The 144,179-nt window shown below is 42.1% G+C and overlaps 1 protein-coding gene across 1 annotated transcript; it reads right to left on the reverse strand.

The window, feature by feature from the left end:
• Positions 1–666: 666 nt before the first annotated feature.
• PROKR1 (prokineticin receptor 1) lies at positions 667–68,980 on the reverse strand. Its single transcript, XM_082250273.1, has 3 exons — positions 68,812–68,980; positions 59,931–60,548; positions 667–1,605 (listed from the first exon to the last, which is right to left on the reverse strand). The coding sequence occupies exons 2-3, from the start codon at positions 60,377–60,379 to the stop codon at positions 909–911; spliced, it is 1,146 nt and encodes a 381-aa protein (XP_082106399.1). The 5' UTR covers positions 60,380–60,548; positions 68,812–68,980; the 3' UTR covers positions 667–908.
• Between the last annotated feature and the right edge of the window lie 75,199 nt (positions 68,981–144,179).

Consider the following 144,179-nt stretch of genomic DNA (forward strand, 5'->3'; position numbering starts at 1 on the left):
CTTTGCACACAAACCAATCAGCTTCCAGGTTTTATTGTCAAAGCTTAATTGAACAAGCTGAAGTTAGAAGTCAATTGGCTATCCTGCACAGCTGCACCAGATTATACACTCTCCAGTTTTAGAAAATTAGCCCAATTGTGTGCTATTTCAGGCCATCCACTTTTGTTGTAGCAGTGTATTATTTAAAGTGGTTTAAACCTCCGCCATGGAATCTGAGCAAAGCACATATATCTGTAGTTTTTACTTTGACTTTTCAAAGCTCTAAGTGTCGTTTTCCTCTGGTGCTTCGTTCCTCTGTTATCAGCATGTGTAACTTCTGAAAAGTTTTCCTGACACATGAGATAAGTTTGGGGATCTCAGATTGGAGCTTGTCTATTTACAACACAGTTCTTCTGCTGTGTGAAGGGGTGTGTGTTCCTTTCCTCCAATCAGCTCCCATACACTGTAACTGCAGCCTCTTCACCCCCTTCTCTCTGCTCCTGACAGATGAAGAAAGATTTTTAACACAATATGCCCTTTTGAAGGGGTGTAGGATAGAGAATACTGCAGATAAACATGTACAACTTATGTAGGAGGATGTGTTTAATATCTGTGTATCATCTGAGGCTTTTCACTTCACTGGGTATATGTGAGGGTTTGCATTTTTTTGGGTTCACTCCTTTTTAAACATGAAATATAATAATAGCCATTACCAACCCAATGCATAAAAATAATTCACAAGAATATATTACTTACCACCAACATGAAACACCTAGATTGATGTACTTTGAATAAATGTAAGTAAAAATATCAGTGTGGTTTTTTTTTTTTTACAACATTTTCATACAATGCAAAATACGCATAAGCAGCACAATCTACACTTTAGTCAAACTGCTGCAAAGTGATTTGTAGTGATCAATATCAATATGTTATTTTAACCTTATGCAGTCAACCTCTTCTGTAGCTGGAACAGCACTTGTCTTAATTTCTATCTCTCCACTACATTTACTTCCATTGTAAGTGGATCTCCATTTCAGAAGCATGATCTTCTTAAAGTATTTCATGGTATTGTTTTTAACAGACACAAAGCACATTGTGTTAATCATGCTGTTGCTCATTGCAATGCACTCTACAATGTAGAAAGCAGACAGATAATGCTTTTCTCTGATAAAAACTATAGGAAAAAAATCCCGAACAATTGCAAATCCATAAAATGGAGCCCAGCATAGGACATAAGCTATAAGGATACACATGAGCACGAAGACTGTCTTTCTCCGGCATCGAAGGCGTTTCCGTATTTGTTCTGTCTGAAACCCAGGCACTGTTTTGAACCAAAGCTCTCTGGATATCCTGGCATAGCACAACGTCATTGTAATAACTGGTCCAACAAACTCAATGCAGAAAATAAAGAGAAAGTAGGTTTTATAATAGATCTGCTGGTCAACTGGCCAAATCTGACCGCAAAATATCTTCTCTTGGTTTTTCACAATATCTAACACCGATTCTGTAGCAAAATATGCTGAAGGTATGGCTATAAGCAGAGCAATAATCCAAACCAGGGCAATCAAGAATGAAGCAGTCTGGTAATTCATACGAGGCTTCAGTGGATGTACAATTGCCAAGTACCTGTAAAAAAAAAACGGTTTCATTACATTAAATAAAAAACTTTTTTTGTTTTTTTTGTTTTATTAATGATAACATTGCCACAGGATTCACACAGATTGCAATCACAACCAAACCATGGGGATTGTTCACACTTATCTTCTTTGCATCACGGTTTATTTTTACATTACTGTAGCATTGCCACAGAAGTCTCATAGGTAAAATCACAGCCAAACCTAGCATCAGGTTTTCTAAACACAGGGGACCTTAATGATCAAAAAAACACTTGCCGACCAGAATATTCAATCTGGCCAACTCAGTGACAGGACTAAACATACCTAAACACACTAAAACTACACTGTTCGTGGATCTGCTGGGTGAAATCCCCAGACATCTTCAAACCCACATTTTTTATATTTTCTTAGCAGCTAAAATTACTAAAGCATGAGCATGGAAATCTCCAGTGGGTAACGTTGCTTTGCTAAAACATAAACTCTTCTGGATCATGGTCAATAAAAAGCTGACCAGCATCCTCAGAGACAAAAAAGCCATGGATTAAATACCTTCAAGGCCCATAGTTCTGGGCAGGCAACTGGATTTAGGGAACCAATTCTTGATTCTTTCTTCCTCTTCTTTTCTTTATCCTTCATTTCTCTTTTTTATGATTTTCTATTTTTTCATATATGGATGCAAACGGAGTGTCCTTTGGGCCTCTCACATTTCAAGGTCAATATGGGGGCAAGGTATTGTGTTTTGAGGTGCTAGATTAACCCTGGCTATTAGTGCTCCCATATCTTTTCATGCTACTACGTTAACACTTGATTCTTTTCTACAGTATTGTTTTTTCGAAGTAATGTCCATGCATTGTTTCTGATATACTATGAACAAGTATATATATCTTGCTGATGTCCTGGGCAAGCAGTAGCCTAAACTTGTTTTTTTGTACTATGTTTATAATGATCATACCCTTGATATTCTTTGAGGATGCAATGATCATTTCATATCTGTCTGATATTGTTTGAATCCTAAAGACTTTGTAAAATCTTTAAATGAAAATCTATTGTAAAAGAAAAAAAACACTTGCAAGTAGAATAGGAACCATGGAGCAAAGCAGGTATACATATGCGGTTGATTTACTAAAGGAAAAAAGACGGTGCACCTTGCAAGTACAGTTGCTCCAGAGCTCACTGTAGCACCCTCCTAGGTAGGTGCTAGGAAAACCATAGGGGAGGCCCATACACATATATAGGTGTGAAAATAGCAGAAATCTATGCTTGTGCTAATTCACACTAATATGGCTCCGCTCCTATAACACCTATATGTGTGTATGTGTATAAATATATACAAATGTGTGTGTATTTATAACCCTATACAGAAGTTCAGATGTTTAGCCTCCCTCCAAAGACCCCAAAAAACTGCCCAAAAAAAACGCCTGCAAGAACACACCTGGGCATTTTTTTTTGGTGCAGGCATTTTTTGGGCATTTTTTTGGGGTCTTTGGAAGCAGGCAAAACATCTGAACTTCTGTATAGGGTATATATATACACACACACTTGTATATATTTACACACATACACACATATAGGTGTTATAGGAGCGGAGTCATATGCCTGTTAATTATTTAATTAGCGCAAGCATATGTTTCTGCTACTTTCACACCTATATATGTGTATGTGTATATATACAGACATGGGTGTATGTATATATACACCTACACAGATGTTCAGATGTCATGCCTGACTCCAAACATCTCCTCAAAAAAGCCCTATAAACGCCTGCAGCCAAAAAGCAAGCTGACCGGTGAGAAACCATATTCCTGCTCTGAATGTGACACAAGAGAAACAATCTTTTCTCTATAGCGGTCACCCTGATATGGAAGGGTTTTGTCACCCTGCCATAGCAGTCAGAGTCAGTTAACCCTACACTACGGTCCCCTTACACTTAACACTTTCCCTACAGAAACTGAATAATTAAAGCTAACTATAGTGGAAAATAGCACCCTAACTACACTAGATATCCCTTTCCTCACACTAAAAATTGCTAAATGACACTTTGTAGCAAAAGTCACAGAACTGCTTCCACTCTCTTCCATGTCCCTGCATAACAATGCTAGGAATTTGGCGGGGGCTATCTTATATACTGGAGGGCATATTCACTAATTATTGGACTATGGACCCCCTAGTCACTCCAATCGCATTCCTAGCATTCTCCTGCCCCCTCAATTGGCTTTTACTGATGGTTCTGGTCCAATCACGGGTTTTTAAAGCCCATTTCCTGAACCATTGCATTTTGGTCGGTTCTGGTTGCCGAATTCCGAACTTTTTCAGCAAAAAGTTCTAAATTCGGCCGAACCTCGAACAGCCAATGTTCGGGTCGAACCGATGGTCGACCCGAACCGTTCGATCATCCCTAGTTGTTAGCGGTAATCCAGGTGGACTCACATCCAGCGCAATGGCTGGGAATTCTGCTACATTAGCAAATAAGGTGAGGTTTCACTTTACAAAGAATACCCAATCATGTGCAAGGGAAAAAAAAAAAAAAAACTGCATTTTTGCTTGCACATCATTGGATGATATAAGTCAGCAGAGCTTCTGCTCATTTACTAAATTCTGGAGCAACTGCACTATCAACCCCATAAAGTGGTGACAGCATCACTGGAGCTTCATTAAGAATGTGTTAACTTAACACTTATATGTTGTGTGTTGCAGTACGATGCACCCTGTGGACAGTTACATGCATTGAACGTATGGGCAGCCCAGTGCACCCTGACAATGCACCTGTCAGGAAGAAGCTTACTGGAAATTACCCCATTTTCCAACTGTTTAAATAAAATCATTGAGACTAGCTGAGATACACCTAATTAACCACTTTAGCCCCAGCCCTATTTCGGACACTTTTTGTTCACAAGTTAAAACCAGTATTTTTTCCTAGAAAACTACTTAGAACCCCCAAACATTATATATATTTTTTTAGCAAAGACTCTGGAGAATAAAATGTCGGTCATTGCAAAATTTTTTGTCACGCGGTATTTGCGCAGCGGTCTTTAAAACGCCATTTTTTTGGAAAAAATTTGAAAAATCACATTTCACTGCATTTAAAAAATACTAAACAGTAAAGTTAGCCCATTTTTTTTGTATATTGTGAAAGATGATGTCACGCCGAGTAAATAGATACCAAACATGTTACGGTTTAAAATTGCGCCCCCCCCCGTGGGATGGCGACAAACTACGGTCAATAGAGATCTCAATCTGCGACGCTTTAAATTTATTTAACGGTTACCAGTTTAGAGTTAGAGTGTAGCTCTTTTTTTTTAATTATTGCCCACGCTCTGGCGATCGCGGCGATACCTCACATGTGTGGTTTGAACAGCGATTTCATTTGCGGCTCGACTTGCGTATACTTTTTTTTTTGTGCGCGAGCTAACGGTGACGGGGACGGCTAAATTTTTTTTTTTTTTTTTTTTCCTATTTATTTTTTCTTTTTTTTTAAACTTTATTACAGGTTTTTAAAAAAAAAAAAATCTGATCACTTTTATTGCTGTCACAAGCAATGTAAACATCCCTGGTGACAGCAATATGTCGTGACAGGTACTCTTTATGGAGGGATCGAGGGTCTAAAAGACCCTAGACCCCTCCACTACACTTCCCTGTATGCAAAACGCCGAAAACGGCATTTTTGCATACAGCCGTTTTTCAAATCTGCCGCCTTTTGCAGCACAGTAACCCGGACGTGACGTCATGGACGCCGCCTCCGGGTTACGTCATCGGAGACCCGATCGATGCCGTTTCCGGCATTCATCGGGACTCCATCCAGCCGGCGGACGTGCCGGCTGGGTGCTCGGGGCTCCCGGTGGGACGGTAGCCCCGAGCAAAGCCGCGGAAGGCGGCGGGAGGGGGGGGACGTCCCCTCCCGCCCCCCCGGGTAACGATCGAGCGGCTCCCGAGCCGCATCGATCATTACCGACGGAAAGCCGACCGTCGGCTTCAAACAACGGTACCGGGATGATGCCTCTAGCTAGAGGCATCATCCCGGTATAACCCCGCAAAGTCTGATCACGTAGAGGTTACGTGACTGGTAGTAAAGTGGTTAAAAGTATCTAGTTAAGTTTATGTTCATTACCCGTGCCTTAGGCAACCAAAGTCCTTTTATTATATTTAGATCTTTTCACATGTGTATGTGAAAATCCACACCATATACAATTGTAATTGTATTTGTCCTGCCAGCATTGATGGTCAGTGGCAATGACATTTAACTTCTCTTTGATGGTAAGTGGAAGTGAAATTGATTTTGGTTTTTCGAATTTAACCCCTCTATTGGTGATCAGTGGCAGTAATATTTAACCCCCTCCATTGGTGGTCAGGTGAAGTATTATTTTACTCTGTCCATTGGTGGTCAGTGGCACTGAAATGTAACTTTTTCATTGGTGATCAATGGAAGTTAAATGTACCCCCCCCCCCCCCCCCCCACTGCTCTTTGATGGTATGTGGCAGTGAAATTGAGTTTGGTTTTTGGATTTAACCCCTCCATTGGTGATCAGTTGCAGTAATATTTAACTCCCTCCATTGGTTGTTAGGTGCAGTAATATTTAACCATGTCCATTGGTGGTCAGTGGCATTGAAATGTAACTTCTTTCATTGGTGATCAATGGAAGTTAAATGTACCCCATCTCCCCACTCCAAATTGGTAGTTAGTGGCAGTGAAATGAACACCCCTTAGTATTGCATTTATGTTCACTGTTCTCTTACCTGGATTTTTACATCGCTGCCCCTCTCTTGAATGGTGTTAGGCCTGGATCACTCCACCTGACAATACCAGTATCTCAGTGCCAGTGTTTTAGCATCTGGCACCAAGCTGACACTCTGCAAAATCTATGTTATGGGTTCTGCAGGGCAGCCCCTGGTACATGGAAACTGTGGGACAGTGTCAAAAAATCCTGAGGCTGCCATGTATAATCTGGGCAACCAATTGCAGACTCTACTCCCCCTTTCAAGTGTAGGAGTTGCTAAGGGAGCAATGGGATGCTTAGAAGTTCCCACTGAATAATAAGTACAAAGCAAAACCAGTACACATTCTGGCACAAAAAGGCCTGCATGTATGTATATAGCGACTGTATATACATTTATTATGCACATAAATGCTCTTATATTCTTACTTACTTGTCTACTGTACTGTTTTCCATTTCAAATTGAATATACCCATAGACAGGGGCGTAACTACAGGGGTTGCAATTGCAACCAGGCCCGATGTTTCAGGGGGCCTGTGTGGCTCCCCTGTACACCTGGATAGGAGAGGTGACGGGGGCAGATGTAGAGAAATCATTGTCCTTCTTTTTCCTTCTGTAGCTGCAGAGGGAAATGGAGGAGATTGGTTTCTCTGTATGCTGCCCCCGCCACTCCTCCTATCCAGTTCACTTGTGTGCTGCTTTCTCTGGGCCCCTGTGTGCTCCCCCGCTCCCTCTCCCCCCCCCACTGTGCTGCTCCCCCACTGTGATCCCTCCCCTCTCCTGCCGGCTGCTGCAGGGGATGTGTCACAATAGAGAACCAGGAAGGGGTCGGTAAGTATGTAATTTACCAGCTCATTCCTTTTCTGAATGGACATAGTCACAGTCAGTGACATTGTAAAAAAATTAAATAAAATGATAAAAAATAATACAATTAAAATACCAAAAAATAAAAACTACTGACACCAGTGGGTGAACTTCCAAGATCGCAAAGGTCACACTTGCTACTGGACCCTGGCATTCCGCCACTGTGGGGAGGCCCCAATATGGCAGGAAGAAGGCCCACTGCAGAACTTGTGAAAGGGTCCCTCTGCCGGACCGTAATAAAGGTTCCTGCAACAAGACTAAAGGGCCCCAGGATCAGTGGAAAGAGCCCCAGGCTTGAAAAGAAGGGCCCCTGCCAGGGGTCCGGGGGGTCCTTCATGGTTTCTTGCACCGAAGCCTCATTGATAGTCTTTATCCTACTGTAAGTCATCCTCCTTATTTAACCCTTAAGTACACCCCATCCATTGGATGCAATATCATTTATGCCTCATATATTTTTTTAGAAACCAAATTGTACCTGCTCCTGATGAAGTGAAATCCTTTTCACGAAACGCGTTGAGCTTAAGAGGCCATTCAATCAATCTATTCAATCTAATTCCAGCATGCATCCAATTATCATTATTTACCTACATTTTATGTCTGTTGGTCCATTCTGTTATTGTTTTTATTATTTATTATGGTCTTATCTTGTTATCCATTTGTATACTGTGTACATCCCCTTTGATTAGTTGTTTACCTAATATACCTATGTAAATTGCTATACAACATGTTAATAAACACGTGATGTTAATCATATGCTTCTTTATGCTTACTAGCAGTTGTATATGTACTACCATTATATCATTAAGTGTATACTGGCCAGTGGCCACACCTCATACAAAGTCCCACGTTTTTATTTTTGTGAACACTATGTGTTCCCTATGTTTCATCCTATGTTTAAGAGAGCAATATGAACTGTACTCCTGTGATCCAAAAGAGAAGTACAGCCAAACGAACTTTGGCTGTACTCCTCCTTTAAAGTAGCGCAGTGCTAAATAGCAAAAAATGGCCCGGTCATGAAGAGGGTTCAACCTTCCGGAGCTGAGGTGGGTAAATATACAGTGTATGTATATATATATATATATATATATATATATACACATTTTCATGAGAGTTAAAGGAGTTGTAAAGTTAAACGTTTTTTGTTATCTTAATGCATCCAATGCATTAAGATAAAAAGCCTTTTGTGGGTAGCAGCCCCCTAATACTTACCTGAGCCCCCTCTCTATCCAGCGATGTTCACAAATCACTCGACCTTCGGTGACTCTCCCTCCGGATTGGCTGAGACACAGGCGCGACACCATTGCTTGTCAGTCAAAGTCAGTTAGCCAATCAGGAGAGAGAGGGGGTGGGGCTGAACTGCAGCTCCGTGTCTGAATGGGTGACCAGCTCGGCCTGGGTGTCCCCATGGCAATATGATTGCTGTGGGGGGGGGGGGCTCTCGACAGGAGTGAGGGGCTAGGATCAGGGAAGAGGGGCCTGAAAAGAGGAGGATCTAGGTTGCCCTGTGCAAAACCAACTGCACAGAGGGGGTAAATATAACATGTTTTTTTTTTGTTTTTTTATAAACAAGACTTTACAATCACTTTAATATGTGTTCGTTCTACAAATGAGTCAATTATCTCCTCTATTCAGTTGATTTTGATGATTAAATTCTGTTCAAATGCACCTAGCCCAAAATCATAACATGCTTGAAGAGTCCCACATTTCAAGTACCCTTTATTAGTCAGGCTGCCAGACACCGGGCATCTCACCACCAACAAGGTCTAGTACTACCTCCCCCATATACTACATAGGTCACACCCTGGAAAATACATTATTTTAGCACAGGGAAACAAAAGACAAAAGTAAAAGGGTAAATTTGCAAAAAAGGGTAAAAAGAGCTAATGTGTTTGAAAGTACACTTGTCCCATTAGTGTCACCTGCCTTTTCATTTCATACAGTTGTTCCCTTCATGTAACTTCCAAATGTGTGTAGAGGTAAAGTGATGGTAATTTGCCATGAAAAATTATTAAATGAGCCATAATTAATATTTTACTGTTAAATCAAGCTAAAACAAATTTAGTTTTTCTCATTTTTCTGATAATAGCATTTTATTGTACAGTCAAAAAAAAAACATAACTAGTATCACATAGAACCTTCCATTAGAGGATCATATGCTGCATAAACTGCAATATATATCAGTGCTACAAATATTATCCAGTAACATCAAATTATATGTTTTCATTTACCCACCATGCTACATTTATGCATACGATTGACATTGATTTGTAAAATATTTCTCCAGGTTAAGATCTTATCATGTTGGATCATTTTTAAAACCCAATTGTAACTTTTTGAAAAACTTGATAGATCAAACCAGCGTGCATTAACACAATGTTTTTAAATGTCTTATGTTTCTTTTTATTTTTTTCTTTAATTACACACCGGCTCTAGCCCAAGAGCAAGAATCCTCCCTGCAGGATAACCATAAGGACTGCTACCCTATGTAGGAAAGCAATGATTTATCTGCAGCACCTCTTGCACAGGGATGCTCTTGCATGTGCATCCCTGATTGGACAGAAATAGGATTTTGAAGAAGGTGGTTTGGACCTCTGGTGCTCTCACACAGCCTTTCCTGAAAAACCCCATATAATGTATATTGATTAATTGGACTACAACTTTCTTTAGCCCTTTTTAACATTTTATCTGAAAGTATATTTTCATCAACAAGGGTTGTGTGATGCTTTGCTCTTGTAAGGCCATCTTTTTTGGGTTAACAGTACACTCAGGCTTAAACGGATTGTAAAGGCGGAAGGTTTTTTTATCCTAATGCATTCATGCATTAAGATAAAAAAAACCTTCTGTGTGCTGCAGCCCCCCTACCCCCCCCCCCAATACTTACCTGTGCCCGTCTTTATCCAGTGATGCTGCAATACTGTCTAAGCTGCCCAGGACTCCCCTCCTCCTTGGCTGAGACAGCAGCACGACACGATTGGCTCCTGTCAATCAAAATCATTAAACCAATCAGGAGAGAGAGGGGGGGTCGCGGCTCCATGTCTGATTGGACACAGGGAGCTGTGGCTCAGCTCGGGTGCCCCCATAGCAAGCTGCTTGCTGTGGGGGACACACGACAGGAGGGAGGGACCAGTAGAACCGAAGAGGGACCCAGGAAGAGGAGGATCCAGGCTGCTTAGTGCAAAACCAACTGCAAAGAGCAGTTAAGTAGAACATGTTTGTTATTAAAAAAAAAAACAAATAAAAATGAGAATTTACAATCACTTTAAAGTGATTCTAAAGGTTTTTTTAAAAAAAACTAAAACAACAAAAGTGGTATACCTATTCTGTCCAATGGTTTGAACAGAGCAGCCCCAATTATCCCCTGCCGGTACTCCTGACCCCCCCACTGAGTCCCCCCATAGCAAGCAGCTTGGGGGCTGCACTCAGACGCTTTTTTACCTTAATGCAGGTAAAATCTTCAGGTAAAAAAGGGTATTTCAACTATTTCAGGCAAATTGGTATAATACCTACTTTATATATGTTACATTTATATATCATAAATTACAATGTAAAAAGGAATTGGGACTTTAAATGAGGCATGTACAGCATGGCTGAATAATGAGTCAATGTAAACACTATATCCATTTCATTGTATTGGACAGTAAATGGCATAGCATAATCACTTATAATATCGTATTGAGTTGATTGTATAATGAGTGACATAGCATAATCACATAGATACATGTATGAGTCTGTGAACATACATGTTATATGTATATAGAAGTATACAGTATATACATAGTAACCTAGCACATTGCATTACGTGGTAAAAGGATGTATATCCTTCATGTCGTAAGGTCACTTAAAAGGCAGATTGAATACAACTAAGTATATGCTAATGTGTAGTAGTTCACTACTACACATCAGTATATACTTAGTTGTATTCAATCTTTTTTTTCACAGAAATGGAGCCCATACAGTCCTTACTTATATACCTTTTTCTTTTCCATTTTCGGGGATTCAATATATGTGCCTGGATTTCCCATGGGTTCCAGACACCAAAGTTCCCGGAGTAGACATTTCGAGCAGCCCTTAGTTCTCAATCTCATAGCCTCCAGACCAAACCGATATGTGAGTATACTAGGGAGTTGTGCTCCCCCCCCCCATCTACCCCCCTACATACTATTTTCCCAAATTATGGGTACAACATTAGACCATATTGGTTTATTTAAATAGTTTTGCAGATTTGGATGCATCCGCCCCTGAGGAGTGGTTGTTTACCATGAAACGCATCAGGCACATTTGGATGCACTCTTATCTTTTCAGACGGTTCAATGCATTTCATCCATTTTGATTTTTTTTTGCTATTCTGCCTTTTAAGGGACTTCACGACATGAAGGATATAGGTCCTTTTACCACATAATGCAATGTGTTATGTTACCATGTATATATATTTTTTATGCATATGATTGGTAACATGCTATCTGTATGTTCACAGACTCATACATGTATCTATGCGATTATGCTATGTCACTTATTGTCTAATACAATCAACTAGATATATTGTTAAAAGGGATTATGCTGTGCCATTTACTGTCCAATACAATTAAATGGCATCTCTGGAATTTCTCATTGGGACGCTTTGTTTGCCCCTCTCCCTGGGGTCCCCCTTGCCTCTGCTGTGCTCCCCTGATATTTTCCAGTCTTGTCCTTTGTGTCTATTCTCCTTCCTTTCTCCTTTCCCCACACATCCTGTGGACTCCAGCCAACACCAGATGCCCACCTTTCATGATATTGTTACTTAAAGACCCTCTTGATACACAAGACTAGGTCCCCATAAGGCTACCGAGTTTGTGGCTATACTCTAGTACCCTAACATAACCCAGTCTATCTACTACTCGCTTCCTGTATCTTCAAATGCCACTCAGCTTTAAGGACCTCTGCTATAACCCTGTATCTCCTGGGTCATCCGTCCCCTATGCTCAGCATTATGGTTTAACTGGGCAGATGTGACTGGTCTTGTCTATAACTTTATTATGCATCATTGTTACTTCCTTTAATAAAATATTCGAACAAAAAAAAAAAAAAAAAAACATGCCAAGGATAATTTTAGAATTTGTTATATTTATCTTTCCAATATCATATTTGTCCTTCAATACCAGTAACCTTACATCTCGGTGAGATCCATTGCAGTGTGAGATACTGGGGAGATTCAGTTACATAATAAATATAATGGTCCAAAAATAGTAGTTGTGGTGGAACAAAAACGACCTACACATTACATTCTGCCAGGAGCATTAACACAGTTTTTGTTTTTCTGAGTCTCTTCTGCAACATAGTTTATTACCTGTTGTTCCTGTCAGTAGTGGCAACACTGTTCACTCTCCATGTACAATTATTTATCAATATTGTTAACCTGTGGACAGGGTAACCTTGATAGATATGTCACTTTAGATAGACTTAAAGTAAGAGATTAAAAAAAGGTGACCAACAAGCAAACCTAACTCCAGCTAACATGTTTTAAGCAGTTATGGCAACAGATTTTTATTTCTTGGAAAAAAAAGAAAATACGAAACAATGCGAATAAAAGCTAGACATTGTTAGCACCTCTGTCAAAGTTATATGGTTTGTCCCAATCTCTGTAATTGCCACTTTTGCTGTTCAGCTTGGTCCGCACATAAATGTTCAGAAAATTCTAAATGAAAGCCAGTGAAATAACAGAAGAAATTCTTATGTTGAAAACTATCATTACAGGTAATTACCACATACAGTTAGCAGAATACAATGATTTTTTTGCTATAGCTGTCCATGAAATCATTCTTGTTTGTACTTTCCAATAGTCTAAAATAGAAACACATTCGACATTGAAAAATATTTCATATACTGTATAAATTATACAAGGAAATGTTAATTTCGTGAAGACCCATTCTTTAGGACTCTGAGAATTTGGTAGTGTAGTTTTCCATAACAGACAGTTACATTTTAGATACCAGCAGTTTAGTGCAATGGGACTAAAACATATTTTTAGAGACTCCTATGGATAATTGAACAACGCAAATTGCTCTTTGCCCTATGAAACAAAGATCTGCCACATGGATATGCTAATAACAAAATGTCAAATAATATTTTAAAAGATCAGTCCACCCAATATTTATCTTTCACTTTTACGTAGACACTGGAGAGCTAAAGAACCTGTTCATTCCTTTTCTTTTAGGAACCCTTGGTGAGACGTGTATAAGCTCCTTGGTCTGCTAATTTGTTATGTTCACTTAGCATGGTTTATTTTTTTTTAGCAGGGTGTTATATTTGATATAGTCCAAACTTAACAAAGTGCCTTCAAAATAAGTACATACAATATGCCATATATTTTTTATCTAAACAATTTTTGAACTTCTTAACGTGTTTTTCCATCACTGTGATGCAGGATACCTTTGCATAGCATGGATGCTGATAGCTTGTCTGAATGCATTAATAAAAAGGCCACTAAACACCCTACAAGGACACTCTTCTTAGTAAAATTGCAATGCACACTTTCTGGCAATTCAACAGATAACAATTGGCATCAGAAAATGTTCACTCATGAATAAAAATGACTAGAGAATGCATACAGGCTCACTTCATATTAATACGCATGAAAGCATTTTAGAATCAGGTGCAATAGTCTGTTGAACAATTTCGGAGTGAGACCCCCCATATACACCACAGGAAGCAGTCTTTTAGATAACAATGTGTCCTCTTGCCCTTTCGGGTATAAATATCTTTTTTTCTTCAGTGATCACGTGACCTCTGCCTTCAGCTACATAAAGGGTTTAGAGGACTAGGGGGTGAAGACTTTTGTGGGCGTATCAGCAGGAGGACAAGAAACAGCAGCACACTAATCCTCACAGTGAAGAACTGTGCAGGGAACATGTCAGCACACGTCTGACCACAGGAGTACAGGCAGGCTGTGCTCCCAAGAAGAATGCAGAAGAAAACTGAACATGCCAAGATGGATGTGCTTCTTTGCCTGGCATGGCCAGTTTGGAATAGGAAAGCAGGGGGGACTGGCAAGATCACCAGGCATTTCCACAAAAAGTGAGCAATGCAAAGAGAAGAGGTTATTTTTGATTACAACTATACAACCAAAGCGCACACTCTACTGGGAATTGTAGGCGTGCCGCTCTTCCGGGAAAACTCCAAATACTAAAAGCAAAAAAGAAAGGAGGCGCAAACGCCTAGTGCATTACCCTTTGAGACCTTTTGAAAATGTATTATGATGCCAAAAACGTATTCACAAAACATGAAGAGTAAAATCGCATAAAACATATCCACCTAAGTGTGGAAAAGGATACTTCCCTGTGCTAGGACCCTCTGACGCGTTTAAGGAGACATGCTCCCTTCCTTTAGAGCTACTGATTCTTTTTTGCTTTTACTTTTGATGATAAGTTCATGGTAACACAGACACATAGCAGACATATAAAATATGGGGTAACATAAAATTTAACCACTTTAGTACAGGGCACTTTCATTCCCTTCCTTCCTATGTCAATTTTCAGCTTTCAGCACTGTCGCATTTTGAATGACAATTGTGTAGCCATACAACGCTGTACCAAAACAAAGTTTATATTGTTTTTTCGATACAGAACAAGCTTTCTTTTCGTGGTAATTAATCACCACTGGGCTTTTTATATTTTGCTAAACACATGAAAAAATCCCACATTTTGAAAAAAAAAAGTTTTCTTAGTTTCTGTTATAACATTTTGTAAATTAGCAATTGTTCTCCTTCTCTGATGTGCGCTGATGAGGCTACATTGACAGACTGCACTGATGGGTACCGATGAGGCGGCACTGATGAGGTGGCACTGATGGCCACTGATTAGGAGGCACTAATATGCAGCACTAATGGGCACTCATAGGGGGCAATGATGGGCATTGATAGGTGGCACTGATGGGCAGTGATAGGCAGCACTGATGAGGAAGCACTGATTGGCACAGACAGGCATCACTGATGGGAACTGAAGGGCTGCACTGATAATCAGGACACTGATTATCAGTGCAGATGTGCCCACTGAAGAAGGTTGCTTATTGGCTCTGCTCTCCTCACACGCTGTTAGCGTGAGGAGAGGAATGCCGATAACTGGCTTTTCCTATAAACACTGTGATCAGTTGTGATTGGACACAGCTGATCACATGGTAAAGAGCCCACATCATAGGCTCTTTACCATGATCGGTGATGCGCTGTGTTCGAGATACACAGCGCACCACCGATCAGCAGCGATTCGCTCCCTGAGGGGAGCGCACAAGCGGCCGTTCCGAAGGACGTCATATGAGAACAGACAAAACCTTCGCCTGGCTGTCAAACCACTATACAGTAGGCCAGGTGGGAAGGTGTTAAGGGCCTGAAAAACTATTTATAAATATTTGATAACTTTAGATATAATTTCATATTACTGTTCACTAAGTATGAAAGCTCACGTTGTGTTGCCTAATATACTATTTAATGCTCAAATTTTTTCAAGGCTTCAGTTATTCTGCTAGCTCTTACAGAAAACAAACACATAAATGGAAGAATAAGTGAATGCTGCATTGTGTAGAAACATAAGAAAGGAGATGAAAGCTAAAATATATACTGTAGGTTACCTGATTTCTCTGAATAAATTCAGTACACAAAGCATGTGCACCCAGGTGATGTAGGTTCTTCAGAACATTGCTAAGGGCTGCTTTAGGTTTATTCAATAATGCAGCACATTTAGTGCAGTCACAGCGCTTTACTTGTTTTTTTTATTTATTTTTTTAACACGTTTGTATAGGTCTAAAATTGCCAGAAAGCATAACTCCATAAAAAGAAAAAATAGGCTTAATAAAAAGGTAAAACCCTTTCAATAAAAAAAGTACACAAAAGAATTGCCAGCTTATTCTTTTACAGAGAATCTCTCACGCATATCCAAAAAGAAGGGTGGGGGATAAAGCCCCAAAGTTGTCCGTATCTCAAAAAGAGGGAAGAGGACAGACTGCGCTGTACTCCAAAACATCAATCTTTATTTAAAATAATATAGCATAGTGACATACACAATAGGTGGTGGACATAGTGGTTCCTAAAAAAATGACAATGCTGTCTACGTTGCCGGATTAACATAGGGGCAATTGGTGCAGCTCCAGACCCCCTCCTAAGATAGGCCCAGCCCAGTGATGTGAGTGAGTCACTAATGATGTCCAGACCTGCTCTGTGTGCAGTGTAACCATGACTAATATGTAAATCGCGGGTGGCATTGATATGTAAATTACGGTGCTGTTGATATGTACACTGTGGGTGACATTATATGTAATATTAGCATTGGGGGGGTGTCATTTTCTATTTACATCATGCAGATGTGACATAGTGCACACATTTCCCTGCATCACATGTAGGGCAGCGCCTACCACTCTTACCACAATGTGGCTCCACCCACACTTTGCCATTGCGCGCTATGCGCATCACATAATTAGTCTACCAAGACTACCCAAAGGCACCCTCTCTCACTCCCTCTCTCTCTCTTTTACCCCTCTCTGTCTTTCACCTCCTTTCTCTCTCTCACCCCCTCCCTCTCTCTCACATCCCCTCTCCTTCACCCCCTCTCTCTCACCCCTCCATCGCCCTCTCTCTCTCTCTCTCTCTCTCTCTCTCTCTCACCCTTCCTTTTTCTCTCACCCCTCTCTTTCTCTCTCACCCTCATCTCTCTCTCTTTTTCACCCTCCTCTCACTCTCACCTTCTCTGTCACACCCCTCTCTCACCTGCAAACCCCCCTCTCTCTCACCCCCTCTCTATTTGGGTTAATTTGTTTAAATATTTGATTTGTTTTAACAAAAATTGTTTGCATTTAAATTTTTTTTATTTCATAAATATCAACCAAAATCCTCACCACCAGGCCCATGATGCTCTTAATCTGGCCCTGTATACAGTGAACTCCAAACTTTTCCTGACAAAGGGTTGGAAAGTCAGCTCTAGTAGCAAAGAAATATGAATAAAAGCACCAAGAAACTATCATGTTACCTAAGCATCATCTGTGTGGCTTAAACAAAATAATGTCCCTACCTCACTGTAGCTGGAGGATCCTCTCTCTAATAGTCCCATCCTTTTTCTTCATGCTTTAGCCTCCATTCACTACATATACTGTACTCTGCTGGAGCTAGACACACTATGATTTTTTGACAATCTAATGTTTATCTAGGAAGATCTACACACATTTTGATTAAAGCTTTCTACGATCTGCAAGATGTAACTAGGTACCTCCTGCTTACTTCCCTGGGGGATTGTTGTAGCTTTCCACTCACTTTCCACCATGCCCTACAGGGAATCTTATCTAGCAGCCTGATAACAGGAACATACCACCTTTGAAATGATGTTGCTAATTAATTGAACAGGTGCTTTCTCATGGATGGCTGCATAAACTGTGGAGAAGGGTCTGAAATCATTTTAGCAGTGAAGTGGAGTACTTAGGTACATATTTTTAATGTAACAAAATGACTTGTTTATTATGTTTAGGCTTGATACAATAAAAGGAGCAAACAAATTCTAATTACTGTAGTAACTGTGCTGTGGTCAAACATTGCCTAACAACATCTACCAGGCCCAGACTGGGACAAAAAATAGGCCCGGGCATTTTAAGCTGAGCAGCCCATTTTTTTTTTTTTTTAAACAAAATGACCAATGATGAACAACTACTGGTTTCTCTATGTTTTTTAGTTATATTTAGCCTGCACACTCATGTGATCCGATTCTGCAAATCATGCTGCATTTTGAAAACCGATTGCGGGGTGTCGTTAACCTAACATACACAATCTGTTTGCATGGACGGGTTGCTATTTACATGCAGTCCGCATTTAGTGTGAACCCAGGCTAAGAGATAACAGGTAATTTTAGGGTACATTAAAAATATATTAACCAATTTTTGGGTAAAATATAAAAGATGAGTTTGCGTCAAGTACCCAACATGTCAAACCTTAAGACTATGCATGCCCGAAAATAGCAACACATTTCAGTACCCTATATTTTCCATAGGCAAAGCTTTTAAAGATCATAGGTCTTCAGTTCAGAGTTAACCATGAATAATGTTCCTATACATATTGCTCTCATTCCAGTGTGCAGGGTCATATATTACACGTGTAGTAAAATCAAGGTTTTTGTTCACAGGCGCCCCCAAAATTTGTATGTAGTTTCGTATGGTGGTGGTGGGATAGGGATGACATCCGTAGCAGTGGTGGTAGTGGGGATAGGGATGACATCAGTGGTTGTGGGGATAGGGGTGACATCAGTACATCAGTGGCAGTGGTGGTGGGGATAGGAGTTACAATATTGGCAGTGGGAATAGGAATGACATCAGTGGCAGTGGGGATTGGGATGACATAAGTTGCAGTGGTGGGGATAGGGATGACATCAGTGGCGGTGGTGGTGGGGATAGCGTTGACATCATTGGTGGTTGGGATAGGGATAACATCAGTGACGGTGTTGAGGATAGGGATGACATCAGTGGAAGTAGTTGTAAGGATAGGGATAACATCAGTGACAGTGGTGGTGGGGATAAGGATGACATCAGTGGCAGTAGTGGTGGGGATAGGAATGACAATGTTCACTGCCACTGATGTCATCCCTATCCTCACCACCATTGCCACTGATGTCATCCCTATCCCCACCTCCCCACCACCACTGCTACTGATGTCACCCCTATCCCCATCACCACTGCCTCATGGGAGGGGTGGAGATCAGACAGAGGGATGGTGGTGGGAGGGATGGCATCAGGCAGAAGGATGGCGGTGGGAGAGATGGGATGAGGCAGAGGGATGGCCGTGGGGGAGATGGGATGAGGCAGAGGGATGGCGGTGGGAGAGATGGGATCAGGCAGAGGGATGGCGGTGGGAGGGATGGGATCAGGCAGAGGGATGGCGGTGGGAGAAATGGGATCTGGCAGAGGTATGACGGTGGGAGAGATGGGATTAGGCAGAGGGATGGCGGTGGGAGGGATGGGATCAGGCAGAGTGATGGCAGTGGGAGGGATGGGATCAGACAGAGGGATGGGTGGGAGAGATGTTATCAGGCAAAGGGATGGCTGTGGGAGGGATGGGATCAGGCAGAGGGATGGCAGTGGGAGGGATGGGATCAGGCAGAGGGATGGCCATGGGAGGAATGGGATCAGGCAGAGGGATGGCGGTGGGAGGGATAAGATCAGGCAGAGAGAAGGTGGTGGGAGGGATGGGATCAGGCAGAGGAATGGGATCAGGCAGAGGGATGGCAGTGGGAGGGATGGGATCAAGCAGAGGGATGGGGGTGGGAGGGATGAGATCAGGCAGAGGGATGGAGGTGGGAGGGATGAGATCAGGCAGAGGGATGGCAGTGGAAGGGATGGGATCAGGCAGAGGGATGGCGGTGGGAGGGATGGGATCAGGCAGAGGGATGGCAGTGAAACGGATGAAATCAGGCAGAGGGAAATGGATGAAATCAGACAGAGGGATGGCGGTGGAAGGGATGGGATCAGGCAGAGGGATGGCAGTGGAAGGGATGGGATCAGGCAGAGGGATGGCAGTGGGAGGGATGAGATCAGGCAGAGGGATGGAGGTGGGAGGGATGAGATCAGGCAAAGGGATGGCAGTGGAAGGGATGGGATCAGGCAGAGGGATGGCGGTGGGAGGGATGAGATCATGCAGAGGGATGGAGGTGGGAGGGATGAGATCAGGCAGAGGGATGGCGGTGGGAGGGATGGGATCAGGCAGAGGGATGGCAGTGAAACGGATGAAATCAGGCAGAGGGAAATGGATGAAATCAGACAGAGGGATGGCGGTGGAAGGGATGGGATCAGGCAGAGGGATGGCAGTGGAAGGGATGGGATCAGGCAGAGGGATGGCAGTGGGAGGGATGAGATCAGGCAGAGGGATGGAGGTGGGAGGGATGAGATCAGGCAAAGGGATGGCAGTGGAAGGGATGGGATCAGGCAGAGGGATGGCAGTGAAATGGATGAAATCAGGCAGAGGGAAATGGATGAAATCAGACAGAGGGATGGCGGTGGAAGGGATGGGATCAGGCAGAGGGATGGCAGTGGAAGGGATGGGATCAGGCAGAGGGATGGCAGTGGGAGGGATGAGATCAGGCAGAGGGATGGAGGTGGGAGGGATGAGATCAGGCAAAGGGATGGCAGTGGAAGGGATGGGATCAGGCAGAGGGATGGCGGTTGGAGGGATGAGATCAGGCAGAGGGATGGAGGTGGGAGGGATGAGATCAGGCAGAGGGATGGCGGTGGGAGGGATGGGATCAGACAGAGGGACGGCAGTGAAACGGATTAAATCAGGCAGAGGGAAACGGATGAAATCAGACAGAGGGATGGCAGTGGAAGGGATGGGATCAGGCAGAGGGATGGCAGTGGAAGGGATGGGATCAGGCAGAGGGATGGCAGTGGGAGGGATGAGATCAGGCAGAGGGATGTAGGTGGGAGGGATGAGATCAGGCAAAGGGATGGCAGTGGAAGGGATGGGATCAGGCAGAGGGATGGCGGTGGGAGGGATGAGATCAGGCAGAGGGATGGAGGTGGGAGGGATGAGATCAGGCAGAGGGATGGCAGTGGAAGGGATGGGATCAGGCAGAGGGATGGCAGTGGGAGAGAAGGGATCAGGCAGATGGATGGCAGTGGAAGGGATGGGATCAGGCAGAGGGATGGCAATGGAAGAGATGGGATCAGGCAGAGGGATGGTGGTGGGAGGGATGAGATCAGGCAGAGGGATGGAGGTGGGAGGGATGGGATCAGGCAGAGGGATGGCAATGGAAGGGATGGGATCAGGCAGAGGGATGGTGGTGGGAGGGATGAGATCAGGCAGAGGGATGGAGGTGGGAGGGATGAGATCAGGCAGAGGAATTGCAGTGAAGGGGTGGGATCAAGCAGAGGAATGGCGGCGGAGGGGTGGGATCAGGCAGAGGGATGGCCACTCTAGTAGCTGTTAGCTGGCCAACTGACTTTCTGCTCTGCCTCCTGACATCACTGGATGGATTCTGCAGCAATAGGCAGCAGACGGGCAAGCACCCTGGCACTCTACCCCCCTTCCCCCTTTGGCGGGTGACCCTTTCACGGCCGGTACCCCCCGCCACAGTGGTGGAACATGCGGCCCCCTACAGGGATGTGAACAGGCAGGCGGGGCCCCCCATAGTGGGGGAACTCCAGGGCCCAGTCGCAAGTGCACTACCGTGACCCTGGTAGTTCTGCCACTGTATGTGTATGTGTTTATATATATATATATATATATATATATATATATATATATATATATATATATATATATATATATACACACATATATATATATATATATCTATCATTTTTTTATGTTTGTAATTGTGGTATATATAGTACAGGCTGGGTAAAAAAATCATATATACTTTAAATGCAGGACACCATTTGAGTACATATATATATATTTTGCGTGTGTTTGTGTAACGCTCCTGCGTTTTTGTAGTAGGCTGGATTTGCAGCTGCAGAATCTCCACTCAGTAGTAATGTAGAGATGTGTTGAATAACCAGATCCAACTCTCCAGACTCATCACTGTGGGCCTGTCAGCTTCAGCATACAGATATACACACTCAATAGGATGTTCCTGGAGTGATAGGATGTATATGATAGTATGAAGATGATGTGCTGAAGGGACAGGTGTGAACAGTGACAGAGATGGCAAGCACTTGATAGAAATGTTCAGGAGAGTATTAGATGGTATTAGGTAGAATGCAGATAGGTTAGTAATCGAGTATGGTAACAGGTGGTAAGGACAGCAGATGACAAATACAGGATAGACTAACCCAGTGCAAGGATAGATGGTAGTAGACTCAAGAGCTAGCAATCTATGTAACAGTGCAGATGATAGAATTAGTATGCATAGATAGTAACAGTCCTTAATGTGCAGAGGTAGATAGTGTAAGTAAGGTTATGGAGGATTCCCCTGTGGGGTACTTATCACTAGTAAGGTTAGTAGTAGAAGGGTCCAGTAGTGAGGGAGTGATCCAGTAGCGAGATACAGGGATCAGTAGCGAGGTTCCGGTCTGTTCCAAGTAAAAGAGAATAGCTGGAGGTTCCGGCAGCAAGACAAGCTTGTAAGCATGTGGACACACAGGCAGGTTGAACGAACAACGTGAGAGAGAACGCCGGCGGTTGAAATAGCCGCTCTGCGGCGCTCGGCGATGACGTCATCCGTCTTAAAGGTGTATGCGTACCACCTAATTAGAAAGGTGGGACGCATATTGAAAGAAAATGGAAAATAAGGGTACCAGAGGTACCAGAATCTTACAGTTTGTAATTGTGATATATTTAGTACAGGCTGGGTAAATGCAGTTCAGTGTTGAATAAAAATCATATATACTTTAAATGCAGGACAGATTAGTCACATTGTGTAAAAGCATGCTTTTATCATAAATCCTGTAGAAAAATAGGCTGGCATAGTGGCACTTACTTTGTCAGCAGTCCAGGCCCTGGTGTCTGCAGGTGCAGAGAAACTTTTCCCGACATGAGGCTGAAGGGGTCTCCTCCAGCCCCTCCCCCTTCACAGTCACCTGCTGTTACCTAATATCCCGCCCCCTGGCCCTGATAGCCTGGCTCTAGCCTGAACTGAATAGGAGGCCGGTAAATGCAAAGTCGGGTGAGTGGCGCCAGACCAGGGAGCAGCCCAGCTGGTATGGGGAGTGAGACTGCCAGAAGGACATGCAGCCCTCTCCACGGAGGCTGCCGCAGAGAGGATGGGAGAGCTACACCGACCCAAGCCGCTGTCTAGGGAGTCGGGAGCCAGAATGACATGCGGCCCCCGACAGCCCCAGCCCACCGGGCACATGCCCGGTTTGCCCTATGGCCAGTCCGGGCCTGACATCTACAACATTCCTATAGATGTCCATATTCATCTGATTTTTTTTAGGTTAAAGAGGAACTCCAGGCTTCCCCCAAAAAATTAAATGTCAGCAGCTACAAATACTGTAGCTGCTGACTTTTAATACAAGGACACTTACCTGTCCAGGGATCCAGCGATGTCCTTACCCGAACCATTTTTTTAATCAGCTTCTGAAGCAGGCGCTGGCATAGCAAGTAAGGAAAAATTGCAGCGTCACAGCTGGTTTCCTACTGTGCATGCGCAAGCAGCGCTGAGCCTTGTGAATGGCCCTGTAGTCTTCTGGGACCTGTGATGTGTCCCAGAAGACTGTGGGGGAAGAAAAAGGGGGCCAAACTTCCAGCTCAGATCGCTGTGGCAATCTGAACTGGAAGTGGGAGTGGGTACCTGTCAAAAACAAGGTACCGCTCCCCCCAAAAAAGTGCCAAATGTGGCAGTGGAGGGGAGGAGGGTGCAAACAAGTGGAACTTACCCCTCTGAGGGGAGCTCCACTTGAAGCTGAAAGAGTTGCTACTCCTACATTGTTTATGATGTATTTCTACTATGGTAACTATATCCTGTTTATTTTACAGTTCCAAGTTTTGAAGTACTGCCAGTCCGAAGAAATGCCAGGGATGGGATTACTATAGGAAGTCATCTGCTTTTACCAAAACCCATTCATTGTGGTACAATTTTTGCAGGGGATTCAGGGATTTCAAACTTTGGTCTGACTAGAATTTTCTCTAAAGTTGGTCATTGATGCTTAGCTTTTTTTTTTTTTTTCAATCAGCTAGTGTGCTGAATTAAAAAAACAATTTTTAAAAATTCCTCCATTTATGCAAATGAGGTTGATTGCAGGAATCCTCCCCCATTGGGACATTGTTTTCTAACAGAGGGATCCTCTGAAGATTGGCACCAGCTGCTGATCAACGATCAATGTTTTCCAGTAGACAGACTTCTGTAGTGCAGGGATAGCCACACATTGATGAACCAGCTGAATTTCAATCAGTGTATGGCAAGCGTTACTGTTTGCATCTGTAGCCCACATACTTATTCTTTGTTAGCTAATTTATAAAGCCCAATAGAAGATCAGATAAATACAATGCTGGTGAATAAAAATGAAAGGTTCTCAAAGTATTACTGTTCTTTTTTATTTGTACATGCTGTAGATAAGGACCATTGCTCTCTGTGTGGAAGCAGTGGTCTCTATGTAGAGGTCTACCACTCCCTTGCTGACTCAGACCTAGAGCTCTGCAATCAGCAACCATACGCTCTTCACCAATTGGAAAGCTCTAGCTCTGACTCGTCAGGCTTTTCTACTCAATTTGCATCCTCTTTGTAAAGAAATTAATCTATAAAGCTTTGCACACCATTAGGTTTGATGCACCAGGAATGTATTTAACTGATTTATGCTGAAACTCCAGTTGGGGTTAAATAACTCTATGCCCTGTCCTAAAATGTATCTTGCCGGGCAAGTTTGTTTTATAAGTCCACCTATCCTTAGTCTTTTGATGACCAGCTATTTCTCCAACAAGGCTGCTGGGAAACTAACATTAGCTTTCTTTTAAATAGCATAACCCCAGCCACTTCAAAGAAGGTTTCACCTGATCGGGGGTGGGGTTTTTGAATGGAGCAGAGTCCAACACTAGCAATGTTCCCTCACTGGTTTTTCCAATTTCTTGGTGAAAGTGAAAAATGTATTTTTTCCTAAATTGTGCATTCTTCCAGTCTCCCTCCAGCAGTGGTGTTTATCACTCTTATTTACTGATTGTTTCCATATTTCCTGAGCTGCAGCAGAGTGTTGTACAATGTCAGCAATCAATAAAAGCAGAAATGTCAAAGTTAAAATTATACCACTTACCAGCAAAATCAACAGACTGAGCATGTAATTGTAGCGGCTAAAAAAAGACCTCTGAAGTGTTTCCAGAGCTTGAGTTCAATCTACTGAGATAGCTGATATGAGGTATTACTCCAATCAGGTACATTCTGCTTATTTCCCTTGTGAATTGCTGAAATTCTGTTGTAGTTCTCCCCTCACTTCCCACCGTGCCCTGCAGGGAATCTTATGTAGTTACCAGATAAGGGGATCATACTGCTTTCCAAATGATGATGCTAAATAACTGATCAGGTGCTTTCCCATACAGTGGACAAGGGTGCACATAAAAATTCAGCAGTGAGTGGGATATTTAGGTGTATATTTTTATTGTAACAAAATGACTTCTTAGATTATATGTAACATTTTAAAGCCTAAAGTGGTTGTAAACCTCAGTAGTGAAATCTCAGCAAAGCACATATATCGGTAATGTTTACTTATCTCTCTCCAAAGTTTTAAGTATCATTTATCTCTGCTGCTTCAATCCTCTGTTATCGGCATGAATCACTTCTGAGAAGTTTTCCTGATACATGAGATAAAATTTGTGTCAGGGAGGGAGCTCAGCAGGGAGCTTATCTATTCACAACACAGTTCTTCTGCTGTGTAAAGGGGTGTGTGTTCTTTCCTCCAAACAGAGGAACTCCAAACTCTCACACACTGTAACTGCAGCCTTCCCCCCCCCCCCCCCACTCCTCTGTGATTCTAACAGATGGAGAAGGATTTTAAAACAATGTTGCCCTTTTAAAGGGGTGTAGGGAAGAGAGGGCTTCAGATAAACCAGTAAAACTTATGTAGGAGGATTTGTTTAATCTCTGTATCAACTGAGGCTGTTCACTTCACTGGGTATGTGTAAGGGTTTACAATCACTTTAATATATTAATTGGACTGGACATGCCTTGCTGACATTCAATTCCAAACTCTTTCTTCTATACATTTCCCCATTAATTGCTGCTCTTATGGCAGCTGAATGATGTGAAAAAGCTTGAAACAGTCATGCAATTCCTCATCAAATGTTTCTTACAATGTTGTGTGCTCTCTCATCATATAGAATTCAGTCCAAGAAATATTTCAAATTTTAAACTTATATCATCAATAACACTGATACATCCGTGGGGGTTTTCATAGATATGTCATACAGGCATTGAACATTACCAATCTAAGCCATGGTTTATTATTTATCAGCTTCTGCCAGTTTATCTAATCTGCAAAATGTCAGAGGTAAGACTGACGGGATAATCATTTACCGACTGTGACGCAAATGTTTGGTTGACCAAAGTTAGATGGCTTGATGGAAATGACGGGCAGTAAAACACTTAAATCTTTTTTTCTAAATGGGTCAATGATGAATGTAGTGCTTGTTCTCCATAGAATAGGATGGAAATTATCACAGAGATTTCATGAGTTACTCCTGTAGACACCTACTGGCATCCTTAAAGCCTGCCCAACATACTCCCATTATATTTACCTTTGTTTGATCCTAATAGCTTCCAGGACACAGCAGAGCTTTAACACTAATTTTCAGTATTATGGCAGAGAACTTCTCTTTTTCAAAAGTTATGTTTTCTCTCTCTCTTTTCCCTGATTGTGATATTAAATTACATTGTAGGGATTATTAGCAAAGGTTGAGTGAATGCTGAATTAAATGTAGGTTCCCATCTTACCTTCTGCATGTGTGCAGGTCTCTCTGCTATCCAATGTTCCTCTGTAGGCAAGTCTCTCTGCCTTCCAGTTACATTATTTATACAGGTAACCTACCAGTTCCTCTTTACTCTGGAAACCATTTCCCATTTCTAATTTCTAGTTAGGTATTGGGTAGAGGAATTTATTTTAAATTGATCTATCTATCTGGAGACTTGTACGAAAAAGCCTATGTGCAGGTATTTTATACAGTATACACAGTATGTGTACATGATCTGTTCTGTGTGTATATCCTTGATGTAGTGCTCTACTATCCTTCCACATTCCAAAGGAATATTGTAGCCCTAATATATAAATTGGTATGACTAGATTGGATACATTGGTTTTTGAGTTCCATTCTGTAAAAGGGACTGGTGGGAACAGGTCAATGTTTACATGTCAGTGCTATTTAACTGACTAACAGCATTTGTGTTCTATTCGGAGAAGACAGACTTCTTTTTTTTAACAAGATCTGTTCTGAGTCCTGGAGCTGGAGCCTTTGTAGAGCTTTTGGTCGGATGAAACCTCTATTCTCAGGTTCATATTTTACCTGTTAGCCTGTCCACATTAATTTTTCAGCTGCCCAAAGACTTTGTTTTAATATATTAAAGTATAAAGGTCTGAGGGGTGGAGGTGACCAGGTGACATGGATGTGGAAGAAGTAATTATCAGCTGACCTCCTATTGTCTGATACCTTGGCATTGCCAGTGTGATCGTGCGTGGAATGGAAAGCTTCCTCCAGCACTGGATATGGGAGGAGGTGAATGTGTCACACAAGGCTAGATTGGTGCCTAGGACACAGCGGAGGACCCACATTGTATCAGGAGATTTGCCCATTGCTGACCACAGGGATCCCACCATCCATCCATCTGAGAGGATCGTCTGTGGAGCTTGGTTTGGAGCACAGAGCCTGTATTTTGGAACACACATACGCGCTTTCATTGTGTGTTTGATGTAAGTGGCCACTACACACTATATATCACCGAGATTGGACCGATATTTAGTTATTGTATCTTCACTTCACCAATGATCGACTTTGATATTTTTTGAAGATTGTTTCACGCACATAAGACTTTATGTTCTATCACAACTATTTTTGGACATTCATTCCACTTTTCATTTGCATATTATATGGATTGATTTTTGGATTCTTATTGGTTCACGATTTTCTGGATATTTAGCACATTTTAAGTTATTTTTTGTTGCACATTTGGATTTATTCAAAGCATTATTGTTTTGACATATTATTGTTATATTATGTTTGATTAAGCACAGATTTATATTTATACTTGATTTCACTTTGAATTAGTGCCGATCTTGTTCACCATATACTGTGTATATATGTCTTTATAGACCTTGCTTTGTGCACTGGTGTGCAGTCATGTTGGAACAGGAAGGGTAAACCCTGAACTGTTCCCACAAAGTCTGGAGCATGAAATTGTCCAAAATGTCTGGGTATGTTGACGCCTTAAGAGTTTCCCAACCTCTGAAAAACAGCCCCACACCATAATCCCTCCTCCATCAAATGATTTGAACCAGTGCACAAAGCAAGGTCCATATATGAGTGAGTTTTGGAAGGAGGAACTTGACTGGTCCTAACCTCAACCTGATAAAACACCTTTGTGATGATCTAAAGAGCAGACTACAAGCGAGGCCTTCTCTCCCACATCAGTGCCTGACCTCACAAATGCACTTCTGGAAGAATGGTCAAACTTTCCCATAGACACACTCCTTAACCTTGTAGACAATCTTCCCAGAAGAGTTGAAGCTGTTATGGCTGCAAAGGGTTGGCCTACTCAATACTGAACCTTACACACTAAGACTGGGATGCCATTAAATTTCATGCGCGTGTAGAGGCAGGCATCCCAATACTTTTGGTAACATAATGTATGTTAAATAGAACCTCAGTACGCTTTATTGAATTAACTTATCCCTGATATTCCTCATAGTGCACAGAGACTTGCCTCCTTTATCTTTTTAGCAGCTAAATGTACAAAAGCAGGAGCATGGAAACCTTCTGTATCTTTGACTCATACCAAACATAAAAGTATGTGATACATGACATGGTTAGGCAATTTGAAAAAAACATGGTCGCTCTGGGCTTCACACATGCATGTACAATAAATTGATTGAACAGTGTTTCATATCTACAGCATTGGAGAACCCTAGGTCTATTGTTTATTCCACTTTGTCTTTTCTCTCTCTTCTCTTCTTCTCTTTCCTTTCTGATTCTCTATCTCTACTTCTACACTTTGTACTTTGGCCTCTATCGGCATGTCAAAACATAATTTCACTTATGCCAATGGTAAGTGGGTGGAAGAAATTTGATATATTGTACTATATTGTTTAGATATGGGGTTGTTTAAACTTCTAGCTGATCAATACTACGTGTCAATACTTTCTGATCTTTATGTACTGTTTGAGTATGCATCTCCTAAACATCAATACGAATGTGTAATTTGGATTTCCTCCTCTCTACTGATATACTTTCTTGTTGTTTAACTCAATAAATAAATATAATGAATGCAAATCCTGAACTGTGGCTGTGCCCACAAATGGGTCAAACAATAGTCACCAATATTGGTAGTGGTCCCTCTGCACCTTATTAGTGACTTACCATGCAATATTCTGCACTTTGTCTCGATTCAAGGCAGCCATCTTGGGGGAGGAATATTACTTTGCTTTTCCATGTAAGAATTGCTCCACTGAAATTGGTATTAAGGCTCAAACATGTCTGTTTTCAATCACTTGGCAGGCAAGGGAACAGCCCGCAAATACACAAAAGTAAAAATTTATTAAAAAAGCCAATTGAAGCCAATTATGATGGAATTTCGGTGGCCTGTTTGGCAGTCTGGTAGAGGGTCAACGGTGATCCAAAGGATTGTAGCAATCCCTACTGTCCACCCAACACTTGTTCATTGTGTTGGTGGGAGAGCTACTGATGAATGTGAAAGAAATTGTAAAGTCTTTATAAAACAGTTCTTTCTTTTGTGTGTTTTTCCTTGCACACTTGCACACAAACAATTTTTTGCACAGTATTCTATCACATATTTGCATTCTGTAGACCCTGAAAAGAAACTAGCCTGCCTATGTTACGTTTCTTGTTACCTTAAAAGTACAATTGTAATATGAATGTGATACCTACTGTATGTAAGAATGGTTATGAAATAAGCTCAAATGTGCTGAATAAACAGAACAGTTATTTGGAAAGATGCTGAGAATATATTTTTGTGTCTGTTCCCTACTGCAATAGTTATTGCTGATTTGGAATCACTGATCAATATTAGGATGGGAGTTGTCTATCTAAAAATTTTCCATGAGTAATTTAGTGAACTAAAATAAAATAAAAAATCATCCCTTTTATAAAATTCCAATAAAGATAAAAATGCAAAAAAGAATAATCCTGCAATTTTGCGACAGCTACATATATATGATTTTGACTCATCACTCCAGAGCACCTGCTGCCCTTTTTCTGCAACCTATTTCTTATGTTTTAGTGCATAGTTGAGTCGCTTAACCCTGTTTCCATGTCCTATGCACAAAAACATAGGAACTGGGGTGCAGAAAATTGCAGCAGGTTCTCTGGACTGGTGAGTCTGATGAGTCAAAGTTTGAAATATTTAGCTGTAGGAAAAGGCAATTTTTTGATGAAGTGCATTTGTTCATGAAGGTACAATAATGAGTGTCTGCAAGCAGCATTGTGAAGCATTGTGGAGGTTCAATGCAAGTTTGGGGCTGCATTTCTGCAAATGGGGGTTGGAGATTTGGTCAGGGTCCATGGTGTCCTCAATGCTGAGATATACAGCCAGATACTTATCCATCATGCCATAGCATCAGGGAGGCATGTGACTGGCCCCAAATGTATGCTGCAGCAGGACAACAACCCCAAACATACAGCCAATGTCAATAATAGCCATGTGCGGTTTATTTAGTTCCAAAATGAAATTTGGACAAAATTTACGTTATTCAGAGATTCCGATATATCTGAATATCCGATTTACAATAGTAATGAATTTAAATGAATCTGAAATAACTAAATTAAATTCCGTCTGAAATAAGGAATTATCAGAATTTCAAGTCAAATTTGAACCAAATTTGAAAATAAAATCAAATTTAAAAACACATTTGAAATGTAAACATATTGCTGACTATTGATGATTTCCTTCAAAGACTGCCTCTTAACTGAGACAAGTACACACCATAGAGGGAAATGCTTTGTTCATATTTCATGTCTGAGGTTTACAACCACTTTAAAGTGGAAGTAAAGGTCTTTTCATGATTTATACCCACAGGTAAGCCTATAATAAGTCTTACCTGGGGATACAGTAAATATGTGCACTGGCTGATCACACGGCTACAGCCCATGAACCCGGAAGGAAGACCGGGTGAAAATGGAAGCACCAGGGGAGCTTTGACAGCACTCCGCTGGCCTTTGTTTTCAGATAAGTCTTTCATAATGTGCTAGTATGCAATGCATACTAGCACAATATGCTTTTGACCTGCAGATAGAAGATTTTTTCATTTTCTTTTTTGCGATTTACTACCGGTTTAAACATGGGTACAGGACAGGCTTCCAATTCCCCATCCACCATCATCCCCTAATCAAACTATGCTTTGACATGCTGGCAGCTGATTGGTTTCTATGAAGAGTTGCACCAGATTTTGCACTCTCCAGTTTTAGTAAATCAACCACTGTGTGTATTAGAATATAGCAATCTTCCGAAATTCGAAATTTTGAAAAGAATAGAATAGAATAAAACAGAATAGAAGAGCATAGAAAATAAAAGAATAGACTAGAAAATAAAATAATAGAATAGGATATAAAATAAAGGAATAGAATAGAATAGAAAATAAATGAATAGAACAGAATAGAAAAGAAAAGCATAGGCTAGAATAGAATAGAACAGAATAGAATATAAAAAAAGAAGAGATTAAAATAGAAAGAATATAGCTGTCTTCCAAAATTCTAATTTCAAAATGAAAAAAGAATGGAATAGAATAAAACAGAATAGAATAGCATTGACAATAAAAGAAAAAGATAGAAAATAAAAGATTATAATAGAATTGAAAAGAAAATAATTTAATTGAAAAAGAAAAGAGAAGAATAGAAGAATTACAGCGGCTTGTGTTTAGGAGCAGAAAAAAATAGTTTTTGGAAGCATTTTCCCCTCAGAAAAAAAATGCTAAACGCTCCTAAACTCCATTAAACGCTACTAAAATGTTCCGAACAGCTTTATTCAAGCACTTTTTTTTTCTTTGTGTACTGTAAAAGGGCGAATAAAATGCTAATGCTCATAAACACTCCACAAACCTACTAAAATGCAACTACAAGCCGCCACAAAAGCTATCAGTGTTTTTAAACCAGCATTTTTTTCTTCTGGGAAGTGATGGATTGGCTTCCACAGAGCCCTGGTCTCCACATCATCGTGCTGTCTGGGATTACATGAAGAGGCAAAAAGATTTGAGGTAGCCTACATCCACTCCAAGATGTTTGGAACAACCTATCTGCCAAGTTCCTTCATAAACTGTGTGCAAGTGTACCTAGAAGAATTGATGCTGGTTTAAAGGCAAAGGGTGGTCATACCAAATATTGATTTCTCTTCTATTCATACACTTTTCATTTTGTTAACCGATAAAAAAAAAAAACTACCAACACTTCTATTTCTGAATGCATTTTTAACCACTTCCTTCTGGGTGGACGTCTATGGACGTCCCTCAGGTTTTAGTGGTTATACCGGAATAATGCCTGCACCTACAGGCATCATCCTGGTATGAATCTTTTTAGCCGGCGATTCCCTTTCAGGCAGAAGTGATCTGAGTGGCTAATTAGCCACTCGATCACTTCTGTGGGTGGTGGAAGGGGGCCCCACCCCCCTCCCTCCCTCCTTTCCTTGTCCCATTGCGATGCCCGGGAGCGATGCAGCAGGCGGCGATTACTGCCCTGAACAGAGAGAGAGAGAAATTTACATTGTTTCTCTCTCTCTGTAACCACGGAAATCGGGAGTGACAAGTAGTTCATCACTTCCAGTTCCACTTCTTTGTTGAAAGCAGCCAATCAGACCGATCTGCATCTGATCAGCTGCATGGGAGGCTAGAAGAGAGATTTGGGGTCTAATAGACTATAGATATCTCCATAAAAAGGACCTGTCTTGGTCCATGCTGTCACAAAGGATTTTGTTCATCCCTTGTGATAGCAATAAAGTTAATCTAAAAAAAGTGTAAACGTAAAATTTCTATAAAACAAATAATAATAATAATAAAAAAAAAAAATTAAAGTGCCCCATCTCACTGTGCTTACGTATACGCACGCACGCATACGTTACTCCTGTACTCATTTGTAACCGCTGTTAGAACCACATATGTGAGATAATGTCGCAAACGTCAGAGTGAGAGCAATAATTCTAGCACCAGACCTCCTGTGCAACTCTAAACTGGTAACCTGTAAAGGCGTTTAAAGCATCTCATATGGAGAGTTTTAAGCACCATGGTTTGCTGCCATTCCACGGGCAGACCCGATTTTAAACCGTGATATGTTAAGTATCTATTTACTTAGCGTAACATAATTCTTCACATTATACAAAAAAATTGGGCTAACTTTAGTGTTTTTTTTTCCCCCTGAAATTGCGTTTAAAAAACCGCTGCGCAAATACCGTGTGATATAAAAAATTGCAACATGCACCATTTTATTCTATGTGGTCAATTTTCTAGAGAGAAAAAAAAGTAGAATTTTACATGTAGGAGTGAAGTGTCAGAATTGGCCCGGATGGCAAGAGGTTAATTTACAGCATTTTTTTCACACCTGCCTAGGACTTTTAAACAATACTGTATATATATAGCGCCACCCCTGAAGGAGCCACTTGGCAATTTGGGTTCTTTGTTCTGCGCCCCGACTCCGATAACACCCTCAGCCCCTCTTACACACCTAGCCCAATAAAAATCACCAAAAACACTTAAAGAGTAAACGTACATGAACATGAACATCGAGAATAGGGATATCGCAAATACTTAAGGTGCACCCAAAAGAATGATTAAAGGAGTTGTAAAGGCAGAAGGTTTTTATCTTAATGGTCAATGTAAAGGGGGGTGAATCGGCTCTAATTTCTTCACAAATAATAATGTGACACTATAGCCAAGCTATATATAAAGAATAAAATCAATAAATAAATCCACTTCAATCAAACGCAGTGAATATATTAAAAGGAAGAGTGTAAAAAAGTGTAAGAGGTGTTATATGGTGAGTGATGACAATGGACGGAAATAAATAAGTGTAGGAATATAGTGCTTGAAGGCTGGTGACTGTAAATACACAAATTATTTGTGGACACAAAATACAAGATCCATAAATATAAATAAATATAAATGCAAAAATTAGTGCAATCAAGTGCAATAGATGCTTAATAATCTGTGGAAAATAAAGTTAATCTTCCTGCTAGATAATGTCCAAGTGCAACAAAAAATATTAAAAAACATATATATACTATATACGTATATATCATATATATATATAATAATATATAAATATATATATTCTCAAGGGTCACCTTTGAGAAAGTCACGTGATCAGTAAAGCAACGCGTTGGGAGGAACCAGGTGACGTCACTTCCGGTTACGGCCGAAACCGGAAGTCCCCGTCCTATACACCGCTATTGCGGCTACTTGCTGTCTTCTGCTACAACAATAAGTTACTACTTGTTTTTGTTATAATAAACCTTACATACTTCACTATGGAAGTCCAATTCTGTTTCTTTAAGTATACTCCAAAAAAGAAATTTGCGATGCTTGGCACCTTGCTCCTGCGCTCAGAATCAGGTTCTCAGACTGCCTCTATCTCGGGACTATCACTTGGCTTCCACTAATGGCTAAGCCTTGCTGCCCTCTACGACCGGGGTGGTTGACAAAGCACTGTAGACATAAACAAAAAGAAGGGCGCACCAGCCTAGCGCATTATCCTCAGTAAGCTTTTTATTGATAAAATATTTAAAAAAGGGCTACTCACAAACATGCGATGTAAACCAGCATATCAACTCCATTGAACAACGTCCATGATGTAAGAGTCCAATATCTCATGAAAGTGAAAGGCTAACGCGTTTCGAGGCTGTGCCTCTTCCTCAGAGCCTTTAAGTAACTGGGAGTGAGAACAGTGATCTGTTCAATATCGAGTATACACACCAAAGGAGTGGATATCGAGGGAGCCCCCAATTGGAAATCCCATCCATGAGGAGAAAAGGAGGAATCCATTATCTTGATCCTTGAACGGCTATCATAATATAAGAAAGCCTTTATTGGTGTGATGTGAGGTGAGCGGCCATTGCACCTATGTTTGGATATCTTGCTCACTCTGCATGACACCATTTGGATCGCACAAAGAAAAGTCACTTGCCATATTTTGAGATATCACCTTCAGACAGGATATATATTTTTTATTTTTTGGTTCACTTGGACATTATTTAGCAGGAAGATTAACTTTATTTTCCACAGATTATTAAGCACCTATTGCACTTGATTGCACTCATTTTTGTATTTATATTTATTTATATTTATGGATCTTGTATTTTGTGTCCACAAATAATTTGTGTATTTACAGTCACCAGCCTTCAAGCACTATATTCCTACACTTATTTATTTCCGTCCATTGTCATCACTCACCATATAACACCTCTCACACTTTTTTACACTCTTCCTTTTAATATATTCACTGCGTTTGATTGAAGTGGATTTATTTATTGATTTTATTCTTAATACATAGCTTGTCTATAGTGTCACATTATTATTTGTGAAGAAATTAGCGCTGATTTACCCCCCTTTACGTTGACCAGTACCAGTATTTTGTGAAAATACAGAATTGGCTGCTTGTTTTCTCTTGCTCTCACATCCTATACCTGATTAGCAGCGCATAGGTCTCTCTTTTGCTTTTTATCTTAATGCATTCTATGCATTAAGATAAAAAGCCTTGCGTGTGTAGAAGCCATCCCAGCACCCCCTAATACTTACCTGAGCCCCCTCTCTATCCAGTGATGTCCATGAGTTCCTCAGCCGTCCGGAATGATCCCTCCTGATTAGCTGAGACACAAATCACAATTGGCTGAGACACAGATGGCCAATCAGCAGCTCTGTGTCTGAATGGACACATGAAGCTGCAGCTTGACTCGGGTGCCCCCATAGCAAGCTGCTTGCTATGGGGGCACTTGACAGGAGGGAGGGGCCCAAGAAGGGGAGGATCCAGGCTGCCCTGTGTAAAACCACTGCACAGGGGAGGTAAGTATAACATGTTTGTTATTTAAGAAAAAAAAAAAAAGATGAGACTTTACAATCACTTTAAATCATGTGATATCCCTGGATGGTACTTCTGAACTAAGCAACTAGAAAAAGGTCTCTATGAGGCAACTGTAAATGGTCAGTCTTTAGCCCTGGATCTTCAGACAGCTAACCTTGGGGCCCAATCATAGTGTTGGTGCACATAAGAACAGTCACAGTAGAGCCTGCAGACAGTTACTGGCTTTAGGATAGCTGTGGGGCCAGTTCCTAAAGGCTCAGTCTCCCTAATAGCAGTCATTGCTGCAAGATCCAATTACCAGACTCCACAAACCCAACATAGAAATCCCATAGCTTCAGAGGGAATACTTTGCCCCCAGTTCAGTGTAGCTCTGTATCTTGGCTCACCTGACGATTCCACTATAGTCTAGGTGCGACACAATGCTTACAGCACTGGTAACACAGTGTTCAGCAAAAGACAGCATAATTCCAAGAGTTGCCCTGGAAGTTACTGCTTCTCTCTCCTTTCTAGCCTCAAGCCCTTCTGGGATCTGTAGTCCATTGGATAATAGAAAGCCATAATAATGATCACTGTCCCATCATCCACTGTAGACTGCTTCACAGTCATAGGGCACTGCTGCACCCCCGCTCCTCCTGCGCATGGGAGGTCGCAGTGAATTGAAGTCTAGCTTGGCTGATTGCTTCCAATAAACAAGTAACTACTGATACTGATGTCAAGGCTAATCCTTCCAGCCTAGTCCTCAGCTGAGTCTTCAGCTGTGTGTATATATATATATATATATATATATATATATATATATATATATACACACACACATACTGTATATATATATATATATATATATATATATATAGATGTAGTACCCTCCAATGTAGGTGCTAGGTAAAGTATAGTGGGCCTTGTCTGTTTATTAGCAGGGCCATGTGTTCAGCTAGGCTGTGCCAGGTGTTTCTGTTGTGTTGGGGAGTCTCCCCACTGTGTCCCAACGAGGGGCAGTGTAGGAAACCTGACCAATAGCACACCAGGGCTTGTATCCATCCTGGAAGGGCAGATTCTGCCACACAGCATTCTGGGAGTGGGTATAAGTCTGTGGGGAGCACATGACAGATTGTCTTTGGCGGGAAGCAGAGTCCCAGGATGGAGGTGACGGCTGTCTCTCCTCCTGTCAGGAAGAATCGGGTGTCCCAGGCGGCAGGCCTGAGTGAACACAGGGCTGAGCTAAGCTGCAGTGAGGATCCAGGTGTGCTGTGGACCAGCAGAGTGTTTGGGTCGAGTTTCAGGAAAGCATTCTGAGTCGTGAGTACTGCAAACTGCCCCTGGGGGTCTGCCTGGCAGAGGGGACCACTCCAGAGAAGGTTAGAGGGATCCAGGAGCTAGCTAGCCGGTGCAGGATTATAGTAAAGGGGGTACCAGTGGTAACCCTGAAGAGTAAAGGGGGTGCCAACGGTTGGCCCTGAAGTGTAAAGTCTTAAGTGTTGCAGCAGCATTGCAAGTAGCTACCTCAGTCAGTGAAGACTACAGGGAGCATTGTAAAGGACTTTTGAGCTGCGAGGAAGTAGCAAAAGTCAAGTTTCATTCCACATACCGCAAGTCAGATTCACAAGCGCCAGTAAGCATTGGTCGGCCTTCAGCCGGCGCCAAGACAGCGCTAGTTGGCATTTTTCTCAAGTGTCCCAAATTTGTACTTAGTTGAACCAAAGGAGTATCCCACTCATTCCCTTCTCCCATCCAAGTTCCTACAATAAAACTAAAAACCAAAGATGCCGGACTGTTCATTGTCTCAGATCTCACACTTGGGCAACAAGCTTAAATGCGCTGTTGGTGTTATATATATATACATATATATATCTATATATATATACAGTATCTCACAAAAATGAGCACACCCCTCACATTTTTATAAATATGTTATATCTTTTAATAAGACAACACTGAAGAAATTACACTTTGCTACAATGTAAAGTAGTGAGTGCACTGCTTGTATAACAGTGTAAATTTGCTGTCCCCTCAAAATAACTCAACACACAGCCATTAATGTCTAAACTGCTGGCAACAAAAGTGAGTACACCCCTAAGTGAAAATATACAAATTGGGCCCCAAAGTGTCAATATTTTGTGTGGCCTCCATTATTTCCCAGCACTGCCTTGGACATGGAGTTCACCAGAGCTTCACAGGTTGCCACTGGAGTCTTCTTCCACTCCTCCATGACGAGATCACCGAGCTGGTGGATGTTAGAGAACTTGTGCTCCTCCACCTTCCATTTGAGGATGTCCCACAGATGCTCAATAGGGTTTAGGTCTGGAGACATGCTTGGCCAGTCCCTCACCTTTACCCTCGGCTTCTTTAGCAAGATGTGTTCGGGGTCGTTATCATGTTGGAATACTGCCCTACAGCCCAGTCTCCGAAAGAAAGGGATCATGTTCTGCTTCAGTATGTCACAGTACATGTTGGCATTTATGGTTCCCTCAATGAACTTTAGCTCCCCAGTGCCGGCAGCACTCATGCAGCCCCAGACCATGACACTTCCACCACCATGCCTGACTGTAGGGAAGACAGACTTGTCTTTTTACTCCTCACCTGGTTGCTGCTACATGCCTGATACCATTTGACCAAATAAGTTTATCTTGGTCTCATCAGACCACAGGACATGGTTCCAGTAATCCATGTCCTAAGTCTTCTTGTCTTCAGCAAACTGTTTGCAGGCTTTCTTGTGCATCATCTTTAAAAGAGGCTTCCTTCGGGGACGACAGCCATGCAGGCCAATTTAATGCAGTGTGCGGCATATGGTCTGAGCACTGACAGGCTGACCCCCCACCCCTTCAACCTTCAACCCCTACAGCAATGCTGGCAGCACTCATACGGCTATTTCCCAAAGACAACCTCTGGATATGATGCTGAACATGTGCACTCAAAATGTCACAGTACATGTTGGCATTTATGGTTCCCTCAATGAACTTTAGCTCCCCAGTGCCGGCAGCACTCATGCAGCCCCAGACCATGACACTTCCACCACCATGCCTGACTGTAGGGAAGACAGACTTGTCTTTTTACTCCTCACCTGGTTGCTGCTACATGCCTGATACCATTTGACCAAATAAGTTTATCTTGGTCTCATCAGACCACAGGACATGGTTCCAGTAATCCATTTCCTAAGTCTTCTTGTCTTCAGCAAACTGTTTGCAGGCTTTCTTGTGCATCATCTTTAAAAGAGGCTTCCTTCGGGGACGACAGCCATGCAGGCCAATTTGATGCAGTGTGCGGCATATGGTCTGAGCACTGACAGGCTGACCCCCCACCCCTTCAACCTTCAACCCCTACAGCAATGCTGGCAGCACTCATACGGCTATTTCCCAAAGACAACCTCTGGATATGATGCTGAACATGTGCACTCAACTAATTTTTTTAAGATCCCTAGAGAGTTCTTTGCCATGAGGTGCCATGTTGAACGTCCGGTGACCAGTATGAGAGAGTGAGAGCGATAACACCAAATTTAACACACCTGCTCCCCATTCACACCTGAGACCTTGTAACACTAACGAGTCACATGACACCGGGGAGGGAAAATGGCTAATTTCCCAATTTGTACATTTTCACTTAGGGGTGTACTCACTTTTGTTGCCAGCGGTTTAGACATTAATGGCTGTGTGTTGAGTTATTTTGAGGGGACAGCAAATTTACACTGTTATACAAGCTGACACTCACTACTTTACATTGTAGCAAAGTTTAATTTCCTCAGTGTTGCCACATGAAAAGATATAATAAAATATTTACAAAAATGTGAGGGGTGTACTCACTTTTGTGAGATACTGTATATATATATATATATATATATATATATATATTAAGGTATACTGTCTAGTTAGCTAATTTTGTCCTCTTGATGAAGTTGTTGACTCTCTATATGGAGAAACAAATATTATTTGGTAGTTATTTCCAAGTTGAAATCTCTTTTTGCACCAAGTCATTACGTATTTCTTTATGTTGCACCATCTGCCCAAACGATAGTGTTCATACATATGCTCTTCATTTAGGCTGGTATAATTCCTATAACAAATGGTGGGTAGGATGGCTGGAACAGTTTGCTCTGAACTAAGAATCTCCTAAGAATCCAATAACAGTTTCTTGAATATGCTGTATCTGACTGGAATGGGTATGGGAGAAAAACATTAGCTGCGTGTTTAAATGACAGAGAACAGCAGCAAAGTATACCACTTAAACAAGCATACATACTATTTTCATTTAGTAAAAATATGTTTGCTTTTGGTCTAAACTGGTTATTGGGGGAAATTCAGAGTGTCAGCAAACTACCTGACAACCAACTGCAAAGACATTGGGCTTTCTTTAACCTCAACGCCTCAGAAATCACAATGTTGGAGCACTCTTATGTTTTAAAATTTAGAAATATGTGAGCTACAATTGCTGACTTTTCCATCGAAAATTCTAGGTTCCAGGCTACCATTGGTTATTCTTCAGTGCTTTCCCTAACACACAACAAGTATAGAGAAAACAAATTGGATTATTTGTCTTGGATTTGCCGTATGTTTGTTCCAGGCCTGTGACACAAATGTATTAAAACCACAGCAAGGAAATGGGCATTTTTTAAAAAAGATGCCAGCAATGACAGCCAGGGCTGGGACAAAGAGGGGGCAGGAGTGGCGGCTGCCTTGGGCACTATGGGGGGGGCACCACAAGGAGATAGGGGGAGGGGATTTGTTTCGGGTGGAGGAATTTGTCGAGCAGCAGGGAGTAAGAATTGTTCTAGGAGGGGAAATTTGGGGGTATATGCTATGAAAGGTGATTTTGGAGGATTTTTGATGAGCGGGGGGGGGGGGGGGGATTTGTGCTAGGAGAGGTGATATAGTAGAAGGGATTTGTGCTAGCAGGGGAAAATTTAATGGGGGGATTTTTGCTAGTAGGGATGATTAAAGGGTATTTATGCTAGGAGGGGAAATTGGGGGGGGGGGTATTTTTGCTAGGAGAGATTTGTGCTGGGAGGGGGAGTGGGGGGTGGGGGGGATGTGTACTCAGAGGGGAAATTTGAGGGGTAGAGGATTTGTTCTAGGAGGAGTGATTTTTTTTTGGGGGGGGGGGGGGGTTTGAGGCAAAGATTTGTGCTGGGAGGGGCAATTTCAGGAGGAGGGTGGGTTTTTCCTGGGAGAGGGAAATTTATTCTTAGGGGATTAGTATGCAGATTAGTGCTCAATTTTTTGGGGGGGGCGGGGGGGTTGGGATGTTTGCTTACAAAATTATGATGCTCATACATCCTGGGGGGGAGTACAGTTTGACATGTTTGCCCTGGGCTCTAGATGGTCTTGTCCCAGCACTGCACTGATGACAGCCCACATAGTTTTCTCATGAAAGGTGTACATTAAAGTTTTCTGAGCAGCTTACACCTTAGTGATATCTGTCTCACATGTAGAACGTTTTCCAGGTTCTGACTGAGTGGATGAGTCTTGCCATTGATCAAAGCCGAGTTACAAACCCAGGTCAAGCTTAAGTTTTTATATATATATATATTTATGTAAAAAATGTAATATTTGCGCTAGTATTTAACTAATGTGTGAAATAACAAGGTGTCAATCATCAAAACAAAATGTGTACATATATGTGAATTCAAACAAATATGAGGATAGCAGCAATTAAATACTATATATTGCACATAACAATAGAAAATACCATGTATAAAAAATAAATGCGCTTATCCAAAATAACAGTGCTAAAAAAAAGTCAATAATAGCATCAATTAAAAAAGAGTGTTTCACAAACAAAGTGAAATTATAAAACCAAAAGTGAGTTCATGGTTAAATAGATGAAAAAAGTCCCATGCACAAGATGGTGTGATCAAATGTAGATTCCCAACAACCATTCAGAGGTGATTCTTCCTGTATAAAATTGTGAACCTAATTAAATACACCGTGCTCAACTGCACACAGAAGAGGATTTGCCTCTTACCAGATGCATTGACCTTGGCAGGTCTAGCACAGCCTTTATCAGCTTTTTCAATGCAAGCAAAGAGCGCCTCATCTATGGGATGACACCTTCTTAGCAAATCCAGGCTCTCAGTATGGATGGATAAACCACATCTCATTAACATCAAGCTGTACTCACAGGTGCATCTCATAAAATTAGAATATCATCAAAATGTTCATTTATTTCAGTAATTCAATTCAAAAAGTGGAACTCATATATTTTAAATAGATGTGTACACACAGAGTGATATATTTCAAGCTTATATTTCTTTTCATTTTGATGATTATGGTTTACAGCTAGTGAAAACCCAAAATTCAGTATTTTAGAAAAATAGAATATTACATAAGACCAATAAAAAAAAAAAAAAAGGATTTTTAATACAGAAATGTTGGGTTACTGAAAAGTATGTCCATGTACAGTATAGTATGCACTCAATACTTGGTCAGGTCTCCTTTTGCATGAATTACTGCATCAATGCAGCATGGCATTGAGGCGATCAGCCTGTGGCACTGCAGAGGTATTATGGACGCCCAGTTTACTTTGATAGTGGCCTTCAGCTAGTCTGCATGGCTCCCCAAATCGTCACTGACTATGGAAACTTCACACTGGACCTCATGCAACTTGGATTCTGTGCCTCTCCACTCTTCCCCCAGACTCTGGGACCTTAAAGCGGAGTTCCACCCAAAAGTGGAACTTCTGCTTTAGGGAGTCCTGACCCCCCGACATGCCACATTTGGCATGTCATTTTTGGGGGGGGGGGAGCGGGTACCTAGTTTTGACAGGTACCTGCTCCCATTTCCGCTCGGAGCGCCGCGGCGCCCTGAGCGGAAGTTCTCCTCTCCCCCTCCCTCCCTGCAATCTTCTGGGACACGTCAGAGGTCCCAGAAGATTGCCGGCCAATCACGGTGCGCAGCGCGACTCGCGCATGCGCAGTGGGTACCCGGCTGTGAAGCCGCAAACTGTAACAGCCGGGTGCCCACAGCAGTGATGCCAGCGCCGAGGGAGAGGATCGAGGCTTCCGGCGGCCGCATCGCTGGACCGTTGGACAGGTGAGTAAATGGCTGAAACTCCGCTTTAATTTCCAAATGAAATTCAAAATTTTCCACAGTCAGTGATCATTTGGGGAGCCATGTCATCTGCTGGTGTTGGTTCACTGTGTTTTATCAAGTCCAAAGTCAGCACAGCCCTCTGCCAGGAAATTCTAGAGCACTTCATGCTTCCCTCTGCTGACCAGCTTTATGGAGATGCTGATTTCATTTTCCAGCAGGACTTGCCACCTGCCCACACTGCCAAAGTACCAATATTTGGTTTAATGATCATGGTATCACTGTGTTTGATTGGTCAGCAAACTCGCCTGACCTAAACCCCATAGAGAATATGTGGGGTATTGTCAAGAGGAAAATGAGAGAGCTGATCGCCTCCATGGCTCGCTGCATTGATACAAGTAGTTTATGCAAAACGAGCCCTGACCAAGTATTGAGTGCACATTATACTGTACATGGACATAATTTTCACTAAGTCAACATTTCTGTAATAAAAGTTCTTTGTTTTTATTCGTCTTATGTAATATTCTAATTTTGTGAGATACTGAATTTTTGGCGTTTTTACTTGCTGTAAGCCATAATCATCGAAATGAAATGAATATATCACTCTGCGTGTAAGGAATCTATATAATATATAAGTTCCACTTTTTGAATTGAATTAATGAAATAAATTAATTTTGTAAATGATATTCTAACTTTATGAGATGCACAAATATAGATATATATATACAGTGCATTGCGAAAGTATTCTGCCCCCTTGAACTTTTGCGACCTTTTGCCACATTTTAGGCTTCAAACATAAAGATTTAAAACTGTAATTTTTTGTGAAGAATCAACAACACGTGGGACACAATCATGAAGTGGAACGAAATTTATTGGATATTTCAAACTTTGTTAACAAATAAAAAACTGAAAAATTATTCAGCCCCTTTACTTTCAGTGCAGCAAACTCTCTCCAGAAGTTCAGTGAGGATCTCTGAATGATCCAATGTTGACCTAAATGACTAATGATGATAAATAGAATCCACCTGTGTGTAATCAAGTCTCCGTATAAATGCACCTGCACTGTGATAGACTCAGAGGTCCGTTTAAAACGCAGAGAGCATCATGAAGAACAAGGAACACACCAGGCAGGTCCGAGATACTGTTGTGGAGAAGTTTAAAGCCGGATTTGGATAAAAAAAGATTTCCCAAGCTCTAAACATCCCAAGGAGCACTGTGCAAGCGATAATATTGAAATGGAAGGAGTATCAGACCACTGCAAATCTACGAAGACCTGGCCGTCCCTCTAAACTTTCAGCTCATACAAGGAGAAGACTGATCAGAGATGCAGCCAAGAGGCCCATGGTCACTCTGGATAAACTGCAGAGATCTACAGCTGAGGTGGGAGACTCTGTCCATAGGACAACAATCAGTCGTATACTGCACAAATCTGGCCTTTATGGAAGAGTGGCAAGAAGAAAGCCATTGCTTAAAGATATCCAAAAAAAGTGTCGTTTAAAGTTTGCCACAAGCCACCTGGGAGACACACCAAACATGTGGAAGAAGGTGCTCTGGTCAGATGAAACCAAAATCTGACTTTTTGGCAACAATGCAAAACGTTATGTTTGGCGTAAAAGCAACACAGCTCATCACCCTGAACATACCATCCCCACTGTCAAACATGGTGGTGGCAGCATCATGGTTTGGGCCTGCTTTTCTTCAGCAGGGACAGGGGAGATGGTTAAAATTGATGGGAAGATGGATGGATCCAAATACAGGACCATTCTGGAAGAAAACCTGATGGAGTCTGCAAAAGACCTGAGACTGGGATGGAGATTTGTCTTCCAACAAGACAATGATCCAAAACATAAAGCAAAATCTACAATGGAATGGTTCACAAATAAACATATCCAGGTGTTAGAATGGCCAAGTCAAAGTCCAGACCTGAATCCAATCGAGAATCTGTGGAAAGAACTGAAAACTGCTGTTCACAAACGCTCTCCATCCAACCTCACTGAGCTCTAGCTGTTTTGCAAGGAGGAATGGGCAAACATTTCAGTCTCTCGAAGTGCAAAACTGATAGAGACATACCCCAAGCGACTTACAGCTGTAATCGCAGCAAAAGGTGGAGCTACAAAGTATTAACTTAAGGGGGGCTGAATTTCGTTCCACTTCGTGATTGTGTCCCAGTTGTTGTTGATTCTTCACAAAAAATTACAGTTTTACATCTTTATGTTTGAAGCCTGAAATGTGGCAAAAGGTTGAAAAGTACAAGGCAGTGTTAATTTCGTCGACTAAAACCGACTAAAACGTTTTCGTCGACTAAATTAACACAATTTTAGTCGGCTAAAATACGACTAAAACTAAAACAATTCAGATGACTAAAATATGACTAAAACTAAAATGGCATTTTAGTCAAAAGACTATAACTAAAACTAAATCGAAATTTACTGCCAAAATTAACACTGGTGCATGCTGAAAGCTTAATACCACCATAAATAATAACATTTTCGATTTTTCACTCCAGGACCAGCAGTAGTATATAATGAGTTTGGAAATTGTAGAGAAATGCTTAAATAATGCATTACAATTACAATTGAACTACACCCATTAGATTATAGATGACTAAAATGAGTTTTAGTCGACTAAAATGTAGGACGTTTTAGTCGACTAAAATGTACTGGAGTTTTCGTCGACTAAATACGACTAAAACTAAAACACTTGCAGAAGACTAAAATGGGACTAAAACTAAAATGCCATTTTAGTCCTAAGACTAAGACTAAAACTAAATTGAAATTTGCTGCCAAAATTAACACTGGTACAAGGGGGCCGAATACTTTCGCATTGCACTGTATATGTTTGTTTAAATTAAGGAATAGTAAATAATTTGGCACAGATATTACTGTCTGTGACTCTATTGGGAAGATTTATCTTCATTTAACCTGAGAGAGGCTCTAGCCTTTCCCTATTTGAACTTCATTTTGAAGAGTTTGGTTGAAGAATGTGTCTTAATGGGGCACAGACCACAGTAAAGACCTGAAAGTGATTTTTTCACTTGCCCACTCTGTGGAAAGAAAATATGTTTTGGCTGGAGTTGGAGACTTCAGTGAGAATTAGAGGAAAAAGGACATAGTGGATAATTCAAATCAGTCTTGAAATCAGAAATTAGGAATTAGTTGAACAAGGGAAGCACAGAAGAGGACTAAAATTTGGTTGAGACACTTCGCCCAGCAAGGGTTATAATAACCTATGCTTCACATTAATGCAGTTTTCGGCGGCTGCATTTGACTTTCATTCATTTGAATGGGCTGCTGTACCTCTTGAAAACGCAGGGAAGAGGTCGCTGCACCTTTTCCAAAACATGGCCGCTGGGAAACCGCATAGTGCATTGCGGTTCCCAGTACGGGAACATTACTGCTGATTCAAGTGTGTAGGGGAGCCATTAGCATTATGGCATCCCCACACATCTACTAAGCAGCAGTGTGTTCTTCTCTGTGGGTGCAGGAAGATGTGAGATTACACGCTTTCCTGAACCCACTCAGAGGTCAACCTAGTTGTCAACATCATGCTATCCTAGATACATCTTAAAGACGACACCCTTTGTAGAAGTTTAGGCTATTATCACATGCCAATATTTCAGTAAAAATTAATGCTATAATGTGCTTTTGGAACTATCGCCATTATTTTTGTTTGACATTTACTGTACATAAAATACTGGGTGTAACTGTGGCAAAGGATTCCTCATGAATGTGACAGACCAAACCAGGACAGGGGCTTTTGGAGAGGACTAGGGGCAAGCCCCCTACCCACTGATTATGGCCCATGGAGAGAGCAGATCATTCTCCAATGATGGACAACAATGTAATGGACGCTAAGAGCAAGGCTTGGATTAATTCTCTGAATAAGGACAATAAAGCTTCCCTTCTGGAGTAGATGGAAAGGTGTAATATTAATCCTGTACAAGTGAATGGTCAGAGGGAATATGGTATCCCTCCTGCAGACTAGGTTAGAGAAGCTATTTCACTTGGGACAGAAATATTTATCAATCTTAATCCTCAAGAGATCTATGAAGATAAATTAATTCCACTGTATCAGACTGCTGGGACATTGCATGTCTTCTGATGATTTGTTAAGTGGACAGACTACACATGTTTGTGTCTCTCCCATTGTTAATTGGGTTACCTATTGTTTCTGTCTGTCTGCTAGTATTGTGTCCACTCATCCTTGTCAGCAAACTATTGTGGGATGTTATATGTTTGTTAATTAGATTACTGGTTAATTACGATCACTGTTAGTTGTTAGCTATTAATTAGATTTGTGTTTGAATTTGCATTGTCATGCTAATATCCTCAAGAGAGGGAATGTCCTCCTAGGGGGTATAAAGTATGTGTTTGAGTTTTAATAAACAGTCATTCCATTAGTTCTTATTCCAACACCTTCCTTGTCTGTGTAAGATGCTTGGAGTAAACAGCTGGTATTAGCTCTCGTCTGCTGGAATGGTTTGGAGAACAGGAGGCACTGTTTGGCGGAAGCACCCAATCTGGGTGCCAAGCAGCGCCGTCACAGTGACTTATGGGCTTGCTAAAGAGAACTAGCCTCTGAATGAAACCTTTTAAAGAGGCACTCACAGAAAGTAGGAGAAGGGTGATTAGCATTGCCACGTGGCTTTTTTTTTTCTCTCAAAAGGGGGTAAGGAGAAACTAGAAAACATAAAAAACATTACAAATTGCAACCTACTTGCTGCACAAGAAAACACAACCTATACATATGGAATATCTCATATTTACCGACTAAAAATCGTTTTTTTTTTCCCCCACTCCTAACCCTTGTAAATTAAGAAAATATATATTTAATCACTATAGGTTATCTTTAAAAAAAAAAAAACGATCTATTTCATATCTCTAAATATTTCACTCCTGTTACTGGTTGCAGAAAGGAATGGGATTTTTCAGCTGTGCATTCTGGAGAAACATCTAATCTCTCTTTCAACATAACAGATAAGGACTTGGGAGTTATTGAGAGGATAAGGATCTCTGGTTAATACATTATCTCCTTTCTAGGAACAGCATTGATTACTCAGAGGCTGGGTGTTACTGCAGAACCAAGAAAATATACCACAAAGTGCAAGCTGGAAACAAGGCTGTTCAAAATTGAAAATCATTTTTCCTATCTGATCTGATCCCATCAGGCAAAATAGAACTTAAAGTGACTCTGTTGCCCAAAGATTTTTGCTGTTTTTAAGAACTATGGCTGGCGCTGCCTAAAAAAACGTAAATATTTCCAGGATTGTCGGATGTATCCCCAGCCACTCGCTGTGGTTACATCTGCTGACGTAGTTTCTGCAAGGAACACATTGGCCAGCAGGGAACTAGACATCCAACACATCTAGAAGTGTAATGGATCTAAAGAGGCAAAGATTGGAGCAACAGAAAATGGGACAGGTGGATATAAAGCCTCTTCTTTTGAGGTCCTACTTTTTGTACACTGTTTGGCTTAGTGACAGAGATGCTTTATATTGTTGTTAGCATCATTATTTGTCTCTATATTATAATTGAACATATTCAAATCTAATTATGTGCAGCACTGTGAAAAATCATGATTTTCTTCTTAGTAATTGTTCTTTGTTGCGAAATGAGATCTTTTACTTTTCTTCAGCGGATGTTCTCCTTTGTCTGTGATCTTCTAGGAGTCAAATACAATTTCAGTTTATGATTATCTCCATGGGATTGTATAACATCACTGGACAGAGCAAAATGACCAGTAAATTACATATCCACATATTTATATATACTGGACATATCTAGCATTAGGAATTAGCAGATTGATCCAACTGAACTCAAAATCACTGTAGATTGGGCAAATTTACTGAAGGCAGAATTTCTCAAATTGCAATCTGCTTTTTTCAGACAATTCACTCATCTCTGGAGTGGTAGAGGGATTTTGGCGATTAGAATTCAGAACTCAATATTTATTCGATTGGCAATGCAAATGACTATGTGTTCTACAACTTATTTATTTCTCTCAGTATAGATTGCCTTTAAAAGAGAAGCATGGCCTTGGGGAAAAAAAAATTATACTCAACTAGGAGGATGCTGCATCGATTCAATGCTGCATCTGGCCCCCGCTGGCTCTGTAGGGAGAACTCAGCAATCAAACACCGCTGATCACTCAGTTCTTCCCTCTGCTCTGGGCAGTGAGCTGTGACTTTTAGTCACTGGCTCTCTACTCCTCCAGTGCTTACTGGAGTGCTGGGCTTTGGAGGGGGCAGAAGGGATTGGACCGGCTCTGTGACATCAGCCGACAGCGGGATTTAGCCGACAACAGCCTTCAGCCCACTGTCGGCTTAAAACGGGTCACAGGAATGCACAACCAACTGCACTCCTGTGATCCACAGAAGTATAGCCAAAAAAGCTTTGGCTTTACTCCTCCTTTAATGAACACATGAGGATTTTTGGTTAATTCACGCATTGCAGGGTAAGAAGCTAGCAGTGGAAGGTAACTAGTAAGAAGACAAGTTTTCCCATTTTACTAAATAACTATGTCTGGATGAATATCTGGATCTATAAAGTAAATCCTGCAGAGTTAGAAGTAAAAGTATTTATGGTTAGGGATAGGATTTTAGAATGTTTGTACTAGGCTTGATTAAAGACTATTTTAACTGAACATTCTCTATTCTTGATATGTGCCTGCTGTACCATGTTTATGTGTTAAACAGTATTCTGTTCTCTTTGTATTGTTTCTTGTGTTTACATTTCTCTGCCAGTCTCTGCTCTCCTATTAAAATTGACCCCACTAGGTATGAGAGAACACCATGGTCAGTTTTCTATCTGTATTGGAACTCAGGCTGCTCTCCTCCACAAATCAGATATGTGCTGACACCCCCCCCCCCACACACACGCAAACACACACACACACTTCACTGGGAAGACCAGTGTCCTGCTGTTTCTGCTCCCTCAGCTCCTTAAGATCATTATGCAGCTGAGAACACTAGCAAAAAATAGAGAAATAAAAAAAAGGTATGTACACAATTATACTGTGTGTGTGTGTGTGTGTATATATATATATATATATATATATATATATATACATATACCATATTTATACTGTATATATATATATATATATATATATATATATATATATATATGTGTATATATATATATGCATATGTATATATATATATATATATATATATATATATATATATATATATGCATATATATATATATATATATATATATATATATATATATATAGTAGTGAGATATAAATTATACAAAACAATGTAGATATATATATATATATATATATATATATATACACACACACACACACTATATACAAATATCAGTTGAAATTCATAAATTTCCTTTACTGTCAGCCTCTCGCAATCCCTTGTACAGCAGAACTTGGACAGGGTGAGGGAGAAGCAGCACAAAAAGCCAGTCAGCTTGTGTGCTTACAAAGTACACGCATACAGAAGGAAAGAGCACAGTGACAGAGAGATGTACTTATTAGCGTGCTGATTTCCCTATACTATTACAATCTGGAGGGGAGGGGGGTCAAGACCTGTAAGTATTAGTAGTAGTGCAGTAGGGAAAACTCAGGTCTCCTGCCCTTCCACACAGGGCCATGCTATGTGACAGAGCTGTATAACTCTCTTGACTGTATGGACAGAAATACATATCTTTTAGCAGGTGAACATTTTCTGTAAATGTGTTCCATCTGTGTATTTAGCAGTTTGTATAGTAGTTCAGCTAGAAAAGTAAATTGTAAGGGGTTATGTTTTAGGCTAAATACTATGGCCACATTTAATGCAGAATGGTAACCCAGCATACCAAGGTTTAACCCAGCCTAGGATATTTATATTGCTAGTGAAATTATTTGGATACTATGTGCATAGATTAATATAAAAAACAACATATTTTATAAAGATAAGAACTGAAGGAGTTAGTATCCAATGATAATATGTTATTGCAATAAATATTGAGAAATAGGAGGGTGATTGTGGAAATGACACGAGTCTCAGTACTTATATGTAATGATGGATCACTCCTCCCTGTAGTTTCATGTTTGTACAACCATTCCTTTAATGGTAATATTTTCCCTTTCATAGATGTGGGTGAGACTGGTAGAGTATTATTGGATTTGGAGCTTTTCCAGGCAATCAGCCCATACATTTAAAGCTGCGTGCCTTTTGCTAAGTTCCCAACTGAACTATCAAACACTTTCTCCAAAAGCATTTTGTAAGCAGCCATCACGTGTCAGCTAGTGTCCTATTCATAGAAATGTTTAAAATAATAAGCATTGCTAATTTCTGCTCACTTTTTATTACACAGGACAATGCATTTGTGACCTAGAGGTGTTTATTAAATAAAACACAATGTTAAAGCGCTAAGTCTCCATTCACACTAGTACGACTTGTCAGGCGACTTGGTCAGCCTGACAAGTCACGCAACGTTGCGTCCCATAGTGTAGTACAGGAACGGTTCTAATAGGAGCGACAAAAGTTGCTCCGACTTAGAAAAAGGGTCCTGTACTACTTTGGGGCGACCTGGAGCGACTTGCATTGACATTCATTTTATGAAGTGCGTGCAAGTCGCGCCGAAGTCGCGCTGCACGCGACTTCACAGGTCGCCCCCTAAGTCGGAGCGACGTAGTGTGAACCGAGCCTAATAAACTCAAACCAAAAATGTAATATATTGCATCTTACCAATCCTTAGATGCGGTGGCTGCATTTTTTTTTTTTTGCTTTTTTTAGGCTTTTCCCTCTGTTTTCACCCGGTGATCTAGCCAGTAACACCCCTCCTGTATTAAAGTGCCCCCACTCTGGATTAAAGAGCACAGGATAACCTTTGGACAGCACCATTGCAAGTCTGGGAGGAGGGGTGTGTTAGATGCACTAGCAGATTTAGATACACTAACAAATTTTAGCCAAACTCCAGCTCATGCTGCAGTCACACAAGCAGTTACAGCAACAGTTTTTTTTTTCTTTTGGGATAACGGTTTTACATGAATAAAGAAAAGCTGATCATTGTAAGCACCCCTGTCAGTGGTCAATGGTTTGTATTAACACTCTAATTACTACATTTGCATGAGAGCATAATCTGCTGAAAAACAACAGACTTACTGGTAGGATCTCAAGGTGAAAATAAAAGAAAGAAAACCTAAAGAATCAAACATATCTAAGAATTAGTAAGCTGCAATACAATATCATAACTATTTTGCTTTTGATTTAATACCACTTTAACCACTTCAGCTCTGGAAGGTTTGCCCCCCCACCTCTGAACAGCCCATTTTTTGCGATATGGCACTGCATTATTTTAACTGACAATTACGTGGCCGTGCAATGCTGTACCCAAACAAAGTTTATGTCCTTATTTCTTCACACATAGAGCTTTCTTTCAGTAGTAATTGATCACCTCTGCAGTTTTTAGTTTCGTTATATTCAAAAAAATACAGACAATTTAAAAGAAAAAAACAATATTTTTTACTTTCTGCTATAAGTCACATCCAATAAAAAAATACAAAAAATAAAATGTTTTCAGCAATTTAGCCCAATATGTATTTTGCCACATGTTTTATTTAAAAAAAAAAAAAAACCCAATAAGTGTATATTGATTGGTTTGCGCAAAAGTTATAGTGTCTACAAACTGTGGGATATTTTTATGGAATTTCTATTTATTTATTTTTTTACTAGTAATGGCAGCCATCAGTGACTTATAGCGGGACTGCAACATTGCAGCGGACACATCGTTCACTAAGTGCCACTTTTGGCACTTTTTTGGGGGACCAGTGACACTAATACAGTGATCAGTGCTAAAAAATATGCACTGTCACTGTACTAATGACACTGGCAGGGAAGGGGATAACATCAGAGGTGATCAAAGGGTTAAATATGTTCCTCAGGAGTGCTTTCTAACTCTGTGGGGGGGTGTGCTTTAACTGCTTTGCAGAAATACAGGATCTTTATCTTCCCTACTAACAGAATGGCGATTTGCCTTTTGTTTACAGAGGCAAACTGCTTTTCTGCTTCTCTCGGGAAAGTTCTGCGGGTCCCGATGTCCGCCGGACCTGCTGATTGGTTTTGCACACAGGAGCCGCCGCCTGAGTCTGTTGGGAACTTGTGAGGTGCTGATTAAATATACTGCTGCTTGGAAAAAAATAACAGAAAGCATTTTTTGCCACTGTACTAAGGAAAGTATTTTCCCTGTTCTGTTCTCCATTTAACCCTGGGTTACGTTTTCTCTAAACAACATCGTCTTCTAATAACGTTAAATAAATAGAAATTCCCTTAGCGGGCATATTAATAATTTTAATGGACTGTAATATTTATTGACTTAGATACACAATGACACTATAATAAAGTGATTTTCCCACTGGGCATCACAAGAAAAACATAAATAGACATACATGGCTGGTTTTCTACAGCAGTAGCAAAGAAAAAGTTCATTTTGTAAAATAAAAGGTTCACTAATCTTAGTAAATAATGGGAAGCGATGCTTACTTTGAACAGCCAATCATCAGCAATTGAATTTAGGAAAATTCTCTTTTGCTATCCTATGACTGGAAGAGCAAAGCACACATAGTTTTACCTTGCTTACTTAGCTCAGTGAATAATCACTTTACTAAGTCACCACTATAATCTTTTAGTAAAGGTATACCTAAATATACCTAAATTTTTATTTTTAAGTTGAAAAAAAAGTGCTAAAATGTAGAGTTCTATCGAGTGGAGGATTGATAAAAGCAATCTATCCTGGATTCGCTCCTTTCTGATTTTGGATCCAGTGTGGTTCATACACTGGTTGGCTGGAGTGTTGATTGTCCTTCTGGTGTTGAGCATTGAGAAACCCATGATATACTGCCCATCTTTTCCTGCTTTCTGGTAAGGGGATAATATTATCTCACGGCGGTGTGGTGTGCCTCTTTTTCACACTGAAGTTGGTGGAGGATTTTCATCTCTTTCATTGATATTTGGACTTCTTACACCTAGCTGTAGTTCAGCGCTGCATGTGGACTTTTTATGTTTTATATTTTGTCATCAACAAAATTTATGCTGGCTGCTAACTGTATATTTCATTTCTAGTTGCTATTAGCTTGAGCGCGGATATTTCCTTTGCATTTTCCATTTAATATTAGCCTATTAGCAGGGTTTTAGCTTTTATAAGAGGTATGTGTACAGCAAACTTTTCCAAAGCATTTACAATGCTTTCAGCCATCCTTGTTGACGACTTTTAGCTCTGGTTTAGAGAAACAAATGTTAAATGCGTGCTACTACTTTGAACAAGCTATTAGCAAGCTTCAGTAAGCTGGGAAACTTTAGAACTACTTGAAATTTGATTAACCTGCCTGGCGGTCTGATTATGTCCAGATTTATGTGCTAAAAGCAGTACATTATTTTGCATGGAAATCTGTTATTTTTACATTTTAAAACTCACCTTCCCCTGCGATCCCCCGCCGTCCTCCCCCGCCATCCTCCTGCCGTCCTCCCCCGCCATCCTCCCGCCATCCTCCCACTGTTTGCTCAGCCAATGCTGGCTCCTGTCTTCCACTTCCTATCCCTGTGAGCATTGCGACGCAGGGGGGTGGAACCGGCGGCAATTTAAAAAATGTAAATACACTAAATGACATGATACAAAGTTATGATCCTAAGGGATTACACTGTATCATGCCATTTCACCACAGGATTGCACCTGGTGGCTTTTCCAGTTCCCTGCCTGTGCTTTTCCATTTCTTTGTGCCTGGAAAATAGAGAAGGACCATGGCGTCCAAAAAGCATTCTTTTTGCGCTGAAGCGCTTTTAGACGAACTGGAAAATAGCGACAGCAAAACAGAGTTACTTGAAAAACTGAGCGATAGCGATTCGTGGGAAAATTCGTTATCAGGTATGGAAAGTGATGAAAGCGACAATTCTGATGTCTCTTTCTGGCACATAGCTCCGTTGGAAATTCTGAAGAATCATTTGATATACTTCCCAAATTCCACAAGCTATGTACCAGAAAGAGACATCAGAATCGTCGCTGCCGTCACTTTCCATACCTGATGACTAATTGTCCAACAAATCGCTATCACTCAGTTCTTCAAGTAACTCCGTTTTGCTGTCGCTGTTTTCCAGTTCGTCTAAAATCGCTTTTGCGCAAAAAAAAACGCTTTTTGGACACCATTTTTGTTCAAAATTTTCCAGGCACAAAGCACTGGAAAGCACAGGCAGTGCACTGGAAAAGTCACCAGGTGAAATATGGGCTGAAATGGCATGATATAGTGCAATCCGTTAGGATCACAGCTTTGTATCATGTCATTTGAGTATTTACACTTTTTGAATTTTGGCGCCGGTTCCACCCCTCTGCATCACAACGCTCGCAGGGAGGGAACCGGAAGGCAAGTGCCGGCAATCGGCCGTGCACAGAGCGGGGAGAGAGTGTGGGGAAGACGGCGGGGGATCGCAGGGAAGGGTGAGTAACATTGCAGGGTAATCCCGAGTGTGGCTCAGGGTTACCGCTTTTGGTACTGAAAATTAACCCCGAGCCACACTCGGGAGGTCAGGGAGGTTAAGGACCCATTCATAGCAAACCAATATGCCGCAGTGCATTTAATGCACACAATTTAAAGCACCTTATGTTGCATGTTAATGTGCATTGCGCAACAGTAGCCCATTTACAATGGGTATAAGTACTGAACACCTCATCATTTTTCTAGGTAAATGTATTTCTAAAGGTGCTATTAACATGACATTTTCACCACATGTCTGTAACAACCCATGCAACCCATACATATAAAGAAACCAAAACAAATATGTTCAGAAATTAAGTTATGTGCAATAAAATGGAATGACACAGGAAAAATGCATTGAACACATGAAAAGAAAGGGAGGTGAAAAAGGCATTGAAAGCCAAGACACTAGTTGAAATCTATCAGTAATTAGAAAGCAATCCTGCCCATAGTAAGTGCAAATTACCAAGGTGTTACACAAGAAACATCTCATGATGGGTAAAAGCAAAGAGCTCTCTCAAGACCTTCACAACCTTATTGTTGCAAAACATACTGATGGCATTGCTTATAGAAGGATTTCTAAACTTCTGAATGTTCCAGTGAGCACTGTTGGGGCCAAAATCTGAAAGTGGAAAGAACATTATTTCACCATAAACTGGCCATGCCCAGGTGCTCCTCGCAAGATTTCTGACAGAGGCGTGAAAAGAATTATCAGAAGAGTTGTCAAGAGCCAAGGAGCCTCAACAAGACCTGGAATTAGCAGATAAAACATTGTTTTAAAGAAAACAATAAGTAATGCCATCAACCGCCATGGCCTGAATGTATGCTTACCATGCAAGACTCCATTGCTGAAGAAAAAGCATAATAAAATGTATTTGAAGTTTTCTGTACAACATTTAGACAAGCCTGTGAAATACTGGGAGCATATAGTCTGGTCAGATGAGACCAAAATTTAACTCTTTGAATGCCATAATACACACCATGTTTGCAGGTCAAATGGCACTGAACCTCACCCCAAAACACCATACCAAAAGTGAAGTTTGGAGGTGGGAACATCATGGTGTGTTTTTCAGCATACAGCAATGGCGGCCCATCATTAGAGGCACACAGGCGCCGCCTCCCCATCCATGTGTCCGGCCATCCATGTGTGAAGCACATGATTAGAGCCAGAGGCTCTAAAAGACTTAAAAAAAGGGTGGGCTTGGGGTGGAGAGCACTGCGTCCTGAGCCCACCCAGTTATGTGACAATAGCGAATGAATATTCGCTATTGTCACACTGATTCTCCTCCTGGCCAATCAGGAAGCGGGTCCTGAGACCCATTTCTCAATTGGCAGAAAGGAGAAGCCATCCTGTTGGCGAAGGAGGAGGGCCATGATGCAGAGGAAAAGCAGGGGAAGTTCGACCGACGGGGGGGGGGGGGGACACAGAGGAGACTGAGAGGGGAAGCCGCCATTGCCTCCACATGTCAGTCCAGGGGCAGCACAGAGTGAGTGAGCCTGGGGCCGGGTGGGGGGAGGGTGTGGGTATGATGCACAGTGCGGGCTGGAGGCTGAAGCAATGGAGGGAAACCAGGGTCAGGTCTGTCTGCCGCCCCTCTCTGACCGATGGCGCACCAGATGCCACTGGCATACAGTACTGGCAAACTTTATATTATTGAAGGAAAGATGAATATAAAAATGTACCAAAACATGCCATCTACCAGGATAATGAAGATGAAACAGGAGTGGACATTTCAGCAAGACCATGGTCCCAAATACAAAGCCAAGGAGACTCTCAATTAGCTTCAAAGAAAGAAAATGAAGTGGTTAGAATGACCCAGTCAATCACCTGACTTGAATCCAATAGAAAATCTATGCAAAGAACTAAAGATCAAAGTTCATAGAAGAGGCCCATGGAACCTTCAAGTTTTGAAGACTGTTTGTGTGGAAGAATGGGCCAAAACCACACCTGAGCAATGCATGCGACTAGTTTCTCCATACAGGAGGCATCTTGAAGCTGTCATTTCCAACAAATAATTTTGGACCAAATATTAAATAAATTTCAGTTAGCACGTTCAATACTTTTTCCCTATGACATTATATTTTATCACACATAACTTAATTTCTTAACTTATTTGTTTTGGTTTCTTTGTATATATGTATTGCATAGGTTGTTACCGACATGTGGTGAAAATGTTATGTCAACAGCACCTTTAGAAATATATTTACCTAGCAAAAATTGTGACGTATTCACTACTTATTTTACTGGCTGTATATGAATGAAATACCTAGTGTATCACAAAGGGCCAAAAATTGATCCTGCAACATTTTTAGTAGCACAATGCAATGCATGGTAATGCATTCACCTGTGCTGGGAAGGTGCATTGGGGTGCTTTTAAAATTTATTGGCAAAAACCTGTTCTGGTAAAGCCTATGTTAATACAGCACACTTGCATGCATGGACCCTAAAGAATTCTTAAGATTGCTGAAGGTTGCGTTACAAGCTTCAACACAGCTGCCTGAAGCTTGCTGAAAGCTTTGTAAATGCTCTGAAAATTTGTTATTTTTTTTTCTTCCTGGCCGGGGCTATTTATATCACATGGTCCATACATGCGGTACAACACACTAGGCATATATATATATATATATATATATATATATATATATATATATATATAAAACAATGTTTCTTCATATATTATATATGATTACTTTTGTGTTTTTTTTTTACCTCTACAGGTCTCCATATTATAGAGTATAGATTATTTGTCCCTTCTTACGGCTCCCATTTGGCCAACCCCGTGTGTCGGGGCGCGGATGTGCCTGCACCTATCAGCTGACGTCCTTCCATCTGCAACTTTTAAGAGGATATGCAGCAGCTTCTTTAATCTTTTTATGTCTTGTTGTGGTTTGTGCTATTGCATACACTATACAAGGTCAATGTATGGACTGTCATATTATCCCAATGTTTGAAAAGTGATAACATTTGTGAAAGACATATATTTATTGATGTGTATGTATTAACAGAACAACACTCAACCAATGTGCCCCTGAAGAAGATGTAATTTTTGCTTTATAGCATTTGAAACGCGTCAGTTCTCCCACACCCTATCACATTTTGGGGTTGGGCCCCTTTTGGTTGATTTCCTTTTGGATAATGTATTGTATGCCTTTTATTCCACAACCTTTTTTTTATTATGTATATTCTCTTGTTATGATTGTTATGTCTCAATAAAATTTGCATATATTTTTCTATATCTATATATGTGTTGATTCCACTGTAGCCCCTTAAAGTCCCACAAAGGATTTTTTCTCCTGGTTCCAATTGAAAAAAACTTGCTGTACACACTACTGTCATACAAACTAAAGTTTGTGTGTAAAAGACCATAAGCTAAACTTCTGGGCAGATTTACGGTCAAATTTACTAAAAATAAAGCATTCTATGATTGGACAAGGGACAGTCCAGTTGTTTATTCGCCCCTCCTCTTCCCTTGTCCAATTACAGAATGCCTTATTTTTTGTGAATAAAATACAAGATGTTTTGTCATTTGGTGAAGGGGGAGACGGAGAGATGCATTTTACAAGACTCAAAAGTCATATCTGAGTAAACCTTGCATGGAGACAACTAAGATTTTCAGGATTCCAAGGACTCTGTATCTTCACATTTAAAGATAACTAAACTGGTCCAATCTAAATTTTTTTTAAAAAATACATTTTTTTCTAGAGTTTTGCTTTACAGTGAACCTATCAGAAAGCAAAATACTCATGTAAACAGCATTAGAGGGAGGTATTGTTAGAGGAGACACATGTTAGATGAGACACATATTCTACATACAATCAACAATATAACAATAATTCTCTGACAATGAAGAGCTTCAGCTTCACTTCCCCATGATTAGTATAGTACATACTGTAAACTGGGTAATTACTGGAATACAGGTTTCGTTAACCTGTAAAAGCAAATGATCTATTCTGACTTTTTTGTACTTAACCACCTAAGGTCCGCCCTATAGCGGTATTACTGCTACAGGGTGGCACCTGTGCACCAGATCATGTATATATATATATATATATATGTATATATATGTGATCTGACACTTCCAGGTAGGCCCACTGCACTGCACCCGCCGATTGTTAGGCAGAACGGGGATCTGCCTATGCAAACAAGGCAGATTGTGGTTCTGACAGGGAGGAAGGGATGGAATTCGTGTCCCTGTAAAGGAGTAAATAAATTAAATTTCTTCCCCTAGTAAAAGCACCTCATACACTATAGTAAAACACTGATTATGCACACAGTTAAATGCTTTGATCGCTCCTGATGTTAACCGCTTCCCAGCCAGTGATATTAGTACAGTTTGTTTTCTTGAATAGGTTTCATAGCAGAAAGTAAAAAATATTGTTTTGTTTTCAAAATTGTTGGTCTTTTTATGTTTAATGCAAAAAATAAAAAAAACGCAGATGTGATTAAAAACCACAGAAAGAAAGCTCTATTTGTGGGAAAAAAGGACACAAATTTTATTTGGGTATAGCATTGCGCGACCACGCAATTGTCAGTTAAAGTAATGTAGTGCCGTATTGTAAAAAATGGCCTGGTCATGAAGGGTGGTAAATCTTCGTCAAGTGGGTATAGACAGAACATCAATAATCATGACCTTACCTGTCAACAGCTATGGCAAGTAGAGCATTTGTAGAGACATAAAGGGATACAGTTCTGAGATAGTTGACGGATGCACAGAGGATATGTCCATGTTCCCAAGATAGCTGTTTCACAACATAATAGTCCATTTCAAATGGACAGCAGACTATGGCTACGATAAAATCAGAAATGGCCAGATTGGCAATTAGCAGGTTGGTTAAATTCCTGAGCTTTTTGTATCTGGCAAGTGCTGCAATAAAAATAAAGTTCCCAATGCCACAAATTAGCATAATACAAACAAGCGCCACTCCAATTACTATTTTTGCAGCATAAAATGTTCTTGTTTTGGTTACATCTTCATCATCACTAAATTCATAATCACTGTAGGTAAAGTTTAAAGGAAAAGCATAGTTTCTTGAGAAGAATTCTTCACTTTGGATGTAGTTTGCAGCCACTTTGTCGAAGTCCATGTTTGGAGACCAAATTAACTGCTTATATAAGAACTTGTTGAAGGGACACAAGGACTTGTCTGTTCTGATCAGTGATACTTAGTAAACAGTTGACTATTGAGAAGCCAAGTCATTTCTTAGTTATTATAATTTGAGAAAGAAAAAAATAGTTTTCCGACCCAGTTCTGATCTGCAACAAAATAATGGAAATGATCAGATAATGATGCTGTAGGCTGAACCTTTACTATAACAAATTATAATTAATTAAAATAAAAACTCATTTGACTACAGACTTGCATTGGTTGATTGGCTGCGGCCATTTATTAAATAAAATATCCAAACATGTCTATTTTGGTTCAGCCAAGAAGCTCAAACCAACCATACTATATAATTAACCATTGCAGTTTAGCCAAATAGCTCAAACTACCCATAACAATTAAAATAAAAAAAAACATTCCACGAACAGAAATACAAAAATGACTGCGACAATAAGTCAGGGTGGGAGGGAGGGAAAACCTTCTTCCTCTGCTCCTGGTGACTGACATGGCTCAACGGCTTCTTCTTCCTTTATAGCTAAACTTCTGACCTCAAGGTGTCCAAATTCTCCTTTTTAATCCAATTACAGGTAAGTGACTAAATAACTGACCAATTAACTGTTAAATCTTAACTCACCAATAGTAACCTTATGTTAAATGACCAATTAGCTGTTTACACTTAGAAATTGATATTTCTTATTTTACTGCGGTCAAGCCCCAGCCCCATATATGCAGATTGGGTACAGTTTGACCCTATCTGCATTTTCATTACATCTATCACTTCAAATCTTACAATGATAGTCCATGGCAATGGATAACCAATGACTGAAAGCTACACCATTGCCCAAATGTATTGTGGTAGTCTAAGCAATAGCTAAAACATCCTTCAGTTTTTTTATTCATAAAAATGTATCTTAATATTGAGCAGCCAGCTAAAATGTACAACAGAGTTTAAAGTATAACTACCTGTTCTGTAAACTGATAGAAGGAAGGTGAATATACACAGGCTTACAGGAGAGATCTCAGACTGGAAATTACTACTAGAATCATTCAAAGAGCAGGCAGTAGGTGTGGCAGGGTGCTAAGCTGATTTTCAACATCAGGACAATAGATCTAGACCCAGGGTCTTTACAGTCAAAAACAAGTATCCTTGATCACCAGCTTAACCGATGGGCTAGCAACTTACCTTCTTCTCACCAAACCTTAAAACTTAACCTAACATTAACACTTAGCGTTTTACGTTTTTGGATACAAAGAAGAAGAATTACAGGTGTCTGTGCTTCTACTGAGGAGTTTGGCCTACACTGTTTATCCTGGCAGCTATCGTGGACAATTCAAAATGTTACAATTGTTAACAAGACAGGAAGTGAGACGAAATCTTCCAGTGCTTGTGACAATTCACTTTTGGGGGACCTATTCTTCCTTTCCGTTGTGTCTCTGGGACATGAAGTAAATTGAACTCACCGCAATGAGACACACAAAAAAAAAAAAAACCTAATGCATGTTGTAAGCCCGCTGATGAAGTCTCTGATGTAACGCGTACGGGGGAGGAGTCTGCTCGGAGTATGTTGATTCCTGGAGGTGTACAGAGAGCTGTTTCTGACGCTTGAAGCCCGCACTGCTTTAAGTGCATCCCAATGTAAGTGTAATGGTATCTGTTTAACCACTTAAGCCCCGGAAGATTTTACCCCCTTCCTGACCAGGGGGTATTTTGCGATTCGGCACTGCGTGACTTTAACGGACAATTGCGCGGTCGTGCGACGCTGTACCTAAACGAATTTGACGTCCTTTTTTTTCCCACAAACAGAGCTTTCTTTTGGTGGTATTTGATCACCTGTGCGATTTTTTGATCACGCGCTATAAACAAAAAAAGAGCGTTGATTTTGCAAAAATAACAATATTTTTCACATTTTTTATATGAAATTCCCCCAAAAAAAAGGTAAAAATCAAAATTTTTTAAAATTTTCGGCCAATTTGTTTTATGCTACATATGTTTGGTAAAAAAAATCGCAAAAAGCGTATTTTGATTGGTTTGCGCAAAAGTTATCGCGTTTACTAACAAAGGGAAAGATTTTTGTCATTTTTGTTGTTTTTTTTTAACGCGTAATGGCGGCGATCTGCGATTTTTTTTGCGGTACTGCGACATTGGGGCGGACAGATCGGACCCTTGACTGACATTTGTGACACTTTTGGGGTTACCAGTGACATTTCTACAGTAATCAGTGCTATACATATGCACTGTTACTGTAAAAATACACTGGTTGTGAAGGGGTTAACTTTATTTGGGAGGGAGGGGCTGTGTGTATCCCTAGGGGCGTGCTTTCTACTGTGATTGGATGTGGCTTGAGCTGTAAGGACACTGATCAACGGATCTACATACTAGATCCGTTTGATCAGTGTCTTTACAGCGAGGAGAATGACATTCTCCCTCTCCCCCGCCGATCGCCGAGTGACCGGCGGACATCGGGTCTGCTGGTCACACGCGCGGGGGGGTCCGTGACCACGCGGGAGCGGGAGCGCACCTCCGGGGGCGCGCGCTCGCTCCCTAGACCCTCACAAGCTAGTGACGTAGCCCTACGTCACTTTGCCTGTGAGGGGCTGACTGCCGACGTAGATCGGCGTTAGGCAGTCGGCAAGTGGTTAAGAGGAAATAAATAGCTTTTTGCAAGACAGAGAGCATTAGATCTTCTCTTCTTTTATACACCGGGTTCCTGGTCTATACGGAGTGATAGCTGGAGGAGGTGAAGGAAGGGACATCAGGCTGTTATCCTTACATCCCCAAGCGTGTTTGACTCTCATGAGACTAGTCCTAAGGTGAGCTGCTTATCTTGCACTAGCCACTGGGAGCACTGGAGTGAAGCATGCAGCACTTTATTTTGTGATCACAGATGAAGATTGTTTTTGATTTCATCTTTATGATTCACTATTAATTGGGACTATCAATATCACTGGCAATCACTATTATTAGAGTTGATTTATTAACATTGAGTTGTTATCTTATTTATGTTATTTAGACACATTTATTGATATCTTTTCACTTGGCGCAGCAATATTGTTTATTGATGTTGTAAACATAGCCTACTCTATCTATAATAAAAAATGGTTTTGGATTTAGACTTCAAACTTAACTTTTATTCTGTCCTTGAAAGTGAACCCTTAAAACTAATCGTAACACTGAACACATTATCTCGCCCCTTATTAACAGGTAATATTAACCCTTAAAGATGGTTTATATTACTCTTCCTGTTTTTTCCCCCCCTGCAAAGAAAATGCATAATGTGCTGGTATGCATCGCATACTAGCACATTATGTGACACTTACCTGCAAACAAAGCCTGCGTTGTCCCCGCTGGCGACCGCATTCATCTTCGCCCTTCTTCCTTCCGGGTCTGCGTATTCCAGCTCTATTACTGTCCACAGCCGCGTGACGTCACTCCTGCACAGGTGCGCATGAGCCACCAGTCACAGCACAGGGCTCTAAAGAAAAGGCACGGGCGGCCGTTTCTTCAGAGCTCATGAGCCGATGACATCATCGGCTGCATGCAATGTAAATATCTCCTAAACGGTGCAAGTTTAGGAGATATTTACAGTACATATAGGTAAGTCTTTTTAAAGTTCTCAAGGTGGGTTTACAACCGCTTTAAAGCTTACACAAAACTTCTAATGAGATAACTTAAAAAACGTAATATTCAACTTCTAAACCCTCTGATCCCTAGCCCTATTCTTTAACTAACCTTTAATTACTAACCCCTGAAAAACTATACTTACCTTGTTGTGTGCAAAAAACCCTCAACATAAAAAGGTTCCTCTGCTGCTCTGAAGCTTTGGCAACTAAAGTAATTACTTTAGGGACATGGATTTGGCATTTTTTTCTGCTTTTAAAATTGTTTATATACTTATTTTGCAGTCACAAGCAGACAGAAAAAAAAAGTTTATGTACATTGCTTCAAATTATTAAAAAATGCAAATCAACTTTGTACATATCTAGAGTTGCCTTTTATCTATAAAAAAAAAAAAAAAACATAAAACCAAACATACAATCTCCACTCTATTTAATTAGTAAAACCTTCACAGAAAATTTGCTATAAAATACAGAACAAAGAACCTGGCCATTTTCCACTAATATCCTGTCACAAAAAGCCATAGTCAAAGTAAGCCTTGACTGTGCAATACTGCAGTCAACATGCTTTTAAAAGATTACATTTTAGAATCAAATACTTTCCTTTTAAATTGAAAATTACATTGGTCTTTTAATCCAGCCGTCTGAAAACTTTTTATTTGATATTTGAGTATCCTAACAGGTTAATCTACAACGTATAACGGCAGCCATGGAAGTCCCCAACTAATTGCCTGTGACCCGCATGTGACTCATAGCTGCTGTTGAGGTTGCTTGTCATTGAATGTCAGAGGGTGCTTAGTACCCATCAGTCAGAAAACATATTGTTTTACGCTCCTTGTATCTGGAATGGTTCCCTACCTCCTTTTTGGAATGTGGCATATTTGTAATTAGCAGCCAACTAGAATTTATCTTTTTTAATTGTGGTAAAATGATACTTGAATTGTTAACTAAATAACTGCTCTTTATACATTATAAATGCTTTTTGTTTTTATTGATGAAGCAAGGCTTGCCTACTAAATGGAATACCTCTGGCCATAGATAAAGCTAAAAATGCCAATGGACTTTGGATGACAGCTGGTTGCATGCCTGAGTGGGCTATTAAACAGTCTTTCCGGTTAGAAATTCTTATCCACACAAATGCATGCCTGATATGTGAACATGCATACTTTTGCCTACAGAGGAAGGTGGGGGGAGCACTTGAGCACTAAGCTATCTTAGGGCGAAAACAGTTAACCCAAACCACCAGGGAGCTGGCAGATGCATAAAAATGTACCTCAACCTGCTTGCAAGCATTGCATTATCCTTGACCATGAATGATGGTTATGAAAGCTCTTACCACTATAATTGTCTTGAAAACCTAGGCACTACATGGGGGATATTAAAAGTGATGCACACAGAACCTGGTGCATCTGTGCATAATATCCAATCAGCTTTTAGGTTTTGTTGTCACACTTGAGAGGGGGCATGATAGCGATTTACAAATACCTCAATGGTGAGCCCAGCATAGGAAAAAGGCTATTCAGTCTCAGGGAGTGTAAGAGGACACGTGGCCACACAATGAGATTGGAGGAGAAGCGGCTTAATCTTAAACTGTGCAGGGGGGTTTTCACTGTCAGGGCGGTAGAAATGTGGAACTCTCTTCCACAATTGGTGGCGTCAGCGGGGGAGTATTGATATTTTTAAAAAACTCTTGGATGTGCATCTTAAAGAACACAACATACAGGGATATGGGAAATGATTATTGACACTGACACACACACCTACACAGGTTGAACTAGATGGACTATTGTCTTTGTTCAACCTTACCTACTATGTAACTATGAACAAGCTGAAGTTAGAAGCTGACTGGTTACTTTGCACAACTGCACCAATTTCTGTGTGCACCGGTTTTAGTAACCCCCCCCCCCCCCCCCGCATCCCATGACTGCAGGCATAATCTGTTTTCCATGTCTTCACAAAAAGGTTCAATCACAGTTATGTATTCCTGTATGTATTTCTAATGCTCAGGAGCCCTTGCTTTTGCTGGTAACCACCACATAGTCCAGGTCTTTGCCTATCACTCTGTAGATTCAGTGACAGAACCTGCAATATTTGTTGGTAAAGATGTAGACATTTTTTTTAGTTATCTGACTGGGTCTACTACAGTGAAAATAAATTGGACTGGCTGAATGATACCCTTTGGGATAAGTGACAACTGCATGTCTGCCAATTTAAATGAGGCTTAGCTGATCACCCCTTTTACTTAGTATAACAAAATAGTATGAACTTTTAGTAATATTTTCAATCATTTTTACATCCTACAGTGTGGATAATATAAATCAGAGCAAAGCATGAATCTCCCGAAAGTGAGAGATGAAAAAAAAAAGAAAATAATTTGTTGTAGTAACCTGGGAAATACATTTGCTCTTGGCACAAATCAATTGCATTGGAAGGAAAAGCTCCTGAGAAAATTATTACTTGTGCTGCTGTTCACAGAATCAGTAATACAGCACCAGAGTAAACATCACCTCCATTCTGTCCTATATCATACATCTATAATGACCAGTTTGTACCTTGGAAACACTTCAATATCTATGTATTTCATTTTTATCTAATAACAGTTTAAAAGAACAACCCAAAAGCTTAAAAGAAAACCTAAATAAATACACACAATCATTAAACATTTTAGGTTTGTAGACCTGTATTTTCTTTTTCATCAGGTCAAATTTAACATATTTCTGGATTTAGTTGTTAAAAATGAATAAAAAAAAAATTGGCAGCAAAATGAAACATAACATATAATTTATTTTCAATATGGAAACAGTATTCCGGCATAAAATAAAATATATACAGCTGTTTTGTGGGTCCAGTGTAATTTAAAACATGGTAACTAGTCAAATTACATTTCATCTTCCGAGACTAGGGTAGAGAAAAAAGGCTAAAATCTGATTGGTTGCTATGGGGCAACAATCCATTTTTCATGATTATGTCTCAATTAATGCTGGAAGATGCCATAATAATTAGATCATGATTAGCTCTTTTTTTCACAGGGCAACGGGAAAGGTGATATAGTTGATAATTCACAAAAACTACTCAGACAAGTTAAGGCATCTACAATAATGAATTAAAAATTGATACAAAAAACATTATTATGTAGTACGCATTTGCTATAAACAATTTGTGTACTGTGATTCTAATAAAGCCTCAGCTTTTTTCGATAGATGTTAAGTACAATGTTCTGGACAACATAATGACATTTCTTCCAAGAACTGCCGCAGTTACTAAACTATGAACAACTTAGACCGCAGGCTATGCATTTTATAATGAGAACAACATAATCACACTGAGTATTACCTTCACACGTCACTGCCTGTCCTCATTTATTAAATTATCTTGTTTACTATCAATATTCAAATACACTGCCCAGCCAAAAGAAAAAGTCACCACCTGGAATTAACTAAGCAACTAACTAAACTAGGCATCCAGTAACTATCCTATTGGATAGGTATTGCATGTACCCAAAGATTGAGGTCAGCTGACTACCTGAATATACTGAATGACCAGGTTATTCCATCAATGGATTTTTTCTTCCCTGATGGCACGGGCATATTCCAAGATGACAATGCCAGGATTCATCGGGCTCAAACTGTGAAAGAGTGGTTCAGAGAGCATGAGACAAAATTTTCACACATGGATTGGCCACCACAGAGTCCAGAACTTAACCCCATTGAGAATCTTTGGGATGTGCTGGAAAAGGCTTTGCGCAGTGGTCCGACTCTCCCATCATTTGGTTAAAAATGAATGCAACACTGGACGGAAATAAATCTTGTGATATTGCAGAAGCTTATGCCACATCGAATGCGTGCCGTAATCAAAGCTAAAGGCGGTCCAGCTAAATATAAGAGTGCGTGACCTTATTTTTTGATGGTGACTTTTTTTTTTTGGCCAGGTAGTGTATGTATGTATATATATATATTGATCACTATCTATATTCAAATATATTATATCCTTTTAATAAACTGTAACTTCAGAAGGTAATACATTTTAATTCCTCTTTATAAACATAATTTTAAAAGTGAGGACGTCTGATATTATTCTGTGTACAGCCTGTTGTACTAGACATACCCACTGATAAATTGTATTTCTCACGTAGCACTGACAGCCTGCATTTAAATGTATACATTCAGCCAGTTCATTATACTACTAAAAAAAGCAATCTATTTCCACTGAGTCAAACGATTGTTAATATTTATAGACACACTATCCAATAAACCTAATCAAGTTGTTTCAAACACATTTAGGGAAAAAAGCTATTTTTTTTTTACCTATCTGTTGACTGTTAACACTTTAAAGACAAACCAATATTCATCATGCTGTTTTTAATATAGTTAGATTTAAAAAAAAGCAACAAACTAAGATCAATCAACAAATCTCTCTTGATCTATATCTCTATTGTCCATTGATCGATCGATCTATCTATCTATCTATCTATCTATCTATCTATCTATCTATCTATCTATCTATCTATCTATCTATCTATCTATCTATCCATATATTATCTATCTATCTATCTATCTATCTATCTATCTATCTATCTATCTATCTATCTATCTATCTATCTATCTATCTATCAAAAATGCATAATGTTCAAATGTTTTATATTTATAAAGGGTATGCAAAAACGTATATTTACTTTACCATAATGGTAATTGAACCATTTCTGTTTACAGAACCAAAAAATAACTAAAGCAAAGTCAGAAAAATAATAAGGAAAACTCAGAAAGAAAATAAAGCATAAATCATTAAAGTGAAAATCCTTACCTGTGCTGTGCTGCTTTGACTGAACAAAAGTCTTCATTCTGTAGAAGAAAAATCAAACTCTTCCACTGATTAGTAATAGTGTTTTGTTCTGATCCTTCTTTTTAAGCTGCCTTAGCAGTGATCATATGTGCATTTCCAAATTCTGCTTCTGTGTATTGAGAAACCCCAAGGACCTCCTATACAGGTCTTTCTTACCAGCTTGCTGTTAATTGCATATACTGCTGCCCCCTAATGTCCTTTTTCCAAACTGCAGCACAGTTTGGCTATGTTGTACTTCTAATTAATAACAATGGCTCATGCAGATAAAAACATGGTTTATGGATCAATGCACAGGAGGGGTGCTTTTCCCTCTATGAGCTACTGCACAGCACTTACTGCCTAGGGATATCTCACTATTATTTGTAATTGTGATTAATATCAATAAGAAGCAAATAATGTCCAGTTCCCAGGGTCTGCATGTTCATAATATTGCGTAATACATTTTGTAGAATCAAACAACAAATTTGGTGACTACAGAAAAACACAAATGCTATAAAATTAGGCTCATAGTGAGTGCGATATATTGCTATTGTAATAATGCAGTTATCATTAAAATGAAGCTGCCGTGCAAAATGTTATTATCTTCTCCCACTAATCTTCTCCTACTACATTTAAACTGATTACATTAAAATTATGTTATTTCAGAGAAAACAACAATTCTTTCTAATAGTAAAAAAAACATAGGAATAAGGAAAATGGAGGGATGTACTTGACACTCCTTGGCATCCTTAGCATGTAACATATATAAATGTTTAAGATGGATCCTTATGAGACAAGACATTTTTGGTTGTGTGCCTTAGGATATCAGGTGACTTGTATATTAGTATCAGAATCTTAGATTTCATTTGGAAGGTTATATTTAGATACAGTATTCAAGCAGCATAGCTGTTTTTAAAGCGTATGTTTAGCCAATTATTTTTTTGGATAGAGTAGAGGAAGAATAGAACCCCTGTCAATTGCAAGACAGAAAATGAGGACAATCCCAAATTTTAGAATTATGACCAGAGCAAAATGTTGAGATTAATCCTTCAGTGGGTACATTCGCTCCATTGAGAACTCTGAACAAGGGAATTCCCTTCAGTTTATAGAGATGTCCTCTGAGTCCTCTCACTTCCTGTTGCATCTCTGAGACAATCTGAGAAAATCTCCCCAATAGGACACAGACAACAAAAAATAAACCATTTACTACTCAACCTGATAAAAAAACAACAAAAAAGTTTTGGCTGTACATCCTTTTAAATATTAGTTCTCACATTAAAGACCAGTCAAAATCAAACTTAAACTAGAATGCATGGCTACCAGAGTTGCCAACCATCCGTAAAGTTAAGGACAGTTTCTTTTTAAAAAGTGCACTTTTCTCCGACTGTAAATGTTTGTATACAGGAAAAGTAAATGTTGCAGTTTTCCCCTGGCTCTGTACTGCATATGCACAGTTATGGAGCTGGCCGTCTATTAGACAGCTAAACTCAGCCTGATGGGTGTGTGTGATGTCAAGGTGCGTGTTTCTAATAGTTTGAAGAATACAGGAGGGAAGAGGATAACAAGTCTGCATGGGCTGGAGTCAGCCTGAAGTGCCCTACAGCTTGCCCAACCACTATGCCCTGAAGCCTGCCCACTTGCCTGCAGTGCCCTACAGCCCATCTGCCTATCCTCAGTGCCCTACAGTCCTCCTGCTCACATCGCCCTACAGCCTGCCTGTGCCTGCCCACAGTGCCCTACAGCCTGCATGCATGGCATGGAGAACAATGTAAGAGGGAAGTGCAACTGGGAGCCTAAGGTAAGGGGGAATGAAGAGGACACTGATATAGGGGGAAAGTCTGGTGTAAAAAGTAACTCTGATTACATCAGAGTTGCCAGCATTCTTCCTTAAATCAGGGTTCCCAGAGCCCCCTTTACATCAGAATGTTTCCTTTCATCACAAAGTCCCCAGAATTCTCCCTTACAAAATCAGAGCCCCTAGAGTTCCCCCTTACAGTGTAAATTGGAATTCTGCAGATCGCAAAGAAAGGACTGATTCAGACAGGAGCTGAGCCCTGTACCCGCACAGAGCTGCAATCTGCCGTGTGTTCATCAACCTTGGAGCTGCATGCAGGCAGCCCAAATAAGTGGATGCAGACACAGCAGCTGCTTTCAGATCCAAGCATCTGCTGCTGTCCACATGTGAAAATTTGACATGCAATTTTGTCATCATCCACATGCAATCATGCACCTCCAATGTGGACGTACTGTATACACAGCAGACGGTGCCTTAGTACAGAGGACTACTGATGTAAGGGGAACTCAGGGGAATCTGATGTATGGCGGAACATTGCGGATTCTAACTGTTGCAAACAAAATCTGGTGTAGCTGTGCATAGAAACCAGTCAGCTTCTAGGTTTTATTGTCAGAGCTTAATTAAACAAGCTAAAGATAAAAGTAGATTGGTTATTATGCACAGCTGCAACAGTCTGTGTGCACCAGTTTTAGTAAACCTTCCACTATATGAAGTTTTGTATGTTACTTATTCCTGACTCCTGCACTCTAAACACTATGATGTACATTACATATTCCTAACTAAGGTGTCCATTGTCCTAACAGTTGCTGGTTTTAATGAAGCTATTATTTAAGGTGGGCTCAGACTGACACAATTATATTAATTTTGGGTGTATAAAAGCTTATGTAATGAAAATGTTTAATTAAAAAAGATCATTTGATCTGTGGTTTATTTGTGTATGTGAGGCTGTCAGTTGTGGTTCAGTAATTAGGAATATTTTGTGGGTACAAGGACTGTGTTATACAGTATGTGTGCAGTGTATAAATTGACTAGGCACAATCTGACCACAGATACTGTTTGCTGCGGAGTGCTACACACGCCACATAACCTTTTCTGTTTTGTACCTGGGTGCCCCAGGCCTTTCATAATCTTCATCATGCTCACACCTTGTCACTCTATTTTACGATTTTAATTGTAAAGCCAGGCACATTACTTATTAGGAGTATTGTTAATGTTTACATTTTGTTTATATATTGTTTAAACATTAGCTTTCTTAGTTTATAATAGGAGTTTCTGTCATATTTCAGGATGTCAGTAAAAAATGTACTCTGTCAGTAAATTAATCATATATACCTCATAAGAGATTTACGGTATTATCTTATCATATGTACCTTTTAAGCGAGATTTCAGAAATCATATCCCTCTCTACTGCACTCTGTATGTAAGCCGTTTTGTTAAATTTGTCAGAGAGCTGTGTATAACCATGCACAAACAGTCATGAGCCTTTTATAAAAATTCCAGAAACGTTCGTTCATGAAGCAGCATTGCCCTTTCAACAGTGGATGGGCATTCCCACTCATATGAATGCTTATGAAAATTCACAAACAGCAAAATTACAATAATCTGATGCAGTCATGCTAAAAGGTCAAGACAGAAAAACATATACAACGTTCATATATAGAAGCTCTGTGTTTTATCTGTTAGGAAATTGCGGAGTGATGTGTGAGCTGAACATCCATCGTGGTTTAACAAGCAACCAATCCATTCTGTTAGCTGGTAAAAGGGTCCTTTGGACCTCTTATTAGTTATCTTAAGCATTGTGAGAAGTGTCAATAGACCCCCTGCCTACCCTCATTCCCTTTAGGAGCATGGTATCTCTGACAACACAGACTAATGTATGGGCCTATAATGTTGCAATGGTGCGGTGCATCCAAAACGGTAATTGCTTTAATTTGGGCTATAGAGTCAACTACATCATGATGAAGCACACCCATAAGGCTGATTTTCAATCTATATTATATAATATTTGGGCCCCTATTGATCTTTCACTCACTGATCCGTGCTTACTCCTTCTGAGCATAGGTTTGTCTTATGAAGATGATAATCCCACCATTACGCTAACTTGCTTCACCTAATTCAGTGGTATACCTGCTCCACAGCATGTTTGGTAGACATATTTGTCTTCTCTTCTCTCTGAATTGGAAAATGACAGTTTTATTATATTTTTATATATATATATACACTATATTGTCAAAAGTATTGGGACACCTGCCTTTACATTTACATGAACTTTAATGGCATTCCAGACTTAGTCCATAGAGTTCAATATTGAGTTGTCCCGCCCTTTGCAGCTGTAATAGCTTTAACTCTTCTGGGAAGGCTGTCCACAAGGTTTAGGAGTGTGTCTATGGGAAGGTTTGACCATTCTTCCAGAAGTCAGGCTCTGATGTTGGAGAGAAGGCCTGGCTCGCAGTCTGCACTCTAATTCACCCCAAAGGTGTTCTATCAGGTTGAGGTCATTGTGCATTCCATTCAAGTTCCTCCACCCTAAACTCGCTCATCCTTGTCTTTGTACACTGGTCCAAATCATTGGGTGGAGGGGGGGGGGGTTATGGTGTGGGGTTGTTTATCAGGGGTTGGGATTAGTTCCAGTGAAGGGAACTTTTAAGGCATCAACATACCAAGAGATTTTGGAAAATGTCATGCTTCCAACTTTGTGGGAACAGTTTGGGGATGGCCCCTTTCTGTTCCAACTTGACAACAAAAGTAAGGTCCATAAAGACATGGATGAGCAAGTTTAGGGTGGAGGAACTTGACTGGGCTGCACAGAGTTCTGACCTTAACTCAATGGAACACCTTTAGGAAGAATTAGAGCAGAGAATGCATACCAGACCTTCTTGTCCAACATCAGTGCCTGACCTCTCAAATGCTCTTCTGGAAGAATGGTCAAACATTCTCATTGACACACTCCTAAACCTTGTGGACAGCCTTCCCAAAAGAGTTGAAGCTGTTATAGCTGCAAAGGGTGGGCCAACTCAATATTATGCCCTATGGACTAAGACGGACTAAGAAACAAACAAAAAAGGGTTGGGGGGGGGGCACACCCTGAACATGCCTTTCTAAAGCTAGTGATGCTATAAAAACCAATATACATATATAACTACAGAGGATAGTGCACACAGGCAAAAGAAATGTATATCAAATATAACAAGGCAATCAAAATGAGTAAAAATGGGGATTTAGTCCCACCATGTGGCCATACCGTGCTCAAGCCCACCACTACGTCAAAGTACCCCATTGTCAGTGGGTCCCACACTATTCATAAAATGAAGGATAAATCCAACCTCTCTATACCATTGGAGATACTTACTCCTTACATTGGAGAGATGTGCAACTGCACTATAAGGGACTCCTCCTATATCTGCATACTGGTGGACACTGATAACGAAGTACAGGTGTGTGAGGGTGGGGTGCTCAACCCCAGGAGTCTGGTCTGGACTAAGTGTATAACAAACAAACAAAAAAGGGTTGAGGGGGGCACACCCTGAACATGCATTTCTAAAGCTGGTGCTGCTATAAAAACCAATATACATATATAACTACAGAGGATAGCGCACACAGGCAAAATAAATGACTATCAAATATAACAAGGCAATCAACATGAGTAATAATGGGGATTTAGTCCCACCATATGGCCATATCATGCTCAAGCCCACCACCACGTCAAAGTACCCCATTATCAGTGGGTTCTACACTATCCTGCACATCTCTCCCATATAAGGAGTAAGTATCTCCAATGGTATAGAGAGGTTGTATTTACTCTTCATTTTATGGATAGCGTAGGACCCACTGACAATGGGGTACTTTGACATAGTGGTGGGCTTGAGCAGCATTTTTACTCATTTTGATTGCCTTGTTATATTTGATAGTCATTTATTTTGCCTGTGTGCGCTATCCTCTGCGATTATATAAGACGGACTAAGACTGGGATGCAATAAAGTTCACGTGCGTGTAAAGGCAGGTGTCCCAATACTTTTGACAAAACAGTGTGTGTGTGTATATATATATATATATATATATATATATATATATATATATATATATACTTTAATATCTATGAAAAAGCAATGGACACAATGTGTATTATTATTATGATTTTTATCAATATGAATTGTTTCCTTTATGGCAGATATCCTTATTAAGTAAAATCTTGAATAAAACACACAGCTTATGTTACAACTTCCATGTTTATTATTATTAATATTATACAGAATTTATATAGCATCCATACAAGAGGGCTAAGAGGGCCCTGTTTATAAGAACTTACAATCTAATAAGGTGAGGCAAGTGGTATAAATGGTTATAGCTGTGGGGGATAAGCTGATGGAAGTAATAAAAGTACAGTTAGTTGGAGGTGTGACAAGCTTCCCTAAAGAGATGGGTTTACAGGGATTGCCTAATGGCAGCCGGAGTAAGTAGTGAGTTCCAGAGTATAGGAGAGGCTCTGGAGAACTCCTGGAGATGAGCATGGTATAAGGAGACAAGAGAACTTGAGAGCAGGAGGTCTTGGGAGGAGCACAGAGGATGGTTTAGGTTATATTTGGAGACAAGATTGGGGTGGGAATGTAGGTCGGGGCAGAGTTGTGAATGACTTTGCATATTGTTGTTAGTATTTAGAATTTTGTTTCGCTGGGCAATTGGTAGCCAGTTGGGGGATTGGCAGAGAGGGCTGGCAGACTCTGAGCGATTGGTAAGGTAAATGAGTCTGGCAGCAGCATTCATGATAGACTGAAGAGGGGATAGCCCATGGAGAGGTAGGCCCCTGAGAAGCGAATGACAATAGTGAAGGTGAGATATAACCCAGAGGTGAATGAGTAGCTTGGTGATTTCATTAGTTAAAAATGGGTGAATTTTAGAGATGGTACAGGGGTGATGCCTATACAATATATATATTCAATGCATTGATATTCACTCTTTTAAAGAGGAAGTAAACCCTCCTCTGACACTTTTACCTATAGGTAAGCCTATGATAAGGCTTACCTATAGGTACTGTAAATATCTCCTAAACATGTACCGTTTAGGAGATATTTACCTTACATGCAGCCAGTGACGTCACTGGCGCATGCGCTCTGAAGGAACGGCCGCTGGTGCCGTTCCTTCAGAGTCCCATGCCGTGACGTCGGCTCCCGCGCGCGTGCGCGGGAGTGACGTCACCGCGGCTCCGGCCAATCAGATGGCCGGATGCTGCGATCCCGTAAAATGGGCGACTGGACATGTCGCCCCTCATACAGGTAAGCGGGCGGCCTGGCGGGGGCTCGTTCTAAGGTAAGTATTTCATAATGAGCTAGTATGCGGTGCATACTAGCTCATTATGTCTTTCTCTTTCAGATTGCGAAAAAAAAAAAATCTATGGGTTTACAACCTCTTTAAGGTTTGGAAACTATGAATACATTATTTTCTCATAACATATCATGTTCATATAATGTATGTTAGAAAAAATTCAGGCTACAAGCACTCTGTCATCTCAAGGATATATATCTGGTCTAAACAAGAAGTGGATTACCTGAAACATTCATGCAACTCAAGCACTTATTTTTAAATATTCTCAGGAGTTGCAGATTAATCATCCACCTTCACTTATTGTGCAAGGTGGATGATTAATAAAGTATTTGCAGCCCAGCCATGAACTGTGGATACACTTCGAACTTGCTGGAAAATTATAAATATAGTACACTTTATATTATTTTCCATAGAATATCTCAAAAGAATATGATTATATAAAAAAATATATAACATCCATCCTGCATACAACGTTTATTCCTCCAAGGTAATCCTGGTAATAACACATTTCCTGTCCCTTTTAGGCTAGACTCACTTTATTTCTGGCAAGATAAACAGGTCGTTTCTGTACTTAGTAAAAATGATCTTAGCCTGAAATTAGAAAACGAATGCAGCCACTGTATCTAAGGTAAGCGGCAATATATAAAAAAGTATAAGTTGAGCTAATAATAAATGTCCATAAAGATCAGAAAACAGTCCATAGGTGAAATATTAAGGAATCCTTGATGTGATGAGATCCAGGGTCCTCTTAAGTCTCCACACATCGATAACCAAAGGGAAACGTCATAGATAAACCCAGTAATGTAAAAAGCTCCACATAGCGCAAAGATCATTCAACAACTTTATTCATAACTAAAATATTGCACCTACATAGTTAATGGTAAAAATTGCCTTAAAATCAAGCAAGCCAGCCAGTGTACAAACACAGCCCATCCTTCCGGGATTGCACTCGTGGTGATGTCAGCACGCTGCTCACCCTACGCGTTTTGTCATGCATTAACGTGATGATTTACTGCAATATGTACAATACAAAACCAAGCCTTGATCTGAGCCTTGGCCAACCACTGAATTTCCATTCATAATGGAAGGAAACTAAACCATGCCTGTGTAAATATAATTATATAATTATTTGTACCTACTATATATTATCTTGAAAAACGGAGGTAATATTTACATTTTTTTTTTATACAAATATTTTCTTATATATGTGTATTTTTATCTTTTTATTATTTTTTTAGGTTTAAGCTCCAAAAATTTAATTTTCCTATATGTTGTAAGTCATTGGTTTGTAATTATCTAATTTTTGTTATGAGATGATGATCCAATGATGGAATGGTGGCCAATCTTATTTTTGGCCACTAGATGTCACCCTTTTAGAGTTTTTCAATATGGTGACCCCTTTGTACCAATTTATGAAGTTTCCTGTGATTTTTGGAGAATCATGTATTGGTATAGTGATTTATATTTGAATAAGGGCAGGTGTTCACCTATTTGGACATGTCCTTTGAGAGATATGTATGTAATAACAATACCGAATCCCATATTGGTTAATTTAGGTGTTGTTTACAAGTATTCATATTTGTGGGCCAATGAAAAGGAATATGCAATATGAACGTCACAGTTTATATGTTTTTTTTAGCTTACTATTATCTACATAGTTATCTCCTAATGTAAGAGGCTATTGGGATTTAGATAATCTCAGTGGAGGCATGGTTCAGTTTCCCTCTGTTTTAAATGGAAATTCAGTGGTTAGCCGAGGCTCAGTTTGAGGCTTGGTTTTGTTTTGTATTGTATATATTGCAGTGACTCATCATGCTGTCCGTACGACGAAGACGTCAACATATGACGAAACACGTAGGGTGAGCAGTGTGCTGACGACTCCGTGAGTGTGATCCTGGAAGGACGGGCTGTGTTTCCACACTGGCTTGCTTTATTTTAAGGTGATTTTTACCATTAGATATGTAAGTGCAACATTTTAGATTTGAATAAAGGTGTTGAATGATCTTAGACTATGTTGAGCTTTTTACATTTCTGGGTTTATCTATGACAATACCATTTGGTTATTGATGTGTGGAGACATAAGATGACCCTAGGTCTCTTAAAGGCCCCAGCTGGATATTAAGCCACAAGTGTTATTGACCTCTTAAAATGGGGTTAATACGAGCTGATAAGAGACTAATTTAGCCTTTGGTGGCGGTGGTTGTGGTGGTGGCGGGGGCAGTGGCGGTGTTATCGGAGCTTACCTATGGTGATGGAGTGTGGTGTTCATCATATCAAGGATTCCTTAATATTTCACCTGTGTACTGTTTTCTGATCTTTATAGGCATATATTATTAGCACAACTTATATTTCTTTTATGTTTTGTATTGTGTATATCTCACAAAATAGTTGCAGCTCACTTTGATTTATTGAAATTTGCACTAGTGCAGTATTTTTCTTCTTTTTTATTTAAGCTGCAATGTATCACAGTTTTGTTTTTGGGTTTAGATACATTTTAAGGCAGGCAAATAACATAACTGAAGCTAGCAGTTTGATATGTGCAACATGCAGTCACTAGAATTGTTCTCCTTGGCACTGCACCCAACAAAAGTCACCCATCTCTTACAATAAAATCAGAATGTAATCAGATATATTTCCAACACTGAGGGCATGTAGTTACCATATTTAAACACTAGTGAGTTATTGGCACATATGTCTTGTTCTTTGTTTTCTCAAAAAAGTGCTTGAGCTACTTTTCAGGCAGAATTTAGCATTTTTGTCCCCATACTTCAATGGAAAAGCCTGAAAAGAACGACATGAGCTTTGTTCAAGTGTTTTTTCAAGTGATTTGTCGCGGGTTTTCTGGTCAAACAGCAACTCTCCATTCCTTTGTCAGCAGCACTCCACACCTTTTAATCGAAAATGCCTGGAAAGTAAGGATGATAGTAAACTTTAAGTTCAGTGCAATGACTTGACTTTTCCTTGGTCCTAGGCCATGATTTATATGGGTTTGCTTTCAGAACATGACTGACATCACTGCTTGTGTTCTGCATTCACCTGTCAGTCTTGTCTGGGAGGAACATAATGGTAGACTGCATTGGTATGGCAGTAAAATCAGGTTTGCATGATGTCTCATGATGTTTCACTGCCCATCATTCCCAATGAGACATCTGCCAGTGTGTGGCCGCCTAGAGTGAATATCAATCTATATATGTATTACAGAAGGTTACAAATGCTAACCCCTATACCCTATACCAGGGGTCTCCAAAATTTCCAAACAAAGGGCCGTATTATTGTACTTCGGAATTTAGGAGGGCCTGGACTGTGGCCAGTGTGAGTGGAAATTTTCTTGCCATCAGTGGAAGTTAACATTGCCACATTTGGTTTTAGGGGGAGGAATAGTGCCCTATTGTTGGCATTATAGGGGGGAATATTGCCCCATTATTGGTGTCAGTGGGATAAATGGTGCCTCATTGTTGGTATCAGATGGCAGAATAGTGCCTAGTATCAGTGGGAGGAATAGTGCCCCAGGGGCTGGATAAAGGCAAGCAAAGGGTTGCAGTTTGGAAATCACTGCCCTATATTTACCCTTCCACTATACATGCTATATATTTACAACAATCCTATTGAAATATTGTTATAGTATATTTTTAATATATTTATTAATGTCTGTTAATAAAAACTGCTTATATTATTGCTTGGTATGATATCAAAGACAGCTGAAACTCACTTACTACTTTATGTACTTAGAAATTGCTTTGGTTTTCCTTCATCTCTGTTGTAAATGAGCACAAATAAGAATGACATCAGTGTATTGTATTATAAGATCAATTGAAGTTGAGTGGAGGCAATGAGTTTCTTATTGAACAGCCCAGCTGTGACTCTAATAGGGTAAGCAAAAACAAACATGGTCAAGAGACTAATAGTGAAACATCCCGCCAGCAGTATTAATAGCCAGCCAGCTGTTCCCTTTTTATTTCTGCTCTGCCTTATTAAGCTGCAAAAATACATCTTGAAATATTATTTGGTGAAATTACTTTGTTTTTGTTTTTCATTAACCACTTGCCGACCTGCCGCCACAGTTGTACTGCGGCAGGTCGTCAGGTTCCCTCAAATCGCTGTACCTGTACGTCAGTCCGCAGGAGCGATCCTGGGGGCGCGCATCCACTCCCCAGCAGGGAAGCCAATCTACGGGGCTGGTGGCTGCGATTGCTGCTGGGTACCTGCGATCGCTCCCTCTGAAGAGAGAACGGCGGTCTGCTGTTGTAAACACAGCAGATCATTGTTCTCTCAGGAATCAATGCAGAGTTCCTGTGTTCCTCCTATTTAGGAACACAGGTCTCTGTATTGATTTCACAAGCCCATCCTCCCACAGTTAGAAAACACCCCCTAGGATCACACCTAACCCTTTGATCGCCCCTGGGTTAACCCCTTCCCTCTCAGTGTCATTATTACAGTAGCAGTGCATATCTTTAGCACTGATTACTGTAGTAATGTCACTGGTCCCCCTAAAAGTGTCAAAAATGTCAGTTAGGGGTCTGATCTGTGTGCCGCAATAGTTGATCGCTGCCATTACTAGTACAAAAAAAAAAAAATCAATAAGAATGACATTTTTGCACAAACCAATCAAAATACGCTTATTGGGATTTTCTTTTTTTTACCAAAAATATGTAGCAGAATACAAATTGGCCTAAAGTGATGAAAAAATTTTTTTTTGGGGAATGTTATATAGCAGTAAGTAAAAAATATTGTTGTTTGTTTTTCACTATTGTCGCACTTTTTTGTTTATAGCGCAAAAAATAAAAATCGCACAGGTAATCAAATACCACCAAAAGAAAGCTCTATTTTTGGGAAAAAAAGGACATCAATTTTATTTGGGTACAGCATCGCACGACTGCACAATTGTCCGTTAAAGTAACGCAGAGCCGAATCACAAAAAATGGTCTGGTCATTAAGGGGGAAAATCTTCTGGTCCAGAAGTGGTTAATTTGCTTTAGTCTTTAATTCGACTCACAACTGAAAGCCCAACTGAACTTTCAAATTTAGTCAGCAAAATACATCCCAGGTGCATCACAACAAAAAGGTGTTCAGAGAAATACAGTTTGTTTGTAAAGCAGCCACGGTCTGATTGTAAAACAAAAAGGTAAATTGCTAGCGCTCAAGATGGTAAATCCTATTATTTAATATGATAAATGTTCATAAAGTCCATAACAATGCCCATTAAAATAAAAACAGCCTGTGAATCAGGCTGTAAGTAATGAGCAGACACTACGGGCATGGCTCTCCTCTGGAATTAAGTCAACTCTGAATATAGAATAAAAAGAAACACAAGAGAGTGTGTTAGGGAAATGGCCGTAGGTGAACTGGCAATGTTGGCAATAGTGGCAATTGGCGCATCTGGCACATCCCTGTGCGCCCTGGCGCAGGAGTGCCAAACAGGCGTACGCAAATGCTCGACTCGCTGGCCTATAAAAGACTGCTGTGGGATTAATTACATTGCTAGATTGTTTATCAGCCTCCCTGTGTTCCTGAGCTCCTGTATACTTCTCTTGGATTCCCCGATGTGACCCGGCATATACCTGACCTGCTTGATCTCCTCCTTCTGACACTGACCCTCTGGCTTGCTTTACCAAACTTGCTCCTGTTTGATCACCCATGTATAACCCTGCCTGCTTACCTGTTGTGACCTCGGCAAAGTTCCTGTTTCTGTTACTTGCCTTATCCTCGGACTGACTACCCGTGTTTGATCCTCAGCTTGGTCTTACCACTGCTCCCTGTGTGCACAAGTTTTCCCAGTTCTTCTAGAGTTCCCGAGGGACAACTGTTTGACTGTGTTTTCTGCCTTCTCCAGTCCCCCCCAGGTGTCCACGGGCCCAGATCTTCGGCACCTTTTTGGCAACCTGTGCTTCTTTTGACGCTACACTTCCTGTACCACCTTCAGGGGTGTGCCGCACTTAGCCGCAAGGGGAGCCCTATTAGCACCTTGGCCTCAGCTCAGGTATGTGATAGTACAATTCAGCCATGTCAGAGGCCGACAGAGGTGCTTCCCAGCTTGAGGCTCTGTGCCAGCAGGTCACTGCGCTTACCCAAGCAGTACAACGACTACAGGAAGGGTACTTTCGGTTGGAGGGTCGTCTGCAGCATCCCTTGCTCCTGCGAACCCCAGCCCACCATCCATCAGCAGTGCATCTGCCTCATCACCTCTTCACATACAGTGGTGGCCCCTCCTCCTGAACCACGGGTACCAACGCCTGAGCGATTCTCTGATGACCGGAAAAAGTTCAGAGTTTTCAAGAATGCCTACTTGCTGTACTTTGGCTCTTCAGCCTAGAACTTTTTCCACAGTGACTGTGAAAGTGGGGTTCATTATCTCCTTGTTATTTGAAGAACCCCAAGCCTGGGCCCATGGCCTACTGTTCTCAACTTCATGGATGCCTTCTTTGAAGAAATGACACAGCTTTATGATGACCCCCAACGTGTGGCCACCGCTGAAATCGCTCTGCATACTCTTTAGCAGGGAAGGTGCCCAGTGATTACACTGTGGAATTTTTATAAATGGTCTGCAGATACGGGCTGGAATGAGGCAGTTCTTAGATACCAGTACCGTTTAGGACCATCTGAAGCCTTAAAGATGAGCTGGCCCTAGTGGACGCTCCTGTTACTATTGAAGGACTTATCCAGCTAGCCATTCAGCTTGACAGATGCCTGCGGGAGCGACAGATTATTTGCTCCCAGACTTTCCAGCCGACCTGGATGATGCCTAAGGTTCCTCCCATCTTCACACCAGCACCAGTACCTTCCTCCTCTGCAACTTCTGAAGGGGAACCAATGCAAATAGGCCTAGTCCATTCTTCCTTAAGCCCGGACAAAAGACAACGTCGTCGGCAGACCAATCTTGACCTCTACTGTGGAGGGCATGGATATTTCCTGCGCAATTGCCCCATTAGACCCAGTAAGTTTCCTCCACAAAGTCCCACGTATTTCCAAGTTTACAGATCTTCTCCATCTCATCTTGTTCTCCCTGTCTCATTGCATTTGGCGGAAGAGGAGGCCAGCTCCTAGCAATTATTGACTCTGGGGCATGCAGCTGCTTCCTGGACCTGTCTCTAGCAAAAAGACTGTGTACCCCCCTGTAATAAAAGCCAAAGACTCGTGCATTTAGCTAATGGTTCCTTGCCCAGCTCCGGACTTGTCACCCAAGAGACCAGACCCATTCTCACTATAACAGATTCCAGCCACCAGGAGTTAATTTGCTTTAATGTTCTTTGTTCTCCTATGTTCCTTATTCTGGGAATTTGCTGGCTACAGGCTCATAACCCACAAATTAACTGGACCAAGAAGGAGGTCTCCTTTTCTTCTGCCTACTGCCTGCAACACTGTTTTTTCCAGAGTCCAGTAGCCCCACTAATTGCTTTACTGTTCAAACAGGACCCGGTTCTCATCTGAACGTGTCACTTGCCTATCATGAGTTCATTGACGTTTTTGATAAGAAAAAGGCTAATGTCCTCCCACCTCACCAGCAGTATGATTGTCCGATAGAACTACTCCCTGGTGCAGAAATTCCTTTTGGGCGCATATATCCTCTGTCAGAAATTGAGCTGGAAACCTTACAGCTATAAATCAATGAAAATCTGGAAAAGGAGTTCATCCGTCCTTCCTCCTCTCCTGATGGGGTTGGCATATTCTTTGTCAGAAAGTAGGATGGCACACTAAGACCTTGTGTGGACTACAGGGAACTTAACAAAATTACAATAAAAAAATGGTATCCACTTCCTCTCATCCCTGAACTCTTTCAAAGGGTTAGAACTGCCTGGATCCTCACCAAATTAGAGCTACGAGGCGCATACAATCTTGTTCGTATCCGGGAGGGAGATGAATAGAAACAGCATTCATAGCTCGGTTCGGACACATCGAATATCTCGTCATGCCGTTCAGATTGTGTAAAGCTCCAGCCATGTTCCAACCCTTTGTGAATGATATTTTCTGAGAATTCCTTGAGCACTTTGTGATCATCTAACTTGATGACATCCTCATCTTTTCTGCCACTTTGGATCTCAACAGAACTCATGTAAAGAGGGTACTTTCTACCTTGAGGAAGCACAGCCTTTATGTTAAGGCCGAAAAGTGTGACTTGGAGGGATGTCTATCCAGTTTCTGGGTCTTATAATTTCTACTAATGGGATCCACAAATGGTGAAGGCAATCCTGGAGTGACCAGCCCCTTCAGACAAGAAAGGCATCCAATGGTTTGTAGGCTTTGCCAACTTCTACTGGAGATTTATGAAGGGCTTCTCTGCCATCATTGCGCCCATTACCCAGTGTTGACCCACCAGCAAGCTGGTTCCAGTGGTCTCAAGAAGCTCAGGCAGCCTTCGACAAGCTAAAGGGTGTGTTTATCTTCGCACCAGTATTACAGCATCCAGACCCGGCCTTGCCCTTTGTGTTGGAAGCAGATGCCTCAGAAGTAGCCACAGGGGCAATCTTGTCACAGCGCCAGGGGCCTAAAGTCTTACTCTATCCTGTTGCATTTTTGGGACAACAGGCCAAATAAGAACTCACATAGAGTAAAGGTTCAGAAAGCTAATTTAAGCAGAAGGGTCCATGCCTCCAGTCCAGGAGGATGGAAGCCGCTGTATAGCAGGGAGCTTCCAACTTAGCTCTTTTCCCATCATTGTATCACTTGAGAAAGGATTGCACATGCTCTGTACGGGCCTTGCACATGCTCTGAAACGTGCTGTGTCTCCTTCCCGTTGGTGACGTTACACGCCAGTCAGTGCTGCGCTCCACGCTGCCATCCATCCAGCTTCTACACGGAAACACTCGGTCCTCACTGGTAAGCTCTCTACTATAACGCAGCATTACATCCACCTGGACTGGAGGCACGGACCCTTCTCCTGCTGGATTGTCAGCCTTAGATGAGATTTCTGAACCTGTACTCTATGTGAGCAATAGGCTGTAGTGCTGATCTGTATATATATTATGTGTGTGCATGGGGGGGGGATTCTCCCTGCTGTCAGAATACAATGCCACCAAATGTGTGGAAGAGGCAATCAGTTCAGTTTTTGTTCGTGGCTGAGTGAAAGAAAAACTGAATGATGTATGGGCAGCTAAAAGTGTTTGTTACCTTAAAAAAAAAAAAATGGATCCTGTTCCCTTAAAGCATGTTCTACAGCATGGTGCTTGTGCTGTTTCATTTGGCCCCATGTATCACCTAAATTAAAAAAGAATAGCGCGCAAATGCAAAAGAAATTACTACCAAATCTGAAGACAATCCATAAATAAAAATGGGGATTTGGTCCCACCATATGGCCATATCGTGCTCAAGCCCACTACTGCATCAAAGTACCCCATTATCAGTGGGTCCTACACTATCCATGAAAAAGAGATGAATCCAGCCTTTCTAACCCTTGGAGATAATACTCCTTGCTGGGAAAGATGTGAAAATGCACTACAGGGGACTCCTCCTATATCCACTTGATGGTGGACACTGATTGAGTACAGGTGTGTGTGTGTGGGGGGGGGGGGGGTTGCTCAACCTCGATAGTCTGGTCAGACCGAATACATAATAAACAGGCAAAAAATTTGGGGGAGCATACCCATGTATTTCTAAAGCTGCTGCAGCTATGAACCAAAAGACATGTATATTAAAAAAAAAAAATCACCTAAATTACCTTGCTGATCCTGCCTGGCTATACCCTCCTCCCTGTAAACTGACCCCAGTTTATCATGGCTGCTGAGCCCTGACACCGAGGTCAGTTTATGTGTTTCATTTGGCCCCCTGTATCACTTAAGCTACCGGGCTTATCCTGCCTGGCAATACCCTCCCCCCTGTAAACTGACCATGGTTTATCATGGCTGTTGAGCCCTGACACCGTGGTCAGTTTATGCGCCTCTGTAATCTGCAGCTCTCCTCTCTGCTCTCCTGTGTCCTCCTCCCCCTCCCCTCCCTGCCTGTTAGCTCCATCTACTCCACGATCCTCCCCTCCTGCTGTTCTCATATCTATACTATGATCGTGTCATCCCCTGAGTTATATAACGCTATGTCCCTGTGCCTCTGCTATATAAAAAAAATTCAGATTATACCTTATCTCAGAGCGTCTCTCGGCTCTCTCTTCTCTTCTCCCCAGCTGAGGTCAGCAGCATTATTCAGTCCAGCCTGCTATAGTTGTCAGCTGGGCAGAGGAGAGAGCCAAGGAGTCAAGTGAGCACCAGAAGATGGTATAATTGGCATTTTTTTTCTTGTACAAAAGTTTTTATTTTAAGAAGAGATATAAACATACATCAAAAACATGGTACATGTGTACAATAAGACAAAAGAAAATGGAACGCATGGGAACAGATGGCAGCAAAACATGATACCGACATATGGCGTGAGCCAACCGGGAAACATCATGGACCAAATAATGGGTATCAACAAGTGGAAATGCATAAATAGGGACCTAAAATCCCTTAGTGCTTCACAAAGCAGGAAGACTAACAAAATGAAAAGTTCTATTACGTTCCAATGAGCAAACAGGGGCTGGGCCTGAGAGTACCGAGCCAGGAAGGAAAACAACATGAAAAGACAAGGAAAAGAGAGAAAGAAGGAGTGAAAAAGTAGGACAAACAAAGAGAAAAACGACAAAGAAAGAAGACTAGAGAAAGGGTGGGGAAGGGGAAGAGGGGGGAACGAGTCCTGCGGGGCGAGCGTCCAGGAGGCTTTAAAGGGAGAGAAGGGTGGTCTGGAATCTGGAGGGGGCAACGTTCGAAATCCAAGGGTCCCACACCTTAAGAAACTTGGCGTGGGAATCAGAAACTATCGCAGTCAACTTTTCATTAACGAGGATATCATTCATACGGTTCTTGACCGCCTCAAAACTAAGCAACGGGGTCTTCCAAGATCGGGCAATGGTCAGTTTCGTAGCTGTAAACAAATGCTGAGCCAACTGACGTTGTGTACGAGTCAGGTCAGGTATAGGTTTACACAAGAGTGCTTCATATGGGTCCCTCTTCAGAGTAACTTGAAAAATATTACGGAGCAAGGCATAAATCCTAATCCACAGTCTGCACACCTTGGGGCACTTCCACCAAATATGAGCCATTGTCCCTTCCTGAGCACATCCCCGGAAGCACAGGGGGGAATATGAGGGTATAAATTTAGCCAGCCTAGCCGGGGTATAGTACCACCGGTAAAATACCTTATATGCATTTTCCAGAATCAAGACATTTCGGGAACATTTAGAGAGAGCCGCCGTCATATGCCGCCAGTCTTCCCTGTCCAACCCGCCCCCCAATTCTAATTCCCAGTTAGAGTGATAGACCGTGAAAGGGGGTGTATCGCAGGCAATAATGGAGGCATATAAGAGGGATATGAGTCCCGGCGAGTGGGGCCGTGCCCTGCAGAGGCTTTCAAATGGCGTAAGCGTATAGGGTAAGGGTCTATGTTTAATGAGTTGCTGAAGGAAACTATGGAGTTGCATATATCGAAAATGTTCTCGCAAAGGTATATCGTGCGAAGAGCGGAGGGCCCCAAAAGGGAGTATCCTCGTGGGGGTAAATAACGAGTGGACGTCCACGAAGCCATGGTCCGTCCACCATGAAAACACACGTGGATTAGCAAGACCAGGTGGAAACATAGGGCAAGGGAAGAGACGCAGTAAGGGTAAGTGGGGGGAAATCAAATTGGCTGAGTACTTGACAGAGTCCCAGAGGCGGAGAGAGTGAAGGAGGCAAGGGCGCAAGTCCGGCGGTCGGAATTTAGGAGGGAGCCAAGGGATAGAAGAAAGGGGGACTGGGCTGGCATCCACCAAGTCAATCGTGGCCCATAGTGGCAATTGAAACGAGCCGTGTAAATGAGAGAGAGGGGCTATTGACGCTGCAGTGTAGTACGCCTTCAAATTCGGAACCGAGAACCCCCCAGAAATCCTCCGAGCATACAGAACGCGTTTATTAATATGGGGTCTAGAAGAACCCCAAATAAATTTCAGAATTTTGCGCTGATGAATGCGTAAGATATGAGAGGGAATCGGAACCGGTAGCACACGGAAATAGTACAATAGTTTAGGAAGATAGGTCATACGAACGGCCGTGATCCTACCAAACCAAGACAAAGAGAGGTGAGACCAGGAAGAAAGCAGGGATGTCAAGTGGCGAAAGAGAGGCGGATAATTAACAGCATAAAGACCTTCATACGTGGGAGATAGTTTAATACCCAGGTAGGATAAAGCAGGGTGCCATTTGAAAGGAAAGGCCGCTTGAAGGGCCACCACATCCTCAGGGGGCAGAGTAACGGACATTGCACTAGACTTGGCAGGATTGATATGCAGGCCTGAGAAAACGGCAAACGCATCCAGCAAAGCCAGAAGGTTGGGCAATGAAATCCTAGGCGAAGTAAGGGACAGCAAGATATCTTCCGCAAATAACGATATCTTGTGCGGAGAGCCTGCCACTTCGATGCCCGAGATGTCAGGGTGGGTACGTATTGTTTCTGCTAAGGGCTCCAAAGCCAGAACAAATAGGAGGGGTGACAGCGGGCACCCCTGCCGTGTACCCCGGCCAATGGAAAAAGGGAGCGATTCAAATCCATAATATTTGATACGGGCCTGAGGGGAATCATAAAGGGCAGAAAGCCAGGACAGAAAGGAGGGGCCAAAGCCGAATCGGCGGAGAACAGTCATAAGATAAGGCCAAGACAGGGTGTCGAAAGCCTTGGTCACGTCCAGGGACAGTAACATAGCGGGTATACGTCGTTGAAGAGCAAAATGCTGCAATTGTATGATCCGCCGAATAGCATCCCCTGCCTGCCGACCGGGCACAAAACCGACCTGATCCTTCTTGATCAAGCGAGGAAGGAAAGAATTCAGGCGCGTAGCCAATATTTTAGTTAGCAACTTCATATCAATATTGATAAGCGAAATTGGGTGAAAATTGGCCCACGATGAGTGATCCCGATCCGGTTTAGGCAGCATGACAATGTTGGCAGTCAATAGGTCCGGAGTAAGGGATTGTCCATTTTTAACAGCGTTAAACATTGCAGTGAGATGGGGGGCCAAGACAGAGGCAAACTTCCGATAAAACAATACAGTAAAACCATCTGGGCCAGGTTTCTTCCCTATCTTCAGTTCCTTAATACATTGTAAAACTTCAGACTCCTGAATATCATGATCTATAAGAGTCATATGAGAAGCCGAAAGTGTGGGTAAGGAAACATTCTGTAAGAAGGCCTCCACAGCGTGAGGGTCGGCCCTTGACGGGGCCGAGTACAGCCCAGCAAGGCGATTACGGAATTCTTCCAGGTTACTGGTAAGCACATTGTGGTGAGTGCGCAAAGTGACAGGGGTAAATTTAGGGGCAAAAGTCCGCAACCTATTAGCCAACATCGCGTTCGGTTTGTTGGCTTTGGCGTACCACATTTGGCGAGACCAACGCAAGGTCCTCTCCGCCTTATCAGTAAGGCATAAGTCCAGCTCAGTCCGACAATGGGCCAATAGTCTGCGGTTGGCAGGAGTTGGAGCCTGCTTAAAAGCAGAGGAAAGACGGTCCAGATGAGCCTCCAACGTTTGCTGGAGTTTCAGTCGTTCCCGCTTCCGTCTGGAAGCTATTTGAATAACCCGACCCCGCAACACTGCCTTATATGCCTCCCACAGCGTCACTGGGGAAGAAACCGAGCCCAAATTAAGGTCAAAATAGTCTTTGGAGGCTTGTAAAAGCTCAGCTTGGATATCTGCAAAAGACAATAAGGAGTCATTCATTATCCAGGAGGAACGCTGAGGCGTACTCAAAATAGACTTGCATTTCACCAGAAGAGGGTCGTGATCCGACCAGGGGACTGCCAAAATAGTAACGGATTGAACCAGGGGAAGGTGTTTCCGTAACATGAAAACATGATCAATACGGGAGTGGGAACAATGAGGATGGGAGTAATGCGTATAGTCCCTACCGCTTGGATGTAACTCTCGCCACAGGTCCACAAAATCAGAAGATTGTAAGGAGGAAACAAAGCGCTTGGCGGCAGATGAGGGAGCAGCTCTCTCAGGGGGATATTTATCCAGGGAGGGATTCAGTACAGTATTAGAATCTCCCGCCAGGAGGAGAGTACCCTTGGCATGGGACATTAGAAGGGAGCAGACATGGGACAGGAAGGGGCCTGGATTAGAATTAGGAGCATAATAACTCAAAATTGTCACCTCAGTGTCCTGAAGAAGGCCCTGGAGCAAGAGATACCTACCCTCAGGGTCCGCTATTTGTTTATCACAACGAAAGGGGACAGCCTTGCGAAATGCGATCAATACCCCCCGTTGCTTAGTTTGACCATTGGCCAGAAACACTTGCGGATAGTGAGCGTCAAAATACTTGGGGTGCGAGGAGGAGGAAAAATGGGTTTCCTGGAGGCAAGCTATATCTACATGCTTCTGGCGGAGGAACCGAAAAACTTTAACCTTTTTTTGGGGAGAGTTTAGACCTTGCACATTCAGGGATAACCAGTTAAGCGTCATTTAAAAAAGAGGTACAAAAAAAGAGCAACTTACCCTGAACCGCCCGCCCCACAGGACCTGGGAAAAAGGGAAGGAGACAAGACGGAGAAGAAAAAAAGAGAACCACAGAAAAGAGAGACAGAGACAAAAAGGGAAACAGAGAGACACAAAGAAGGAAAAGCATAGCATAATCACAAAAATGGTAACGCATAAATGCATCTAGGCGTGGACCCGAAGGACCACAGATGCGTCGGGGGTTGGTCAGGACCATGATCCTGAGCAAGATCCGACACAATGGGAGGGCGGTGGTCCACCGGACCCCTCCGTGGAAGAAAAAAAAAGAGAGTTTCTGCGAACACCCAGGGGGGCACAAAAGTACCAAACCCCCAAGCACCGCAAAAACACCATGAAAAAGAGAAAAAATTAGCACTGCAGCGACGACAGCTTAATAGAACCAAAAAGAAAAAGCATCGTCATGTAAGTATCATAAGGCACTAAAAATGGATTCCCCCATAGTACATTATTGCAATAAAAAAAAAAATAGAATACACATTCAAAAACTGGAGAGAATTGGCATTTTTTTTATATAACACATGGACACATAGCGTTATATAACAGAGGGAATGGCATTATCATAGTATAGTGGGTTAATAAAAGTAAACTAAACAGCTACCCAACTTCTTATGATGGAGAAGGAAACAAGATGGATTCTACATGGTTTTTTTCTCAGAGACCAACTCAAAACGTCTGTTTCCTCTTTGTGTTCAAAAACAACTCTGTTCTTTGTCTTTCCCATGCCTGTTCATAAGTCTTAAACTCCTCTCCCCCAACTTCCTGTATATCATATCCTGTCCTCTGCTTAGCTCCTAAACCAATCCGACTGGTTTATTTGCATATCAATAGGGGGAGCCTTGCTTCTTGAAAAACACATGGTCCTAAAATCTAACTCCATATCAGTGCAATAAAATCACTACAAATAGCCATGGCAACACATTCCACCTTTTGATTTTTATAGCATAATATTTGAAAAATTAAAACTTCAACAGCTCTTAAAGTCTTTGTCCATGAAAGGGCAAAAGAAACCCCCTGTATTGTAAATGGGAGTTAAAAATTTCCTTTCGACCCTATGTTATAGGGCAGTGATGGCGAACCTTGGCACCCCAGATGTTTTGAAACTACATTTCCCATGATGCTCATGCACTGCAGTGTAGGTGAGCATCATGGGAAATGTAGTTCCAAAACATCTGGGGTGCCAAGGTTCTCCATCACTGTTCTAGGGGATCAGACTTTTGTCCCTGGGAAGCTGCAACATTCCTTTGAGCAGGGTTAGAAATGTCCATGGCAGTCTGTGGAAAGAAAGATCCGAATGATGAAAGTCTCTTGTCCTCTTGGTCATAAGGCAATGCTCAGATAAAAGTCTACCCCAAATGTAGCTACCATCAGAAAATCATCAGCATCTTCCTCACACTCTCTTTTGGTCTGCCTCTCTGCCTCCTTCCATCTGGCCTGGTCATCTGCTCTGCCTGGTCCACCTCTCAATGCTCAGCACCTTAAAAGAGTAAGAGACAAAGCAGATTATATGTTTCTTCCAAAAACATAGTTCACTGCTCACATTTCTCTATCTCCTTAACTCTTACTGCAAAACGATTGTAGGGCGCCCATTGTTGCCTTGTATCACTTTCACAGAAAGGCATTGATTTCCAATGGAAAGAATAAACCTGCATCTCTCTCCGTGCTGTCCTGTGAATACTGCCCTGATGTTGTCCAGTCTTCACAGCATGGCACTCTGTAGCAAAATTACCCCTTTTATGACAACAAGAACATCTAATGTGACTGAATCTACCATTCCTAAACACTTGCTTCCACCTCTTAAGCATTGCTGGTGTAGTAATCCCATCTATTTTCTCTCTAGGGACTCCCACTTCAAGTAAACCAGTCCACATGTGTCTCATGAGGACTATAGGCTTTGCCTTCCTTTTATCTGGCTCCACTCGGCCACCGCTATTCAACCTGATCAGATTTCAAGCTTCCCACTTATGGGAAGTAACAGTGGCACATGTTCTTCTTTTGCTTACAGGCTTAGGGCATTTGTCCTTTGTTAGGGCATCAATAGACTTGTCTAATGGTAAAAACCACAGGAAGCTGTTTTTGGCAAGTCCTTTATTAAAAAATAAAAAAATTGTGTCCCTCGATGTAAATCTTTTGTCAATCATGATGCCCGCTGAACCCTCTTGGGAGGCCTCCTGCAATTTTTCGGGTCTGGCGGGCGTCGTGATTGACGATGAATTTACATTAAAGGACTCTATTTTTTTAATTTTTATCTTTTAATAAAGGACTTTGTCAAAAACTTTTTCTTTTGGTTATTACTTTTTGACACTTTTTTAGTGAATGGGTAGGGATACCCATTCACATGGGGGGAGGGTGGGGCCTGGGGCCCTCTTGTTAAAGGGGGCTTCCAGATTTTCATAAGCCCCCCACCAGCGGACCCCAACAACCACAGGGTTGTCGTGTCGGGAAGAGGCCCTTGTCCCCATCAACAGAGCCCCCCAACCCAAAACACCCACCCCCCATGTTTTTGCAAAAAAAATCCCAATAAGCGTGTATTGATTGGTTTGTGCAGAAGTTATAAAGTCTACAAACAACAGAATATTTGTTTTTGTTTTTTTCCAAAAATCACAGAATATTTTTATGGAATTTTTATAATTTTTTTTTTTTTTTTACTAGTAATCATGGCAATCAGCAATTTATAGTGGGACTGCGACATTGTGGCAGACAAATGGGACACTAAGTGACACTTTTGACACTTTTTTGGAGACCAGTGACACTAATAAATTAATCAGTGCTAAAAATATGCACTGCCACTGTAACATCAGAAGCAATCAAAGAAGTAAATGAGTCCCTAGGGGGTGCTTTCTAACTCTGTGGGGGGTACTTGTACTGTAAGAAGATTATTTGCGGAAACACAAGATCTCTGTCTTCTCCTGTCAGCCCTGCCGCAGTATATGTACGTGGGGTGGTCCATGTTCCAAAACAACTCTGTTCTTTGTCTTTCAGACAACACAGGCAGAGATGACTCCAATGCATGTGTGGAAGTTCAGTCAGATTTGACATTGCCGATTTTGTACAGTGAGTCGTGCATGCGCAGGTAAATAGCTTTAATGCAGAAGAGACAAAATATGTCTCTTCTGCATTAAAAATCCTACCTGTCTGCCAATTTTAATTATATAGACAAAGGTCTAATCTATTATCATTCTATGAGGAAGTGAGCTGCCATCCAGATAAAAGAAGGCCTGAGTGGTGTATCTGGATTTTGCAAAGGCATTTGATACAGTTCCCTACAAACATTTACTTTACAAACTGAGGTCTGTCGGCATAGACCATAGGGTGAGTACCTGGATTGAAAACTGGCTACAGGGGTGAGTCCAAAGGGTGGGGACAAAAAGTGAATACTCGGAATGGTTTGGTGTGGTAAGTGGGCTCCCTCAAGGATCTGTCATGTGACCAATTATTTTTAACTTACTCATAAACGACATAGAGGAAGGGATATATAGCTCAATCTCAGTATTTGCAAATAATACAAAGTTAAGCAGGGCAATAACTTCTGCGCAGGATGTGGAAACCTTAAAAGAAGACCTAAGTAAAATAATGGGTTGGGCAGCTAAGTGGAAAATGAGGTTTACTGTTGAAAAATGCATTTGGGTGCTAAAAATACAAACGCAAATTACTCACTAGGGGGAAAACCTTGGGGGGAATTTTGGGTGGAAAACGACCCGGGAGTCCTAGTAGATGGCAGGCCAATAGAATATTAGTATGCATTAAAAAGAACATTCACTCCAGAGATAAAACGATAATTATCCCCCTCTACAAGACTCTGGTCCAGCCGCATCTTGAGTATGCCGTCAAGTTCGGGGGACCAGTCCTCAAGAAGGATGTGGTGAAACTTGAGAGAGTCCAGAGAAGAGCAACGAAGCTAATAAAGAGACTAGATTCCTGAGGATCTCAGCTATGGGGAAAGACTACAAGCATTGAACTTATTTTCTCTGGAGAAGAGACGCTTGAGAGGGGATATGATAGCGAAGTACACATACCGTACTGGTGACCTTAGCATAGGAAAAAAACTTTTCAGTGAAAAGGAGTTTAACAAGACACGTGGCCATTCACTAAAATTGGAAGAGAAGCGGTTAAACCTTAAACTGCATTAATGGTTCTTTACTATCAGAGCAGGATGGGTTTGGAATTCTATTCCACAAGCAGTGATATCAGCAGGGAGTATGGATAGTTTCAAAAAACGATTGGGCACCTTACCGATCACAACATACAGAAATATATGATATACTATTGACATAAACACAAGCATACTCACACACCATAGGTTGAACTTGATGGACTGGTGTCTTTTTTCAGCCTTACCAATTATATACCTATGTAAAAAGTCCCACTTTAAGTCCGAAAGTACGGTACCTAAAGTGGGTAAAATTCACCCTTCAGTGGCTACCTGGTTGTGGACTGGTTTCTGTGATTGACCCTCGTGAGCTTTCAGATGCTAAACCCTCATACTGAATTTTCTGCATCTTCGCTCTGGACCTAATTATAATTACTATTTATTTATTTCTTCATAATAAGTTTCAAGTAAACAGGATTTGTTGGAAGAGAGGAGACAATTGGCACAGCACATTTTTTTAGGATACTTATAGAAAGAATATTCAGTTACCCCTAACTAAGTTTATTTCCCCTTGAAATAAATAACTAGTTTTCTCCTCTTTGTGTTGTTTGGTACACTCCGCCGTGCCTGGTAAAAGCGGAGTGCGGGTTAATAATTGTAAATCGTTCTGAAATCTGCTGTTGCAGAAACAGTGATGGGAATAAGAGAGACGGTTAATGTCAGACTTTATTTTGTGTTCCTTACTGACTGGTAAATAAAAGAGTAAAGTTTGCCAAGAACATTCTCTTGAAAATGTCGAAAACATTCTGTCAAGTATTTTTTTTACACTTTGTACATTTTCCGTCAACACGATTCCGCAATCCTCAGCCATGGTTTGTTGTTGTGAGAAATTCACAATTAATCATAGGGAACCTGTGCTGAGAGAAATACTAAAGCTGACAGTGGTAAGCTTTTCTTCCACAAATTCTACTTTCCCGGTGTAATTCTGATTCTCTGACTTTAGTGCCTTGTGAACAGGTATGCCGATCGAGTGCCTCAACTTCACTCTGTATTTGGTATACTTGTTGAAGGTCAGTGACCTACAATGAATTGAAGCCAGACCATCAGAATGACTGCCAGATAGCTAGCATGTTCAGAAGGTGGACTACCAAATCCTCCTTAGGCCTTATGCACATAAGTGCCTGGGGCCCCACAACATAAAATGTGCGCGTATTTCCCTGTCCACTAACCACAGGTTCTGTGTATATCTGCCTATGCAACCCAACGGCTATACACTTGCGTACAGACATATGGTTCTTGATGCAGGCTGTCTGTGTCCAGGGGCATACATCCTTATGTGTTCATCAAAACAAAGGTGTGCAAAGACTTTCAGTTAGTTTTCTTAAAACAGCAGCCACATCCTGAATACAAAACATATTTCCTGCCAGCATGCTATGGCTAAGAACCCTTGCTCTCTCTGTGCAAGCAGTGAGCTCTCTGCGGAGGTCTGACAAGCCCCCTTCTGAGTCACACCTATAGCTCTGTAATCAACAAAGCTTATGTTCCCTGCTGATTGGAGGGCCCTAGTTTCAAACATAAAGCAAGGTTCCTTCTCTGCAATATGCTGGCAGCAGATAGGCTTTTCTACTCTGCTTTCTAAAGAAAATCAACTTTGCATATTTGAAGCACCTGAAATGTATTTAGCTGATTCAAACTATAATATGAAAAAGAATAAAAAATTGTTTAATTACCAATAAATACATTTTTCTTTCTCCTGTATATATCCATGTACATCTGCCTGAGACTCAAACAATTTAGTAATCCAGATAAATGTTATCCCTGAACTGTATTATTTGTTGTGCTGGAGAACTCTCGCATGCTTTCAGAGAAATAAAAAATTGTATTAATTTAAAAAAATCACCATTTTCCTAGGTTTTCAACCCAAGTGACTTGATAGCAGAGAACATAATTTATTTTACTTTTGTAATTTGATGGTTGGTAAATCCTATGTCAACACCTGCATGGACGCTATAAAACTGAGCTTCAGATTCACATTAACATGTATAGCATTATCTGTCACTCTAATTTATACTGACTGGTAGCCAACATCTGATTCATGAGAATATGCATGAATCCTAGAGAGAATATATTTAATTACATTATTAGTATAGGCTTAAAATGAATATTGATCAAGGGTATTGTACGTGTCTAATACTATTAATACATCAGGGTTGACATAAATATTTCTCAGCTAGGGTTTTAAAAGTGTGCGTGCACTTCTCAAACATACTTTGGAATTTTCCTAGAAAAATAGCATCTGCTGCATAAGAACACTAGTGGAGGGAAGTAGATCGTAAAATAGCGAAATACTTGTGCAACGCAGGATCTTGGAACGCTTAAAATAATTTCTGTTTACAATGGTGAATGGATAAAATGACAAATCAACTTCAAGAATACAATGTTGAGTACATAATTGAAGTCATTGGTTGGTTTCTTATATCTGTATGGAGTTCAGCTTTAGACAGTTTGTCAAGCCTAAGGTTTCATGCACACTACCCAGAAGGCAACAATTGTGCTGCAAGTTTGGAAATAACTCGCTAACCTATAGCTAGACTTGCAAGGTTTCACAAGTTTGTTGCATTAATGCAGCAAGTCCGCATTACATGACTCCAGATCAACTTTCTTTGCAAACATTCTGCAAGTCTGCTGCAAGTTCTGGTTCAATTATGTTGCGCAATAGTCATCCCACCACAGGGTTCACTGTGACTGAATTTTCATGTTGTAGACTAGCAGAGTTCCTACTATAGACTCACCATTGCAACTTTGCTCTTGATAGAGACTTGCTATGCAAAATTGCTGCAAATTTGAAATGTGTCAACTAGAACTTGTGCTTCATGTACTCTGCAAGTGTACAACTTGCCAATGAAAATGTGCAGCAAGTTAACAGACTTACAATTCAACACTGCCACAAATTTCTGTAAAGTTATCCTTGCTATCAGGGTAGGTGTTTCAGTGTATGAGGTTCTGGAATTTAGGTGTGGATGGAGGGCACAGGTGCTGGACGGGATTGGATAGTGCATCTATCAGTACTAATGTTTATGCGCTCAGGGCTGAATGCTTGGAATGCAGACTGAATGGAAGAGCACTGCTTCCATGCAGAGAGCAAGCATCCTGGTAGGGGACATGATTTTTTACATACACTATATTACCTAAAGTATTGGGACACCTGCCTTTACATGCACATGAAATTAAAGGGCGTCCCAGTCTTACTTCTTCTCCTGCTGTGGTTACGCTATTAAGACAATTTCTTCTTCCTTGCTTGCATTTTAATTAGCTTTTTAAGGCAATTCATGTTCCTGGGTTGTTCAATGACATAGCCGAATCTCTTTCTCGCTTCCAGTGAGACCGCTTCTTAGAAGTTGGTGCCGGAGGGAGATCCCCGTCAAGACTGGTTATGGATCCTCATCTAACAGGTATGTGGGCAATTATTCATTGTTCATTAGCCCTGTCTACCTGGTCGGCGTATGTCAAGGGAAGGCTGCAATGGTTTCGGATGGCGAGTTTGGCTGGAGAGTTGTGCTCTTGCACTAGCCGAAAGGATCTACTTCTGTGGTTTGTGGGTGACTTATCAGCCCAGTGTGAATCATCTGTGGTGATTGATAGGAAGTTGGCCACGCTGGCTATTCTGTTTAAACTGCTGGGATGTCCTGACTACACAAAGTATTTTGTAGTTCGTCAGGCATTGAAGGGGTGGAGGAGGATGCAAACACGTGCTGATCACTGAAGGCCGGTTTCCTGGGACATTTTGCATAGCATAATGTGGGTTCTATTATATCAGCCCCCCTATGAAGCTACTCTTTTCACGTTGGCTTTTTCCCTGGAAAGTTTTGGTGCCTATCGCATAAGCAAACTAGTTAGCCCCAACAAGCGGACGGCAGGGGGGCTCCAAGTGTAAGATATCCAACAGGGACACTATGTTCTTCAAAGACTGATCAGCTTCACCAGGGTGTGTCTATTCCTTTATTCGCACTACCTGGTTGTGTGATATGTCCCATTTCTTGTTTAGCATCCTTTTTAGTGATTCGATCTAATGTTCTGGGGTTCCTTCTTTTGCATGAGAATGGACTGTTCTTCTCATATTTCCAGTTCACGCATATACTTTGACATTGTTTATCTGAATTGGCGTCCGACTATGGAACACACTCTTTCCACATTGGGGCTGCCATGGAGGCCGCAAGGTGGAGCATGTCCAGGGAGGAGGTTCAGAGGATCGGCCGGTGGGAGTCTACTCGCTATCAAACATAAGTGAGGCCTCACAGAATGGAAATATGACTGCTTCGGAGGGAAAATTGGTACAATCAGGGTGTTTTTTTTTTGACTGCTGCCTTACAGATTCCATACGTTGAATTATTGTTGTATTTGTTTATTTCTTTTAGGTCAGTGGCGACTCGTGGTCTGGATCATGGGCCATTCCTTTGTTTTCTGGGCAGCTCATAGAGCTGAACTGTAGAACAGTGGTCTGCAACTGGGCTTTCCGGCATCCCAAGTCAAATTGGGTATGCTTTGGTCCGAGGTTCCACCCTTAATTCGTAATCGTGTGATGCTGAAGAAACCTCTGGACATTTTGCTACATATTTTTGGTTAAAAAAAACCCAAAAAGTGTATATTGATTGATTTGCGCTAAAGTCATTGTGTCTACAACTAGGGGAAAGATTTATGTATTTTTTATTTGTTTATTTATTTTTTTACTAGTTATGGCGGTTATCAGCAATTTTTGCAGGACTTCGACATTACAGCGGACAGATCAGACACCTAACTGACACTTTTGGGGGGACCAGTGACATTACTACAGTAATCAGTGATAAAATATGCACTGTTACTGTACAAATGACAATGGCAGTGAAGGAGTTAACACCAGGGGTGATTAAAGGGTTAAATGTGTGCCTAGATGATGCTTTCTAACTGTTTGGGGGTTGTATTCACTGGATGAACACAGAGAAATGTGTTCCTAAATGGGAGGAACACAGGATCCCTGTGTTCATCACTCACGGAACAGCGGCCTACCGTGTTTACATTGGCAGACTACCGTTCTGTCTCCATTGGTATCGATCGCAGGTGCCTGTCGGATGCCCGCTGATTGGCTCCCCCTCTAGCTAATCCGCAAGTTCCCCCACTAACTAATTGCTACACGAAACAAAGTACATGTATGTCGTTTCGCGTAACAGAGCCGACCTGCCGCAGTATAACTATGGCGGCTTGTGGGCAGGTGGTTAATTTATCCCCTTAACCTGCAAAGTCAGCAGACGTGGTGTTCATGTGATGCTGTCATGATGTGCTGCCTGCAGTACTACAGCCAAACCCAACCCATTCAAACAAATGGGAAAGCACCAAAAATGCCCTACCACTGCATTGGTGTGGCAATTACGAGGTGACAAGGAGGTGTTACACTGCCTCCTCACTGTTTGTCAAATGCCCCTGAAATGTGATCCAAATGGGGATCACCTTTCAGACACATTGCAGTTTAGATGCAAATCTTTACTTAGTCAAAGGGATAGCAATATCAGATAATGATTGTTTTTTTTATTACAGGACTAAGACTGACCATTTAAGCTGGCATTTGACTTATGAAAATCAGCCAGGTTCAGCAGAGAATGGCCAAATTTTGATCAGCATGTGGCCATCCCCGATCCACAGAAGCAATATGTTGGAAAACCTTTTTTGAACAGCAGCTGCAGCCAATCAAGGACAACCGCTAATAAGTGTACTCTGATAACTGGAGGGATGCTGTAGGGATACAATGTATGTTCACAATGTTTGAAGGTGCTTGAAGGAAAAAAAAAAACAGTGTATAGCCAGCTTTAGTAATAATATTACTAACATAATAAGGCAAACATATGTTTTTACAATTAAGAGAAAGGAATGAATTTGCAATGAAGTATGATGTGATATACACAGTGTATAAAGTTTGCAAGAAGAGGGTGGTTTAATAGAAACATAGAAATATAGAAGAATGATGGCAGATGGCAGGAAAATTCAACCCCTTTTTTTGATGTTTTAAGAAAGAAAGAAAGAAAGAAAGAGAAATCATTTTGGGTAAGCTATAAAAAAGCAATCGAATCTTCGAATCTCAATGATATAGCATACTGTGCAGTAAGCTTTTATAATGAACTCTCGTCTGCAGTTGACATGTTTTCTAACAGTAAAAAGCCTGAATCAGTACAAAAAGTGCACATTCTGCTGAATCAGGATTGTGTGATTAGTTGTTTCATGTACTGGAAAGATCGAGTGGCTATTGAAAACAGTGTCACAAGTGAACATGCCCTGCAATGCCCTGAGCTGGTGCCAAGCTGACTACAATTGTAAAGCCTTGTCAAATGGACAGCTCAGGTAAATGTACACATCATTGTCAGATAAGAGTGAACTTCTTATCCCCACATGAACTCCCAGTGATGTAATTAAAAATATCAGTTTAAGTGGACCTGTCACATACACACAATTGAACAGTATTGGCTTATTTAGACTAATGATTGGGGGACGTTAAGCTGCAAAGGTAGTGGATGGGATGTTTACATGTCCCGGTAGTGATGCTTTGTGTCTGAGGCACAAATGATCGTGTTCGTCTTTAGGACTTTAAGGGGTTGATTTACTAAAACTGGAGAGTGTAAAATCTGGTGCAGCTCTGCACAGAAACCAATCAGATTCCAGTTTTTTTTTTTGCCAAAGCTTAATTGAACAAGCTGAAGTTAGAAGCTGATTGGCTACCATGTACAGCTGCACCAGATTTTGTACTATCTAGTTTTAGTAAATCAACCCCTAAGGCTCGGTTCACAATGGGGCAGCTTCAAAGTCCCCTGACTCTAAAGCCGCCCCATACAGCGCAACTTCAGCGCGGCTTGCAAACAACTTCTTTAATATCCTCTTTAATAGCCTCTCCAAAGTCTGAAATAGTAGTGCAGGAACCTTTTTCTAAGTCAGAGTGACCTAAGTCGCTCTGATTAGAACGATTCTATTGCAGTGAATGGAGCTACTGTAAGTCACCTGACAAGTCACCCTAGTGTGAACCGAGCCTAAGGGATGTGCAATGAACTGCATTAACACTTTCATACAGTACCTGCACTTTAGGGTGTGATTGAAATGTGCAGGAGTGCATGACCGTTTGTTGGCTGAAAATGTTGCTTAGAACTCCTGGGTAGTAATTTTGACAGGGGTTGTTCTGGTCAATTTGTTAATAAGTTATTTCAAGTAAGGGCATTTGCACAGAAGCATTCCAATTGACCTTTCCTGCTTCTTTTTTGAATATGTAGACAGGTGCTTGGCTAAGAATGAAAGTGAGAGAAACACTGGCTGCAGCTGCTCTCTGAAGCTGCTGCCATGCAGTGCTGAAATGTTTAACAGCTATATCGTAAAAAGGAGGGAGCTGCAGAGCAGGAAAAGTTCAATAGACTGAGTCAAACAGTGCTGTGCTGCACTGCCGGAACTATAGTCCTGAGGAGAGATTCTACTGTGTATTTAAGAGGTTTTACACTACCTCTCTGGTACATTCTCAAGAGAGGAAATTGCCTGGAGGAGGGGAAAGAGCTGCATTTTCCCAAGTTTCTACAGGGCACAGCTTCCTCTTGCTGTGAGAGAGACTGGAGAGTGCACATTGCTGTCCAGTGTGCACCATGCCCATCATATTAAGGACATTGGTAGTAGATAAAGTTTGTTCCAAATCTTCGGATTGGATGTGCTTGTTTACACCTTTGTTTGTATATATATATATATATATATATATATATATATATATACTTTTAACTAAAAAAGCCTGTTATTGAGGATAATGCGCTAGGCCGGTGCGCTCTGTGTTTATTTTCTGACTCTAGGTCAGCTATAGCAGCCTCATCTTTCCATTCCAGAGATGAGTCTTCTGCTATAACATTAGAGTTCATGGGCAGAATTTTGGGCCTTGTTGAGGTTCAAGATAGTGGGGTTATGGTCACTCCATCCTCCCCTCCTGAGTTGGTTTTTGACTTTGTCTTAAAGCCAGCCACAGTGTAAGAGGAGGGGTGTCAACTGGGGAGGATTCCTCAGAGTGACATATCATTCAGTGTGTGGGGGGCACACGGGTGCTAAAGGAAGGGGGAAGGGGTCACTGTGTCCTTTCACACACTGCACACCAGGAGTAATCCAGCTGATTCCACCCTAACAGCACTGATCCCCTGTGGCTCTCCCTCAGCTGCTGGCTTCTCCTCTTCTACCCTCCTGCCAGTTTCGGATGCTGCAGGGGAGTCACAGGCAAATTGAATGCCTCCGACCGCTGCTCAGATCTCCCCTGTACTGCCCCCCCTCACTGATCCTCCAGTGCCCCCTCCCTTCAGCACTGCTGGACAGTTTCCCACCTCTCCCCTCCTGCCGGCTGTAGCTGCTGTTGGGGTGGAAGATTGGTGATCAGGATCATGTTCAGAATGGAGAGTGGTGAGGACATATTTACCAGCAATCGGTACATTCATCACTGAAGGATAGAAACTGGTTTATTATGCTTCAGTTTGTGAATGAATAGAAGACTCAGTGCCGAGTACTCAGTACATCTCAGTACAGTACATCTGGCTCAGAGTATTCAGTACATCTGCCTCAAAAAAGAGACATCAGCAGAATAAATAAAAAATAACATTGTAGTAAAAAAAGAAACATAGTAAGACCTCGTTCCCATGTGGCATATACAGTGTACAACAAACTAGACAGGCACTGCCTAATCAAAAAGTGAATAGTATACATACAAATAAACAAAATATTAGTCAATATCTACGTGTTTCTTTGTGCAGAAAAAGAATGACTTTCAGTGCAGTGCTGTGCTGCAAGCAATGATCCCCCGCACTCATCGACTGCTGTGGACTTTTACAATTATATAAGAGTCATAAACGCGAAATAATATCCTGGTATCGCTAAGACTTGTAGTCCTCCTCTATGGGTGTCTCTTGAGTTAGTAGCGATGTGTCTCAATTTACTAGTAATGTTTAACTAGGGTATGTTGCTCTCATAGGTATAGGAAATAATAGAAGGGACCACCATAGTGTAAATCAATTTATTAAAATGAGCTAATAAAATTGGTAACACTCACATTAAACAGAAGTTTTAAGCAGTATTGTCGGACGGGAAGTGATGCGTGCGCTTCACCAACTGGATGTGACATCACCAATGATCTCCACCTAACGTGTTTTGCCTCTCCCACTCGGTATCTTCAGAGGTGGAAGGGCCAAACACGTTAGGTGGAGATCGTTGGTGATGTCACATCTGGTTGGTGAAGTGCACGCTGATGCATCATGTCCGTTCCAGTGAAACTACACGAAAACTTGTTTAATGTGAGTGTAATTGATTTTATTTGCCCAATTTAATAAATTGAATTACACTATGTGGGTTCCTTCTATTATTTCCTATACCTATGATAGCCAGGGACATATGTAGATGTGTGGGTGAAGGAAACAGAGGTAGAAGACTAAATAGGGGCTGTATATTTGCTCCTCTGAGCATACACATGCAAGGCAATGTCTGGTTTGCTAGTTGGCAACAGGTGTTATGTTAAATATAATCTCATTTATGTAACAGTATTTCTGCATGAGAAACTGCTGATCTCTGAACCCTGCTTTACTTACTGCTGACCTCTGAACTCTGCATCATTTACTACTGACCCCTGAACTTTGTGTCAATAACTGTTGACCTTTAATTACTGACACCTGAACTGTGCATCACAATTTACTGACCCCTGAGCTTTGCGTCACAAAATACTGACCCTTGAACTCTACATCACAAATTACTGACCACTCAATTCTGCATCGCAGATTACTGACCCCTAAACTCTGCATCACACACTACTTACCCCTGAACTGTGCATCACAAATTACCGACCACTCAACTCTGCATCGCAGATTACTGACTCCTAAACTCTGCATCAAAAACTACTGACCCCTGAACTGTGCATCACAAATTACCGACCACTCAACTCTGCATCACAGATTACTGACTCCTAAACTCTGCATTACAAACTACTGACCCTACTATTACTGACCCTGACCCTACTGACTGACTACGCACACTAGACCTGAAGACCACCATTTATTTTTTTCATTTTGTGACTGGTGTGCCCCGAGGTTGCGTATTTTTTTAAAAAGTGCCTTGACTGGAAAAAGGTTGAGAAACACTGGTTTAGGTAACAGTTTTACATCCTGGTTGAGCAATGATATAGGCCTATAGGAAATGTCTTACACATCACCTCTAGCGCATGTTGGCCTCATTTACAGCAGCAGAGTAAAAATGTAACCTGCTACTACTGTAAGTATGTAATTAAGCAGAGACCTCAAGGGAGTGTTTAGATCTTCTGAGAAGAGTTTGCAGAACTTTGAAGTAAGTCATTGGGCCCTGGAGCCTTAGAACTTTAAAACAAACATGCATTTGCCTGTGTAACTATGTACCTTGTAGAGACATCATCATCAAAGTTCACAAAAGGGACAAAGAGGCACATAAATCACAGCTCCTCTCCCTTGCAAAAAGCAGACGCCAAAAGATTTTATAAAGGGACTGAAGCCTAACTGTCCCTGCCGTGAATTGTGAGGATTAATTACTCCACAGAACCTGTAGCTACAGAAGTCAATGATGGCTTATTTTAAAGCTATTTTACAGCTTGGTAAAAAAAATATGTGAAATGTAAAGTCCATAGCTTGAACACAGGTGCACTTTTCAGAGGGGTTTACATTTTCCTCTACCCTGAATGTGTCCCCTCTTCATTGCAAAAGTGCTATCATAATTATGTTACCTATGGGACTTTTATGTGTATTAGAAACTTCACAAAAAATGAGCATTCATACAGTACTATCTGAAATAGGTTTATTACATTGCAGACAATCCATCTTTATTTGAGTTCAGGATGACAAACATTTGCAGGCCGGTGTACTTTCTGTTGCAGAATATTAACTAACAAATTAAGTACTAAGTGCTTGCTTAATAATGTTTAATAAATGTATTCACTGTGCCCAGGGGAGTTGGAGAAACAAGCAGTACATAAACACACAGTAAGCTGTCATAAGAAAATAGAACTTGGTATTAAAGCCAAACTCTTTTCTTTTTTAGTTTTGGATAGATGGAGGGTTAGAAAGAACACTATCCACCTCCTATAACTGTGAAGAAGATAGTGGAAGGTCTTTTGTAGTCCAATCCTAGAATGAAAACACTGCTCCTCCATAGATATGACAATGAATGAGCATTGTCACCCTATGACTTGAAGAATAGAGCTGAGCTAATCTGCCCAAGAGGGGAGAGCAAAAAAAAAAAAAAACTTTCCACAATCCACTAAAGATTTCTATTTCTCCATTTGCTGCCAAACACCTACTATGGTTGAAGTCTGCTGTGTCATTCCTCTGCTATCTGCATGAGTCACATCTCACAGTCTGTGTTGACACCAGACAATTCAGGAGAAGATTGCTGCACCCCTCTCAAGCACACAGCAAGTGTATGACAGTCTCAGCTGTGCATGTTTCCATATAAGACTGCGTATCGAGTGTGTCCATTCCCTCAACTCAGGTCTCAGATTGTACCCAGCTCCCTGCTATAACCTGTACAGTTTGTGAAATCAGATCCCTGCCCCATGTCTTCTGGAGCTCAGAAATGCTGTCTAAACTGTGTGCATTAGGAGGCTGTAGAGAAAACAGTGCTGCAGGTAAACAGGAACAACGTATGCAGGAAGAAGCAAGAGGTTTAAACCACCTGGCACAAGTATAAGCAGTATTTTAATAATGCCGAGCTTGCAGAAATGGTATATGCTTTTTAAGGAGCCTGTAATGTTTGAAATAACATGTTTGGGTGCCATCCTGAGTGTTCGACTTACTGCAGTCTTCTCTTATGCCAATAACAATTTCCAGTTATAAAAAAAATCTAAATATCAAAAAAAATCCATGCTGGGTCAAAGGTCATGAATAAAACAAGCAGCCACTTATCCAACTGTGATACCAACTGTGATACCAGTTATAAACATAAAAACAAAAATAAAAAGAAACCCTAAACCATCCACTTAACATAGAAAATGCAAAGTGCAATGTGCAAGTTCATATAGTCACACATGAACTAGGTAAATACATTCAAAGTGAAAAGTGCAATGTGCAATAACATGTGTTTAAGATATCCTTTCCAGGAATTAGGCAAATTCATATGATCGATTCGTACATCAATTATGCAGATCCATATATATAAAACATATGAAGGTATGTGATACATTTATATGGAAAAATATTTCCAATATATGAAAACAACTTAAAAAGTCCAAAGAATGCAAGGGTGCAACCGGAAATGATTGATAAGTTCAACCACCAAACACCAGCAATTAGCATACGCCCAGGGCCGGTGCTAGACTATTCTGCACCCTAGGCAAGACCAGCTACTTGCGCCCCCCCCCATAAATAAATTTAAGAAAACATCAAAATGTCCCTATTTTCCTATATTCGCAGCACTTGCATCAATGCATTCTCCATACTCCCCCCTATACTTACATTACTCATAGTGTCACGGAGGGGGGGAGAGCAGTGTGTCCGGGTGGGGGGAGAACAGTGTGTCAGGGTGGGGGGAGAGCAGTGTGTCAGGTGAGGGGGGTAGCAGGGTGTCAGGTGGGGGGGTTAGCAGTGTGTCAGGTTAGGGGGAGTAGCAGTGTGTCAGGTGGGGGGGGGTAGCAGGGTGTCAGGTGGGGGGGTTGCAGGGTGTCAGGTGAGGGATTGTAGCAGGGTGTCAGGTGAGGGAGGGTAGCAGTGTGTCAGGTGGTGGGGTAGCAGGGTGTCAGGTGGTGGGGTAGCAGGGTGTCAGGTGAGGGGGGTAGCAGGGTGTCAGGTGAGGGGGGTAGCAGGGTGTCAGGTGAGGGGGGTAGCAGGGTGTCAGGTAAAGGGGGGTAGCAGGGTGTCAGGTAAGGGGGGTAGCAGGGTGTCAGGTGAGGGGGGGGTAGCAGGGTGTCAGGTGTGGGGACAGTGTGTCAGGTGGGGGGGTAGCAGGGTGTCAGGTGGGGGGGTAGCAGGGTGTCAGGTGAGGGGGCTTAGCAGGGTGTCAGGTGAGGGGGGGTAGCAGGGTGTCAGGTGAGGGGACAGTGTGTCAGGTGGGGGGGGGTAGCAGGGTGTCAGGTGAGGGGGACAGTGTGTCAGGTGGGGTGGGTAGCAGGGTGTCAGATGGGGGGACAGTGTGTCAGGTGGGGGAGTAGCAGGGTGTCAGGTGAGGGGGGGTAGCAGGGTGTCAAGTGAGGGGGTAGCAGGGTGTCAGGTGGGGGGTAGCAGGGTGTCAGGTGGGGGACAGTGTGTCAGGTGGGAGGGTAGCAAGCATTGTGTCAGGTGAGGGGGGTAGCAGGGTGTCAGGGGGTGTCAGGTGAGAGGGAGTAGCAGGATGTCAGGTGGGGGGTAGCAGGGTGTCAGGTGGGGGAACAGGGTGTCAGGTGATGGGGGTAGCAGGGTGTCAGGTGACGGGGGGTAGCAGGGTGCCAGGTGAAGGGGGGTAGCAGGGTGTCAGGTGAAGGGGGTAGCAGGGTGTCAGGTGACGGGGGTAGCAGCAGGGTGTCAGGTGGGGGGTAGCAGGGTGTCAGGTGGGGTAGCAGGGTGTCAGGTGGGGGGGTAGCAGGGTGTCAGGGGGTGTCAGGTGAGAGGGGTAGCAGGGTGTCAGGTGGCGGGACAGTGTGTCAGGTGCGGGGGTAGCAGGGTGTCAGGGGGTGTCAGGTGAGACGGGGTAGCAGGGTGTCAGGTGAAGGGGGTAGCAGGGTGTCAGGTGAAGGGGGGTAGCAGGGTGTCAGGTGAAGGGGGGTAGCAGGGTGTCAGGTGATGGGGGTAGCAGCAGGGTGTCAGGTGGGGGGTAGCAGGGTGTCAGGTGGGGGGGTAGCAGGGTGTCAGGGGGTGTCAGGAGAGAGGGGTAGCAGGGTGTCAAGTGGGGGGTAGCAGGGTGTCAGGTGGGGGGGCAGTGTGTCAGGTGAGGGGGGTAGCAGGGGGTCAGGGGGTCTCAGGTGAGAGGGGGTAGCAGGGTGTCAGGGGGTGTCAGGTGAGAGGGGGTAGCAGGGTGTCAGGTGGGGGGTAGCAGGGTGTCAGGTGGGGGGTAGCAGGGTGTCAGGTGGGGGGGTAGCAGGGTGTCAGGTGAGAGGGGGTAGCAGGGTGTCAGGGGGTGTCAGGGGGTGTCAGGTGAGAGGGGGTAGCAGGGTGTCAGGGGGTGTCAGGTGAGAGGGGGTAGCAGGGTGTCAGGTGGGGGGACAGTGTGTCAGGTGCAGGGGTAGCAGGGTGTCAGGGGGTGTCAGGTGAGAGGGGGTAGCAGGGTGTCAGGTGAAGGGGGTAGCAGGGTGTCAGGTGAAGGGGGTAGCAGGGTGTCAGGTGATGGGGGTAGCAGCAGGGTGTCAGGTGGGGGGTAGCAGGGTGTCAGGTGGGGGGTAGCAGGGTGTCAGGGGGTGTCAGGAGAGAGGGGTAGCAGGGTGTCAAGTGGGGGGTAGCAGGGTGTCAGGTGGGGGGGCAGTGTGTCAGGTGAGGGGGGTAGCAGGGGGTCAGGGGGTCTCAGGTGAGAGGGGGTAGCAGGGTGTCAGGGGGTGTCAGGTGAGAGGGGGTAACAGGGTGTCAGGTGGGGGGTAGCAGGGTGTCAGGTGGGGGTACAGTGTGTCAGGTGTGGGGGGGTAGCAGGGTGTCAGGTGAGAGGGGGTAGCAGGGTGTCAGGGGGTGTCAGGTGAGAGGGGGTAGCAGGGTGTCAGGTGGGGGGAACGTGTGTCAGGTGGGGGGGTAGCAGGGTGTCAGGGGGTGTCAGGTGAGAGGGGGTAGCAGGGTGTCAGGTGGGGGGACAGTGTGTCAGGTGAGGGGGGTAGCAGGGGATCAGGGGGGTCTCAGGTGAGAGGGGGTAGCAGGGTGTCAGGGGGTGTCAGGTGGGGGTAGCAGGGTGTCAGGTGGGGGTACAGTGTGTCAGGTGGGGGGGGGTAGCAGGGTGTCAGGTGAGAGGGGGTAGCAGGGTGTCAGGGGGTGTCAGGTGGGGGTAAAGGGTGTCAGGTGGGGGTACAGTGTTTCACGTGGGGGTACAGTGTGTCAGGTGGGGGGGTAGCAGGGTGTCAGGTGAGAGGGGGTAGCAGGGTGTCAGGTGGGGGGAACGTGTGTCAGGTGGGGGAGTAGCAGGGTGTCAGGGGGTGTCAGGTGAGAGGGGGTAGCAGGGTGTCAGGTGGGGGGACAGTGTGTCAGGTGGGGGGGGTAGCAGAGGGTCAGGGGGTGTCAGGTGAGAGGGGATAGCAGGGTGTCAGGTGGGGGGGACAGTGTGTCAGGTGGGGGGGTGTCAGGGGGTGTCAGGTGAGAGGGGGTAGCAGGGTGTCAGGTGGGGGGTAGCAGGGTGTCAGGTGGGGGGTAGTGTGTCAGGTGGGGGGGTAGCAGGGTGTCAGGGTGTGTCAGGTGAGAGGGGGTAGCAGGGTGTCAGGTGGGGGGGACAGTGTGTCAGGTGGGGGGTAGCAGGGTGTCAGGGGGTGTCAGGTGAGAGGGGGTAGCAGGGTGTCAGGTGGGGGGACAGTGTGTCAGGTGGGGGGTAGCAGGGTGTCAGGGGGTGTCAGGTGAGAGGGGGTAGCAGGGTGTCAGGTGGGGGGTGTCAGGTGAGGGGGGGTAGCAGGGTGTCAGGTAACATAAGGCACAGCAGCAGCACACACAGGTCTCCATGCACTTACCTTCCCCCCCAGCAGCCACAGCACCGCCTCCTCCTTGCTCAGCATCCTGTGTTCTCTGGTTTACGGTGCAGCCAGATCCCGCCGCCAGCACTTCCCTCCCTGCCGCCCACGGCTCCATGTGACGAAACCCGGAAGTAGCGGTGGGCGGAGCTGCACATCACGGGCGCTGAGAGAGGAGGGACGCGCTATGGGGCCAGCATTCATGGGGGGCGCAGCGCGACGGGGGACAGCATCCACGGGGGGCATGCAGCGCGAGGGGGCCAGCATCCGTGGTAGGACTCGGAGCAGGAGGGAGAACTGCATCCGGGACTGTGCCCCTAGGCAGCAGTGCGCCCTAGGCGACCGCCTAGCTCGCCTAGCGGGAGCGCCGGCCCTGCATACGCCTCGTACCAGATGATGTGGACCAAATATTATAATGGTCCTAAGTGCATACGATAACCAATGGAAAACTGGCATCAGAGGCAGGTGATGGCTACTCGATAAACACTCCAAATAAATAAGGAATAGAAGAACAAACGAACATGATGGCGCACCCACGTAAAGCCGACACTCGTGGCTTTACTTTCCACGAGCCCACAGTCTGCTGAGATCTGTTTTGATTTTACATGAAAACAAGTCATTTTGAGGTACTTCTTATTACTTATAAATGGGGTTGAGCGAACCTGAACTTTCTGCAGCAGCTCTGACACATTGGGGTAATTTTTAAGGAACCTCTGCACCACCAAATTCAGCACATGCGCCAGGCAAGGGATGTGCGTCAAACCAGCTACGCCCAGAACTGCTACGAGATTTCGCCCATTATCGCTCACCACCAGGCCAGGCTTGAGGCTCACTGGCACCAACCACTCATCGGTCTGTTGTTCCATGCACCTCCACAACTCCTGCGCGGTGTGGGTTTTTTCCCCCAAACAGGCAAGTTTTAAAACTGCCTGCTGTTGTTTACCCCTGGCTGTGCTGAAGTTGGTGGTGAAGGTGTTACGCTGACCGGATGAGGAGGTGGTAGAGGATGAGGGAGCGGAGTAGGAGGAGTTGCTGCTCGCCTGTCAGCTCTGCAGCGTAACTTCGGCTTTCCCGCTCACCGCCTCATATGTGATGTGCCCACAAGGTGGAACTCCACCTTGCACATGCTGACTAGACTGTGCGAGCAGCAGAAGGCGATAGTGGAGTTTCAGCTGCAGCAAGCACGTGTGAGTCACTCTGCGGAATAGCACCACTTCACCACCAATAACTGGGCCTCCATGCGAGACCTGTGTGCCTTGTTGCGCTGTTTCGAGCACTCCACCAACAAGGCCAGTGCCGATGATGCCGTTCTCAGCGTTACTATCCCACTTCTATGCCTCCTTGAAAAAACACTTTGGGTGATGAATGAAGAGGATGTGGCACAGGAGGAGGAGAAGGAGGAGGAGGAGGAAGAGGGATAATTTTTCAAGGCTTTTAGGGCAGTCATTCACAAGTGGCTCTGAGGGTGGGTTCCTGCACCCACAAATGCCAGGTACACAATTGTCCAGCAAGGGCACAGTTATGGAGGATGACGAGGAGGAGGATGAGGAGGAGGAGGAGAGGGAGGAGAACGAAACATGTTCACAGCAGGGTGGCACCCAGACCAGCTTATGGCCATCACTGGTGCGTGGCTGGGGGGATACAGAGGACACAGCCGATACACCTCCAACAGAGGACAACTTTTCGTTGCCTCTGGGCAGGCTGGCGCACATGAGAGATTACATGCTGCAGTGTCTCCGCAACGACCGCCGAGTTGCCCACATTCTAACTTGTGCTGATTACTGGGTGGCCACGCTGCTGGATCCCTGTTACAAGGAAAATGTACCGTCCTTAATTCCCTCACTGAAGCGTGATCGTAAGATGCGCGAGTATAAGTGCATGCTGGTAGACGCGCTGCTGGGGGCATTCCCACCTGACAGTGGGGGGCACAGTGGAAGCACAAGGCGAAGGCAGAGAAGGAGGAAGAGGTCGCCAACACAGCCAGGGCACCGCCAGCACCTCAGAAGGCAGGGTTAGCATGGCCGAAATGTGGAAAAGCTTTGTCAGCACGCCACAACAACCAGCACCACCAGCTGATATGGAACGTCTTAAAGGAGGCAGCATTTCACCAACATGGTGGAGCAGTATGTGTGCACACGCCTAGACGTACTTAATGACGGGTCTGCCCCCTTCAACTTCTGGGTCTCCAAATTGGGCACATGGCCTGAGCTTGCCCTTTACGCCTTGGAGGTGCTGGCCTGCCCTGCAGCCAGTGTATTATCTGAATGTGTATTTAGCACCGCAGGGGGTGTTATCACAGACAAGCGCAGCCGCCTGTCCAGAGCCAATGTGGACAAGCTCACATTCAGTAAAATGAACCAGGCATGTATCCCACAGGACTTGTCCGTACCTTGTGCAGAATAGACATGTATACCAGCCTTACCCAACCATTGTTGTATTTTTGATCTTTCTCATTCTTTTGGGGTGTACCCTAATTTAAAATTTTTTTTAATTAAAAACAAAAACCAGTGTTGGCTACCTCGTCCTCCTCCACCGCCGATTCCACCTAAACCGCCACATCCACCGCCACCTCAACCTCCTACTCCATATGGACCTTGTGCTCCTAGATCAAGATTATTATTTTTTATTTTTATGTATTTTATGTTATTTTAATTTATTTCCCTATCCATATTTGTTTGCAGAGCACTTGCCATGCCATGCAACATTATGCTGCCAATTGCAGCCCTCTAGCCCTTTCCATGACTTTTTTAGAGCCATTTTAGTGCTCAAAAGTTCGGGTCCCCATTGACTTCAAAGGGGTTCGGGGTCAAGTTCGGGTTAAGTTCGGGTAACGAACTCAAACTTTTTTGGGAAGTTCGGCCAAACCCGTCGAACCTGAACATCCAGATATCCACTCAAGTCTACTTATTATGAACATAATCAAACGGGTTTCACTATGTTCGTTTGCTCTTTTATTCCTTGTTTATTTGGAGTGTTAATGGAGTAGCCATCGCCTGCCTCTGATGCTTATTTTATTGGTTGTCACATGACCTAATGATGACCATTATCATTTTTGGTCCATGTTTGGTGGTGGAACTCCTCAATCAATTTCGGTTGCACCCTTGCATTCCTTGGACTTTTAAAGTCATTTTCACATATTGGAAGGACTTTTCCATATAAATGTATCACATACCTTTAATTTTATGTTTATATGTTTTTTCACTATGGATATATATATCTGCATTATTTATGTATGACTATATGCATTTGCTTAATTTCTAGAAAGGATATCTTCAACACATGTTTTTGCACATTGCACTTTGAATGTATTTACCTAGTTTATTTGTGAATATTTGAACTTGCTTAACTCAGCACATTGCACCTTGCATTTTCTGTGTTAAGTGGATGATTTAGCGCTGCTTTTTATTTTTGTTTTAATTTACAGCTAAAGTTCACTTGATGATGACCACAAACTATACGTTCTGCTGTGTATATTTGTACATAATGTTTCTTGCTCTATGGTGAGTCATTGGGAAGGCTGAAGGTTTGTTTATAATGCCCTTTGGCAGACTTCTACACTGAGTTCACTAGATGGCAATCTGTGGTGCTTATGTTTATTAACTATTACTGAGAACTGTGAATTCTCTTTTATAATGCTGAGCTTTTTTATACTTCTAGGAACTGCAATATTTTTGGCAGACTTACCTCCTATTGTCCTAAATATTGTCTTTACTGAGATAGAACATGCCACTTTGACATCTAGATTTAAAAGAAGGGGGGGTAAGTCTCATTTACCTTTATACCTGCAAAAATGGGGTAACAGAAGGGCCAGGGAGGGAAGGAAAGAAGGTTAGTAGGTGCTGCTGTGGAGAGGGTATTTGTCCTACACGAGAAAGCATAGGATATCTCTTGGTTTTTGATTATGGGACACATTTGATGTGGACAGTTAACTGAGTGCTATCATTTTTAATAGTAGGGTCCAAAAAGACATTTATACTCACACAGTGGTTAAAAAATGACATTGAAATTATATTTTCATGTATTATATCGTTCAGTGTGGATGTTATTTTATAAACATTACATCCTATTAAATACCTGCCTGTGTAGTATTTTTATTTTTTTTTTTGTAAAGTGCAACTTCACTTTTGTTGAGAAAAATTCATCCCCACTTGGTAATATATATACCTTGCAAGGATTTTAACAAACATTGTAGGGGAGTCCTAACTTTTTCTGTTCTGAAGAAAAAGCTGTTTGTTCCACTATGTCTTGCAAGACTGAATGGGTGGGTCTGATTTATTATTACCACCTGGTACACTTTCAGTGTTCTAATGAGGAAAGTTGCAATGTCTAAATCCCTTTAGAAGTTATTGACCCTTAGGGTTCATGCACACTGCAGCTCAAAGAAGCTGCTCATACAGGCTTTTACGCTTTTGTGAACTCCTATTTTTTCTGCCTGGAAACTCAGCTTCATGTTAGCCAATGTGTCCATGCACACTATGGCCTTTTCAGGAGCTTACACTCAAATGCTCTTACAGGCAGAAAAAAACCCCCACCGAACTCGCATTTTTGAGGGGAGCCTTTGAGCAGAAAAGACGCCTAAGTGCCCAAAAACACATGAAAACACGCACAAAAAGTGCGAAAGAACATGAAAAAGCTCAAAGAAGCTTGAAAACAAAAGGGAAAGGTTTGTGAAAAAAAACGCAAAGAAGCTCAAAGGAGCTCAAAGAAGATCAAAGAATAAAAATGTGCAAAAGAGCCCAAAAAAGTACCAAATTTCTTAAGCTGAAATAAAAGCAAATGGGGAAAAGGAGGGCGAGGAGGGTCTCCCTGGTGAGCATGGGCAAAAAGTATGGGTAATCACTCTGCCTGCAACAATGTACTGAACTAAGCATCCATGTAGATCAGGGGTGGGGAACCTTTTTTCTGCCAAGGGCCATTCGGGTATTTATAAAATCATTTGGGGCCATACAAAATTATCAACTTAAAAATGAGCTTGTTATATTTGGTCAATCATTTTATTAATGATTTATTTTATTAACTCTAAACCACCTAGTGAGAATCTTGTAATTCGTTTGTGGATACCTGGTGGCTATGGAAGATTTGTTGGCTGAGTAGAGAATTTTCTCATGCTATTGGGCTGTCAAGTGGTGGAGACCCAGGTCAGATTCTCATTCCAGTAAGAAAGATGGGACATAGTCATAGACAGGTTTGCTCAAGGATCCATATATTATGTAAGGGTATTGGAGGATTGCTCTTTTCCATGAATGAAGCTACTACATCTATATTAAAAAAGAATAGCGCACACATGCAAAAGAAATGACTATCAAATATGGAGTCAATCCATAAATAAAAATGGGGATTTAGTCCCACCATATGGCCATATCGTGCTCAAGCCCACCACTACGTCAAAGTACCCCATTATCAGTGTGTCCTACACTATCCATAAAAAGGGGCGAATCCAGCCTCTCTAACCCTTGGAGACAACACTCCTTGCTCCCCCAATTTTTTGCTTGTTTACTACATCTTCTGTTCAGACAATTTATTTAGCTGTAATATTTTTATTATCACTTTGTATGTCCATTTACCACTATTATTTGGTGATATATTATTGTCCATGTAATAATAAAATGTATACTTTTTCAATACTTCTTTGGTTAGTGGTTGCCTTTATAGTCCCACCCAATAAGGGGCAATTTGGTTTTCATTCTTTCTTAGGGATGACGGCAACCTCTACCCAGGACCTCAAATGATTGGCTATAATTTCTTCATATATTATGTAAAGGCAATGCCGAATCAGTTCCTGATAATGACAGATATGTAAATACTGTACCATTTTTATGAAGGGGTTTACTTGGTCAGTAACAATGTTTAGTTAGATAGTTTGGTACATGTCAAATAAAATCCACATGACTGCCAGGACCCAAGGTTTCTCAGCAGAACATTGCCCAAAGCATTATACTGCCTTCACTACTTCTTCCCCTACTGCATTCTGGTGCCATCTCTTACCCAGGTTACACACATAATATAAACAAAAACTTTATTTTTCAGACCAGGCCAATTTGTTACATTGCTCCACGGCCCAGTTCTGATGTTCACTAGCCCATTGTAGTCATTTTTGGCCGTGGCATGGGCACCCTGACCAGGCTGTGGCTATGCAGCCCCATACGCAACAAACTTCTATGCCAATTTTTTCTGCTTTCAACACATCAACTGCAGGGGCAACATGTTCTATTGCTGCCTAACATATACCACTGACTTTCAGATTGTATTTTAACAAGATAATCAATGTTATTCACTTAAACTGTTAGTGGTCATAAATGTATGGCTGATCAGTGTATATGACAGTTTGTCAGAATGTCTGTATAGGACATAGCCAATTGAGATAGGTGAGATTAGGTCGATATTATTATTTTATTTTTTAACAAAAGTGGAATACCCCTTTAAAACTGACCTTTTCAGTAACTATACAACTAAGCAATAATAAATTAATAATATATTACAATTTACAGCTCATTAGGTGTACTGTATATTCTGAAAACTTGCTCTATTATTTTTGTTCCTATTGGTCAGCCAATAGAAATAACATAGACCAATCAAGAAGAACCCGCCTTTTCTGCTGTGGTGAGATAGAAGACTTTGTGTATCATGGGACCACAGATTTAAGTAAATTAAAGGTGCTTTTAGCTTATTAACATAGTGATTTGCTATAGGGGCACATTAGGTGTACTGTATATTCTGAAAACTTGCTCTATTATTTTATTTCTATTGGTCAGCCAATGGAAATAACATAGACCAATCAAGAAGAACCCTCCTCTGCCGTGGTGAAGACATAGACCAATCAAGAAGAACCCTCCTCTGCCGAGGTGAAGATAGAAGACTAAGGCTGGCCATACACTATACAATTTTCTTGTTCAACTTTGCTTTAGATTTACCAAAACCATGTGATATAGGGTAAAACCTAAACACTTTCAATTTGTATGTAATCAGACAGGCCCTTGCACTACATAGTTTTAGGTAGATCTAAAGGAAATTGAATAAGAAAATTGTATAGTGTATGGCCAGCCTTAGTGTTTCATGGGACCGCAGATTCAAGTAAATTAAAGGTGCTTTTAGCTTATTAACATAGTGATTTGTTATAGGGGTGAGGGTGGTGGAGGGTTAAAGCCTGGAGTTTAGATTTAAAATAAAGTATATCCTTGGTCCTTTGTAATTAGAGCCCTTTTAACCCGACAACCCTTTATCAAGGATGCAAGAACAATAAAAAGCAAATCTTCACTGCACATGTTGCTATCTCCAGGCATTGAAAAACCACTGTCCCTCCTCCTATCCTTGAATGGGCCCAGATACTTAATGACATTATTGTCATGGAGGCTCTCATGGTGGAAGATAGCGCAGACCCGGAGAAAATTGGCACTACATGGACCTTCTGAAGGGCTTATATCGACTCCCCCGACTTCCAAACTATAGTCTCCAGGTGAATCAGATATACCAACTGTTTTTCTTTTTTCTATTTCCTTTTTTTTTTTTTTTTTTGTGCGTCTCTGTGTACTTGACCTTCCTAGACTTATATCAGTGATGAGCTAATCCTTTCGCTCCCAAGTTCATCCCATTTCCAAAATTTCCCTTGCCTCCCCCCCAACTAGTACCTATTTCTGTCTGGCTATATATTTTCACTTAAATGATCACTTCCAAAACATAGCAGCCTGGCTGCATGTTACATCTCTTATTGGTAAAGTGATTGTAAAGTCTCATTTTCTTTCCTATTAAAATAATAAACATGTTATACTTACCTCCTCTATGCAGTTGGTTTTGCACCAAGCAGCCCAGATCCTCCTCTTCTTGGGTCCTTGGCTGCTGCTCCTGGCCCCTCCCTCCTGTTGAGTGCCCCCACAGAAAGCAGCTTGCTATGGGGGCACCTGAGCCGAGCTGAAGCTCCGTGTGTCTATTCAGCATGGAGTTGCCATTCGGCCCCACCCCCTCTCTCTCCTGAATGGCTAACCGAGTTTGATTGAGTTAGTGGGAGTCATTGGTGCCTCAGCTAATCAGAAGAGAGAGTCCCGGGTGGCTGAGGCACTCGTGGACATCGCTGGATAGAGATGGGGCTGAGGTAAGTATTAGGGGGGGGGGGGGCTGCTGCACACTGAAGGCTTTCTACCTTAATGCATAAAATGCATTAAAATAAAAAAACCTTCTGACTTTACAACCCATTTAAGCTTTCTTCTTTTTCTTATTTCTTTTTTTTTTTTTTTATGTGATTCATTTGTACAGGATTGTAGTCATTTTGTTGTTAAAGGCGTAGGCTTCTATTCATCACAAAATATTCACAGGTACCAATGTGCTTTCTATTGTCTATTGCCTGAATGTTTTTCCCTGGCATTCTTTTGTGACTACAATGTAACCTTTTATATGGTTCTGTGTATCGAATTTTTGTCTTATTTCTTGTGACAATGTCTTGAATTTATTTATTTGACTCAAAGCAAATCTTCAGCCAGAAGCATAACAATCATAAGATTCGAGCAGATCCTTGATGGATTGAAATCATAACAGGCTATATATTTTTTCTAGTTCTTAAGGCTCCATTTACATCTATGCCTTCCTTTTTTCACAGGCTTTACAGGCAGTTTACAGGTGTTTTTTTTTTTTCTGGCGTTTTTGCAGTGCTTGTGCAGCGTTTCAGCAGCGTTTTTGTGCAGGTGTTTTGAGTTAACAAGTGACCAATGAAAAGCAGTAAAACTCCTTTAATTTGCCAAAAAGGAAGCTCATGTACTTTTTTGAGCGAGGGGTGTTAAGGCAACAGAACCCTCAGATGTTAACAGTGGGCATTGAAATTAATGGGATTTGTCTTGTAAGGCATTTTTAGAGTTGAGGCTTAGAGCAGAAAATTGCACAAAAACACGTGGATGTGAACGGAGTCTAAGGGTCCTTTCACACTGTGCGCCTCCCGATGAGGTCTGTTCTGCTCAGCAGGGGATCGATCCACCGATCCCCACTGAGCAAGCGGATGGCAGCTCCGCCTCCGCTCTGTGTGCGGAGATGGAGCTGTCAGATTCCCCGCTGTCCTCTTTGGGGGAATCGGATGAGAGCAGACCACCTGTCCGTTCTCATCCGATCCCATCCGATCTGCTGGACAGATGGAAAATAGGGTTTCCATCCATCTGGATTTCACAGACAAGATCGGATCGGAGAGCAGCGGGTGTTAGCGGAGACACCCCCTGCCCCATAGGGATGCATGGAGGATCCGATCAGGTCCGCCTAAAAAACTGACAGGGGGATCTGATCGGATCGTTCGTGTGAAAGGACCCTAAGACGTTTTACCTGATAGACTGTTACTATGCTTACTGTAAACCTGAACTTTTCTAGGCTTGGCATATATAAGAGAAATACTATACCTCTTCTCTACCTATCCCATACAGAAATAAGTGGAAACGATGTTTACTCAATCTGTTTTTAATGTATTTTAAACCACAGCCTGATTTTGTGACATCAGTACAGTTTGAATAAAGCAGAAAGATTTACCTTAAAAGAATTGCCATGTCTAGAGCACTAGATCATATCGCTGTCTGCTCTGGTGACAATGAAGACTCACCAGTGTCTATGGACACGGTTGTGTGTGTGTTTCCCATGTTATTAGATACAGTACATTTCTCATAAAAAATAGGAATCAGGTCAAAATAATAAGCCAATGAGCTTTTAAAGTGTAGCACAACTTTTTCTCTTCATATTGAATAGAGTAAGGGAGGCTTATAATCCCTGTCAGGTTTTTTTTTTTTTTTGCCATTTGCGTCCCTTAGGGGAGATTTTCTTTCACTTACGGTCCTATAGCCAAAACAGGTAATGAGAGAAAATCCCTCAAAAGTGAGTGAATCCTGGTGTGTCAACAAGGCTACCAGAACTAGTATTCCTATTGAAAGCCAGGGGCGTAACTACAGGGGTTGCATGGGTTGCAATTGCAACCAGGCCCCATGCTCCAGGGGGCCTGTGCGGCTCCCCTGTACACCTGGATAGGAGGGACGGTGGGGGCAGCATGTAGAGAAATGACTGATTGATTGGTTCCTCTGTATGCTGCCCCCGCCACTCCTATCCAGTCCACTTGTGTTCTGCTGTGTTCTGCTGTCTCTGGGCCCCTGTGTGCTCCTCTGGTCCCCCCCTCTACTGTGCTGCCCCCCTCCTTCTGTGCTCCCTTCCCTCTCCTGCCGGCTGCTGCAGGGGATGTGTCACAATAAAGAACCAGGAAGGGGTCAGTAAATATGTAATTTACCAGCTCCTTCCTTTTCTGAATGGACAGAGCCATAGTCAGTGTTATTGTAAAAAAATAAAATAAAATGATAAAAAATAATACAATTAAAATATCAAAAAATAAAAACTACTGACACCAGTGGGTGAACTTCCAGGATTGCAAAGGTCACACTTGCAACCAGGCCCTGGCATTCCACCCCCATGGGGAGGCCCCAAGATGGCAGGAAGGGGACCCACTGCAGAACTTGTGAAAGTGTCCCTCTGCGGGACCATATTAAAGGGCCCCGCAAAGAGAGTAACAGGCCCCAGGATCAGTGGGAAGAGCCCCAGGCTTGAAGGGAAGGGCCCCAGCCAGGGGTTCGGGGGCCCTTCATGGTTTCTTGCACCGGGGCCTTGAAGATTCTAGTTACGCCTCTATTGAAAGCCCTCTTTTCTATTACAGTTCTGGCATCTGTACACAGTTTATTTTACTTTCAGTAATAACGGTAAGCAGGATAAATAGAGAGGGTAAATCTCCCTAACGGGGGCACAGACAGCAATGAAAACCTGACAGGTATTCTAATCCCTCTCCCATCTATCCAAAATGTAAAAAAAAAAAGTTTAGTTACACTTTATCCGCTTTAGCTCCAATAGGTTTAACCCTCCCCCCCCCCTTCATGACCAGGCCATTTTTTTAGGACACAGCACTGCATCACTTTAATTGACAATTGCGCAGTCGTGTGATGCTGTACCCAAATAAAATTCATGTTCTTTTTTTACCCTCACAAATAGAGCTTTCTTTTAGTGGTATTTATGTGTTTATTTTTTGTGATATCATATTTTTTATGTTCTGCTATAAAATATATCCAATAAAAAAATGTAAAAAATCGAATTTCTTCATCAATTTAGGCCAATATGTATTTTGCTACATATTTTTGGTAAACAAAATCCCAATAAGCGAATATTGTTTGGTTTGCGCAAAAGTTATAGCGTCTACAAACAATGGGATACATTTATGGAATTCTTATTTTATTTATTTTTTACTAGTAATGGCAGCGATAAGTGACTTATAGCAAGACTGCGATGGATAAATCGGACACTAACTGACACTTTTGACACTTTTTTTGGAACCAGTAACAGTAATACAGTAATCAGTGCTAAAAAAATAAAATGCACTGTCACTGTACTAATGACACTAGCTGGGAAGGGGTTAACATCAGGGGCAATCAAAGGGTTAAATGTGTTCCTAGGGAATGCTAGATAACTGTGTTGGAGGTGCTTGTACTGCGGGAAGGCAGAGATCCGTGTTTCTGCAAACACAAAATCACTGCCTTCCCTTGTCAAAAAACGTCAATCTGCCTTATTTACATCACTGTTCTGCCTGTGCCTTGAACGATCGGTGGGTCCCAGCAGACATCACGTCCACTGGACCCGTTGATTGGCTCCCGCTGTGTCCAATCACAGTGGGAGCTGGTCGCCGGTGGCCCGCATGCGTGCCCCAGACCTAGAAGTGCAAAATCACGTACCTGCATGTAATTCTGCAGACAGGAGCCGCCTCCCCTCTGTAAATGTACGTGGGGTGCACGGCAAGAGGTTAAAATTAGGTCTATTACATTTTTTACAACAAGATGTGCGCAATCAGATTTCATTTTTTTTTTAACAGAAAACAATCAGATTTAATTTATTATTACACAAGCTTTAGATGTAAAACTTAACTGAATGGTATTTACTTTATTAAAGAACACAGTATCAGAAATATTTGCTATGTTTTAAAATATAATTCCTATGTTTTTACCTTTTTTTATCTATTGTTGTGTATCAGCACTGCTGTAAACTCAAGAGAGGCCATGAAACTTAGCCAAAGCTTTTGCATTTACAAAAATGACCACATTAACAACTTGCCGACTGCCGCGTAACTATTTACTGCGGCGGTTAGCCCCTCACAGGCAGAGCGACGTAGTACTACGTCGCTAGCCTGTGAGGGTCTAGGGAGCGAGCGAGCGCGCGCGCGCCCCCGGAGGCGCGCTCCCGCACGGTCACGGACCCCCCCGCGCGTGTGACCGGCGGACCCGATGTCGGCCGGTCACTCGGCGATCGTCGGTGCAGAGGGAGAAAGGCAGGCGCCTGATGTAAACAAGCCGCCTGTCACTCTCCCCTGTGTATGAATGGTGATCATACGGTTCTACTATGTAGGACCGTTGATCACTGTTCATACACCTCAAGCCACAGTCAATCACAGTTAGAATCACACCCCTAGGGATACACATAACCCCTCCCTCTCAAAAAAGTTAACCCCTTCACTGCCAGTGTAATTTTACAGTAACAGTGCATATGTATAGCACTGATTACTGTAGAAATTTCACTGGTAACCCCAAAAGTGTCAAAAATGTCAGTCAAGGGTCCGATCTGTCCGTCGCAATGTCGCAGTAGCGCAAAAAAATCGCAGATTGCCACCATTACGCATTAAAAAAAAACAACAAAAATGACAAAAATCTTTCCCTTTGTTAGTAAACACGATAAAATGCGCAAACCAATCAAAATACGCTTTTTGTGATTTTTTTTACCAAACATATGTAGCATAAAACAAATTGGCCGAAAATGTTAAAAAAATTAGATTTTTACATTTTTTTGGGGGAATTTCATATAAAAAAATGTGAAAAATACTGTTATTTTTGCAAAATTAAAGTTTTTTTTTTGTTTATAGCGCATGATCACAAAATCGCACAGGTGATCAAATACCACCAAAAGAAAGCTCTGTTTGTGGGAAAAAAGGACGTCAAATTCGTTTAGGTACAGCGTCGCAAGACCGCGCAATTGTCCGTTAAAGGTATGCAGTGCCGAATCGCAAAATAGGCCCTGGTCAGGAAGGGGGCAAAATCTTCGGGGGCTTAAGTGGTTAAAGGGAAGCTAAACTCCCCCTTGTTTTTTCCTACTTACCTGTATTGCTGGGTTTTCTTCAAAGCACATACTCACCTGCACAGCAAATCCAGCCTTGTCCCACTGCAATCCTCTGTTCCGATGCCACACATCAGGCCTACACTACCATCTTGGTCCACTTCAGCTGGTTGTTTCTTCTGAGTGTAGGCACCCAGGTCTGATGAAGCACTGGACCCACCTATATACTGCCTTCCTTACTGCCCCTGGACCGTGGCACCACCATCACCAGAGTGCGCTCTTTTTCTGATTAAAACCCATGCTCTTTCTCTCCTCTAAAGCAGTGGCTCTGAGTTTGAAAGCTTGATCCTGTGATGGTGGAGGTGATTAGTAATGACTAGGTTTTTCCTAGAAACGACCTGTTTATATTATAGTGAGGCATCATGAGGTTTGTAAATGGCCTAAAGCAAGGGCATCATTCAACTCTGTGCACCCTCAAGTGACACTAGGACGTTGTTTCAGAAGTGTTGTGTTAGAAGCTCATTGGCTACCATGCACAGCTGCACCTGCTTTTGCACTCTCCAGTTTTACTAAATCAACCCCTTTGGGGTCTATTTATAAAAATGAGATGTGCAAATGCTTAACCACTTTAAGACCGGAAGATTTGACCCCCTTCCTGACCAGGCCCTATTTTGCGATTCGGCACTGCGTTACTTTAACAGACAATTGCATGGACGTGCGACGCTTTTAAAATAAAATTGATGTCCTTTTTTCCCACAAACAGAGCTTTCTTTTGGTGGTATTTGATCACCTGTGCCATTTTTAATTTGTGCGCTATAAACAAAAAAACAATTTTGAAAAAAAAAAAAAAAAAAAACAATATTTTTCACATTCTGATATATAACATTCCCAAAAAAAAAAAAATTAAAAATCAACATTTTTTAACATTTTAGGCCAATTTGTTTTCTGCTACATATTTTTGGTGAAAAAAATCGCAATATGCGTATTTTGATTGGTTTGTGCAAAAGTTATCGCGTTTACTAACTACGGGAATGATTTATGTCATTTTTATTTTTAATTTTTTTACTAGTAATGGCGGCAATCTGCGATTTTTAGCGGGACTGCGACATTGCGGTGGACAGATTGGACCCCTAACTGACATTTTTGACACTTTTGGGTCTACCAGTGACATTACTACAGTAATCAGTGCTAAAAATATGCACTGTTACTGTAATAATGACACTGGCAGGGAAGGGGTTAACCCTATGGGTGATCAAAGGGTTAAATGTGAGCCTCGTGCTTACTGACGTGTGTGTGTGTGGGGGGTTCTGTGACACAGACAGAGATCGCAGGTTCAGCTATGCTGAATCATGTGATCTCTCCCTGTCTGTCACTGAGAAGATCCGCCTGCTTTGTTTACATAAGCAGACGGGTCTTCTCACACTTTCCCAGACGATCGGGGAAGAGAGGTGGCAATCACCCGCCTCTCCTCCTCCGGCCCAATTCCTGCTGTGTCTAAACACAGCGGAAGCGCCGCCAAAATCACTAGGAGTCCAGCCACGTACGTCTACGTTGCTGGACCCAGGGGAGCCGCACTGCCGCAGTAGGATTACTTTCGGCAGTCGGCAAGTGGTTAAGTCACTAATAAGCCCCGTATTTTGTCTAACATGGTTATTTCCTAAAATCATCAGCTCCATCTAGTGGCTGGAATGCAGTATTTTCCTGAAATACCTCAATCAGAAAAACTTTACATTATGGCCACTAGATAAAAATGACAATCACAGGAAGTAAACATATTATATAAAATACAGAGAATATTTGTGATGGTTGTTTGAATGATTGTGACATTCATACAGGGATTTATTTTATGAACAGACCTGTATGCTTTTTCTATGGAGGGTTTATTATACTTTAACAGTATCTTTTTCCCATGATAGGAAGTATTCAGTATTATAAGCTATACCTGTACTACATAACTATACAAGCTTCCTTCTTTGAACAGAAGATAAGGCAGGCAGGGTAATATATATATTAAAAAAAAACAGTTTTAGGATAAATACAGCAAATCACAAATAAGAATCCAAGCTAAGGACATTGTATCATCAATGGAAAATGAATTTGCAATTTTCAATGTATCCCAAAGGGCAGACTATAAACAGAACTATCGTGACATTATATTAACAAAAATGAAATAACAAATTAAAGTAATTTAATCTTCCAAAATTGTCATTTCAAAGGTCTGTACCTTACCATCTTTGCGAGACATTTCAAAATCATTTTTGCAGCTCAGTGTTCTCTTTTTATAAAGTCATGTCCTTTGCTGTCACTTTGGCTTAAGAAAAAAAAACTCATGAAGCATTGACAATGCCACTGTTCCTGATATTAACTGAGAAATAACTGACCCACATTGCAAAGTTAACCCCTCACAAATCCTTTAAGAGTTCTCTCAGCTATAAAATTCTTCTTTAAGGCAATAAAAAAAAAAAATTATAAACTTTTTGTCTTTGTGTTATACAAACTGAATAACAGAGACAGACAGAAGCAGAGAGCATGATTTACTGAAAAGTGAAGAGAGTTCAAATTTTATGTTAAGCCATATTTTTTTTTTTTTTTTTGGGGGGTTACGAAGGAAAGGAATCAAAAAGGTGTTATTTTGCTGTCTGTCTCCTGCTAGGAAGATTTTCCTTAAAGTGATACTAAAGCCTTGTTTTTTTTTTTTTAATAACAAACATGTTATACTTACATGCTCTGTGCAGTGGTTTTGCACATAGCAGTCCCGATCCTCCTCTACTCGGGTCCCTTGCTGGGGTTCTTGGCTCCTCCCTCTTATCTGGGGGCACCAAAGCAGGCTTGCTCCAGACCCACAGCTCTGTGTGTCTATTCACGTTCACGTTCAGCCCCGCCCCGCCCCCTCAGTCTCCAGATTGGCTCAATGGCTCCCGCTGATGCCAAAAGCCAATCAGGAGTGCGAGTCCCCGGAGAGGCAAGGCTCTCGTGGACATCAATGGATCGATGGCGGGTTCAGATAAGTAATAAGGGGTCTGAGGGGCTCCTGCACACAGAAGGTTTTTTACCTTCATGCATAGAATGCATGAAGGTAAAAAAAGCTTGTTCCTTTACAACCATGTTAACTTCCTATCCTAGAGATGCAACAGAAAATGGGTGAAAATCTCCCCAAATTGAGAGGATGTCTATTTTAATAAGCTGTCTCCAGAACATTTACAGGTATTGGATGATTTCTCCCCATCTCTTGTATTAGTATTAATTAAAACATTTTGGACTTCCCCTTGCTTTCTATCTCACTGACAAAGGTCGAAAGAGAGGATGAATCTTCTCAATAGGAAAAAAAAATAATGTCTCCCACTTAAAGGATAAGTTCACCTTTTATAAAAAATAAATAAATGCACATCTTTTTGCAGGTAAAAAAATTAGCATTTATAACTTTTTTTTTCTGGGTGCCTGGAAAGCATTTTACCCATGAACGATCAGCAGATCATGGGTGCAATGCCGGCCTTCGGTGTTCAGGCGCCCTGTGCGAGCTAATCCTGTGGCGCCCATCGCGTGCGCGCGTGACCCCCCCCCCCCCCCCGCACATTTTCTTGCACCTTTTTTGCACTTTATTTGACTTTTCTTTTTTGTGATCACTAATAACTTAGCCCCCCTTACATTAGAGACCCCACACAGAGCCCCCTTACATCAGAGACCCTCACAGAGCCCCCCCTTACACCAGAGACTCTCACAGAGCCCCCCTTACATCAGAGCCCCCTTAAATCAGAGACACCCACAGAGCCCCCTTAAATCAGAGACCCCCCACAGAGCCCCCCTTACATCAGAGACCCCCCATAGAGCCCCCCCCCCCACACAGAGACCCCTTTACATCAGAGACTCCCCCACACAGAGCCTCCTTACATCAGAGACTCCTCACAGAGGCCCCCTTACATCAGAGACCCTCACAGAGCCCCCTTACATCAATGACCCCCCCACACAGAGCCCCCTTACATCAGCGACCCCCCACACAGAGCCCCCTTACATCAGAGAGCCCCTCACACAGAGCCCCAGTAACATCAGAGACCCCCCACACAGAGCCCGCCTTACATCAGAGACCCCCTCACACAGAGCCCCCCTTACATCAGAGACCCCCCACAGAGAGCCCCCCCTTACATCAGGGACCCCCCCACACAGAGCCCCTCTTGCATCAGAGACCTCCCCACACAGAGCCCCCCCTTACATCAGAGACCCCCACAAAGAGCCCCCCGTAACATCAGAGACCCCCACACAGAGCCCCCCTTACATCAGAGACCCCCACACACAGAGCCCCCCTTACATCAGAGACCTCCCACACAGAGCCCACCTTACATCAGAGACCCCCCACACAGAGCCCACCTTACATCAGAGACCCCCACACACAGAGCCCCCCTTACATCAGAGACCCCCCACACAGAGCCCACCTTACATCAGAGACCCCCACACAGAGCCCCCCTTACATCACAGAGCCCCCCCCACACAGAGCCCCCCCTTACATCAGAGACCCCCCTCCACACAGAGCCCCCCTTACATCAGAGACCCCCACACAGGGACCCCCCTAACATCAGAGACCCCACACAGAGCCCCCCTTACATCAGAGACCCCACACACAGAGCCCCTCTTACATCAGAGACCCCCCACACAGAGCCTCCCTTACATTCGTTGCAGGAGAGAGAGCATACATACCTCAATATGGAGACTCACGCAGTCTGCAGCTTTTCTTTTTTCTTTAACCTTCCCACCCACACATCCGCTGGGGAGTGTGGGCGGGGCAGACCCAGAAGGAGACACGCGGGAGGAGGAGGAGAAGAGGCAGGAGGAGGAGGAGCTGACGATCTCTCCTCTGGTGTCCCTGCAGAGAGTAGGAGAGGAGGGATCTGTCAGTGGCACCGGATCTGAGGCTGAGCTGTGTGAGATACACAGCTCAGCCCTGCAGCTATAGGAGACCGAGGCACTGCCGCACAGTGGGAAGTAAGCGGTGGCTGCGGCCTGTGTTAACCCTCTCCAGGCCACGGTCGTCGCTTACCTCCCGCTGTGCGGCCTGATTAATTGCGAGCTGTGATGGCCGCACGGCGCCCCTGTTGCCCATGGCCCCCTGTGCGGCCGCACAGCTCGCACACCCCAAAGGCCGGCCCTGCCGGGCTTTTGTAGGCTCCATGTGTAGGCTGTTTGGACATCGTAGGGCCAAGCAGTTACACACTAGCAGGAAGCATCAATGATCTACCAGTGCTCAACAGCACTGTGGTAGTTTACTGAGAACTACAAGCCAACAGCTGCAAAGGCTGCCAGATCTTGTAGTTTTCAATTCACAGATCTCTGAGTGAGGCCGGGCAGAAGGAGCCCCACACGGCCACGTTCTTTGCAGTGTGTGACAGAGAGCAGGGGGGGGGGGAGGAGAACCCCCGGCACTTGCTACATCTGGGAGCCGGGGAGGTGTGTGGGGGCTGGCTGATTTGTAATATGTTACATATTACACTGTAAATATGGGTGTAACATGTTACAAAAGGTGAATTTATCCTTTAAAGACCCAGCCTTTTTCTGACATTTGTTGTTTACAAGTAAAAATCTGTATTTTATGCTAGAAAGTTACTTAGAACCCCCAAACAGTATATATATACATATATATATATATAGTGGGGATCGAAAATGTGGGCACCCCAGGTAAAAATTTGTATTAATGTGCATAAAGAAGCCAAGGAAAGGTGTAAAAATCTCCAAAAGGCATCAGATCACAGATTAGACATTCTTATAATATGTCAACAAGAGTTAGATTTTATTTCCATCATTTACACTTTCAAAATAACAGAAAACAAAAAAATGGCGTCTGCAAAAGTTTGGGCACCCTGCAGAGTTAATATCTTGTACTGCCCCCTTTGGCAAGTATCACAGCTTGTAAACGCTTTTTTGTAGCCAGCCAAGAGTCTTTCAATTCTTGTTTGAGGTATCTTTGCCCATTCTTCCTTACAAAAGTCTTCCAGTTCTTTGAGATTTCTGGGCTGTCTGTCACACACCAATCTTTTAAGGTATATCCGTAGATTTTCAATTATGTTGAGGTCAGGAGATTGTGAAGGCCATGGCAAAACCTTCAGTTTACGCCTTTTGATGTAATCCCCCATGGATTTCGAGGTGTGTTTAGGATCACTATCCATTTGTAGAAGCCATCCTCTCTTTAACTTCAGCTTTTTCACAGATTGCATCAAGTTACCATCCAAAATTTGCTGAAATTTTATTGAATCAATTTTTCCTTCTACTCATGAGATGTTCCCTGTGCCACTGGCTGCAATACAACCCCAAAGCATGATTGATCCTCCTCCATGCTTAACAGTTGGACAGAGGTTATTTTTAGTAAATTCTGTGTCCCTTCTTCTCCAAATGTACCTTTGCTCATTCCAGCCAAAAAGTTCAATTTTAACCTCATCGGTCCACAGAACTTGTTTCCAAAATGCATCAGGCTTGTCTATATGTTCATTTGCAAAGTTCAAACGCTGATTTTTGTGGTGAGGATGTAGAAGAGGTTTTCTTCTGATGACTCTTCCACGAAGACCATATTTGTACAAGTATTTCTTTATAGTGGAATAGTGTACCACAACTCCAGTGTCTGCCAGATCTTTCTGGAGGGATCTTGCAGTCAAACATGGGTTTTGGTAAACGAATGACGTTAAGCGCCAAAAGTACCTGCGCTTGTTGGATAAAGTGCAAACGTGCTATATAAATAAGTAAATAAATAATTTATATGTGCTAGTGCAGTGGTTCTTAACCTTGTTGGAGGTACTGAACCCCACCAGTTTCATATGCGCATTCACCGAACCCTTCTTAATTGAAAAAATAAAATATGATTTTTTCAAATTCAAAACATAGGTATATATTTAGATATATATATTTATACATAGGTGCACAAAATGAACAAAACCATTAAAAAAACAAAACCATAAAAAAAAAAAAAAAAAAAAAAAAAAGGCTCCATAGCTCAGGGGTTAGAGCACTGGTCTTGTAAACCAGGGGTCGTGAGTTCAAATCTCGCTGGGGCCTCCCTGCAAGTGTTGGCGACTGTATCTCAAAAAACAAAACCATTAAAACATGGGGTGTCAGGAGGGCACACCATGGGGTGTCAGGAGAGAACACGCTGAGGGGGGAGGTGTTGGGAGGGCATACTATGGGGTATCAGGAGGGCACACACTGGGGGGAACACACTGGGGGGAGGTGTTGGGAGGGCATACCATGGGGTATCAGGAGGGCACACACTGGGGGGGTTGGGAGGACATAGCATGGGGTGTCAAGAGGGAACACACTTTGGGGAGGTGTTTGGAGGGAATACCATGGGGTGTTAGGAGGGCACACATTGGGGGGAGGTGTTGGGAGAGCATTCCATGGGGTATCAGGAGGGCACACACCAGGGGGTATTCACAATGCTTTATTGAGCTAAATGAAAAGGACATGCATTTCCATCTGTCAGCTAACAGCACCTCTATGCTAAGCTGCAGTAACTCAGCAGACGTAGCATAGAGGTCCTTGTAAACGAATCCACCATGTACAGCTAGCTGAGCCTACCTCCAGGAGCATTCACTCGGCTCCCTCTGCTCAGCTGCTCACACTTCCCTCTTCCAGGCGGGCGCGATCTCCGTGGTCAGGTACATCCCCATCCCGCCCACTCACGCAGCAAGCAGCCTGCAGGAGATAGGCTGGAAACCTGCTGGGGGAGGTACAGGGGGCGGAGTGTCAAGTGTCTATGTGTAATGGCTGTGAGTTGTCCCGACCGCAGCTCTGATTTCCCGGGGTGCGCTCGGCCTCACAATCAGTAATATTTTCTCGGGGGGAGCAATTGCCCCTTTGTCCCCCCCCCGCCGAACCCCGGAGACTGACTCACCGAACCCCTGGGGTTCGATCGAACCCAGGTTAAGAACCACTGTGCTAGTGAGTAAGTGAATTATTTGTTTGGAAATATATGAATCAATAATAGTGTAAAATGTGCACAATGTAATGGTGTAAACCAATAATCTAGGGAGCAGCAACTCAATCGTAAAAAACGTGTAGTAAATATATGATACACACAAGGTGTACTAAGCTGCGCTCACCTTTAAACGTGCAAATATGTGGTATAATAAAATTATCTTATAAAGTGCATAGTGACAAATCATCAACTGTTTAAATAAATAAATGCATAAATAATTAGAGTGCATCAATAGAGTGCAACAAAAAGTTCAAAGTGATAAGTCCCAATAAGCGGATGTATCAATAAAGATATATCTCCAAGGAAAAAACTCTTCACATGGTAAATCCTTGAACCCTTCACCATATAGGCACCACTGTGTGAGTGTGCATACCAGAAAGTACAGACCCCTTAATTACAGGGGGTCAATGCAAGCAGGATCAGTCAACACGACCAGAATCCGGGTATGTAAGACCAAGCCCTCTGTAGTGGTCCCCTTCACAGCCTCCTGTACACCACAGAACTCCACACTCCTCCTCCTTGTGCTCCTCAGCAGTATGAAAACAAAGGAATGACCAGGATAGTGAAGTACGTATTGACAGTTTAATGTAAAATAAGGTGGACACACTTACATCAGGGTCATAAAAACAGGCATATAAAACTTGAGATCCAAGATTAGACACAGGGTGGTAACCGCTTCCGCGTTCACTGGTCCTCTCCAGACAGTCTCAAAAATGGCAGTGATAGCAGGGTGATCGTATCCCAATATTCCCGACCGGTTTCGTCGGCTCGTATGGCCGTCGTTTTCAAGGGTCATGTGACCACAATCACCTTGGTATCATTATAAAGGCATGCTAATTATCTCTTGGCCAATCAGCCTCTTCAAAACATATGCATAGTCACTAGCTCTTAGCCAGTAAGCTTGTCCCGAGCATATACATATAATGATTGGGGCATTCGCCTCACTTATCAGTTCAGTGAAACATCCATAAATTTCCTAGATCTGGTTATATACAGGATGGGAAGTAAATTTGGTACGAGAACCTTCTTTAAACCCACGGACAAGAATGGGTTCATCTCCCTAGATAGCTGCCATCACCCTAATTGGCTAACCTCGGTCCCCATTAGCCAATTTAGGAGGATACGTCGTAACTGCACTGACTCCCAAGATTTTGAGGTGCAAAGTAAAATATTGAAGGATAGATTTGTGGAAAAGGGGTTTAAAGAGGAAATTCTGGAACAAAATATCCTTCAAGTTAAAAATGTACCCCAAAAAGAGTTAGTGGTGCCCAAACCCAAACCAGAAAGTGCCTTTTCCAAGTTTGAATATGCCTTTATTACCTCATTTTCAACTGGCTATAGGTGGGTCAATCACACCTTCAGGAAGTATTGGCATATATTAAAAGGAGACAAAATATTAGGACCAACACTTCCTGAGAGACCCCCTATTATTTTCAGGAGGACTAAGAATTTGAAGGACATTATTGCCCCTACTCCAGTAGAGAAACCCACCATTCCGAAAATGTTTTCTAATATGAAAGGTTTTTTTCCCTGTAAGAAATGTCGGGTTTGCAAAGAGTTGAATACACAGAGAACTCAGTCCTTCAACTCTACCGTTACCAAGAAAAAATATGACATCCAAAACTTTACCACTTGCCATCACAAAGGGGCGGTGTATCTCCTAACGTGCGGATGTGGATTACAGTATGTTGGGAGAACGATCAGGACCCCCAGTATCAGAATAGGTGAACATCTCACCAATATACAAATAGGTTTCCCTGGCCATAGTCTCTCTTCCCATCATGATAAGTGTCACAATAGAAGCTACTCAAATTTGAAAGCTGTTGTGATTGAGTGCTATTCCCCACATTGGAGGGGGAGTGACATGAAGAGATCTATTTCCAGGAGAGAGATGTTTTGGATTCATGAACTAAAATGCTATCAGCCATGGGGTATGAATGTGGAATGGGACATTAATGCCCACATCAATAATGAATAACCACACACCCACATAGGATAATAACATTCCAAGTTTTTTCTGGTCTACCTTTCCCTTCCCGCCCTGCTTTATTACCTTCCCTTTTCCTCTTTTATGTTTGAAACAAGAGCCTACATTAAGTTTTTATAATGTCATATGTTTTTATTAGCATTTAGGCCACATACGTTTATATAAATGTGAAATTGGCGGATGGAGACTTTTGGTGCCATACACCCCAAAAATTACACAACGTTTGATGACCCAAGATGTTTTTTAAAAAATGTTTTTATATATTTTTTATATATTTTTTATATATTTTTTACATATTTTTATATATTAAATGTTTTAGCCAAAATTACTAAAGCCACTTCCGGGTCCTTAGACCAAGTTTGTGGTATTTTTAGGGAATTGATGTGTTAATTTCCAACCCCTTTTTAATAAAAACCGAATAGATTTCACATCTGTCATATATTTCTAATAAGAGAATTCTGTCTGCCTTTTATTCATAATGGATTCCTTTTGATACTTATATAGACAGATGAAATCGCTTGCCTTTATATACAATTCCAACATTTCTGGCACCGATAAGAATAGTTATGTTTTTATACTCCGGTGTTATGGATGATCAGCTTTGTTGACATCCGATGTGATTGGCCGCAGAAGCCTCCGGAAGCGCTTTTTAGAACTTCCGGGTCTTCATCTCAACATACCTTGATTGGCTAACATTTGAACCGGAAGTGCGTCACAACACTTCCGGGTCCTCGCCACGGCCGCACCGGAAGTGTCCATCAGCCACACTATTTACATGAGAGATGCGAGCAGCACGGCTACAGCTCCAGTCCCAGAAGCCGACTTGTTAGTGGAAACGCGTCGGGGGGAGCTAGCCGTGTTGCCTATGATCCCGGACTACTGCAGAGGTCCTCGATCCAAAATTTTACATATGCTGTTTTTTTCTCCTGAAAATGTAAGTGTTACTCTTTCTTATTGGTTCAATAAAGTGAGGTAATGCACTATAGTCCCCTTCTCTTCCTTGGGCATGTTCTTGGTGGCGATATCCCCTTGAGTGGAAGCCTCTAGATCCCTACACTTTGGAAGCAGATGGTCGCTTTATTCCTCTTGTGAATTCTCTTCTACAAGCTGACCTAACGGACTCCAGGGTTATACACTATATGTTTGCATCTCTCCATCATCTGGTAAGAGTCCCTTCTTAACACTGGGTGCATCACGTGTACATTTGAGCACTGTTTGGATCACCGTTTGGGAAGAGATTACCCTTATCCTTCATCACTCCCCAACCTCACTATATTCTTTGGATTTTCAAGACCTTTGCACAGTCTCATCATTTGGAATATAGACTTTGTGTTCAGCTGAACATCAGCAATCACCATTTTTGTGAATATTTGTGTTCCATAACTTTTTAGCGCACTTTGTAATTGATGTTTTTCATTTGTTACAACCCCTCATATACATATAAATAGTTGACTCCCACCGGAACCAAAACAGCCTACTCAACCTCTATCCTTCCGGAAAGACGGCCAAAACACTCAGAGGGCTGCCCCGGAAGTGACGCAACGGACTTCACCCGCTGAACCGGAAGGAGAGCGGGCATCTATTCGGCGGTGTCTCACTCCGCCCTCGCTACACACATCCGGGCGGGTCTAATAAACTAGGGGACACGCCCCATCCGCGGCCGCAAACAGCTTAATAATGCTATCTTCCGAATGACCGGTATTAGACAGCAGTATTGCATACTAGCTGATGCCCGGAAATTAGCATATATAAATATTCATGAAGGGTGATTTATTGGCGAAGAGAGTAGCATAACCCTTCTTACACTACTAATAGCATTTTCAACATAAACATTCGCATTATTATTAAAATATTCATATTTAAAAAACATCCTACCCCATATCGAAATCAATTACAATAGTCCAGAGAAGTTATAATAAATATTCATTATATTACAAATATGGAGAGTGGAATTGGATTAAATTTGAATAGTGGTTGAATAAATGAATAAATGGGTATATTATGACCTAATTTAAGGTTCAATACCTCCTCATAAATGTGTACCCCTAAAAATTAATATTAAAATATATGACATATTTTGTTAAATATTATATTAATATATTTAAAACTAATATTAAATGTAATTAGTTATACATAAAAGGGGGGTTATAAAATTATTAAAATATTATTAAAATGAGTTGTTGAAAATCAACAGGAAGCTTATTTTTTTAGTTTAGTTTAGTTTTATATGCCTGTTTTTATGACCCTGATGTAAGTGTGTCCACCTTATTTTACATTAAACTGTCAATACGTACTTCACTATCCTGGTCATTCCTTTGTTTTCATACTGCTGAGGAGCACAAGGAGGAGGAGTGTGGAGTTCTGTGGTGTACAGGAGGCTGTGAAGGGGACCACTACAGAGGGCTTGGTCTTACATACCCGGATTCTGGTCGTGTTGACTGATCCTGCTTGCATTGACCCCCTGTAATTAAGGGGTCTGTGCTTTCTGGTAAGCACACTCACACAGTGGTGCCTATATGGTGAAGGGTTCAAGGATTTACCATGTGAAGAGTTTTTTCCTTGGAGATATATCTTTATTGATACATCCACTTATTGGGACTTATCACTTTGAACTTTTTGTTGCACTCTATTGATGCACTCTAATTATTTATGCATTTATTTATTTAAACAGTTGATGATTTGTCACTATGCACTTTATAAGATAATTTTATTATACCACATATTTGCACGTTTAAAGGTGAGCGCAGCTTAGTAAACATGGGTTTTGAATTGTTTTTCTCACAATCCTGCGAGCTGTTCTGTCTGATATTTTTCTTGGTCTTCCAGATCTTGCTTCAACTTCCACTGTTCCTGATGACTGCCATTTCTTAATTACATTCCTAACAGAGGATATTGACATCTGAAAATGCTTTGCTATCTTCTTATAGCCTTCTCCAGCTTTATGAGCGTCAACTATTTTCAGTTTCAGTTTTCTAGACAATTGCTTAGAAGATCCCATGGTGCTGATTGTTGGGGCAAGGTCAGATGAGTCTGGGCACTTAAAACCTTTGAGATTGACATCACCTGGTCTTCCCAGAACAATCCATGACACTGGCAGGTCTCAGCCTTGCAAAGGGGGCAGTGCATGCTATAAATTCTGCAGGGTGCCCAAACTTTTGCAGACACCATTTTTTTGTTTTCTGTAATTTTGAAAGTGTCAATGATGGAAATGAAATCTAACTTTTGTTGACATATTATAAGAATGTCTAATCTGTAATTTGATGCCTTTTGGAGATTTTTCCATCTTTCCTTGGCTTCTTTATGCACATTAATACAAATTGTTATCTGGGGTGCCCAAACATTTGATTCCCACTGTATATATACATATATATATATATATATATATATATATATATATATATATATATATATATATATATATATATGTATGTAGCACTGTCCCCTAGGGAGCTGCTGGATTCCCCTGGGATACCCATAGCAACAGTCCATTAAAACGTATCACTTTAACTCTTGGCCCAGACAATGAACAGTCTAGGGGATTTTTTTATTTTTGTGTTTTATTTTGAACTGGAATGGTTGAAGGGATGATTTAGATACTCCAACTATGAACTATGCACAATTCTAAGGGCAATTAGCTGCAGTGTATGCCGCAAGGCCACCTCTTCACTTTCTCACAGTAGTGACGATAGATGAAAAGGCTCCTGTTCAAATTACTCTTTAGGGTCTCAACTTGGCACCCCCTTTCTCTCTAGCTGTGTGTGCTAGCCCCTGTCCCCTGACTCTCACGGGAGTAATCCCCTTCCTGGGCAGACCCCTGGAAAGCTCCCTAGTACTCATGGACACTGTTTTTCCTCAGGTTGCTCTGCCACTTGCTCCACAGTCAGTATCCTCTGGACCTCCTGGCTCCACACGTCCGGTCCACTAGGCAGACTGCCTGTGACCACATTCCACACACCGGCAGGAGGAGAGACAGCCGTCATCCTCCTCCTGGGACCTGACTTCCCGCCCAAAGACGCCCTGTCACATGTGCCCCTGGCTTTTATGACCTATCCCAGGATGCACCACTCTTGTGCCAACCCACTGGGACAGCAACAAAAGCCTGTGTGTAATTGGCTGGGTTTCCTCCACTGTCCAACAAACTTTCCTATTGGATACAGTGGGGACAGTCCCTCAGACCAAGTGAATCACACATGGACACATGTAACAGGCCTAACTAGTGATCAGGCTCTCCTGATAAGCAGGCAGAGCAAAAACTATGCTTTTCCTAGCACCTACCCAGAAGGCGTTTTCTACTACTAATCCCTGGTAGCAGAGTGGGCCCTGCCATGCACTCATTATCCACACGTGCACTTAACTTGATTCTTGAACCTTTGTACCTCTGTATAGGATGGGAACTCCTGTGGTGCAATCCGCTTCTGCTGCTCTGGGATACAGACTGTTGGGGAAAGGAGTGCCGACAACATCTCCCTCACTGCTAGAGACCATTCCACCTATAACAGGTACATGCTATCGACAAGCTGCATGCTAAACCTCCATTACTCTAGGTAACCACTTGTACCCTTACATCACTTCACTCCACACCAATATCTTCATAACCCAAGGTATTATGACCCACTCAGTGAACTATGTGGGTGCAGATTTCTTACATTACACCTCTTTTCAGTAACTTGAATGCTGCCCTAGCATACCTGTTAAGGTGTAGTCCAAGCACCAATAAGTCCTTTACAGGCATCTTCATGTGGGTCTAAGTCCTTCAGAGACATACTTTAGTGCTGGTGTCTTCAGGGTGACTTTACATTTTGAGCTGATGTATAGCCATCTTCTATTCCTTGTGGGTGTCACTCTTCATCTCCCTCCATTACGGGCACACAATCTCTCTCTTCTGTAAGGGGAAACCTTCTCCCTGGGGCTCTGATTAGGGGGAAGCCACAAACTCTCTGTCCTCATACCAGAACCCAGACCTCTCTTTTCCTGAGGGGGGGGGGGGTTCTATCACACCAGACCACTGTTCCATATTTACCTACCACAGGATTAGTGGACCAAACCCAGAGAAGAACCTTTCAAAAAGACCAAAGTACCTTTTCAGCTGAGACAGCACCTAACTAACATTTTTCAACCTGTCCACACATGTAATATGGTATTCTTTTAATAGTGCAATTTAACCACATTCACCTTATAAGCTCCGGGGAAAGATCCTGTGCAAACTGCAACTTCTCTTGCAAAGTGAACAGCTTAATTGCCTTTAGTAAATCAACCTCTATGTGTTCCTTTCTGTGTCTGGACCAGCACTATGGTCATTGCACAACATCCCTACATTCACAAGTAACAAATATGGGCTATCTACTACACTACTGGGACTTTTAAGGTGCCACAATGTTTTACAATTTAGATATAACTTTGTAGTTAAAATATCTCTTCTCTACAAATATTTGTAAAAACACAAGGACACCGATGATGTAAAAGCACAGACTGGACTATGTAATTTTTAAAAGGAAAGTAATCACAGAAAATACTATTACAGCTTAAACCCATGCAAACCCCTCAATTACTATTTACATATACATCAAAGTAGGGAGGTTACATTAGAATCAGTGATGGGGTAGGACATTGAATCTATGCATTTCTTGGACCATTTTGATTTGTCTTATCAGGAGTTGTGGAAGGCTTGTGTATTTCTATTAATATGTGTGTGATATTAAGTAGTTTCAGCCCGAACCCAGATCCTGAGGGAAAAAGAATGGGTTCTAAAAATAAGGAAGTATATCTGTTTATTGTATAAAATTTCTAGTATGACAGATAATGTTGAGAATAGTGTCTTTAAATGAAAGAACAGGGTGTTACAGAATTTATTTGTTACTATGGGATAGCATAATGAGTGAACAGAAAATCTCCAAATACCTTAGATGTTTTTTAGCTACATTTGAATTGCAAATCATTGTGGCACTTGAAAAATCCCAGCCATAGACAGTCCACAAATAAACCACGTACTCCCTGTGCATTCAGGGAAGGAGTTCCAGAATGCAGAAGACCTGCATTCAAGACCCTGTTCCCTGAAGGCACAGGGCCCTAAGCACTGATGCCATTTGGTACAGCGTTCAGCCTGGTACAACCACAGTCTGCCATAGACTTTGGAAGGCTGCCTCACTGCCTGTAGTAAAGCTCGATGCTGCACTTGTCCCTCCTGGGTGCATTAAGACACCGGGGGGGCACTCCTGCAGCTGGACAGCTCCATGTGCAAAGGGACCTAGTGTAAAGGCCTATGTACATTCAATTTCTTCTTGTTTTAGAACTGTGTTTCTCCACAGGCAAGTCAATAGGAATGAAAATGCAGTTTAAAGAAGCCCAGAAGGAAGCCATCTGCAGCTCAAAAACACCAGTAAAAAACACTCAGAACTCAGAAATGCACCCAAAAGCACATTGCATTTACCCTTTTACACAATTCTGTGCGATTACACACTACATAGTATGCACACATTTACAATCAAAAATATATCTCATGCTAAGTACACATTCAATGAACATATGTTTGCTTCATATGTCTAGTCATGTGAAAAGCAGTTTTATTCAAATGACCTTGAGCTAGAAGTGAGCACAGGTTCATTCCACATCACTTCACACTTTAGCCAATATGGCTTCAGTACCTTGTCATTTCATTACACTTCATCTAACTTCACATTTTAGTAAATCAGTCCCAGAGTCCTTCATTTGTACATACTTCAGCTCTACTGACTGAACCTTCCCCCTTCATCACACAAGTATAATTGACAGCTGTATTCACTTACTCATAAAAAAAAAAAAAAAAAAAAATTAAACAAAGTAATATCACCCTTTTGCCGTAGCTTATTATATAACTTGGCATATTCTGGATGGAGCAGCAGCTTTGATTGATAAAGTTAGTAAGAAGTAAAACTTAAACTTAATCCCTAAATTCTTACAATATATAAGGCTTTAACACATAAATGCTGTTTCAAAAATTATTTTTTAATCTTTTGTATCTGCAAGTTTTTCTTTTTATTATAATAATGATCAGTGATTCTAACATGATGGACCTTTTGCAGTCACTTCTTACTACGGGGTGACAACAGTTTCCCAATTGTGCTCCTTTTGGAACCTTGCCACATGCGCCCCTGACAGGAGACTACTAGTGTCTGTCTGGAGGGAATGGGTGTAGAGAGGACGTGGCTAAAAAAAGATTGCAGGAGATTGGCTCCACTGAAAGGCAAAAGAGTTGAAAACAGTATTTTATGGAAAATAAAACAGTGGCAATCTAAATCTCACCCAGTTTGGGTTTAGGTTCACTTTAGGAATTGGGTCAATGGAGAAAACCATTGTGCATGGATTACATACATTACATAAACAGGTTATGATACTTCCTCCCCATGTACTTTATAATAATTGGTGTCGGTAGTCTTTGTGGACTCGATGAGCACTAGAACTTGGCAAAGGAACTAAGTGGTGTCTGGGGTCCAAGGTTTAGAAACAAAGGGGGGTGAAGTGCTGGTCGTGCAGCAGAGTGCCAGGTATGGTGGCTGAAGAAATAAAGAAAAAACAACATTTGGGAAGTTACCTGGATGTATAGGCCAGAAAGCAAGCACAATAACTCTGAAATCCATGAAAGGTTATAAAGTCTAGACAGTAAGGTCTGGAGAAAATGTTCTGTTGGGCCCACTTTTTGGGTGGGAGTAAATGCAGAACAGATTACTGATGATGACTTGGCAGTAATGATTGCTTATTGGAAGTCCTAGGTTAAACTGATTGGTTCAATTCATAGGCACATTTGGTGAACATGTCCAAAAATCTGAAAACTGCAAACTTTAATAAGAACCCAATTGAAGTTAATAGGAGGTAAATCTTGAAAATAAGTTCTCTCTATTTTTAAAGTTAATAGGCAGAGGGAACTGGGCACTGTGAGGAGGGGCATGTACCAAGACAAAATAAAAAAATATATATGATTAGGCAGGAACAGCTCTTTCAATAAGGCTAAAACATTAAAAATTCCAATTCCTTTTAATAAGTGACATTTAGAAAGAAAAAAAACAAATAGAAAATGCCATTTGCCGCAAAATGACATTTCCCGGCTAGCTTTTTCTGTCTTTTAACTGCAGCTTTAGATATAAAAAGTGGTATGATATTACAGACATTCTCTTAATTTGGTGATATTATAGATATTTTATTTCAGTGGCCAGTAGTAGAAAGATGTCTTTATCAATTCAACGTTAACAGTAGTAGACAAATATTCGTAATTTAAAATTTGAATAAAAGGCTTTTGGGTCTGGGAATGAAGGAACTAACACCTAGGTGATAGTGGCCCTTTGACAGGTACAGGTGTGTAAATAAGGGGTGGACAGCTGTCACCTCACTAGGACTTAAGGAGGTACTTCAGACCTCTCAGCTTTAGAATAAGCAGTGGGCCAAGGTCATCCCATATTGGAGGCTCCAGACGATCTGCTGCAACACTAATCTTCTTAAAATCAGAGTGGGCATGTTTTATCCCTATGTTTTTTTTGTTATTTATTGAGGGTAATAACTTGGATAGGAATGGGAGGTTTTGGGATCCCCACCTAACTTTAGCAGAACTTCAGGGACATTCTTCCTATATACCAGGGGTGGGGAACCTATGGTTTGGGGGCCGTATGCGGCCCCCGAAGTCATCTGGTCCTGCCCCCCATGCAGCTGAGTCAGTGTCTCTCAGCTGATCTGTCAGAATGGAGCCGATGCTTCCTGTATAGTTCCTGCTCCATTATGACAGTTTGAGTGAGTCACAGGTGGAGTGATATCAAATGCACTCCGTCTGTGACCAATACAGGAAACATCACCTCTTCCTCCAGCATGGCGCTGCTACACTTCTCCTAGCCAGCATTTCCCGCCAGCAGCACACACAGCAGTACCAGCCAGAGCCAGTAGTACCAGCCAGAGCCAGTAGTACCAGCCAGAACCAGGAGTACCAGCCAGAGCCAGCAGTACTCACAGCAGTACCAGCAGTACACCCAGCAGTACCAGCCAGAACCAGCAGTACCCACAGCAGAACCAGCAGTACTAGCCAGAGCCAGCAGTACCAGCCAGAGTCAGCAGTACCTACAACAGTACCAGCCAGCAGTACCTACAGCACAGTACCAGCCAGCTTTACCCACAGCAATACCAGCCAGCAGTACATGCCAGCAGTACCAGCCTGAGCCAGCAGTACCCACAGCAGTACCCGCTTGAGCCAGCAGTACCAGCCAGCAGTACCCACAGCTCAGTACCAGCCATCAGTACCAGCCTGAGCCAGCAGTACCCACAGCAGTACCAGCCAGCAGTACCTACAGCACAGTACCAGCCTGAGCCAGCAGTACCATCCAGCAGTACTCACAGCACAGTACAAGCCAGCAGTACCAGCCTGAGCCAGCAGTACCCACAGCAGTACCAGCCAGCTATACCCACCAGCAGTACCTGCCAGCAGTTCTTTTCAAAACTTACCACCACAAAAAAGTCGACTGCGCTCCAGACTGACCGACGCAAACCTGGAAAACCTGTTGCGAGTAGCAACATCATCAATACCAGCTAACATCACACACCTCACCAAAGAGAAGCAGTTGCAGCCATCACATTAGGGGTGAGTTAATTAAATGCTTGACCAAATATAACAGGCTAATTTTTAAGGTGATAATTTTGTATGGCCCCCGAATGGTTTTATAAATACCCAAATGGCCCTTGGCAGAAAAAAGGTTCCCCACTCCTGCTATATACAGTCTCTATATACAGCTACACTTCTTCCTCCAGCACACAATTTCAGAACCCAGCTGGATCACCTCTTCAGGCATTGCCAACCCACCTGGCTGCAGCTGCTAGTTTACTAGCCCTCCCAGCTGACTTCTCCATCACAGTCCTCCAGACTGACAGTCACCAGCCAACCTGGCTGACTTTTAGGAGATCTCCCAGTAGTGCTGAATTGCTCCTGCTGTCCTCTCTCCTTGCTCCAGTGTCTCAGGAAGAGATTCCTCCATGTGTTTTGGCAGGATCCTTCAAGCACTTGAGTTTCAGCCCGAGGTCACCCCCCCCCCCAGACTAGGGGGCACCCACTATGTCTAGAATATTCTTCAATGTCCCAGAAAACAGGGGGAGGCACCAGAGAGGCTGCTAGGATGGGTTTTCCAGCCCTGACTCACTGAATCCTGACCCAGGTTCACAGTCCAGGCTTATTCCAGAGTTAAAGAAATTTACCTACACTAATACCTAGCACACACTAGAGGATGCTACATCTAGATAGCAAAGGACAAAGCGCTGCTCTTACATATACTCCAATTACGGTGTGTTCAAATTGATACATATAAACAGTTCATAAATTCTCTAAACAACAAATGAATACATTCTTTCTACAAAAAGTGACAAGTGCAAAATAAAGTGTCTCTGTAAACAAACTTAATTAGTAAAATCCATTGTGAGCAGAAATATTTCTTAAGGTGCAGATTCCACTCCGTTGTGCTCCCCGCCTACACTCCCCACTCACCGACTCTGAGTCAAAATAGCATGTTTGTGTCAATATCCTGGTATGGGATAGATGACCTCTTGCTTCTCATATTTCCTCCAATGATTAGGTCAGTTTCAATGTAGCATGTCCTGAAAAATCATAAGAGAAATCTTTATAGTGCAGTACCATTATGACATTACTAAAAAAAATGTATTTAAAATGATTACACTCATAAAATCAGATCACCTTGCCTGTATGATTTTCAGATGCCTGAAGTACATCACTGTCCACCCAAATCTTTTGATTTTCCTCCAGGTGTCTCACTACTTCAACATTGGCGAGTTCAAATCACCAAAAAAAGAGATCCCTCTCCCAGCAGAGCATGATCCACTCTCTTCAGAGACTGGGTCGCAGGGCAGTATTCCAACATGATAACGACCCCAAACACCTTCCAAGACGATCCCTGCCTTGCTAAAGAAGCTGAGAGTAAAGATGATGGACTGGCCAAGCATGTCTTCAGACCTAAACC

This window comes from Pelophylax lessonae (genome assembly GCF_965119305.1).
Source record: "Pelophylax lessonae genome assembly, chromosome: 3".
Lineage (NCBI taxonomy): Eukaryota > Metazoa > Chordata > Amphibia > Anura > Ranidae > Pelophylax > Pelophylax lessonae.

Bases quoted from the DNA above. Each gene is read 5' to 3' on its own strand.
- PROKR1 (XM_082250273.1), bottom strand. From the start codon at position 60,379: ATGGACTTCGACAAAGTGGCTGCAAACTACATCCAAAGTGAAGAATTC. The intron at 1,606-59,930 runs GTAAGGTCATGA...TTTTTTTTACAG, and splicing joins CTTGCCATAGCTGTTGACAG to GTACTTGGCAATTGTACATC.